The sequence below is a fragment of the Erythrolamprus reginae genome, chromosome 2, assembly GCF_031021105.1.
Source record: "Erythrolamprus reginae isolate rEryReg1 chromosome 2, rEryReg1.hap1, whole genome shotgun sequence".
Classification (NCBI taxonomy): domain Eukaryota; kingdom Metazoa; phylum Chordata; class Lepidosauria; order Squamata; family Dipsadidae; genus Erythrolamprus; species Erythrolamprus reginae.
The window spans coordinates 45,401,881-45,546,059 of record NC_091951.1 but is presented as its reverse complement, the minus strand read 5'-3'; the positions used below and the strand labels follow the sequence as shown (position 1 = coordinate 45,546,059).

The 144,179-nt window shown below is 42.8% G+C and overlaps 1 protein-coding gene across 4 annotated transcripts; it reads right to left on the bottom strand.

Moving 5' to 3' along the window:
• Positions 1 to 63,058: 63,058 nt before the first annotated feature.
• LOC139160316 (sodium- and chloride-dependent creatine transporter 1-like) lies at positions 63,059 to 132,479 on the bottom strand. 4 transcript variants are annotated; one of them, XR_011557925.1, is made up of 15 exons: positions 132,156 to 132,479; positions 125,868 to 126,116; positions 118,676 to 118,807; positions 112,885 to 113,140; positions 110,893 to 111,025; positions 108,662 to 108,796; positions 108,320 to 108,423; positions 106,162 to 106,286; positions 104,016 to 104,128; positions 98,401 to 98,538; positions 96,915 to 97,017; positions 95,705 to 95,805; positions 86,053 to 86,223; positions 84,476 to 85,771; positions 83,314 to 83,354 (listed from the first exon to the last, which is right to left on the bottom strand). XR_011557925.1 is itself a non-coding variant. In XM_070738067.1 (14 exons), exons 1-14 carry the CDS (start codon positions 132,184 to 132,186, stop codon positions 65,338 to 65,340), a joined length of 1,932 nt encoding a protein of 643 aa, XP_070594168.1. In that variant the 5' UTR covers positions 132,187 to 132,479; the 3' UTR covers positions 63,059 to 65,337. The 4 variants fall into 4 exon arrangements, 3 of the variants coding, with proteins under 3 accessions (XP_070594168.1, XP_070594167.1, XP_070594169.1); XM_070738067.1 differs by lacking the exons at positions 83,314 to 83,354; positions 84,476 to 85,771 and adding an exon at positions 63,059 to 65,478; XM_070738066.1 differs by lacking the exon at positions 84,476 to 85,771 and having other exon boundaries at positions 81,190 to 83,354.
• Positions 132,480 to 144,179: the final 11,700 nt, after the last annotated feature.

Genomic DNA, 144,179 nt, shown 5'->3' with positions numbered 1-144,179 from the left:
CGGCAAGAAAGCCACCCAGCTGAGACAGCACTAAGGATCCCACAAGGACAATACCTTAGAACTGGGTTGTTACTCCAGAACATTTGTTGTCCACCACAACCTAATCATTTAGATCAATTAAATATTTATTTATTTATTTGTTATTTATTTGTTATTTATTTATTTATTTATTTATTTATTTATTTATTTATTTATTTATTTATTTATTTATTTATTTATTTATTTATTTATTTATTTATTTATTTATTTATTTATTTATTTATTTATTTGAGTTGAAAGGGACCTTGCAGGTCATCAAGTCCAACCCCCTGATAATCATAGAGCACTTGTTCTATGTGTGTTCATATTTTATAAAATCAATTTAAAAAAAGAAATTAAAAAAAAAGTCCATTCCCCTGCTCAACAGGTAGCCCCATGCTCTCTACATGGGGCTACCTTTGAAAAGTGTTCGGAAACTTCAGATCATGCAGAATGCAGCTGCGAGAGCAATCATGAGCTTTCCTAAATATGCCCATGTTACACCAACACTCCGCAGTCTGCATTGGTTGCCGATCAGTTTCCGGTCACAATTCAAAGTGTTGGTTATGACCTATAAAGCCCTTCATGGCACCGGGCCAGATTATCTCAGGGACCGCCTTCTGCCGCACGAATCCCAGCAACCAGTTAGGTCTCACAGAGTGGGCCTTCTCCGGGTCCCGTCAACTAAACAATGTTGTTTGGCGGGGCCCAGGGGAAGAGCCTTCTCTGTGGCGGCCCCGGCCCTCTGGAACCAACTCCCCCCAGAGATTAGAATAGCCCCCACCCTCCTTACCTTTCGTAAGCTCCTCAAAACCCACCTCTGCCGTCAGGCATGGGGGAACTAAGATAATCTTTCCCCCTAGGCTTCTACAATTTATGCATGATATGTTTGTAAGTATGATTGGTTTTATAACAAGGGTTTTTAGCTGTTTTAGTATTGGATTTTTACATTCTGTTTTTATCACTGTTGTTAGCCGCCCTGAGTCCACGGAGAGGGGCGGCATACAAAATAAAATAAAATAAAATAAAATAAAATAAAATAAAATAAAATAAAATAAAATAAAATAAAATAAAATAAAATAAAATAAAATAAAATAAAATAAAATAAAATAAAATAAAATAAAATAAAATAAAATAAAATAAAATAAAATAAAATAAAATAAAATAAAATAAAATAAAATAAAATAAAATAAAATAAAATAAAATAAAATAAAATAAAATAAAATAAAATAAAATAAAATAAAATAAAATAAAATAAAATAAAATAAAATAAAATAAAATAAAATAAAATAAAATAAAATAAAATAAAATAAAATAAAATAAAATAAAATAAAATAAAATAAAATAAAATAAAATAAAATAAAATAAAATAAAATAAATAAAATAAATAAATAAAAATAAAATAAAATAAAATAAAATAAAATAAAATAAATAAAATAAATAAAATAAATAAAATAAATAAAATAAATAAAATAAATAAAATAAATAAATAAAATAAATAAAATAAATAAAATAAATAAAATAAATAAAATAAATAAAATAAATAAAATAAATAAAATAAATAAAATAAATAAAATAAAATAAAATAAAATAATAAAATAAATAAAATATAATAAAATAATAAAATAAAATAAAATAATGAATAAATAAATACCCTACACCTCCCCAGCCAGATGACAGTCCAACCTCTTCTTGAATATGTCAAATATGTCGCTCTGACCATCAGGAAGTTCTTCCTTATTTCCAGGCTGAATCTCTCCTTGGTCAGCTTCCATCCATTGTTCCTCGTCTGGCCCACGAGTGCCCAGGAAAATAGAGTGACGCCCTCCTCTCCCTGGCAACCCCTCAAGACCCTGTATACTGTTATCACGTCCCCCCTGGCCCTCCTTTTTGCTAGACTATCCATGCCCAGTTCCTGCAGCCTCCCTTCGTACTGTATGTCTTGGTTTCTAGACCCCTTATCATTTTGGTTGCTCTTTTCTGTATCTTTTCCAGAGTTTCTATGTCTCTTTTGAAGCGTGGTGACCAGAACTGAATGCAATACTCCAGGTGAGGTCTGACTAGGGCATTATAGAGTGATATTAATACCTCCCTAGTCTTGGAGTATATCCATGTTCTAAAAAAGCATAGAAACTTCAGCTGGTACTGAATACAGATTATTCAGCCCTTACAGGTAATTCACAACATACAACTAATGATGGGCGAACCCAACGGTTCGGGTTCGGCAAGTTTACGCAAACTTTACACAAAATTTGTTCGAACCCGAACAGGGAATCCCTCCCACGAAGAGCTTTGATGTCATCAGCAGGTTGCTAAGGACGCCAAGGAATCCAGGAAGTGATCACCTTGGCCTCCTTAGCAACCTGCTGGTGATGTCAAAGCTCCGAACACCGAACACGACCCTAAACTTTGCCCGAAGTTTGAAAAAAATTCGGGTTGTATTCGGCATAGCGAACACTGCAAAATTCGGTATGGACCCAAATTGTGCGGGTTCAGTTTTCCCATCACTACATACAACCATTCGTTTAATGACCGAACAAAGTTACAATGATACTCAAAAAAGTGACTTACAGTCGATCCTCACACTTACAACTGCTGTAACATCCCTAAAGTTAGGAAATAAAAGTTCTGTGTCTTGACAACTGATATGTATTGATGATGGTTGCAGCATTTCGGGTTAATGTGATTGTCACTTGCAAACTTACCAACCAGCTTCCCACAAGCAAAGTCAATACAAGATTTGCTTAATGACCACAACTTAACAACTGCAACGATTCACTTAACAACCAGGGTAAAAAACACCTTGTAAAATTGAGCACAACTCAATTTAACAATCATGTTGCTTAGCAATGGAAATTCTCAGTTATGATTATAAGTCGAAGACTGCTTGCATTTCAAAATTATGTCTGTTTCTGACCACTGCACTGGTTGTCTGGACCAATTTCAACGTGCTGGTATAAAGTCCACGTGATCTGGCATTGGGTATTATCACGTTGACTCTGACCTTCTTGTCTGGCCGTCTACAGAAGGTTAAGAGGGAATATGTCACCATATTTATTTGGTGATATTTATTTGGTGATATTTATTTTCACTGTTCCTCTATGGTTCCTTTAATTATGGAACTGCAGAAAAAAGCAATTGCTGCCAATCTGCCTTCCATTGAGGACCTGTATACTGCACGGGTCAAAAAGAGGACTGTGAAAATATTTACTGACCCCCTTGCATCCTGGGCATAAACTGTTTCAATTCCTACTCTCAAAACGTCGCTATAGAGCACCACACACACCAAGACAACTAGACCTAAAAGGACAGTTTTTCCCCCCAAATGCCATCACTCTGCTAAACAAATAATTCCCTCAACACTGTCAAACTATTTACTAAGTCTGCACTACTATTACTACTATTTTTTCTCATCATACCTATCACCCATCTCCTCCCACTTATGACTGTAACTTGTTGCTTGTATCCTTAAGATTTTTATTAATATTGATTGTTTCCTGATTGCTTATTTGACCCTATGACAATCATTAAGTGTTGTACCTCATGATTCTTGACAAATGTATATTTTCTTTTATGTATATTAAGAGCACATGCACCAAAGACAAATTCCTTGTGTGTCCAATCATCCTTGGCCAATAAAGAATTCTATTCTATTCTATTCTATTCTATTTATTTATTGGATTTGTATGCTGCCCCTCTCAGTGGACTCGGGGCGGCTAACAACAGTGATAAAAACAATATGTAGCAATCCAATAATAAAAAAACTAAAAACCCTTATTATAAAAACCAGACATACATACTGACATACCATGCATAAACTGTAGAGGCCCAGGGGGAAAGAATATCTCAGTTCCCCCATGCCTGACAGCAGAGGTGGGTTTTAAGGAGCTTACGAAAGGTGAGGAGGGTGGGGGCAATTCTGATCTCTGGAGAGAGTTGGTTCCAGAGGGCTGGGACCGCCACAGAGAAGGCTCTTCCCCTGGGTCCCGCCAAACGACATTGTTTAGTTGATGGGACCCGGAGAATGCCCACTATGTGGGACCTAATCGGTCGCTGGGATTCGTGCGGTCCCGGAGATAATCTGGTCCGGTGCCATGAAGGGCTTTATAGGTCATAACCAACACTTTGAATTGTGACCGGAAACTGATCGGCAACCAATGCAGACTGTGGAGTGTTGTTGTGACATGGGCATTTTTGGGAAAGCCCATGATTGCTCTCGCAGCTGCATTCTGCACAATCTGGAGTTTCCAAACACTTTTCAAAGGTAGCCCCATGTAGAGAGCGTTACAGTAGTCAAGCCTCGAGGTGATGAGGGCATGAGTGACTATGAGCAGTGACTCCCGGTCCAGATAGGGCTGCAACTGGTGCACCAGGCGAACCTGGGCAAATGCCCCCCTCGCCACAGCTGAAAGATGTTTCTCTAATGTAAGCTGTGGATCGAGGAGGACACCCAAGTTGCGGACCCTCTCTGAAGGGGTTAGTAAGCCCCCCCCCCCCCCAGGGTTATAGACGGACAGATGGAATTGTCCTTGGGAGGCAAAACCCACAGGGTTGAGTTTGAGTCTGTTGACACCCATCCAGACCCCTATTCTATTCTATTCTATTCTATTCTATTCTATTCTATTCTAATGTAACTTGCCCCCTTAACTTTCTTTTGATTTTCTGAAAGGCATCAAAACTATAGTTTTCAAGTAGATGTTTGGCTCCTAGAAGTAAACAATCAGAAATCCTTTAGTTACATTTTATTGTATATTTTAATGTGGTTTGAGGAGTTATTTCTGTTGCTAGTTTTTGACTGATGGCTTTATTGCATGCTACCCAAAATTACCATAGTTGATTTGGGCAGCAGAGAAAGGTTATAAATGAATTAATGAATAAATAAATAAATAAATAAATAAATAATTCATAATTATTTATAAATTCCAATACTGAGTTAAGTAATTGGTAAATAAGGGCAGGTCTTTCATGCATAATGTCATTTTGGATCTTACGCTAGTTTGCAGCTTAACTAATGAATTTTATATCTATTTCAACCTCCACCATTTTCAAGGGCAGCTCCAAACAGAAGGCAATGTAAACCAAGCACAGCTCTCTGTCTCCAAATGGGGCTACTTCCAAATGGAACAATCCAGAGATGTTATAGGTTCTCTATATCTGCCGTTTTCAGGAAAATGCATCTCCATCCCAAGTGGTTTCAACCTCCCCCTTGTCTTGATTTAATGCTAGATTCTCCTCCCCCACCCAGTTCATTATTAAAGGTAAGCAGCATTTAAAGATATTTATGGCTTCCTTGGATCTAGGTGGTATGGAACAACTGAGCTGGATGCTATCTTTGTGATTGCAGTCCATTCCAAAACTCCAGATGGTCTCACAGTCGTTTCATAAAGATGTTGAACCAAAGAAGGGAGGAGCTAGAACCAGTGATGGGCTCCTACAGGTAGGCAGAACCATAGAAAAGTTTTGATTTTTTTTCTTTTTTTCCCTTCTGGGCTCTGGGTATGTTTTTCCTATAGCAGTAAATGAGATTGAATGTGTCTACTTTTAGAAGAGCTCTGCGTGCGTGCGTGCGTGTGTGTGTGTGTGTACATACACATGTAGTTTATATAGTAGATGATGCATAATTTTTGTGTGCAATATGTATGTACACATATGGCATATATTATTATTATTATTATTATTATTATTATTATTATTATTATTATTATTATTATTATATTATTTATTGGATTTGTATGCCGCCCCTCTCCGCAAACTCGGGCCGGCTAACAACAATGATAAAAACAATATGTAACAATCCAATTTAATAAAACAACTAAAAACCCTTATTATAAAAACCAAAAATACACAAAAACATACCATACATAACTTGTAATGGCCTAGGGGAAGGAATATCCTAACTACCCCATGCCTGGCGACAAACGTCGGTCTTGAGTAATTTGCGAAAGACAAGGAGGGTGGGGGCCGTTTTAATCTCTGGGAGGAGTTGATTCCAGAGGGCCGGGGCTGCCACAGAGAAGGCTCTTCCCCTGGGGCCAGCCAAACGACATTGTTTGGTTGATGGGACCCGGAGAATGCCAACTCTGTGGGACCTTATCGGCCGCTGGGATTCGTGCGGTAGAAGGCGGTTCCGGATGTATTCTGGCCCAATGCCATGTAGGGCTTTAAAGGTCATTACCAACACTTTGAATTGTGACCGGAAACCGATCGGCAGCCAGTACGTAGTGTTAGAATATCTAGGTAATATAATAAACCTTCAACAAACTTTAAGCAGAGTAAATGTAGTAATGTGGATTAGTCAGTCAATGAATCAGGCTTCGTACAAAATAGAACAATGTTATTATATACAAATAGGCAAAGATACAATAGTAATTACACAGTCCAAATATCATACACATATAATCCTATTAATGGTTTATAAATCAGGTTATCGCACACAGCCGCCCCGAGTCTACGGAGAGGGGCGGCATACAAATCTAATTAATTAATTAATCAATTAATTAATTAACAAACAAAGAAACAAATGCACACAACAAATATAAATCTCTCTAGTATAAACTCCCCCAAGAGGAACATCACTGACTCCCCCTTATGGCCAACCAGCAAATGACTCTTAAAGGTACAGTCATAAACTTACATTGTTAGCTTCTGTATTGCAACACCCAACATAGTTACATGCAGTATACAAACACAGAGAATTAAATAGTATATTTTGGATGTTCAGTAATAGTAAATAGATGGGGAAAGTGCATCTCTTTGATGTGAGGAGAGGCCAGGCACCCTATCCCTAATCCAAACCCTTGACTTGAATGATGTCAGGTTGGCAACCTTTAAGCCAATCACAGGACCTTTAAGCCATTCCTGGTCAAATAATCATCAAGCCACTCCCACCTGGTCACATGGCTGGCCCACAAAACAAGCCATAATGCCCACAGTGTGATAGTAAAAAGTTTTGCAGCCCTTCACTGGCTAGAACTCCATGGGACACATAGAACAATGAACCATAGGTTGAGAAATTGTCTCCTAGCATCGCAGTCTAGACTTAATCCAGACTGATCAGATGGTTCTAAAGATTACCAACCTTGACAGATGATATCAAAGGGCTCCCTACTCAACTAGGTCGGTGCAGTAGACACCACTGTCCTGTTACCAGCATTAAATATTTTCTGCAGTCCATTTCTTCTACCATACGTCCTTCTGAGGAAATATAATGTCTTGGGCCCGAGATAGAATTATTCCAGCTTCTTAATGAAAAATCACAGCTGGAAGATTCTACTGGGTGTTAGCATGAACATTTATTTCATGGGTAGAAGAAAAGGATAAAATGTGGTTCATGGTATCCAGAGACAAATCGAGAGGATGCTGGCTGTGAAGTACTGATACTCAGACCAAGCGTAAAGGGTCTATTAGTTTTATCCCCCTCCTCCCCGCATTCTGCTCTTATATTAGTAATGATTATCACAGGCTGCTATACATAAAACTATTTGGGAGAGAGAGAGGGATGAAGGGAGGGAGGGAGAGAGAGGGTGGGAGAAGGGGAAAGGGAGAGAGGGAGAGAGGGAGGGAGGGAGGGAGAGAAACATGGCTTGCTTGTGCGGTATTGATGGAGAAAATGTCTCGCTACAATCTTGTTTCCATTAAGGGAAGGCAAAACATTGCATTCACTCAATTAAAATGACAACAATAATTTTTCATTCTTGTAACTAAAGCAATTGAGAGTTCTGCTACTCCAAAGCCACAGATAAGTAAAAATAAAACTAATGCTAATCAAAACATAATCTAATGACACATAACTATCCATTTGATTTCTGTGGATGTCAACAACTCCCAGACCTGAGAAGTAAACAAGCCAGCAATCAAATCTTAAAAATGCTCACATCACTTCATATGACCTGCAATTGAGATGACAACTCCTGAATCACCGAAAGAAATAAATCAAAGCTAGTATTAAATTTAGACTGCTGCAAAAAAAAAAAAAAATTGTTGCATTGGCAACTAATTCTGCAACAGTGATATGTAGGAATCTAAAACAAGCTCACACCTATTAATAACACAATAATGGTAAATTAAAGGCAGAATAAAAGAATATTTTCAAACCTGTGGCTACATCTCTAGATAGAATGAGTTCATGAGGATAGAATGAGTTCATGAGGATAGAACGAGTTCACGAGTCTACGGAGAGGGGCGGCATACAAATCTAATAAATAATAATAATAATAATAATAATAATAATAATAATAATAATAATAATTTTTTTTAAAAAAGTGGGAGGAAATATTTTATTGTGATTTTAATAGAATCTCGATGGTATTAACTGAAGTCATAAACTTGAAAAAGTGAAGTGTCCAAACTTCTGAAAAAGATTTTGGATCTCATGACTGATTTACCCAGGCTGAACTTAGTGCTGCCCTACTTCTCTCCCTTCCAATCCTATCAATATCTTAAAATAGCTGGATTTAAGAGATTGCACAATAATGTTTTTGATGTGCATCTTGGGTTAAAGAAGAAGATGATAATGTCAACATCATCACACCACATTGCCTTTAGCTGATGGCAAGATATATCTTGAACATCAGATCTGACCCATCTGGACTGTATTCCTAGCATCACCATGACAGATTCCAGAGCAATCTATCTCCTTAAGATTTTGGCAATGACCTACCTGTCTTCTTCTGCAAATAAAGTGACTTTGACATTAACCCAGAGGGGAATCTAATTTCTTAGCCATGTAACAGCAGGAAGTGATGGAGGCAATCAAGCAAGGTAGGCTGCTGCAGAGCCATCTCCCTGGGATACTAATTGCACGAGGACATTGGGAGCCCATTGCCAAGTGACCTGGACTAAAAATTAGGACTAAAGGGATTTCCATATAATATATATATTTTATTTTGTCTAGTATGTATAGAAACATAGAAGATTGATGGCAGAAAAAGACATCATGGTCCCATCTAGTCTGCCCTTGTACTATTTCCTGTATTTTACCTTAGGATAGATGTTTATCCCAGGCATGTTTAAATTCAGTTACTGTGGATTTAGCAACCACATCTGCCGGAAGTTTGTTCCAAGCATCTACTACTCTTTCAGTAAAATAATATTTTCTCACATTGCTGTTGATCTTTCCCCCAATTTAACCTTAGATTGTGCCCGCTTGTTCTTGTGTTCACTTTCCCTCCTGAATCTTATTTAACCCTTTAACATATTTAAATGTTTCGATCATGTCCCCCCTTTCCCTTCTGTTCTATACAGATTGAGTTCATGAAGTCTTTCCTGATACGTTTTATGCTTAAGACCTTCCACCATTTTTGTAGCCCATCTTTGGACCCGTTCAATTTTGTCAATATCTTTTTGTAGGTGAGAACTCCAGAACTGAACACAGTATTCCAAATGTGGTCTCACCAGCGCTCTATACAGTGGGATCACAGTTTCCCTCTTCCTGCTTGTTATACCTCTAGCTATGCAGCCAAGCATCCTACTTGCTTTCCCTACTTCCCGATTGTACTGTTCACCCTTTTTGAGACTGTCAGAAATCACTACCCCTAAATCCTTCTCTTCTGAAGTTTTTGCTAACACAGAACTGCCAATAGATTGAGGATTCCTTTTCCCCAAGTGCATTATTTTACATTTGGAAACATTGGTATTGGTAGTATATATAGATATAATGCTGTTTATATACATGAGATGGGTACTAATAAGAGGGAAACATTAGGACTGGGATGGTAGGCACGCTGGTGCACTTATGCATGCTCCCTATGGCATATTGCTTTGGGGAAAGGGGCATCATTCATAATTTTTTGGGATACTGTGATTAGGTCCCCAAAACTGTCCACTCTGTTAGTATGTCTCGGTAGGAAACCTTCAACACACATTAAGCAGAGTTGTTTTGGTGTAGGAAATGTGGATTAGCTAGACAATGACTCAGACTTAGTATCAATGTATATACAACAATATTATTATTTACAAATATACAGAATCAACAATATAATACTCTAATAGTTTACAAACCATGCACACAGCAAGAATATAGCTCACTGCAAAATATATCTCTAACTAAGTAATTCCCCCCAAAGGGAACAGTGTTGGTGCCCTCTTATGACCAATCAGTAAAAGTTCCTTAAAGGTACAGTCTTTACATTTATACAAACTAACATTGTTAGTTACTGTATGGCAACACCCAAGTAGGTTACGTTCTATATACTAGCACTAACATAACATTATTCAGAAACTAGATTTGTCAAGAACCGATTTTTAGGGTTTGTCTGGGGATTTCCTTTAATTGGCATTGAGAGGTGTTTTTAAAAACCTGGTAAAACTGAATCTACCTCAATAAGTTGAAGTTCTAAATTGATCTTTCCAATCTCAAGAGTCTTCTAAATGTGTGATACTTCAAGTCTCACAATTCTCACCCATCACCATGGAAAACTATCAAATCGTGCTCCAAGACCAACACTGATTGAAATAAATATTTACAAATACAGGAAAGCAATCATAAAAACAATGTAACAAACAGGGCAAAATGAAGTGAGGTAGATTAGAATGGTTGAATAGAAATGACATTACGAAAAAAAATAACAAAAAATATGTGTTTTCATAACATCTCATTTCAGTATAGGTGTGCCAGGTGAACCCCAAAAAATTGAATTAGGGGTCATTCTTTGTCAAGTGGACCAGGTGAAATTGAAGCCTTATTTGAAAAGAAACCATCAAAAAAATGACATATGATAGAAAAAACCACGTTCTTTCTAATGAAATTAAAATAAAGATTATTGAAGGTGAGAAAACAGGGAGTGATAGAAAAAACTTGCTCTTTCTAATGAAGATGATTGAAGGTGATGGAACAGAGCTCTCTGTTTTCTTACCTCCAATCATCTTCACTTTTATTTTGTTAGAAAGAACATGTTTTTCCTATCATATATGTTGTTTTTGTGATGGTTTCTTTTCAAACAAGACTGCAAAAATCAGTCAAGTGGACACCTGGGCCACTTGACAAAGAATGACCCTTAGTTGAATAAACTGTGATGCAGCTGATCATGTAATCAAGAGTAAAATGTCAAGCAAAGGCAACCAGTGAATTAAAAATTGAAATATTCCAGCAGATTTCCACAAACCGAAGAGAAAAGAGCATGCAAATATTTATCACCACTTAGAAATATGTCTTCAGTGGCATCAGGCGATTTGCTATCCTGGTGATTGCTTGAAAATACCCACCCTCCAAAAAAAGAATGAAAATAAAAGATGGATAATCTTGACACTAATAAGACAAACTAAGCATCAAGCCAAACTCTAGTGTCTCCTAGCTAATCCATGGAATTGGGCAGAGGTGTAGGACAATTGAACTGCCGGTTCAAGAAGAGAACTTTAGGGAAGCTTTTAAAATAAGGATAAGGTTGAATGGATAATTGGGTGGCTTACAGCAAGAGAAAGATAAAAAGATTTCTTAATATCTGAAACGGGTTTTTGATGTCGAGTATTTAAGAAAAAGAAACCTGGAGAGAGCAGTCATATACGCACAAGGATGCAAAATAAACTGTCAGGTGGCTTACTTCCAATACTGTACTGTTCTGTCGGGCTCTCTGGCAGACTCCTCCCAAAAATTCACAGGTACAAATTTCAGACACACACACGTTTGAAAATTCAAAACAATGTTCTTTATACTGAAAATTCACTTAAACCAAGCCCTCTTTTGGTATAGCAAAGAGCACTCGTTTCCAAACAAACTGGTAATTTGTACAAGTCCCTTATCAGTTCGGTGATACTTAGCTTGCAGCTGTGAGGCAATTCACAGTCCTTCTTCTTTCACAAAGTGAAACACACTTTGCTCTGGTTTAGTTTCAAAGCGGGGGAAAATCAGCACCCAAAGGTCAAAGTCAGTAAAGCAGTCACGAAACAGAACGATCAGATAATCCTCTACAATGGCCAAACCCACAGGCTGCTATTTATAGCAGCCTCACTAATGACCACAGCCCCACCCAACCACAGGTGGCCTCATTTTCTTTGATAATAATCTCTCAGTTGTTGCTGCCTATGCATCGCTCTCTGCATGCGTAGCTGTATAATTAACTCTTGTTCTGAATCCAAGGAGGAGCTAGATAATTGATCTCCTTCTGAGCTGTCTGCCACACTCTCCTCCTCCCTGTCACTCATGTCTTCTTGGTCAGAGGAGCCTTCATCATCAGATTCCACCGGGGACAAAACAGGCCAGCAGCATGTGGATGTCTCCCCCACATCCACAGTCCTTGTGGCAGGAGCAGGGCCAGAGCTAACCACAACACTGTACTATGCAAACAGAGAAGATGTTTAGCCAAAACTGTCAGGAAAAAGGGGTCACTGTTGGAAATCAGCTACTCAACTCCATCAAAGGATGCACAAGGATTTGGCTTACAAACAGCTGCAAAAGAATATTCTTAGTTCTATTGAATTCTATAGAGATTCCAAGAAAAAATGTAAATAAACGCTTGGAGCTATGAATGGGCTTTTTAATTGCATCATTTGCAAAAACTATTATCGAATGTATTCCACACCTTTCTGTTTATGCCAATATTCAGAAGCAGCTTACAACTACTTTACATACTTTTTCCTAGGTGTAGGAGGAGGATAAAGTGGGTAATGTCTGTTTTCTCTTCACCTTTTTCAAATTGTGTCCCGAAGTTTCCTGCCCCAATGTTATTGCCACACCAATGAAATTAGAATATTAAATTTGGAACGTGTTTTATGAATGGTTAGAAGGAAGGGAAAAGAAAATTAAATAAAAAACAATAAATTTGAAGTATATATAAGAATGTTAATAATAGATTTATCAATAGAATAGGCGTTGAATTGCTTACCTGAACGCCTCTTCTCGTACGGTGAGCGGGTACAGCAGTCACATGGGTTGCTCATGTCCAATCCGGTGGAACTGAGCCTAGTATTAAAAAAGCTTGCCGGATCCGCCCCTTCCCCAGAATTCGCGAATCCATAGACTAGGCTCAGTTGTGAAGCTCTGTAGTGTTCAACTCTCATTGTTAGAGGAAGAAAGATATAGAAAAGGTAAAGAAGACACATACAAGGGCGGGAAGTGACTGCTGTACCCGCTCACCGTACGAGAAGAGGCGTTCAGGTAAGCAATTCAACGCCTATTCTCCGTACTGAAGGAGCGGGTCCAGCAGTCACATGGGACATACCCAATAGATGGTCCCTAGGGTGGGATTAGCTTGCTATCGTGTGAGATAACGGATTGGAGTACCCTTCTGCCGAAGGCAGCGTCCGCTGAAGCATAAGAATCAATTTTGTAGTGCCTGATGAAGGAATTTGGCGAGGCCCAAGTGGCTGCTTTGCAGACCTCCTCCAACGGGGCTTGAGTCGCCCAAGCGGCTGAGGTGGCTGCGCTCCTGGTGGAATGCGCAGTGATGTTCCTTGGAACTGAGAGGGAGGCCGACTCATAGGCCTTAGATATAGTCCCTCTGATCCAACGGCCTATTACTGTTGAAGACACTTTGGCCCCCATGACTCTGGGATGATAGGCTACAAAAAGTGCTTCTGACCTCCGAAAGGGTCCTGTGCGTTGGATATATATTCTCAGCGCTCTGGTGAGATCCAGGGTGTGCCATCTAATTGCCAATGGATGGTCTCGTTGGAGGCAGAAGGAAGGTAGGACAATATCCTGAGATCTGTGGAACATGGAACTGACCTTGGGTAAGAAGGTGGGGTCCAGTCGCAAGACTACCTTGTCCTGATGAAATTGACAAAGGTCCTGCCTGATCGAGAGGGCAGCCAGCTCCGAAATGCGCCGGGCAGAAGTAATAGCCACCAGAAAGGCTACCTTAAAGGATAGGTACCTGAGGGACGCCGATTTTAGGGGTTCGTATGGTGCCTGCGTGAGGGAGTGGAGAACCCGTGGCAAATCCCAGGATGGATACCTGTGGACCTTGGAAGGTCTGAGGTTGGCTATGCCCTTGAGGAATTCCTGAACTTCAGGGAAGGATCGGAGAGGCTGTCTGCGGGGACCCCCTAGGACAGATGAAATGGCTGCCAGATGACGCCGGAGGGTGCTGGTGGAAAGTCCTTTATGGAAGCCTTGCATAAGGAAGGAAATAATTCTGTGAATGGGGATGCACAGAGGTGAGATACCTTCCTGTAGACACCACTGGTGAAACTTGGACCACGTGTGGTCGTAGATTCGATTGGTCGAGCCCCTCCTGGCCTTTAAAATGACCTCCACTGAATCGGGGTCATGACCACGCAGTTCTAAATCTCTCCTGATAACAGCCAGGCGGTGAGGTGGAACCACTCCGGGTCTGGATGGAAAGAGGCCCCCTGCCGCAGCATATCCCCCGAAACGGGGAGTCGCCAAGGGTCCTGGACGGACAGCTGTTGGAGATCCGCGAACCATGGCCGGCGGGGCCAATGAGGGGCGATTAAGATTACTCGGGCCCTCTCGGTGAGGACCTTGTGAATCACGTCCGGGAGGATTGGAATCGGAGGAAATGCGTAGAGTAGGCCTGGAGGCCATGGACTCCGGAGGGCATTGATTGCTTCCGCTCCCGGGGATGGAAATCTGGAATAGAAGCGAGGGAGCTGGGCGTTCGCATTGGTCGCGAAGAGATCCAGGACTGGTAAGCCGAATCTGAGGGTGATTTGATGGAACAGGTCTTGATGGAGGTTCCACTCTCCTGGGTCTATCGTTGCTCGGGATAGCCAATCCGCCTGGACGTTGAGACTCCCCGAGATGTGATCGGCTAGGAGCGACTGGAGATGTTTTTCCGCCCAAAGGCCCAACTTGAGGGCCTCCCTCATGAGAGCCTTGGATCTCGTGCCCCCCTGTCTGCAGATATGGCTTTTTGTGGCAATGTTGTCGGTGAGAATGAGAACGTGCCGGTTGGGAATGCGAGGAGAGAAATACTTCAGAGCCAGGGAGACGGCTCTTAACTCTAGCCAATTGATTGGCCTGGAAGCCTCCTCCGGGGACCACGTGCCCTGGGCTATCATCCCCTGGGCGTGGGCGCCCCATCCCGATAGACTGGCATCTGTGGTGATGACAAATTGATCCGGGCACCTGAACGGGGATCCTCTGTCCATGGCCGGAGACTTCCACCACTTGAAGGATCTGCGAACACTCAGTGGGATGACAATGCGTCGATTTGAGTTGCTGTGCCCCGATCTCTGAAAAGGCAACAGTAGCCACTGGAGTTCCCTAGCATGAAGGCGAGCCCAGGGAATGATGCCTATGCATGACACCATCTTCCCCAAAAGGGAAGATAGAGTAACTATGGACACTGAAGGATTAGATAAAATGTTAGAAATTAACTCCACTATACTGAGTTTTCTCTCGGGAGAGAGAAAAACCTGGGAAGATTTTGAATCAATAATGGATCCCAGGTGAGAAATGGAAGTGGAAGGTTGGAGGTGACTTTTATCAAAGTTGATGGAAAATCCATGGTCCTGAAGGACTGACATGGTGACAGCAAGGTCTGTTTTCACTCTCTCTAGGGAGTTCCCATGAATTAAAATATCATCAAGATAACATAAAATGTGGATGGGAGACGCCCGGATATAGGCCGCCAGGGACCCCAAGAGCTTTGTAAAGACCCGAGGGGCCGAGGAAAGGCCAAAAGGCATCGCTCTATACTGGAAATGCCTGCCTTGAAAGGAAAAACGTAAAAATTTTCTGTGGCATTTGGCTATAGGAATGTGAAGGTAGGCCTCAGTGAGGTCTAAGGAGACCATGAAATCTCCTGAGTGAATGGCGGCCAAAATGGAAGACAAGGAGTGCATTTTAAACTTTCTATATTTGATGAATAGATTTAGTTTCTTTAAATCCAAAATGGCTCTCCAACCTCCGGAGGACTTTGGAACCATAAATAGGATGGAATAAAAACCTAGGCCCTTCTGACCGGCAGGGACTGGTTGAATGGCTCTGATGGACAAAAGATGAGAAATGGCCTCCTCCATACGGTTACAATCTGAGGATGACCTGGGAGAAGGGCAGGAAATGAAACGTTTAGGGGGAGGAGAAATAAATTCTAAGAAAAGGCCTGTTTGAACAGTGTCAATGACCCAAGGGTCCTTGGAGGTGAGACGCCAATTTGAGGCGAAATGAGCTAGGCGACCCCCTATGGGAATGGAGGCAAGATTACCATCTAGGTTTCTTTGAAGCCCTGTTAGAGGAAGCTCCCCTTTGGAAACGAAACCCTCTACCCCTGGAGTTCCTACCTTGGGAACGAAAACGGGGGGAATACTGACCTGGAGATCTCTGATAGGAAGCCGCTTGATCTTGCTGGCGCCCTGGGCGACGAAAGGACTGCGTTTTGGTAACCTTTTTCGTGGTTGGACCCAAAACCTTCTTCTTGTCCGTGGTCTCCGTGAGGAGTGGATCCAGAAGATCACCGAAGAGAAGGTCGCGCTTTAAAGGGCCCTGGGATAACTGCCACTTTTGGCGAACTCCCGCTTGCCAAGGGCGAATCCATAGGAGTCTTCTTGCTGTTGTAGAGGCTGCAATAGACTTAGCAGAAAATCTAGTAGATTGCAAGGTGGCATCAGCCACGTACTGGGCAGCTGCAAAGACCTTGTTGAAGTCTTGTTGACCTCTCAAGTCATCGGGAGGAATGTGCTGTTGAAGTTGGCGAAGCCACAGCAGCATGGCTCTGGAGAAGAAGGAGGCCGCTGCAGAACTTTTAATGGACCAGGAATCAGCGGTGAATCCTCTTTTGAGCATTAGCTCGATGCGCTTGTCCTCTGGGCGGAGGACTTCCTCCGCCTCGCCTGGCACAGCCGCTGCCGAGTGAAGAATCTTGACAGGTTCATCTGGTTTGGGAAAGGATAGAAGCTCTTCATAGGAAGAGGAAAGTTTATACAACTTTCTGTCCTTGGTAGAGGGATTAAGGCCAGAGGCTGGAAAATCCCACTGTTTGAGTAAGGCATCTTTAAACAATTTAGGCATAGGAATTACCTCGTTATCCTCCTGTTCCTCTGTGAAGTAAGGTAAATTCTCCTCCGGGGGATCAGTGGAAGTGGAGGCTTGTTTCTCCTGGGCCGCTAATCCCGTAGAAATTCTAGCTTTGAGGAGGAGAGATTTGAATAGTTGAGAAGGAAAAATAGTAATTGGAGGAGGAACTTTTATTTGGGATTCCTCATCCTCAGATAAGCCCTGGAAAGGGTCTTCATCCTCCTCTACATCCTCATATTCATCCTGGGAGGATTCTGAATCATCCTGAGTAGGAGCTCTGACCGCTGGGGAAGAACCCAAGGGGCGGGAGGAACGAGAAGGAGGAAGAGGTAAAGGAAGCTCATTGATGGAGGAGAGTTTGGCATCAATGGCTTTGGACAACACAGCAAAAATAGATTGGAACTCAGGAGGTAAACTGGAAATATCAGCAGAAATGGCAGAAGAATCCCTAAAGGCCTGGGAGGATCCTGGCTGGGGGGAATCTTCAATAATATCTGGTTCCTCTGGACCTATGCCCCATAGGTTAGGTTGGGGTCTGTCTAGGTTTGGCTCATCCAGAGATAACACAGGGACCCCAGAAGGAGGCAGACTAGAGGCCTCTGGTGGGTCTTGGCTACTGATTACTTGGGCCTGCACTTTTAAACGTTTTGCTGATTTGTCATGGATCTTTTGTAGGGCTAGGTCCCTTCTCTTCTCGGCCCTGGTGACCTTGGTCGAGGGGCGGGCCCCTGGAGAAGAGGAGGAAGAGGCCTGGGGGATACTAGTAATCTCATCGCCTGTAGGCCTGGCCTCTCTGGGACCTTTAGTTGTGCCTCTCTTGGGAAAGGTAGCCATAGTCTGACAATTAACAGAAGACAAGGCTGAGCCAATCACTGAATTATAAGGAGAAGATTTCAAGGGCTTCCCAAGAGGAATGGATCCTGCTTCGAGGCCTCGAAGCTGCTGAAACGTGAGGACAATCTGGGCAAACCCAGAGTTCGTGCCCCCAAATCCAGCGGGGCCAGCCTCCCTAAACTTTGTAATTAAGTAAACCAAGGCACTCTGGTTGGAGGCTTAGCCGGTGGAGAATTTAGCCTGGGACCCCCAAGGCCCGCTCCCGGATCCACGCGGTGGACTGAGGCCTACGCGGCTGGCAGAAGGCCAACACGAGAGGCCTAGATTTTTTAAAAAAGGGCGCGAAGGCCTTCGCGCCGAAAAGATCGCTGCTGAGAATTTCTAAAGGGAAAAGCGATCGACTAAGTCCAGGAGACTAGAAGGCGTCTCACTCCGCAGGAGGTATTTTATAAGCCCTTAAATATAATATATACAATAAATAAGCAATATTTCAATGGTATAAATACTTGCACTAGGACCTCCAGGCCAAAGGATTAGAAGAATCCACAGGCGGCCGCAGGAATCGTAACCGGCAAAACCGCCGGGGGAAAACGAAACCGCAACTTCTCCCAAGTAAAGAAAGCCAAGCCGCGTTTTTTTCTTTTTTTCTTTTAAACGGCTGGCGCGATTAGTGCAAGTAATCAAATAAAGACAATAAATCTTACTACTTTTTGAAGGAAAGATCGAAGGGAAGGTGTTAGAATGTTGAACGAGCTATCACAATACAACCGCAGGATATGCGAACTGAGCGAATTCTGGGGAAGGGGCGGATCCGGCAAGCTTTTTTAATACTAGGCTCAGTTCCACCGGATTGGACATGAGCAACCCATGTGACTGCTGGACCCGCTCCTTCAGTACGGAGAACTGGTATATGTATATATAAATAGGGAGATAAATACACAGCTCAAAAAAATAAAGGGAACCCTTAAGCAACACAATATATCTCCCAGTAAATCAAACTTCAGTGAAATTAAACCACTCCGAGTCTTTCGAGAGGGGCGGCATACAAATCTAATTAATAACAATAATAATAACAACAACAACAACAACAATAATAATAATGATCCACTGGAACCTGTGCCGCAACTACCATTTACCAGTGGCAAAGAACTGGTGGGATCATAAGCCTGAAAAAGTGGTCGAAAATGAGCAAGCAAAACTACTGTGGGACTTCCGACTTCAGACTGACCGAATTCTGAAGCGTAACACACCAGACACTGTGATCGTGGAGAAAAAGAAAATATGGATCATCGACATCGCAATCCCAGGAGACAGCAGAATTGAGGAGAAGCAGCTAGAGAAATTAGTGAAATGCGAAGATCTAAAAATCGAGCTGCAATGACTCTGGCATAAGCCAGTGAAAGTGGTCCCAGTGGTACTTGGCACGCTGGGCGCAGTACCAAAGGATCTCAGCGGACATTTGAAAACCATCGGAATTGACAAAATCTCCATCTGTCAATTGCAAAAGGCTGCTTTACTGGGATCGGCAAACATAATTCGCCGCTACATCACGCAGTCCTAGATGCTTGGGAAGCGCCCGACTGGTGATGAAATACAAAATCCAGCATAGTGATCTCGTTTGCTTTGTTGTACTGACATAATAATAATAATAATAATAATAATAATAATAATAATAATAATAATAATAATAAACTGTCTACTTAGGAAGCAACACTGATTGACAATCAATTTCACATGCTATTGTGCACATTCAACTTTGTACAGAACAAAGTATTCAATGAGAATATTTCATTCATTCAGCTCTAGGATGTGTTATCTGAGTGTTCCCTTTATTTTTTTGAGCAGTATATTTGTAGTAACTGTGTAATAAAATGAAGGTATTACCCAAGGTGGAGAAAAAGATAAATAGAAAAATGCAAAATATATAACCATAATAGTTAACTTGCGATATGTAGTGCCATAGGAGAGCCCTGAGGGGTATAATATAATAACATTAGTACGATATTTAAGGTCCTGTTATGGACCCTTATGTCTGTTTTGTTAATGGTTTTTTGGGTGTATGTGTATTTTTTATGTCTATTTCTTTTTTGTACATTCTTTAATGTGTATAACTTAATAAAAATATTTTTTTAAAAAAATATATAATTTGTCTTTAATAGTTACATTTGCTCAGGTCAATATTCCTAAATTCCTAAAGTCTGTGGTTGAATATGTTCTTATGAAGGGAAATCTACCTGTTCTATTGGTAATTGTTTCTGGGTCATACAGCTCTTATTGTTCAACAGTTTTTACTAGATTTTGTTGGAATCAGCCTTTCTATAACTTAATGCTTTATTGCATGTTCTTAATTCTGAAATGAGTGGGGACAGATTTTAACCTTCTTTTATTGGACAAGCTTGGAGGTCTTTAATGGCATCATCGCTCTCTCAAAGCTAAACCTTCCATCTCTCTTCACAAGACTTAGAAGATAGAAATGTCTGTGGAGATTCTCAGCCATCTGGGTCATAGTTATCCCAAAGGTGCTTTTTCAAGAGTCAACTAGACTTCTTTTGTCTTTCTCATCCAAACGTCCAAACGTCTTGGATGAGAAATGATGCGCCTTCAAGGAAAAACAAAAACTTCCAATAGACTCTTGAAAAAAGACCTTTAAAAGTTAGAAAGGAAGGAAAACTGTTTTGACCTGTCCAACCAAGCATGATTATTTAGAAGAAAGCCCCACAAAACTGCTGGGTTGTTATTAACCTAAAAATTGTTCTAGGGGCAAAATCAAAAGAAAATATTTTCCCAGATTAACGGCCAACAAATTCATTTCATTTATTCATTTATTTTGTCAAGTATGCATTTGACAATGTACGTAAATAGAACATTATTTGAATACATAAAATGAGTACAAATAGAAGGGAACATTTGGGCAGGGGCGGTAGGCACGCTGGTGCACTTACATTTGGAGCCATTGAGAATCTTGCAGAATCCAGGAGAACATTAGCCTTAATTGCTAGATCTTATTTAAGGGATAAAGTGTCTAATTAATGCTAATGGGGTCTTTCATCTTAGGGAAGTGATTCATACTTTGCACATTTTCATTTTCAATATTATTTTATAAATGTTGTTGTTTTTCCGTAACTTCTAATCACAAAACCATATGTAGTTATTACTGCTGCTCACTTGATGTAAAACCACACTTACCATGTTCTAAAATTATTTCCCCACTATTGAATTGTCATGGGAACTTATTGATTGATGATTGATTGATTGATTGATCGATCGATCGGATTTGTATGCCGCCCCTCTCCGAAGACTCGGGGCGGCTCACAACATATCAAAGAAAACATAACAATACTTCTAGATCCAATTAATATAATTTAAAAAGCTAAAAGTTCTAATATTATTAAAAACATTCATAATGGTGGACAGTTTATTTCTGCAGGTAATATTACAATGCAAGCAAATGGTTTGTAACCATGGGAAAGGCTGATGTAAGCCATACTCAGTGTGCTAATTGTGCTGCAACCTGATTGGCTGAAACCTATATAAGGAGTAACACCCTTGCATGGGTGTGGTTTGTTACAGTGGTTTGTGCTTTGTGGTTAATGCTTAGTGGCTGCAGTGGTGGATGTAATAAGAGTTATATAATAGTACAGTATTGTGGATAGTTCGTTACAGTGGTCAAATGTAAGCATTTTGATAAGAAGAAAAGTAAAATACATATATTTTACAAGAAAGCCTGGACAGTGTTTTTCATTGAAGGCTTCACTTAGGTATAGTTGTGTACTGTGGCTAGCTGGTGGGTTACCTTCCACATGTGCAGAACTCTCCCAGCAGCCTCAACAAAATATTTATTAAGGGCAGGGAGGTTATTTGAGCGAGTAGAGTTCAAGACATGTAGATTTGTGGTTCTAGTCTTTGAGAGAGAAAACTGATATGTCCCTATGACTCCAGAGATGATATAATTCCTCCTTAAGCTACTTGCTCTTCCTTCTAACATAGAAGATCAGTTTCCGGCCACAATGCAAAGTGTTGGTTATGACCTTTAAAGTCCTACATGGCATTGGAACAGAGTACCTCCAGAACTGCCTGCTACTGCACAAATCCCAGCGGCCGATAAGCTCCCCTGAGTTGGCCTTCTCCGGGTCCCGTTGACTAAACAATGTCATTTGGCGAGCCCCAGGGGAAGAGCCTTCTCTGTGGCGGCCCCGGCCCTCTGGAATCAACTCCCTCCGGAGATTAGAATGGCCCCCACCCTCCTCGTCTTTCGCAAGTTACTCAAGACCCACCTATATCGCCAGGCATGGGGGAATTAAGACATCTCCCCCAGGCTTTCTTACATTTTATGTTTGGTATGTATGTGCTGTATGGTTTTAAAATTGTTGGGAGTTTTTAATATAATTTTATTATTAGATTTGTTCCATTGTTATACTGTTTTTATTATTGTTGTGAGCCGCCCCGAGTCTTCAGAGAGGGGTGGCATACAAATCTAATAAATTGAATTGAATTGAATTGCTTCCGGGGGGATGGGGGAGGCCGTTTTTGCCCTTCCCAGGCTCCAGGGAAGCCTCTGTAACCTGGGGAGGTGAAAAACGGGTCTACCAGAAGTTGGGAAATGGGCTGTTTTTGACCTCTAGAGCAGCGTTTCCCAACCGGTGTGCCGCGGCACACTAGTGTGTCGCGAGACAAGGTCAGGTGTGCCACCAAGTTCCGCTTCCCAAACCGGAAGTTGAGTGTCCCGGCTTCCTTCTTCACACCTTCATTTTCACGCCTTTCTTCTTCGTGCCTTCCTTCTTTGCAGCAGGTGAGCTTGGGACTCGGCGGGATGGCAATAGCAGCGGCTGAGGCTTTCACTTGTGGCATCAGGAGTGCTAATAGCGGCGGCGGCAGGCAATAGCGGGGGGGGCGCGGCTCCTGCAAGTGGGAGCTTCAGCCCTGGAGCCCCCTCGCGCCCATGGCTTCTCGTCGATGCCTCTGCCTGCCCGATCCGCGGGAGTGCTAATAGCGGCGGCGGCAGGAATAGCGGGGGGGAGGGGGCTCCTGCAAGTGGGAGCTTCAGCCCTGGAGCCCCCTCGCGCCCATGGCTTGTCGTCGATGCCTCTGCCTGCCCGATCCGCGGGAGTGCTAATAGCGGTGGCGGCGGGAATAGCGGGGGGGAGGGAGCTCCTGTCCGCCGCCGCCGCCATTAGCACTCCCGCGGATCGGGCAGGCAGAGGCATCGACGAGAAGCCATGGGCGCGAGGAGGCTACAGGGCTGAGGCTTCCACTTGTGGCTGTCCCCGCCCGCCCGATCCTTCCTTCTCTCCGGCTTTTTTGGGGTGCGGCTTCTTCCACAGTGGTGGCTGCAGCGGCGCTGGCGATCCGGCCGCTAGCCGCTCCAAGCGCTGTGGGAACGCCCACCCCTCTCACAGTCCCGTCCCGGGCTGTCAGTAAAGGGGCTGCTTCCCATCCCCCTGCCAGCTTGCTCGGAACATTCAAACTAAGGGAAACCTTCGCTGGCCTCCACAGAGAAGAAAGGAAGAGAGAGAACGAGAGAAAGCAACAGAGAGAGAGAGAGAGTGAGAAAGAACAAGAGAGAGAAAGCATGAGAGAGAGAGAAAGAACAAGAGAGAGAAAGAAAATAAGAGAGAACAAGAGAGAGAGAGACTAAGAGAGAGAGAGAGAAAATAAGAGAATGAGAGGGAGCAACAGAGAGAGAGAAAGAACAAGAAAAAGCACGAGAGAAGAAAAGCAAGAGAGAAAAAGAGAGATAGCAAGAGATACTGAAAGAAAGAAAGACAGAGAGAGAGAAAAAGAAAGCAAGAGAGACAGATAGGAAGAGGAAAGGAGAGAGAGAGAGAAATGAGAACAAAAAGGGGAGAAAAAGGGAGAAATGAGAAAATGATTGAGGCAGAGAATGAGAGGAGAGAGAAACAAGAGAGAGAGAGAGGTGATTCTTGAAGCATATGGTAAAAAGCACCCAAATAATAAGAAAAAAAACCCAGCCCTCACCTGTTTTCGAAAAGAATAAAAGAGAATAAAACCCCAGCCCTCACCTGGTTTTGGAAATGGTTTGAGTACACACACACATATAAGAGGGGGGGGGGGAGAGACAGAAATGAGACAGTAGTATAAATTTGAGGAGGGATGATTGATGATTGACTGTATTTATAAGGGGATGTTACATGGGAGTGGGTAAAATGAGGACCCAGATTGTGGGGGCAATAGGCTGGCTCTGTTAAAAAGTGCTATTGCTAACATGTTGTAAGCCGCCCTGAGTCTAAGGAGAAGGGGGCATAAAAATTGAATAAATAAATAAATAATATTTACTGTCTTTTTGTGTCATTTTGGTTGGTGGTGTGCCCCAGGATTTTGTAAATGTAAAAAGTGTGCCGCGGCTCAAAAAAGGTTGAAAATCACTGCTCTAGAGGACCACTGGGGGGGGGCAGGGGAGGCAATTTTCACCCTCTTCAGGCATTGAATTATGGGTATGGGCACTCACACAGGCACGATAGTGTGTGTGTGTATGTACTTCTGGCACCCGAGGGAAAAAAGGTTCGCCCTCACTGGCTTAGTCTGTCCTTTTGGGCACCTGGGACCAGATCCGTGCACAGAGTTGTTTTCCACGTACTGGAGGGGGCTTCGTTTCATGTGCTGCCGTATCCCGCAGATTGGACTTTGTTTGTTTGAGCGCACTGGTTTCTGGCATTCCCATAGACCCATGCCAGTCCATGAACCAGGGGTTGGGATCCTCTGTTTTATGTTGTTTGGGACAACCCGCTGATATATAGCAGAAGATGGAAACTGATTACCAAATGAATATGACTAACTCATACGCAGAAACATACTCGAATGTCACTGGCTCAAGGCTGACTCGGCCTTCCACTCTTCTGAGGTGGGTAAAATGAGGACCCACATTGTTGGGGGGCAATATGCTGACTCTGTAAGCCACTTAGAGAGGGCTGTAAAAGTATTATGAAGTGGTATATACTGTAAGTCTAAATGCTATTGCTATTTATATTTGCAGAAACTTTGTAAGATACAATGGGCTAAAACAGTGACTGGTCCAAAGGGAGGTAGCAAATTCAATGATTGAATTGAGGACTTGAATTTGGATCTCACCTGCTCAGTTGTATCACTTTAAATTATTAAACTCATAAATAAAGAACTGAAAAAAGAGTTACAAAATAAAAATATTTATAAGTATTAGATAGATGTAAAAAAAATTTATATGAACTGATCTTCAACTCTAACAAATGACAACATGTGTATTGTGTTACGTTTTAATGTAAAAAAAAAAACTTCATGGATCTGTAGCTTTGTTCAGCTAATATGTTGTTTATTCAAGTTGGCAACTTGAATACTTGGAGTTATATCATGTTGTTTAAGTGTTCCCTTTATTTTTTTTAAGCAGTGTAGAAAGGGATAATTGCACAACTATTGGCGAGAGGTATTTTCTCAAACACCACAAGAATTTATGGAGAAAGCCAATTCTGGAGGGAATGAAAAGAACTTATACAGTGTACATGGAAGTGTAGAGAAAAAATATTTTCTCTATCGCACAATACTAAGACAAGGGGGCACTCCCTAAAGCTCATAGGTAAGAAAGTGAGGACAAATAAATGGAAATATTTCTTCACCCAGAGGGTTGTTGGTTTATGGAATTCACTTTCAGAAGAGGTCGTGACAGCTGTCAGCCTGGATAGCTTGAAGGCAGGATTAGACAGATTCATGGATGCCAAGTGTATCACTGGTTATTGAAATGGTGGTTGAGGCAGGCAGGGTTCCCTTGGGTACCATTTGTTGGGGTTCAAGGGAATGGGAGGGGTTTGCCTTCTCTTTCTGCTCAAGATACCCATGGACAATTGGTGGGCCACTGTGTGACAGAATGCTGGACTTGATGTGCTTTGGCCTGATTCAGCATGGCTCTTTTTATGTTCTTATGGTCCCAGAAGAGGGTTCTAAGTTGCTGCCTTCCAACTACAGTGTTCCCTCAATTTTCACGGGTCCAAACTTCGCGAATAGCCTATATCACGGTTTTTCAAAAAATATTAATTAAAAATACTTCACGGGTTTTTTTCTATACCACGGTTTTCCCCGCCCGATGACGTCATACAACATTGCCAAACTAATAATTTTTGCAAATAAATAACAAAAAAAAAATTGTTAATAAATAATTATGTTTATAAATATCAGGATCACTAAGTGTCTTATTCAATGGTGAGTACCGGTAATAATGGTGAGTAAATGGTTGTTAAAGGAATGGGAAATTCTAATTTAGGGGTTTAAAGTGTAAAGGGAAGGCTTATGATACTGTTCATAGCCAAAAATTGTGTATTTACTTCCGCATCTCTACTTCGCGGAAATTCAACTTTCGCGGGCGGTCACGGAACGCATCCCCTGCGAAAATCAAGGGAACACTGTATTGGACTATCACTCCCATATTTCCTGGAAAATTCAAATATTGATATTTTGGGATTAATGGCAGTTGAAATCCAATATGTATGGAAATCAGACCGAGAAAAGTTGACTTACAGGGGAAAATACTATTTTCAAGTCCTACCCTGAAACTTATTTTCAATACTTGAAATTCACAGCTGTACCCAAAGAATCCAAAAATTGTAGTTAGAGGAAAGAATGCAGGCATTAATTATTGTTATTCATGGGTCCCTTCACAGAAATGCAGAACCCACGTCAAGGAAAAATGTCTATTAAATATATGTGTCTGTAGAACAATCTTCTCTTGCAAAATTTAGAGAGCAGCTCTGTCTGCTTCCGGAATAGGAAAAAAACCATGTCTCATAATCAAATAAGATGTGCTACTTGCATCTTGCAACAAAAGAGGCAAAATCCAGATAAGACAATTGTCTGATTTAATGCTTCATTCCCAACACAATTCCAGTTTGTGTGAACTCCTTCCCCCATAATATCCAGAGCAATAAACCTCCTATTCTTGCCATTTAATAGGAAATGCTGTAGAGAGGGAAATGTTGATGGAGACATGGGTAGGCAGTGAGGAATAATTCCTTCTCTCTCTGTACCTTGGTTGCAGACACTGGCTATTTATTTTAGAATTTGAAAAATAAAAGCTTGGCTTCTGTGTTCCCTAGCTTTTGTTTTTCCAAAGATTTCCAGTGACTTTCAGGCATTGGCCAGGGAGTCACTGCCCACAGTCACTCATGCCCTTATCACCTCGAGGTTCGATTACTGTAATGCTCTCTACATGGGGCTACCTTTGAAAAGTGTTCGGAAACTTCAGATCTTGCAGAATGCGGCTGCGAGAGCCATCGTGGGGCTTCCTAGATTCGCCCACGTTTCTGCAACACTCCGCGGCCTGCACTGGTTGCCGATCGGTTTCCGGTCACAATTCAAAGTGTTGGTAATGACCTTTAAAGCCCTACTTGGCATTGGGCCAGAATACATCCGGAACTGCCTTCTACTGCACGAATTCCAGCGGCCGATAAGGTCCCACAGAGTTGGCCTTCTCCGGGTCCCATCGACCAAACAATGTTGTTTGGCGGGCCCCAGGGGAAGAGCCTTCTCTGTGGCGGCCCCAGCCCTCTGGAATCAACTCCCCCCAGAGATTAGAACGACCCCCACCCTCATTGTCTTTCACAAATTACTCAAGACCCACCTTTGTCGCCAGGCATAGGGGAGTTAGGATATTCCTTCCCCTAGGCCATTACAAGTTATGTATGGTATGTTTGTGTGTATGTTTGGTTTTTTATAATAAGGGTTTTTAGTTGTTTTATTAAATTGGATTGTTACTTTTTTTTTATCATTGTTGTTAGCCGCCCCGAGTCTGCGGAGAGGGGCGGCATACAATTCCAATAAATAAATAATAATAATAATAATAATAATAATAATAATAATAATAATCTTACTACCAAACTCTTTGCCATGCAAAACCTAAGCAGATTGCAATGATAGGACATTTGATGACCTCCACAGTCCCAATAGCCACATATTTGCTCCATCTTTTTATTTGCTAAAGGACACTGGAACACAGCTGTTCTCAGATCAATAACGGAAAGGAGAAAGGAAAGAGGACTCAGGACCCCATAAGAGGATAAAAGCAGCTTTCTAGTTCTTCCATCCCAGCTCTGAGAGCAGAGTTTATTTATTTATTTATTTATTTATTATTTAGATTTGTATGCCGCCCCTCTCCGAAGACTCGGGGCGGCTCACAACAAGATAGAACAAATCATAAATAATCAGAAAACTTTAAAATTTATACAAGATTTAAAAGAACCCCATATACTAACAGACGCACACACAAACATACCATGCATAAATTAAACATGCCCGGGGGAGGTGTTTCAATTCCCCCATGCCTGACGGCAGAGGTGGGTTTTAAGGAGTTTACGGAAGGCAGGGAGAGTAGGGGCAGTTCTAATCTCTGGGGGGAGTTGGTTCCAGAGAGTCGGTGCCGCCACAGAGAAGGCTCTTCCCCTGGGGCCCGCCAACCGACATTGTTTAGTTGACGGGACCCGGAGGAGGCCCACTCTGTGGGACCTAATCGGTCGCTGGGATTCGTGCGGCAGGAGGCGGTCTCGGAGATATTCTGGTCCAGTGCCATGAAGGGCTTTAAAGATCATAACCAACACTTTGAATTGTGACCGGAAATTGATCGGCAGCCAATGCAGACTGCGGAGTGATGGTGAAACATGGGCAAACTTAAACTTAAACTTAAACATACCTAGGTAAGCCCATGACTGCTCTTGCAGCTGCATTCTGCACGATCTGAAGTTTCCGAACACTTTTCAAAGGTAGCCCCATGTAGAGAGCATTACAGTAGTCGAACCTCGAGGTGATGAGGGCATGAGTGACTGTGAGCAATGAGTCCCGGTCCAGATAGGGCCGCAACTGGTGCACCAGGCAAACCTGGGCAAACACCCCCCTCGCCACAGCTGAAAGATGGTTCTCTAATGTGAGCTGTGGATCGAGGAGGACGCCCAAGTTGCGGACCCTCTCCGACGGGGTCAATACCCCCCCAGGGTAATGGACGGACAGATGGAATTGTCCTTGGGAGGCAAAACCCACAGCCACTCCGTCTTATCCGGGTTGAGTTTGAGTCTGTTGACACCCATCCAGGCCCCAACAGCCTCCAGGCACCGGCACATCACTTCCACTGCTTCGTTGACTGGGCATGGGGTGGAGATGTAAAGCTGGGTATCATCAGCGTACTGATGATACCTCACCCCATGTCCTTGGATGATCTCACCCAGCGGTTTCATGTAGATATTAAATAGCAGGGGGGAGAGGACCGACCCCTGAGGCACCCCACAAGGGAGAGACCTCGGAGCCGACCTCTGACCCCCCACTAACACCGACTGCGACCGGCCAGACAGGTAGGAGGAGAACCACTGAAGAACAGTGCCTCCCACCCCCACCCCTCCAGCCGGTGCAGAAGGATACCATGGTCGATGGTATCAAAAGCCGCTGAGAGGTCAAGGAGCACCAGGACAGAGGATAAACCCCTGTCCCGGGCCCGCCAGAGATCATCCATCAACGCGACCAAAGCAGTTTCCGTGCTGTAACCGGGCCTGAAACCCGACTGCTGGGGACCTAGATAATCGGCTTCTTCCAAGGACCGTTGGAGCTGGAGTGCCACCACCTTCTCAACAACCCTCCCCATAAAGGGAAGGTTGGAGACTGGACGATAGTTATTAAGTACGGCTGGGTCCAGGGAAGGCTTCTTGAGGAGGGGGCGGACGAGCGCTTCTTTATAGAGTGTTGGAAAAACTCCCCTCCCGAAGGAAGCGTTGGTAATCTCCTGGACCCAGCTCCGTGTCACCTCCCTGCTGGCCGAAACCAACCAGGAGGGACACGGATCCAGTAAGCAGGTGGCGGAAATCACAGCTCCAATGGCCTTGTCCACTTCATCAGGTGTCACCAGATCAAACTCTTCCCAGACAGGTGGACAAGTACGTGCCCCAGTCACCTCGACTGACTCATTGTCAGTTGACTCTGTTTTCCAATTGGAGTCGAGATCAGCCCGGATCTGAGCGACTTTATCAGCGAAAAACATGTTAAAATCCTCGGCACTGCTCTGTAAGGGCTCCCCAACTCCCCCCTGGTTAAGAAGGGAGTGGGTCACCCTAAACAGAGTGGCCGGGCAGGATTCCGCTGATGCAATCAAGGTGGCATGGTACACGCATCTTGCCGCCTTGAGCACCACTTTGTAAGTCTTAATAAAAGCTCTTACAAGTGTTCGATCAGATTCAGACCTACTCTTCCTCCATCGCTTCTCTAGACGTCTCTTTTGGCGTTTCAATTCCCGGAGCTCCTCGTTGAACCATGGAGCTCTACGGGGTCTAGTGCCACAGAGAGGTCGCAAAGGCGCAATCCGGTCAAGAGCCTCCGCTGCAGCCTTGTTCCAGGCCTCCGCAAGAGACTCCACCGAACTGTGGACGAGTGCCTCTGGAATAACCCCAAGCACCATCTGAAAGCCCTCTGGGTCCATCAGGCGTCTGGGGCGGAACATCTTAATTGGTTCCGCCTCCCTGCGGGGAAGGATTGGAGCCAGGAAGTCAAGCCGTAGTAGGAAATGGTCTGACCATGACGAAGGCAATGCTTCTAAGCCCCTTAGTCTCAGACCATTACTCAATTGCTCGGAAAGGAATACCATGTCAGGTGCGTGCCCTCCCTCATGAGTCGGACCCTGTATTACTTGAGTCAGGTCCATGGCTGTCATGGTGGCCATGAACTCCTGTGCCAACCCAGAGGTTTCGCCGAGTGACGGCAGGTTGAAGTCCCCCAGGACAATAAGTCCGGGGAACTCCACCGCCAACCCGGCTACCTCCTCGAGTAGCACAGGCAGGGCTTTTGACATGCAGCTGGGAGGCAGGTACGTGAGAAATAAGCCCACCTGAACCCCTAAGTCCAACTTCATCAAGAGAGACTCGCAACCTGCAATTTCCGGAGCAATGAGTCTACGTAGGCAAAGGCTCTCCCTGGCTATAATAGCCACTCCTCCCCCCCTTCCCTGGGGTCTAGGTTGATGCCATATCTGAAACCCGGCTGGGCAGATTTCAGAGAGAGGAACACCTCCCTCTGGGCCCAGCCAAGTTTCAGTAATACATGCCAGGTCGGCCTCCTCATCCAGGATCAGATCCCGGATGAGGAGAGCTTTATTTACCACTGACCTGGCATTGAGCAGCAGCAACCTGAGCCCAGGGCCAGAGTTACACTCATCACCAGTACCCAAGATTGGGCTCACAGAGCCAGAACAGGGGATCGTTATTAAGCAACGGTCCCTCGTTCCCCTGGAACGGCTAACTCTGTGGCCCCCGCCATATCTGCCTCTCCCCAGCAACACTGGAATATTCCGACCCTCTGCCACCCCAGAGATCGGTGCCCCTTCCTCTCCTGTCTCCCGAGCGTCAGGTGGGCCAAATCTGTCATTCATGCTATTTTCATTCATTCAGAATTCCACCAATAGTTGTAGATAAGGCAAACACACCGTTTCTTCCGTGACCCAATTAAATAGAGATGGAAATGGACTGAAATACTTGCTCAGCCATTAATTCATAGCTTGAATTGACATGAATAAACCATTTTCTCTCCCTGAGTTTGCATTTCCTGTCTGGAATGGCTATTTTCATATAATGTATTAACTCACAGTTTACTGAACAGTTTACTAAATGAAACCAGTTGCCTGGATCTTACATGGGTCAGTTACATTGGCTACCTTTGCAATAACAACTTGGACTAAAATGTGGAAGCTTATTTTTGTGGTTCACATTGCAATATTGATGCAGTCCACAATGTTTGGTCAGAAGATCCCACCTGGTTTTTTAAAAGTTAGTAGCGATTAATTACATCATTCTGTTGTTGTCAACTCTTAGTAACCACACAGATTTTTCTCCATAACAATCTGCCCCTCCTAAATATGGTTTTTTGAGTGATATAGAGTGAAGTTAAATGGAGAATGAGAGTACAGTGGTACCTAATCTTACGAACGCCTCTTCTAACGAACTTTTCAAGATACGAACCCAGTGTTTAAGATTTTTTTGCCTCTTCTTCCGAACTATTTTCACCTTACGAACCCAAGCAGCTGCTGCTGGGATGAAGGGGTTTCTTCCCCCCCCCTTTTTTTGAAGAAAGAAAAGGGACGGGCGGCTTGGAGGGGGAAAGACTTTGCATTAACAAAAGTAGGAGAACAGCGTGCTTGCAGAGGCACTGAAAGGGTGTCTTTTGAAGAAAGAAAAGGGAGGGGCGCTCTTCTTGCCTTTCTTCCTTCCCACTCACCCTTTAGCCTAGCCTTGCTTCTTCCACCCGCCCCCTTTAGCTGCTCCTCCCTGCCCTCTGTTCGCCTCCCTTCTAAAGTTTGGGATTTTCCTGAAGGATTTGCAGGCATCCTTTGCTTTTACATTGATTCCTATGGGAAACATAGTTTCGTCTTATGAACTTTTCACCTTACGAACCTCCTCCTGGAACCAATTAAGTTCGTATCATGAGGTACCACTGTATCTTTAAAAGCTTTTGAATCCTGTTCAATTCTGTTTAAATTAGTCCTAAACTAGATAGTTAATACGTGGACAGCGGCCTTTACATAAGCACAGGTATATTTAAATAAAGGGATCACATGGTTTTATTTCACAGACCTGTTGTTGAGCTAAAAGTTCAACAACATTCAAAAGTTTTGCATTTGCAGAGAACCATAGGTGAAGCATTTCACAGCAGAGGTTTCATTCACACTGTGCATTGTTAGCAGCGACTGGGTGAAAAATCAGTGCCCCTTAATGAGGGATTATAAAGCATTTTATTATATAAATATATATATCTTTAAAGGGTGTTAAAGAAAAACACCCAAAGTCCCAGATAATGGATGAGGAGATAAAACTAAGCTGCTAAAAATGAAACCTATAACCCTTGTCCCTATTTAATCATGCATAAATCAGTAACACTCAGCAACTTACTTCCTAGTCAGGCAGCATCAATTCCCAATCCTAGAAATTTAAGTGCCAAAGCCCACTGCAACAACATAGCCAAGAAGGCTTCAAGAGTTGTAAACCTAATCCTACGTAGCTTCTGCTCTGGCAATCTCACACTACTTACCAGAGCTTACAAAACTTTTGCCAGACCCATCCTCGAATACAGCTCATCTGTTTGGAACCCATATCGCATCTCAGGCATTAACACCCTTGAAAATGTCCAAAGGTACTTCACCAGAAGAGTTCACTCCTCCACTGCTCCACTCAAAACAGAATACCCTACGAGACTAGACTTTCAATCCTGGGCCTAGAAAGTTTAGAACTAAGACACCTTAAGATCTAAGTATTGCCCACAAGATCATATGCTGCAATGTCCTGCCTGTCGGCGACTACTTCAGCTTCAACCACAACAACACAAGAGCACACAACAGATTTAAACTTAATATTAACCACTCCAAACTTGACTGTAAAAAATATAACTTCAGTAACCGAGTTGTTGAAGCGTGGAACTCGTTACCGGACTCCATAGTGTCATCCCCAAACCCCCAACACTTTACCCTTAGATTATCTATGGTTGACCTATCCAGATTTCTAAGAGGTCAGTAAGGGGCGAGTACAAGTGCACTAAAGTGCCTTCCATCTCCTGTCCTATTGCTGTCCTATATCTCCAATACCTTTCTTCTATTCCTATGTCTCTTCTTCTATTCTTTCATTGATATGTTCTATTACTATATCTTCTTTTCTATTATTTCTTAGATATATTTTACTATGAGTATCTCCTCTATAACCTTCATCATGTATTTTACTATGTGTATATAGATATATACCCACTAAAACCCTCATTGTGTATTGGACAAAATAAATAAATAAAAATAAATAAATAAATTGGGCTACCAGATTTGCCATGCAAAAATTCAAGTGACCACTAGTTGGCAGCAAAAAGGTGCAAAAAACTTTTAATTCTTTATTGCCCTGTAGTGGTTTGCAAACTACAACCGGTAGCTTTATTACAAACTATAACTCATTCCAGGTGAAATTGGCTTTTGTCAAGAGCAATTGGAATAGCAATCTCCAGTGGCTTGTTATTCTTGGTTCTTTTACATCCCTAATTCTTATATTTCATATTTTTATTCTTAGTTTGTTTTTTACTACAGATAAAAATATTAAAGACATTGTAAAAAAAATGGGAAAAAAAATGATGCCATTTTTGGAATTTATAGTACATTCTCTCTCTCTTTTTCCCCCCAGGATCTCATCCACTCCATCTAACGACATTTTTCTTCTCTTTCTCTATCTTCCCCTTCCTTTCTGCCCGTTCACTCAACCATTGTATATTTGTTTTGTGATTGTTCTCATTTGTTACTCTTTATTTCAATAAATTTCTGTCATACCAAACGCTCACTTCTCTGTTCTATCCATGTACATTCACTACCTAGTCATTCTTAATCTTCTTTCCTGCTTTACATCTTCCTAAGTAACCAACTCTCCCTGAATTCAATTTAAATTTCATTTTAGCTTGTTTGAACAAGCACACATTCCTTGCAATAGTCTGTGTACTACTCACAACTCTGCTATCATCCTCAATGAATCTAAAATTTCTCCGTCCACATTCTCAACTTTATTAAACACCATAGTTCCCTCTAAGCTGAGCAGTGAGCAATCGCTCACTTAAACATCATCATCAACTCAGAGTTTTCCAAACCTGCCCAGAAGCCGAGAGGGAAAGAGTGAGAGGGAAGGAGAGAGAGAGGAAGAGAGGAAGAGAGAGAAACAGATAGAAAAAAGAGAGGAAGGAAAAGAGAAAGAAAAAGAATGGGAGTAAGGAAGAGAGAAAGAAAATCAAAATCTAGTTTGAAACTAGCTCACCTATTTAAGTGGCATTTTGATATTGATAGAGTTGCGCTATTATGAGCTCACTGTTATAGACACACAGTACAGTATTTTATTTTGAACAGGGTGGGTTTTTTATTTATTTATTTATTTGTTTGTTTGTTTGTTTGTTTGTTTATTTATTATTTCTGTGCCGCCCAGTCCCGAAGGGACTGCCGCTCAGACACTATACTTTTCCACCCACCCCCCCAAAAAATTAGAGGGAACACTGTTAAACACTCTACCAAAGTATGCACCATTTAGTTTTTATGCCATTTACATATAGTCTGAAGGACAGAAGGAAAAGGGGGGACACGATTGAAACATTTAAATATGTTAAAGGGTTAAATAAAGTCCAGGAGGGAAGTGTTTTTAATAGGCAAATGAACACAAGAACAAGGGGACACAATCTGAAGTTAGTTGGGGGAAAGATCAAAAGCAACATGAGAAAATATTATTTTACTGAAAGAGTAGTAGATCCTTGGAACAAAATTCCAGCAGACGTGGTAGATAAATCCACAGTAACTGAATTTAAACATGCCTGGGATAAACATATATCCATCCTAAGATAAAATACAGAAAATAGTATAAGGGCAGACTAGATGGACCATGAGGTCTTTTTCTGCTGTCAGACTTCTATGTTTCTATGTTTCTAACTACCATTACTTGTTAGAATAAAATAGAATATGCAAGCAAGGTATTAAACTAGGATATTAAACAAAGATGATTGGGGACCGGAGGCTAAAACATATGAAGAACAGTTGCTGGAATTGGGTATGTCTAGTTGAAAAGACGAATTGGTGACATGAGAGCAGTGTTCCAACATCTCAGGGGCTGCTACAAAGAAGAGGGAGTCAAACTATTCTCCAAAGCATCTGAGGGTAGAATAAGAAGCAATGGGTGGAAACTACTTAGAATAAAGAAGGAATTTCCTGACAGAACAAATAATTACCAGAACAGCTTGCTTCCAGAAGTTGTGAATGCTCCAACACTGGACGTTTTTAAGAAGAGACTGGATAACCATTAGTCTGAAATGCTTTAGAGCAGTGGTTTTCAACCTTTCTAATGCCGTGACCCCTTAATACAGTTCCTTATGTTATGGTGACCCCCAACCACAAGTCTAGCACCAATTCTCCCAACAGAGCTTTAAGCTGATTGGTAGGAAGGTCAGAGGGACACCCCCACTGTAAATTCCTGATTGGTTGGATTGTAAAAATATACTCCAAGGTGCCAGAATAGAAGCTTTAGTTCCTAACACCATGGGAAATATGTCTTTTTCCATGGTCTAAGGCGACCCCTGTGGAACGGTCGTTCGACCCCCAAAGGGGTCCCGACCCCCAGGTTGAGAACCACTGCTATAGAGTTTACTGCCTAAGCAAGGGGTTAGACTAGAAGACCTCCAAGGTCCCTTCAACTCTGTTATTCCTTTCTATTCTAGAGGGAACCTTACAAATCAACATATTGTTGCCCCCTCTACTCCAAGTAGGAGACCTATAGACAAGACTGTTCTGCCGGGCTCTCTGGTAGGAGCCTCCCGAAAATTCAAGGGTACAAATTTCAGACACACACACGTTTGAAAATTCAAAACAATGTTCTTTATCACAAAATTCAAAATAAACTAAGGACTCTTTTTGTATTGCAAAGAGCACTCGTCCCAAAACAACAGGGTAGTCTGTACAATTAACCTTAAGCAGTCATTAAGTACTTAGCTAGCAGCTATAAAGAAACTTCACACCCCTTCTTCTTCCAACGAAGTGACACACACACACACACACACACATTGCTCTGCTTTGTTTTCAAAGGCGTGAAAAATCAACAAAGTCCAGAAACCAGCAACATAGGATTCCTGACGAACTGCGATCCGATACTCTTCCACAACGGCCAAACCCACACGCTGCTATTTATAGCAGCAGCCCTAATTACTGGAGCCCCACCCAAACACAGGTGGCCGCTCTTATCTTACCTTACTTGGTCTCTTCTACGCATAATTCTGCGCTTGCGTGAGTCCAAAACGTCTTCATCCGAATCAATGCAAGATAATGGAGATTGACTGCCTGGGCTGTGTGCCAAGCCCCCCTCTTCCAAGTCACTCCCACCTTCTTCTTCGTCCGAGGAAACTAAACTCTGAACTGACTCTGTCGGCAATAACACAGGCCTTTGACATGTTGAAGTTTCCCCTGCATCCACCTCCCCATTCCCTGGGGCAGGAGCTGGGCCAGAGCCAACCACAACAAAGACAAACAAAGACGAACACAAATTTTTTAAAATATTAAAAGTTCTTCTCCCATGGCCATTTGAAGATTAGTAACTGGAGAATTTCACAGTCCCCCCTCCCCCCCAACCAGCATCATAAACCTCCTCTACTTAAAGGTCAAAGAAATCACATCCCAGCTGCTTAGCCATCCTCACACCCACTTTGGTAACTTTCTCGTGCACCCCACACCCTCCCATTTGTGTTTGCATGTAAATTAAAACAGGCTTTTAAGAGCCCGACATCCCAGCAACCTGCTATCGAAGCTAATGAAGCAATGTCAACTGTCTGCTCCGAGGCTAATGAGCTCGGTGGGTGCTCTTGAAGCAAGGCACAGGCCATTAATACACAGATGCTTCAGAGGCTGGGCAAATAAAACAGGACAGTGGGCTGGAAGAAAGCGGGCGGCCCGGAATTACTGTTTATTCTTGACATCCTTCGTCTTCTTGGAAAGAACCAAAAGAAGGGAAACTGCTGCCTGAATTATCTTGGTCAGTCTCGGCTTCTCAGCCGATGATGAAAATTAAGGAAGACTGCAGAGATTGTATAGTTATTGATGGTGGCTACGGACAGATTCTGCTAACTTAACATAAGGCAGAATGAGAAGATGACCTCAGGCAGCAGAAAGCAGTATTTTCGGCTTCCCTGCTGTTTAGCCCAGAATCCCTGCTTAGAGGTTAATAATAATAATACTAATACTAATAATAATACTAATAATACTAATACTAATACTACTACTAATACTAATACTACTACTAATACTACTACTACTACTACTACTACTAATAATAATAATAATAATAATAATAATAATAATAATGAACTGGTGGGATCATAAGCCCGAAAAAGTGGTCGAAAATGAGCAAGCAAAACTACTGTGGGACTTCCGACTTCCGACTGACCGAATTCTGAAGCATAACACACCAGACATCCTGATTGTGGAGAAAAAGAAAGTATGGATCATCGACATCGCAATCCCAGGGGACAGCAGAATTGAGGAGAAGCAGCTAGAAAAATTAATGAAATAAGAAGATCTAAAAATCGAGCTGCAACGTCTCTGGCATAAGCCAGTGAAAGTGGTCCCAGTGGTACTTGGCACGCTGGGCGCAGTATCAAAGGATCTCAGCGGACATTTGAAAACCATGGGAATTGACAAAGTCTCCATCTGTCAATTGCAAAAGGCCGCTTTACTGGGATCGGCAAACATAATTCGCCGCTACATCACGCAGTCCTAGATGCTTGGGAAGTGCCCAACTGGTGATGAAATACAAAATCCAGCGTAGTGATCTCGTTTGCTGTGTCGTACTGACATAATAATAATAATAATAATAATAATAATAATAATAATAATAATAAATTATATTTGTATGCCGCCCCTCTCCGAAGACTCGGGGCGGCTCACAACATGGCAATAGTACAATACATTGCAAATCTAATATTAAAATTTAAAAAGTCAATTAAAAAGCATTAAAATAACATAATCAATATCATAAAATCATAACTACGCACTCGTACACACTCAACCCACTTAATTATACTACAAAGGTCAGAAAAACAACGAAGGGGAGAGATAATCATCCCCACACCTGGCAAAAGAGGTGAGTCTTCAGCATTTTACGGAAGGCGAGGAGGGTGGGGGCTGTTCGAATCTCTGGAGGGATTTGATTCCAGAGGGCCGGGGCCGCCACAGAGAAGGCTCTTCCCCTGGGCCCCACCAACCAACATTGTTTAGTCGACGGGACCCAGAGAAGGCCAACTCTGTGAGAGAGAGTGGGCCAAAATAGTTCACAAAATCATTTACCATAATGTCCTACCATCTGTCAATGATTTCTTCAGCCTCAACCGCAACAATACACCAGCACACAATCGATTCAAACTTAATGTAAACCACTCCAAACTCGACTGCAGAAAATATGACTTCACCAACAGAGTGATCAATGCCTGGAATGCACTACCAGACTCTGTGGTTTCTTCCTCAAATCCTAAAAACTTTAACCTTAAACTGTCTACAGTTGACCTCTCCTCATTTCTAAGAGGTCTGTAAGGGGTGTGCAAAACTGCACCACTGTGCCTACCGTCCCCTGTCCTACTGTATCATTGCCTAATTTTCCTGTACCTACTTTGCTAATGTTTATGCTTATACCAATATCTACTACCTTATATAAGCTTGACAGATAAGTAAGTAAGTAAGTAAGTAAGTAAGTAAATAAGTAAGTAAGTAAGTAAGTAAGTAAGTAAGTAAGTAAGTAAGTTGAGACTCTAGAAAGAGTGCAGAGAAGAGCAACAAAGATGATTAAGGGACTGGAGGTTAAAACATATGAAGAACGGCAGCAGGGACTGGGCATGGATAGTTTAATGAAAAGAAAGACCAGGGGAGACATTATAGCAGTGTTCCAATATCTCAGGGGTTGCCACAAAGAAGAGGGAGTCAGGCTATTCTCCAAAGCACCTGAGTATAGGACAAGAAACAATGGGTGGAAACTAATCAAGGAGAGAAGCAACTTGGAACTAAGGAGAAATTTCCTGACAGAACAATTAATCTGTGGAACAGCTTGCCTCCAGAAGTTGTGAATGTTCCACTGCTGGAGAGTTTTAAGAAGAGGCTGAACAGCCATTTCTATGAAATGGTATAGGCCAGGGTCTCCTGTATGAGCAAGGGATTGCATAGAAAACCTCCAAGGTCCCTTTCAACTCTGTTATTCTATCTCAACTGTCCGGACAAGATAAGGTATAGAAGAAAGAAAGGCTAAACTACAGTAATTACCCCACTTGAATAACATGGTTTTGCCTAAGCCAGAATTCCAAGGCTATTTGATTTAGGAGCTACCCTTTTCTTGCTTTTAAGAGTGGGGCCAGACCCATACTCCCAAAACAAAGAGCATGTTTTCATTGAAGGATCCCATTATGGGACCCACAGATTCTGCCCCCTATTTAGATCCCAGGACTGTAGTGCAGATGAAGGAGGGGCCAAATAAGCTGAAGGAAAGTTTGAGTTAAGAGAAGTTGCAGTCTGATAGGACTCAAAGCACGTCTTGCAAAAACAAATAAATCTAACTTGTAAAATAAAGTGGATGTGACTCAAGTCATTCCTCATTGAAACATTCTGTCCTAATGTTTCTTAAGGGTCTAATTCTCTGTTCTATAAATTTTTCATAAATCCATCTATTTCGGCCATCTCTGACTTGGCATCCTCCACATCTATTAGAATTACAGTTTTTAGCGTTACCTGGCAGCTTGGCCAATTCTAAAAAATGGGATCCTTTTTAAATGGTCCCTTTTTTTTTTTTTAGGTCCCAGAAGATGTCAATTTTTTTAGGTCCCAGAAGATGTCAATTCAGAGAAGGGTTGTTTCATGCCCAGTCCTGTTACTACCACCCCATTTTGATTTGCAGAAATATCCTTTTTTTATCTTTGTCTATCTTTGTGTCACACTCTGAACCCAAACCAACCAACCAACCTCATTGTAGTCTAGTAGGTTACATTCCTTCAACCAGTGTGATTGGTTGGTTTATGGCTCGATGTATCATAAAAATCCAAAACGGTGAAAATCATGGACAGAGTTATCACACTGCAATGGGCCATATTGTGAGCCGCTCCGAGTCTTCAGAGAGAGGCGGAATACATATCTAATAAATAAATCAATAAATCAAAGCCCACTCTCCATTTGGTGAAGGACTCCATGGAGCAACTTTTATTTATTTGTACAATTTATCAGCTGCCCAACTTGCGTCATGATAACTCTGGGCGGCTCACAATATGAAATGATAAATCTTTATAATTTATAATAACATAAATACAGTGCTATAAAACCAGCCTAGCTAAAAAGATGGGAGGGGAGGGAGTATGACGACAAGGGGAGGGGGTGGGATCTCTTGTTAATTTGGCCTAGGGCAGGGGTAGGCAAAGTCGGCTCTTCTATGACATGTGGACTTCAAGTCCCAGAATTCCTGAGCTAGCATGACTGGCTCAGGAATTCTGGGAGTTGAAGTCCATAAGCCATAGAAGAGCCAACTTTGCCTACCCCTGGCCTAGGGGAAGAGCCTTCTTTGTAGGGGCCCCGGCCCTCTGGAATCAGCTGCCCCCAGAGATCTGTAGTGCACCCAGGCCCATTGCCTTGCATAAGAGCCTGAAGACTCTTCTATGCTGCCAGGCTCGGGGCTGTTTAATTGGATTTAGGACAATGTGTAGGACAATGCTCTGTCCTACACATTGGGAAGAAGAATCTGAACTCCAAATACGAACTGAATAATCAAATTATCACAGATAATCCCCACTCGGTTAAAGACCTTGGTATACTAATAACAAAAGATTTAAGTGCCAAAGCCCACTGCAACAACATAGCCAAGAAGGCTTCAAGAGTTGTAAACCTAATCCTACGTAGCTTCTGCTCTGGCAATCTCACACTACTTACCAGAGCTTACAAAACTTTTGCCAGACCCATCCTCGAATACAGCTCATCCGTTTGGAACCCATATCGCATCTCAGACAATAACACCCTTGAAAATGTCCAAAGATACTTCACCAGAAGAGCCCTTCACTCCTCCACTCGAAATAGAATACCCTATGAGACTAGACTTTCAATCCTGGACCTAGAAAGTTTAGAACTAAGACGCCTTAAACAAGATCTAAGTATTGCCCACAAGATCATATGCTGCAACGTCCTGCCTGTCGGCGACTACTTCAGCTTCAACAACAACACAAGAGCACAAAACAGATTTAAACTTAATATTAACTGCTCCAAACTTGATTGTAAAAAATATAACTTCAGTAACTGAGTTGTCGAAGCGTGGAACTCATTACCGGACTCCATAGTGTCATCCCCAAACCCCCAACACTTTACCCTTAGATTATCTATGGTTGACCTATCCAGATTCCTAAGAGGTCAGTAAGGGGCGAGTACAAGTGCACTAGAGTGCCTCCCATCCAGTGTTCCCTCTAATTTTTTTGGGGGGTGGGCGGAAAAGTATAGTGTCTGAGCGGCAGTCCCTTCGGGACTGGGCAGCACAGAAATAATAAATAAATAAATAAACAAACAAACAAACAAATAAAAAACCCACCCTGTTTTGCCTCAGAGAATTTCAAAATAAAATACTGTACTGTGTGTCTATAACAGTGAGCTCATAATAGGGCAACTCTATCAATATCAAAATGCCACTTAAATAGTTGAGCTAGTTTCAAACTAGATTTTGATTTTCTTTCTCTCTTCCTTACTCCCATTCTTTTTATTTCTCTTTTACTTCCTCTCTTTTTTCTATCTGTTTCTCTCTCTTCCTCTCTTCCTCTCTCTCTCCTTCCCTCTCACTCTTTCCCTCTCGGCTTCTGGGCAGGTTTGGAAAACTCTGAGTTGATGATGATTTTGAAGTGAGCGATTGCTCACTGCTCAGCTTAGAGGGAACTATGCTGCCATCCCCTGTCCTATTGCTCTGCTATATCTCCTATACCTTCCTTCTATTCCTATATCTCTTCTTCTATTCTTTCATTGATATGTTCTATTACTATATCTTCTTTTCTATTATTTCTTAGATATATTTTACTATGAGTATCTCCTCTATAACCTTCAATCATGCATTTTACTATATGTATATAGATATATATCCACTAAAATCCTCATTGTGTATTGGACAAAATAAATAAATAAAATAAATAAATAAACAGCATATGCCACACAACACAACGGGGAAGGCGAGAGCAGGAAATGGCATTTTAATTCAACAAAAGTAATTATGCATAAAAAGATTTCATCAGTCATGATTTTTTAAAAAAAATACTTCAAACTAGGTGGAATACTTTTGTCCTATTTCTTTGTGAGATAAGAACGTTCTTCTCTGCAGTGCCAAGGTCACTTTGTTCAATACACCATCTCTTCAAGAAAAAGAGTCAGTAGGTGATCAAAATGTGCTGCAAGGCTTGCTGTGAAGAGTAGAACGGGGAATCCATCATAGCTGCTAAGCTGAGGTGTGAATACATCAAATCTCCCAGGTAAACCGGGCAGGAAAACACAACTCGGTGAATTAATTCTACTCTTTAAAAGACTGGATTAACAGAACCTTGTAAGTTTGAAAGTATAAACTTCCTGCCATCACTTTTAAAAGCTTATCTGTTTGTATGAGTTCTTCCTAAGTTTCCCTCTCTGATTAGGAAACCGCTAGGGAGCTTCTGCCTCTCTCCTGATTGCTTCCTTGGTGGCATCTCTTGCCCTCCTTCCCCAAGGCCAGGGGTAGGCAAAGTTGGCTCTTCTATGACTTGTGGACTTCAACTCCCAGAATTCCAGAGCCAATCATGCTATCTCAGGAATTCTGGGTGTTGGAGTCCACATGTCATAGAAGAGCCAACTTTGCCTACCCCTGCCCATGGCCATCTACACATTCTGTTATAGAATGGTTGGGTCAGAGGTGGACTCTTCCCAGTTCACCCAAACCAGTAGCAACCCACTGCTGATGTCATTACAATGGTGTCTCCGAATTGCCAGTCTATGGAGGCCGCCATCTTTTTTTTCTGAATGTTTTACGATTTTTTCCTTCTTCTTTTAAGTATGCAGTTTCCAGCACTGTGCATGCATTACCATCTTTTTTATTTATTTATTTGTTTGTTTGTTTATTTTGTCCAATACACAATGAGGGTTTTAGTGGGTATATATCTATATACACATAGTAAAATACATGATGAAGGTTATAGAGGAGATACTCATAGTAAAATATATCTAAGAAATAATAGATAAGAAGATATAGTAATAGAATATATCAATGAAAGAATAGAAGAAGAGATATAGGAATAGAGGAAAGGTATAGGAGATATAGGAGAGCAATAGGACAGGGGACGGAAGGCACTCTAGTGCACTTGTACTTGCCCCTTACTGACCTCTTAGGAATCTGGATAGGTCAACCGTAGATAATCTAAGGGTAAAGTGTTGGGGGCTTGGGGATGACACCATGGAGTCCGGTAATGAGTTCCACGCTTCGACAACTCGGTTACTGAAGTCATATTTTTTACAGTCAAGTTTGGAGCGGTTAATATTAAGTTTAAATCTGTTGTGTGCTCTTGTGTTGTTGTGGTTGAAACTGAAGTAGTCGCCGACAGGCAGGATGTTGCAGCATATGATCTTGTGGGCAAATACTTAGATCTTGTTTAAGGCATCTTAGTTCTAGACTTTCTAGGCCCAGGATTGAAAGTCTAGTTTTCAGCTTTTTAAAATTATTATTTTTTTAACTTGGGGGCAGTGTGCATGTGTGTGTACATGGCATTGGAGGAAGCAAACTGACAGCAGGGTAAGTTAGAATGCCCCACTGAGTTGGGTGTATGCAGATGCATAAACTCTTATCTCAAGACCCCAAATGGTCACCTAACATCAAAAACATCATCAAAAAAGCACAGCAAAGAATGTTCTTTCTGCGCCAACTCAGGAAGCTCAAACTGCCCAAGGAGCTGCTGACACAGTTCTACAGAGGAATCATTGAGTCTGTCATCTGCACCTCTATCACTGTCTGGTTTGGTTCTGCAACCCAACACAACAGACCCAGACTTCAGAGGACAATCAGAACTGCAGAAAAAACAATTGCTGCCAACCTGCCTTCCATGGAGGACCTGGATACTGCACGAGTCAAAAAGAAGGCCATAAAAATATTTACTGATCCCTCGCATCCTGGACACAAACTCTTTCAACTCTGACCCTCAAAACGTCGCTACAGAGCACTGCACACCAAGAGAACTAGGCACAAGAACAGTTTTTTCCCGAACGCCATCACTCTACTAAACAAATAATTCCCTCAACACTGTCAGACTTTCTACTAAATCTGCACTTCTATTTCTACTAGTTTTTTCTCATCATTCCTATCATCCTTTTCCTCCCACGTATGATTGTAACTTGTTGCTTGTATCCTAAATTTTTTACTAATATTGATTGTTTCTTCATTGCTTATTTGACCCCTATGACAATCATTAAGTGTTGTACCATATGATTCTTGATAAATGTATCTTTTTCTTTTATGTACACGGAGAGCATATGCACCAAGACAAATTCCTTGTGTGTCCAATCACACTTGGCCAATAAAGAATTCTATCTACCGGTATCTATGTATCTATCTATGTATCTATCTATGTATCTATCTATGTATCTATCTATGTATCTCTCTATGTATCTATCTATCTATGTATGTATCTCTCTCTCTCTCTCTCTCTCTCTCTCTCTCTCTCTCTCTCTCTATCTATCTATCTATCTATCTATCTATCTATCTATCTTCTTATTGTCCAGATGTTGGGTAACTTCTTACAGAAAGCTGCACAGTGTGAATACACCATAATTGTTCTTTTTCCCAACCTTATTTTGTAAAATAAAAATAAAAATGGAACATCCAGTGTCCAAGATACTACCATATTACATCTTCACACAATAACTGACCTATCAAAACTCTTAAGATTCACATTAAAGCATTTCCCCCAAAATTCATGATTTCCAAATGTATTGGATTTCATTAACTACAACAGCAGCTTCATGATTCTCATGAGGGTTTCTGTGAATCACAGTGTAAACCATGGAAGTAGGTTGGGATCAACCATTAAGAAATCACTAAGCTATATAATGCAAATCTCCCAAAAATGTATTGTGTGTTTTTTTTAAAAAACTGAACTTTAGTTTGAAGAAAAGAGTGCTGGATAATATGCCGAAAGACCCTTGGGCATAGAAACACTTGTTAAAAAATAACAACCCACCAGGCACTACTTTCCACAATTCATTTCAGCCATAAACTGAATCATTCATTCATTCATTCATTCATTCATTCATTCATTCATTCATTCATTCATTCATTGGATTTATATGCCGCCCCTCTCCGCAGACTCGGGGTGGCTAACAACTAATAAAACAGCATATAATAATAATCCAATACTAAAAACAGTTAAAAACCCATTACAATATTATAAAAACCAAACATACATACACATATACCATGCATAAAATTGTAGAGGCCTAGGGGAAAGAGTATCTCAATTCCCCCATGCCTGGCGGCAGAGGTGGGTTTTAAGGAGCTTACGAAAGGCAAGGAGGGTGGGGGCAATTCTAATCTCTGGGGGGAGTTGGTTCCAGAGGGCCGGGGCCGCCACAGAGAAGGCTCTTCCCCTGGGTCCCATCAAGCGACATTGTTTAGTTGACGGGACCTGGAGAAGACCCACTCTGTGCGACCTAACTGTTCGCTGGGATTCGTGCAGCAGAAGGCGGTCCCTGAGATAATCTGGTCCGGTGCCATGAAGGGCTTTATAGGTCATAACCAACACTTTGAATTGTGACCGGAAACTGATCGGTAACCAATGCATATTCAATCATACTCAAAGATTGAAGTTTTCAGAAAATTTCTGCCTACCTTCTGCCCCCTTTTTCCCCAAAGAGCCCCTCACCCCATGGTGGATGGGAGGCAGAAGACCACTACATTTTCTGCTGACCTGGGAACCCCCAAGTATCCCCCTTCCTTGGGTTCAGTCTTATTTTATTTTATTATTTTTATTTATGTATTTATCTGTAACGATAAAAGAGGACAATAGAACAGTAGGACAGAGATGGTTGGCACAGTGGTGCGCTTATGCATGCCTCTTACAGATCTCTTAGAAATGGGGAGAGGTCGACCCTAGACAGTCTGCGATTTTTGTGGTTTGAGGAAGAAACCACAGAGTCAGGTAGTGCATTCCAGGCATTGATCACCCTATTGCTGAAGTCGTATTTCCTGCAATTGAGTTTGGAGCAGTTTACATTTAGTTTGAATCTATTATGTGCTCGTGTATTGCTGCGGTTGAAGGTGGAATTCATTCTCATTTCCAACCTCATTTCACTCTTCAACACTGTGACCAAATTAATAGACCAGCAAAATGCAGTAGACTTAGTATACTGGGATTTCAGCAAAGCATTTGACAAAGTGGACCACAACCTACTCCTCCGCAAGCTTAAAAAAAAGTGGGACAGACAGCTACACAACCAGATGGATTAACAGCTGGCTGACCAACAGTACCCATCAAGTAGTCCTCAATGGATCCAAGTCCACATGGAGAGAAGTAAGCAGCAGGGTACCACAAAGTTCCGTCCTAGTGTTCTGTCGGGCTCTCTGGTAGACTCCTCCCGAAAATTCACAGGTACAAATTTCAGACACACACACGTTTGAAAATTCAAAACAATGTTCTTTATAATGAAAATTCACTTAAACCAAGCCCTCTTTTGGTATAGCAAAGAGCACTGGTCTCCAAACAAACTGGTAATTTGTACAAGTCCCTTATCAATTCTGTGATACTTAGCTTGCAGCTGTGAGGCAATTCACAGTCCTTCTTTTTTCACAAAGTGAAACACACTTTGCTCTGGTTTAGTTTCAAAGCGGGGGAAAATCAGCACACAAAAGGTCAAAGCCAGTAAAGCAGTCACGAAACACAACAATCAGATAATCCTCCACAAAGGCCAAACCCACAGGCTGCTCTTTATAGCAGCCTCACTAATTACCACAGCCCCACCCAACCACAGGTGGCCTCATTTTCTTTGATAATAATCTCTCAGTTGTTGTTGCCTATGCATCGCTCTCCGCATGCGTGGCTGTATCATTAACTCTTGTTCTGAATCCAAGGAGGAGCTAGAGAATTGATCTCCTTCTGAGCTGTCTGCCACACTCTCCTCCTCCCTGTCACTCATGTCTTCTTGGTCAGAGGAGCCTTTATCAACAGATTCCACCGGGGGCAAAACAGGCCTGCAGCATGTGGATGTCTCCCCCACATCCACAGTCCTTGGGGCGGGAGCTGGGCCAGAGCTAACCACAACACATAGGCCCAGTACTCTTTAATGTCTTCATTAATGACCTAGATGAGGGAATAGAAGGGGAACTAACCAAATTTGCAGATGACACCAAGCTGTCGGGAGTAGCCAATACTCCAGAGAACAGGCTCAGGATCCAGATGGATCTTTGACAGACCTGTATACAAGTAAACAAGTAAAATTAAATTCAATGCAGAGAAAAGCAAAACCCTACACCTAGGTAAGAAAAACCAAAGACATACATATAAACTGGGTGAAACCACACTCAATAGCAGCGACTGCGAGAGGGATCTTGGAGTCTTGGTGGACAACCAACTAAATATGAGCCAAGAATGTGCAGTGGCAGCCAAAAAGGCCAATACAATCCTAAACTGCATTAACAGAGGGATAAAATCTAGGACTTGGGAGTTACCAATACCACTCTATAAAGCCTTAGTTAGAACACATCTAAAGTACTGCATTCAGTTTTGATCACCACCACTACAAAAATACATTGAATCTCTAGAAAAAGTGTAGAAGAGAGCAAACAGGATGATAAGGGGGCTAGAAACTAAAACATACGAAGAACATGGAACTGAGCATGGCTAGTCTAGCAAAGAAAAGGACCAGGGGAGACTTGATAGCAGTACTTGAGGGGCTGCCACAGAGAGGAGTAAGTCAGGCTGTTTTCCAAAACACCAGAAGGCCAGACAAAGAATAACAGATGGAAGCCAAAGAGAGATTTAACCTGGAAATAAGAAGGAACTTTCTGATGATGAGAGAGATCAACCAGTGGAACAGCTTGCCTGCAGAGGTTATGAGCGCTCCAACATTTGGGACTTTCAAGGGGAGATTGGACTGCCATTTGTCCGAAATGGTATAGGGTCTCCTATTTGGGTAGGAGGTTGAACTAGATGACTTATAAGGTCCTGGGTGGATGGTTGGTTGGTTGGTTGGTTGGTTGGTTGGTTGGTTGGTTGGTTGGTTGGTTGGTTGGTGGGATGGATGGTGGGATGGATGGATGGATGGATGGATGGATGGATGGATGGATGGATGGATGGATGGATGGATGGATGGATAGTGTTCTGCCTGACTGGGCTTAGGCAATTCATAACAGTCCAAGGAAAAGAAATCAAACACACCCGTGCTCTTCTAATCAGCAAACTTGTATTAAACAAACAAAAAAGGGTTAACCAAAACAGTCCTTCATGTCAGGCAATAATGATAGTGTAAGGCATAATTCAGCCAAATACAAAACACAGGAAAAAGCAAACAAAGACAACCTGCATGGAGCAGAAACATTTCAGGAATCCTTTGAATCTTTAGAGCAAACAGCAAGTCCCAGAGGTTTCATCTCCCACGTGCCTGAAAAGGCTGGGTTGAAATCCAAAGGCATGGAACAGAAACTTCAGAGCAGCAACCACAAAGTAACACAGATAAACAGCCACAGTTTGCCTTGTGCCTCTGTTCCCTTTTATACCTTTAGCCCTCATTAAGGGAACCAAACCCAGCCCTCAGTATAAGAACCACACCCAGCCCAGGTGCTACTCTGATCACCTGTAATAATCCTTCAAGTGAGCCCTCCTTTGCATGGCTCTTCGGCTACGCATGTCTATGAATTGGTCTGCAGAGGAATCCAAGGAAGAGAGACTGTCTGAGGGACTGCATGCCAAATCCCCTGGGCTGTCTGCTGGGTCCTGCGTGCTGTCTGCCAACTCCTCTGAACCAGTGGCCTCATCCTCATGACTGTCTGCCACGTCTTCCTGGCTGTCAGCCAGGCTTTCGCACTCACTTTGTGTCGCATCTCTCCCATCTATGGGAGCAACGGCTGGCTCAAGCCCAAACACAACAGATGATAGATAGATAGATAGATAGATAGATAGATAGATAGATAGATAGATAGATAGATAGATAGATAGATAGATAGATAGATATAGGTAGTCACTAACAGGAAGAACATTTTGGTATATGATTTTATGAACTACATTTAGATCAGATCAGAGACGACGTAGTTGTAAATTGTCTAATCTCAGTATTTCAAGTCTGGTGGAATAAGGTATTTTGTTGCGAGAGGAGGAGTGAAGAACTCTTCTTGTGAAATATTTCTGGACTCTCTCAATTGTATCAATGTCTCATATATGGCTTGATTTAAATGAACTCTATTTAAAGAGTTTATTTAAATTTTTAAAGAGCAATTGTCGTCTCTGTCCCACAGTGGCTCTCCCTCTGACAACCGTTGACTCACTGACAGTCTTATTCACTTTAATGAGACGGCTGGTGACACGACACGGCTAGTGACACAACAAGGTGAGGGATGTGTCAGGCAGCAGGTGAGTGGATGCTGCTAACAGCCGCTGCCATGATGGATCTGAAATGACAGGTGGTCCTTAATATTATATTTATAAGCTGCTTAGATTTTACTTTCATTTCTATTGCTTGTCCTTCTACCCCACACTTAGAGCCTGGTGGTGTTCTGTCTGGGTTCCCCCAGACCTCAACACCAACTGGAAAAAACAGCCAGACACTCTGGTAAAAGCCAAAAGTAGTTTATAACTGGAAAAAATAAGCACAGAGGAAAACCTGTTCTTCCCAACAGACAGGATATAATACGGTACAGCAGGGTCCTGATGTCCAGACAATACAGCAAGCTTCTTGCTGGCACACCCACCCAAGGTTTCAATAGTCAAAGGCACAAACCAGGATTCCAAGACGCCAAAGTTCACAGTCAGGTCCCACGACTCTCAAAGATAAAACTCCACAAGCCAGGAAGGGTGGGTCTGCCTTTTAGCCTTTCCCAAGAGCACCACACCCAAACCCAGCTGTTGCCACTTTAATGCTGAAAGTATTTAGCCAATTGATTCCGTCTCTGAGTAGCTCTTCGTTGTCGCAGATCAATTATGGCTTGTGCACTTTCCTCTAAGGAATCCAGGCTGCTTGCTGGGGAGAGCTCCCCCTGGTGGGACTCTGGCTGTCCTCCCTCTTCTTCAGCCTGGAATTCCTCCTCCTCGTCTGTCTGCACCTCCTGTTCCTCAGCCTCTCCCTCTGAGCTGGAAACCGACAGAAGGTCAGCCGTTCCCGGAGGGGCCTCAGACGGAACCACAACAGGTGGTAGAGATGCATTTCTCTTCCAACAATCATACAGTTTGTAGTGTACATAGATTTGCCAAACAATAGGATAAAGGAATATTCCTGAACTTTGTTTTATGATTTATCTCATGGTTACTGTGAAATTGTGTGAACGCATCAATGCAGTGCATATTATCGCAGCTTGCAGAGCTTGGATTCATTGAATGAGTTTACCAAAAATGTAAATATTGCAGAATGTACATCCTCATGCTACATTATTAATCTCCATTTCATGCTGAATAAACCAAATTATTAATGTATCTTAAAATAGAAAACTATATTTAGAAAGATTTTTACTCCAAAAGCATTTTATTAAAATAAATTTGATAAAAAAATTAAAAAAATCTGATTAAAATTTTAAAAAATCAGATTTAAATTTTAAAATTCAATTTTTTAATTTTTTTTAAAAAAAATATATAATCGATTTTTATCCACCCTGCAAGTCCAAACCCAAAATTGTTGAATGTCCTGGAGTAAAGAAGAATGTCATGAGTAAAGAAGAGCCAAAAACTTCCATCCACTTTTTAATGCAAAATGTTTGGAGGCATCAGATATAGAATAGTTATTTATTTATTTGTTTGTTTGTTTGTTGTTTATTATTTATTTATTTATTTATTTATTTATTTATTTATTTATTTATTGGATTTGTATGCCGCCCCTCTCCGCAAACTCGGTGACTAACAACAGCAATAAAACAGTATATAACAAAATCCAATACTAAAAACAGTTAAAAACCCATTATATAAAAACCAATCATACATACAGACATACCATGCATAAAATTGTAAAGGCCTAGGGGGAAGTGTATATCAGTTCCCCCATGCCTGGCGGCAGAGGTGGGTTTTAAGCAGCTTTAAAAAGGCAAGGAGGGTGGGGGCCATAGTTCCCTCTAAGCTGAGCAGTGAGCAATCGCTCACTTAAAAATCATCATCAACTCAGAGTTTTCCAAACCTGCCCAGAAGCCGAGAGGGAAAGAGTGAGAGGGAAGGAGAGAAAGAGGAAGAGAGGAAGAGAGAGAAACAGATAGAAAAAAGAGAGGAAGGAAAAGAGAAAGAAAAAGAATGGGAGTAAGGAAGAGAGAAAGAAAATCAAAATCTAGTTTGAAACTAGCTCAACTATTTAAGTGGCAGTTTGATATTGATAGAGTTGCCCTATTATGAGCTCACTGTTATAGACACACAGTACAGTATTTTATTTTGAAATTCTCTGAGGCAAAACAGGGTGGGTTTTTTATTTGTTTGTTTGTTTGTTTGTTTGTTTATTTATTTATTATTTCTGTGCCGCCCAGTCCCAAAGGGACTGCCGCTCAGACACTATACTTTTCCGCCCACCCCAAAAAAAAATTAGAGGGAACACTGGTGGGGGCAATTCTAATCTCTGGGGGGAGTTGGTTCCATTGTTACCAACACTTCCCTCTTTCCCCCAAAGAAACTTTGTTCTCACATGCAAAAATATACATAGTTCCTGGATCCTTTATGTTGCCTTTTAAAAACCCTTTCCATCAATATAGATTTCCAAGGGAAGATGTATGGATTGCACTACTTGTTCCAATTGTTCAGTAGATAACTGAGTATGTGATGAGAATTATAGACTATGTTTCAAGAATGATGGTAGTCCACCAGTCAGATATTCCAAACAATTCCTTGGTCCCAACAGAGGAATATTTGTAGCTCAACGTTGAACTGTAGAGTCCTTGGTGCTCTCTTGAGCTTGATTGCTTTCTTGCATTGGGTAATGAAAAATCTGCAAAAAAAAACCCCAACAACTGAGCACCAAGGACCCATAATTGCTTGGTCATTTATCCCTACACTTGTTTTAATTTATAATACCTCCACCTCAACTGGAAGAGTATGTATGTATGTATGTATGTATGTATGTATGTATGTATGTATGTATGCATGCATGCATGCATGCATGCATGCATTCATTCATTCAATTTTTATGCCGCCCTTCTCCTTAGACTCAGGGCGGCTTACAACATGTTAGCAATAGCACTTTTATTTTATTTTTTTCCAGAAATTTTATTGATTTTCATAAAATGAACAAACAGACAAACATACATTTAACACAAAAAATGGGGTTGTATTTTCTCCGCTTATTTCAAAAGTATAAATTTGAATACAGAAAAAAGAATACATATTTGAAATTCAATTCATTGTTATAAATGTAAAGAAATAATTTGTTTAACTTTTCATAATAATATATAAATAATATATAATATATAAACTAATTCTAATATAGTTTTAAAATTCTTCTCAGCAATAGCACTTTTAAACAGAGCTAGGCTATTGCCCCCGCAATCCGGGTCCTCATTTTACCCACCTCGGAAGGATGGAAGGCTGAGTCAACCTTGAGCCGGTGATGAGATTTGAACCGCTGACCTTCAGATCTATAGTCAGCTTCAGTGGCCTGCACTTTGAGGACAGAAAAGGGAATCATAAAACCCAGCCTTTTCTCCAAAGTTAAAAACTCCACAAATTAATATTCCTTTTGTCATTTCCATTCAGGACAGAAGATTTGAAGGTGAAGGGGTAAAAATTTAGCCAGCTAACCTAATTCTTCACATCCCCAACATCAATGCTAACATTGCTTCTGGGCACCTCACCGACCATCATTTATTCTCCCCAAGCTCTTCAGCTTGGCAAAGAGACATCCCTGCCTTCATTTTATAAGTGAAGCAGGGAAGAGACTGACTTAGCTACAGTCAAGGAATGAGTCTGTTTAGAGTTGCAAGCAATAATAAATCAAAGGCAGGCAATCTAAGGAAAAACACAGACATCCTCATGGGACCACACTTCATCCACAGTAGACTAGGATAACTAATTTCCTCCATTTAAAACCCTCCTGCCAATTCATTATTTCATGCCATTATTCAATCCATTGACAGCATTGGATTGAAGGTTCCAATCTAAAAGCAAGATGAAAGTACAAATATAGGTCAGCCAAAAAAACCCAATCTCTGTCGAACATAAGTACATAAGAAGAGCCATGCTGAATCGGGCCAAAGCCCACCGAGTCCAGAATTCTGTGTCACATAGTGACCCACCAACTGGGGATCTTGAGCAGAAAGAGAAGGCAAAACCCTCCCTTTTCCCTTGACCCCCAACAAATGGTACCCAAGGGAATCCTGCCTGCTTCAACCAATATAAAGGCGGCACTTGGACATCCGTTTCAACAACCAAATTCTTCTCTGCCCTTTCTGGCATAAAGCGCACTAAACAGATTTTGGATGTTCTATGCTTATGTCCAAGTATTTAATTTCCACACAGAAAGTAAAGGGAAGACTTCTTCTGACATTACCCAGGATAAGAAAAGCACATAGGAAACCCCCCCCCCCAAATATCGATCACTAACAATTCAATTGTGCACTTTGGTTGTCGGGACTCCTAGATAACTTAGATCAAAGGTCTTGAAAAGTGGCAACTTTGATTTGTGGACTTCAACTCCCATTGAAGTCCACACATCTTAAAGTTGCCAAGTTTGGGGACCACTGACTTAAATAGAGTCATGCATAATTGAGCGGCAAAGGGTTCACCAAATCTCCTTGATAGGTGTGTGACCCATATGACACTGTGTATGCCAAGGATATGGTATCAGACCAGAATATCTCCGGGACTGCCTTCTGCTGCACGAATCCCAGCGACCGGTTAGGTCCCACAGAGTTGGCCTTCTCCGGGTCCCGTCGACTAAATAATGTCATTTGGCGGGACCCAGGGGAAGAGCCTTCTCTGTGGCGGCCCCGACCCTCTGGAACCAGCTCCCCCCAGATATCAGAGTTGCCCCCACCCTCCTTGCCTTTCACAAGCTCCTTAAAATCCACCTCTGTCGTCAGGCATGGGGGAATTGAAAATTTTTTCCCTTCCCCTAGGCTTATAGAATTTATACATGGTATGCTTGTTTGTATGATTGGTCTCTTAAATTGGGTTTTTTTAGATTACTTTTTAATATTAGATTTGTTACATTGTTTTCTTTATTGTTGTTAGCCGCCCCGAGTCTTCGGAGAGGGGCGGCATACAAATCTAATAAATAAATAAATATAAATAAATATTCACAGCCTTCCATCATTAAAATGTACTCTTAAAATTACCAAATGGACCGTACATGTAAACGTACATTTGCAAGCTGTCTTCCAGCCAAAACTGTCCCCACCCCCAGCACAGTAAAGTTATAATTTCCCAAGATTTAACACTAAAAACATATTAAACATCCAGTTACGGGTCCAGAAATAGCAACCACAAAAACAACAGCAAACTGTGCCATAAAATCGATGATACAAGCCCAACAAATGATGTCCCAGACAGCTTCTCTGTCCATATAGGCTATCCCAGCATTTCTCAACCTTGATACCTTGAAGATGTATGGATTTCAACTCCCAGAATTACACACTCCCAATACATCTTCAAGCTGCCAAGGTTTGCAAACGCTGGGCTAGTCTGAGGACCACAGTCAAAATATTCCTCCCCCCAAGTCTCAATATTTTTTTCACTTACAGTCAAACGAAGGGGAGAACGTGCAAGAGGATTTCAGATAAAGAATATATCAACCTGCGATGTAAGCCACTCTCTGCTTCTCATGGAAGAAAGTGTTGGGATTCTAATTGTCTTTTATATTCGTGTCACTTCTTTTTTCTTTCCTATAGTTCTTTGCAACACCCTGGGCAAAGGGTGAAATTTTTGCCACAGTATGGGGGAGGACGAAGACAGTGAAACAGATTGTTGTGGGTGTCGAGAGGAGGGCAGGCGACACTGTACACCCAGAAAAATGGAGTGAGGTCTTTCTCTCCTCCTCCCCCCCCCGAAAAAAAATAATAAGATGGTTGGGCAGGAATTCTTAAGATTTCTGGCATTGTTCAAGCTTTTTGCGGTCAATTAAGTGTTTGCTTTGTTCAGAGACCAAGCAACACCGATCGCCTCCCTAAACAAATGCTGGGCCCCTCTGCTCCCACCCCACCAGGAATCCTGATTCTATACCCCCCTCTTTTTTTCTCAACCTGGGAGTTTGGGGGTGTTTTGTACTGACAACCCTCCCCTTTGCTACCGGGTATGCTAACTGGAGCTGATGGGTGAAAGGGCCAGATTGCCTATTTCATAGAATAGAATAGAATAGAATAGAAATAGAAGTAGCAGTAGCAGTAGGAATAGAATAGAATAAAATAGAAAGAGAATAGAAATAGAATTAGGAATTGGAATAAGAACAGAACAGAAAAAAAATAGAAATACAGTAGAATAGAATATTATAGAACAGAATAGGAATAGAATTAGGAATAAGAATAAGACTAGAACAGAATAGAATAGAATTAGGAATAGGAATAGAACAGAACAAAAATAGAAATACAGTAGAATAGAATAGAATATTATAGAACAGAATAGGAATAGAATTAGGAATAAGAATAAGACTAGAACAGAATAGAATAGAATTAGGAATAGGAATAAGAATAGAACATAACAGAAAAGAACAGAACAAAAAGAGAATTAGAATAGACTAGGAATAGGAATAGAAATAGAATAGAATAGGAATTCTTTATTGGCCAAGGAATTTGTCTTTGGTGCATATGCTCTCAGTATATATAAAAGAAAAGATACAACTATCAAGAATCATGAGGTACAACGCTTAATGATTGTCACAGGGTTCAACTAAGCAATCAGGAAACAGTCAATATTAATATATTCCGCCCCAGATGCCCCAATTCAAAAAAACCCCAAGCTTTCCAACAAGGGACCACACACAGCCACCGTACAACCCCGACCATCCCCTACTACACAACCCCCGTTGGGACGTCGAGCTCGCCAACCCAGCCGTCTCCCCCCCCCCCCCACTCCCCGTTTCTTGGCCCGAGGGGGCAGCTCAGCTCGTCGGCTTCCCCGGCTCTTCTCGGCCCCTGCGGGCGGGCAGCCCCAAGGTCAGCCAGAAAGCCGAGGGCTGCCTGCAAACTCCCGGTCCGAGCAGTCTACATGACCTCGCACCCTCCCATCCCCCCCCCCCCCCGACTTATTCAGCACAGGCCAGGTCGGGCAGAGAAGACCGAAATCCCCAAACAACCTCGCCTCCAGCCACCGGACTGACTGGGAGGCGCGGGTCGGTTTCACACATTTTTCCTCACACGGCTTGGACTACAAGTCCCATCTCCTTCCGGCGGCCGCCTTGGGGGGGAAAAGGCGCCGAGTTGGGAAGAGGCCGGCAAGTCACGAGGCGAGAGTTGCAGAGGGTCTCCCCCACACACTCCGGCTCGTCTCCGGGAAAGACACCCCCACACACACACTTCACGGTCGGAGAAAACGACCCTCAGAGGCTCCCCCGCTGCGGCTCCTCGAGTCTGCCGCTACTCATGCGGGGTGTTCTGTGTGTGTGTGTTGTGTGTGTGGAGGGGGCGTTGGAAGGGTTCCCTCCTCGCCTCGCCGTCTAAAACTCGTGGGAGCCGCAGCCTTTGGCTCGGTTCGGCTCGGAGGTTTCCCTGCCGCCCTGCCGCCGTCTCCGGAACGAGGCGTTGTGGAAAAGGGTGCGTAGGGGCGACTCACCTGGGGCCGGTGCTTGGCGTTTTTAGCGGTAGCGGCGGTGGCGGCGCGAGCCCGGCTGCCGCATTTCCTTTGGAGCAAAAAGCCCGGGGACTCCCGTTGGCCGCCGTCCACCACCTCCTCCTCAGCAGCAGCAGCAATAACATCGCCGTCTTGCCGCCGTCTCCTCCTCCTCCTCCTCCTCCTCCTCCTCCTCCCCCTCCCGGCGCCACCTTCCCAGTCCGTCGGGCTTCGTTCCCCGCTCGGTCCGGACCTTTGCAGGCAAGCGACGGGCTCGTAGCCGCCGCGCCGCGCGTGCCGCTGCCTGCCTCCACATCTGGAACCTGGACGCGCGCGCCCGCGCGCACGGTTTCCACCCAAAAAGAAAAAAGGTGGTGGTGGGGAGAACAGCGAAAGACAAGAGCGGGCGGGAGAGAACCCGTCCGCCGCCTGGCAGGTTGGACGGGACCTCGGGCGCCCCGTCGCGAGTTGACCTCGCGCGCCTCGCTTTTGAGCTTTTGAAAAAAGAAGGTGGAGAAGCCCTGATTGGTTAAGGACTCCCGCCACGCACGTGGCTGCCCTGCAACCCTCACCTCTGCACCCCGATGTTAGGAAGGATCTCGGGGGCTTCGGGATTCTGTGTAGAGGTAAGAATGGAATGGAATGGGAATACAGTACTATAGTACAGAATAGAATTGGAATTGGAATAGGAATAAAATAGGAATAGTATAGTACAGAATAGTATAATATAATATAGTATAGAACAGAATTAGAACAGGAATAGATTAGAATTGGAATAGGAATAAAATAGGAATAGTACAGAATAGAATACAATAGAATAATATTCTCTGTCATGGCATTGGACCAGAATATCTCCGGGTCCCGTCGACCAAACAATGTTGTCTGGCAGGTCCCAGGGGAAGAGCCTTCTCTGTGGCGGCCCCAACCCTCTGGAACCAGCTCCCCCCTGAGATTAGAATTGCCCCCACCCTCCTTGCCTTTCGTAAACTCCTTAAAACCCACCTCTGCCATCAGGCATGGGGAAACTGAAATAACTTCCCCAGGCCTATATTGTTTATGTATAGTGTGTTGTGTGCATCTTTTTAAATTATAGGTTTTTAGTTTAAATTATTAGATTTGTATTACATATTGTTTTGCTACTATTGTTGTGAGCCGCCCCGAGTCTACGGAGAAGGGCGGCATACAAATTTAATTAATAATAGTAGTAGTAGTAATAATAATAATAATAATAATAATAATAATAATAATAATAATAATAGAATAATTGAACTATATATCCGCCCCGAGTCTGCGGAGAGGGGCAGCATACAAATCTGATAAATTATTATTATTTATTATTATTATTTATTATTATTATTATCTGAGGGCACACAAGTTATATCAGCTTCAGCACACATTCACGTGCTGGCCAGCTGACTTTCAGCCTAACTTTTGGCCATTTTTGGTCTTCCCGGGCTCCTCCTGAACCCTGGGGATGGCGAAAAACGGGCCAACTGGAAGTCCAGAGGCTTCAGTAAGGCCTGTGGGGAGGAGGGCATTGCATTATGGGTGTGGTCATGTGTGTGCACGCTATCATGTGCGTGCGCACCCTTTCAGCACCTAAGCCAAAAATAGGTTCGCCATCACAACTTTAGAACAATATTCATCAACCTCAGCAACTCCGAAATGTGTGTGGCCTTCAACTTCTCCATGGTGGCTGGGGAATTTTGGGAGTTGAATAGAATAGAATTTTATTGGCCACGTGTGATTGGACACACAAGGAATTTGTCTTGGTGCATATGCTCTCAGTGTACATAAAAGAAAAAGGTACATTTGTCAAATCCACACATCGCAAGTTTGAAAAACACTGAACTGTGTGAAGCCTCAGAGGAATGTACTGTTACTAAAAGGAAGGTGGCTCGCAGAAATTACTTCCAGGGTTGTGAACAGGTTGCACTTAGTGGAAGTTTGAACTACACACATCTTAAGCTTGCCAAAGTAGAGAAACAGTGTCAGGGCGAAGCCATCGTTTTGAATTAGGCACTTTGGCCTGCCACAAGTAGAATAGTACTCTGGGAATTGGGAGGAGAGTTTGCACGAGAGGGAAAGATACTAGCCACAACAAATTCCTTTCAGAAGATTCAAGGTCATCCTTGGTTCAGCACCAGCCGGAAGTACAGGGGGGGATCGTGAACATTGAGAGAACCGGTGTAGTCCATGTGATGAACTTGTGGGTGTGAAGACGAAGGATGAACTTAACCTGGGTGGAGAACTGTAGGGAAAGTTGGTATTGGTTTGACCACAGTTCGTATCCCACATGGCTCTGTTAATAAATTGGAACTTGGAAGAAGGCCAAGGTTTGGACTCTGATTTATTTCTTGGATGTTTATTGGGATGCTGACACACTGTTCTAGAACTGTGGGATAACCTTGCTGGTTTTTAGTCCTGGATTCCAGAAAAAGTTTGTCATTGTGCAAACGTCTTTACAGAATTTCACAGGAGTCCCAATAATTATTCCTCCCTTGCCCACTGCTTCTTTCCTTTCCTCTCCCCTTGTGATGGCATAATTGTTAGGGTTGAGAAGTCAAAACAATTGTCTCTCGAGCACCACGGGACACCTCCCAGGACAGCTTTTGAGGGTGCCACAACGGAAAAACCATTTCTATCCCCTTTGAACCTTGGCAACTTTACGACTTGTGGACTTTGACTCCCAGAATTCCTCAGCCAGTATGCACATCCGCTGGCTGAGGAATTCTGGGAGTTGAAGTCCACAAGTCATAAAGATGCCAAGGTTTCAGGACCCCTGCCTTTGACCCATTTGTTCCTTGCTGCATCTCCAGAAAGGATGGTAGAATATCTCAGAAAGGACTATAGAGATTCACAATCCTCCAGGTCATGGTGGAAGTGATGTGCTGGTGCCTGGAGGCTGTTGGGGCCTGGATGGGTGCCAACAAACTCAAACTCAACCCACACAAGACAGAATGGCTGTGGGTCTTGCCTCCCAAGGACAATTCCATCTGTCCGGTCATTACCCTGGGGGGGGTAACTACTGACCCCCTCAGAGAGGGTTCGCAACTTGGGCGTCCTCCTCAATCCACAGCTGACATTGGAACATCATCTTTCAGCTGTGGCGAGGGGGGCGTTTCCCAGGTTTGCCTGGTGCACCAGTTGCGGCCCTATTTGGACAGGGACTCACTGCTCACAGTCACTCATGCCCTCATCACCTCGAGGTTCAATTACTGCAACGCTCTCTACATGGGGCTAACTTTGAAAAGTGTTCGGAAACTTCAGATTGTGCAGAACGCAGCCAGGAGAGCCGTCGTGGGGCTTCCAAGATTCGCCCATGTTTCTTCAACACTCCGTGGCTTGCATTGGCTGCCGATCAGTTTCCGGTCACAATTCAAAGTGTTGGTCATGACCTTTAAAGCCCTACATGGCATTGGACCAGATTACCTCCGGAACCACCTGCTACTGCACAAATCCCAGCAATCGATAAGGTCCCACAGAGTTGGCCTTCTCCGGGTCCCGTCGACTAAACAATGTCGTTTGGCGGGCCCCAGGGGAAGAGACTTCTCTGTGGCGGCCCCGGCCCTCTGAAACCAACTGCCCCCGGAGGTTAGAATTGCCCCCATCCTCCCTGTCTTTTGTAAACTACTCAAGACTCACTTATGCCTCCAGGCATGGGGGAGTTAAGACATTCCTTCCCCCTAGGCCATTACAAGTTATGCATGGTATGTTTGTGTGTATGTTTGGTTTTATAATAAGGGTTTTTAGTTGTTTTATTAATTGGATTGTTATATGTTGTTTTTTATCATTGTTGTTAGCTGCCCCGAGTCTACGGAGAGGGGCGGCATACAAATCCAATAAATAAATAAATAAATAAATAAATGGTTGTCTCAGGTGCTTTTTTCCAGGAAGCAACTGGACTTTCTTGGTTTTTTTTCTTTTGAAGACGTTTTGCTTCTCATTCCAAGAAGCTTCTTCAGCTCTGACAAGACAGTGGGGAATGGAAGGATTTATATTCTTTGCAGGACAGCTGGCCATTGCTGCTGGTTCCTGTAGTCTGCAATTTTATTTTATTTCCCCCCCCTCTGGAAATCCATTCCTACTCCATCATTCCAAGGGTATTCATCCCAAACATTTATAGCTAAATGTCTGTAGCGATTCTCAGTCATCCAGGTTGTTCTGTCGAGCTCTCTGGTAGAATCCTCCCAAAAATTCACAGATACAATTTCAGACACACACACGTTTGAAAATTCAAAACAATGTTCTTTATAATGAAAATTCACTTAAACCAAGCCCTCTTTTGGTGTAGCCAAGAGCACTCGTCTCCAAACAAATTGGTAATTTGTACAAGTCCTTTATCAGTTCTGTGATACTTAGCTTGCAGCTGTGAGGCAATTCACAGTCCTTCTTCTTTCACAAAGTGAAACATACTTTGCTCTGGTTTAGTTTCAAAGGGGGGAAAATCAACACACAAAAAGTCAAAGTCAGTAAAGCAGTCACGAAATACAAGGATCAGATAATCCTCCACAATGGCCAAACCCACAGGCTGCTCTTTATAGCAGCCTCACTAATTACCACAGCCCCACCCAACCACAGGTGGCCTCATTTTCTTTGATAATACTCTCTCAGTTGTTGTTGCCTATGCATCGCTCTCCGCATGCATGGCTGTATCATTAACTCTTGTTCTGAATCCAAGGAGGAGCTAGATAATTGACCTCTTTCTGAGCTGTCTGCCACACTCTCCTCCTCCCTGTCACTCATGTCTTCTTGGTCAGAGGAGCTTTCATCAGCTGATTCCACCGGGGGGGGGGGCAAAACAGGCCTGCAGCATGTGGATGTCTCCCCTACATCCACAGTCCTTGGGGCAGGAGCTGGGCCAGAGCTAACCACAACACAGATAGGTCATGGTTGCCTCAAAAGTGCTTTTTCAAGGAGGCAACTGGACTTTCTTGTTTTTCCTTGAGTCTTCTTTTTTCTTGATTCCCCACTGTCCTGTCAGAGCAGAAGAAGCATCTTGGATGAGAAGCAAAATGTCTTCAAAAGAAAAAAAAAGTTATTTATTATTTATTTATTTATTTATTTTGTCAAAACAATTATAGAGTGGTAATTTGTACAAATAAAACGTTAGATAAGTAATGATTAAAAGTAACAAAAGAAGACAATAGGACAGGGATGGTAGGCACAGTGGTGCGCTTATGCACGACCCTTACAGACCTCTTAGAAAGGGGGAGAGGTCAATTGAAGATAGTCTAATGCTAAAGGTTTTGGGATTAGGAGTAGAAACCACAGAATCAGGTAGAGCATTCCAGGCGTTGATTACTCTGTTGCTGAAGTTGCATTTTTTGCAGTCAAGTTTGGAGCGGTTGACATTTAGTTTAAATCGATTTCGTGCTCGTGTGTTGTCGCGGTTGAAGGTGAAGTAGTCGTTAACAGGTAGGACATTTTGGTATGATTTTATGAACTATAATTAAGTCGGAACGGAGACGACGGAGTTGTAAGTTGTCTAAACCAAGAATTTCAAGTCTGGCGGAGTAAGGTATTTTGTTGTGAGGAGTGAAGGACTCTTCTTGTGAAATATCTCTGGACTCTCTCAATTGTGTTGATGTCAGATATGCAATGTGGGTTCCATACAGGCGAGCTGTATTCTAGGATTGGTCTGACAAATGTTTTGTAAGCTCTTGTTAGCAGTTCAAAATTACCAGAGAAGAAGCTGCCAAGGATTAGGTTAACAACTCTTAAAGCCTTTTGGCAATGTTGTTGCAGTGGGCTCTAGGACTTAGGTCACTGGATATGAGTTGCTTCCTGAAAAAGCACCTTTGGGTCTTAGAAAGGAGATAACAGCTGGAAAGACTTAGATTCTATTTATAATATAAATTAAACAAATAAATAAAATTTTTGTAATTTCTTTATTAGTTTTTCCTGTTTTAAACATTGTAACATTTCTGTGCAGATCTACACCTACATGTATATACAGTGTTCCCCCGCCACTTCGCAGTTCACCTTTGTGCATCGCGAGTTTTTATAAAATATTAATAAATAAAAGTTTTAGGTAAAGACTGAATACATTCAAGCCCTACCATGCCACCCAAACGTCCTGCAAGTTCTACGGCTTCTGGCATCGAGCCTAAGCGAAAGATGCTTACAATAAAAGAGAAAGTCATGCTGCTGGACATGTTGAAGGAAGGGAGATCGTATGCCAAAGTTGGCCGCCATTACGGGATACAATAGCTCTACTTCCCAATTGTCCCTACTTCGTGGATTTTTGTTTATTGCGGGTGGTCCTGGAATGTAACACCCACGATAAACGAGGGAACACTGTATTAAGTTTACATCATTCATACATTACTTATTCATACTTACAGAATCTTATATCCATGTCTCACATTGTCTCTTAAATCTTCCTATTTTTTGGTCCATTTTGTACCATTTTGACCATATGTCATAATATTCCGAGTCCTTTTGTTCCTTTCAATTCATTTATTTTATTTATTTTATTTATTTTGTCCAATACACGATGAGAGTTTTAGTGGGTATATTTGTTTGTTTGTTTGTTTGTTTGTTTGTTTATTGGATTTGTATGCCGCCCCTCTTCATAGACTCGGGGCGGCTAATATATACACATAGTAAAATACATGATGAAGGTTATAGAGGAGATACTCATAGTAAAATATATCTAAGAAATAATAGAAAAGAAGGTATAGTAATAGAACATATCAATGAAAGAATAGAAGAAGAGATATAGAAGAAAGGAATAGGAGATATAGGAGAGCAATAGGACGGGATGGAAGGCACTCTAGGGCACTTGTACTCGCCCCTTACTGACCTCTTAGGAATCTGGATAGTTCAACTCAGCACAGTCATATATCTTTTTCGTTATTGCATTTTCTGAAGGTACTTGAGTATCCTTCCAGTGTTATGCGTACACAATCCTTGCCGGTCACAGTATGCGATTTTAAATATTTAATATTCTTTGAGTTTTGACTTCTGATTATTCCTAGCAAGAGAAATTCTGGGGTATATTCTATTATTATTCCCATTATATCTTGGAGCCGGTCATGTATTTTTCTCCAATTACCTTTTAGCTTCAGGACACATCCACCACATGTGAAAGAAGGTACATAAGGAAAGACCTAGGTTCTAATCCCCCTACTCAGCACGGCCTTCCTTAAGTGACCTTGGATTAACAGTGCCCAAAGTGAATTCTTAACAACAAGCATGCGTTGAAAAATATGTGTGCACCCTGGAAAGATATGAATTCATTAACGCAGTGTTTTTCAACCAGTGTGCCATGGCACACTAGTGTGCCGAGAGACATGGTCAGATGTGCCGCGAAGCTCAGAGAGAGAAAGAAAAAGCAAGAGAGAGAAAGAAAACAAGAGAGAAAGCAAGCAAGAGAAAGAAAGCAAGAGAGAAAGAGAACGAGAGAAAGAAAGCGAGAGCAAGCAAGAGAAAGAAAGCAAGAGAGAAAGAAAGCATGAGAGAAAGAGAATGAGAGAAAGAAAGCAAGAGAGAGAGAGAAAGAAAGCAAGAGAGAAAGAGAACAAGAGAAAGAAAGCAAGAGAGAAAAAGAAAGCAAGAGAGAGAGAGAAAAAAGCAAGAGAGAAAGAGAACGAGAGAAAGAAAGCAAGAGAGAGAGCAAGCGAGAGAAAGAAAGCAAGAGAGAGAGAGAAAAACAGAGGGAGGGAAGGTGGGAGAGAAAGACATAGAGGGAACTAGGGAGGGAGAGAGAAAGAGAGCAAAAAAGAGGAAAGAAGGAAGAGACAAAAAGAGGGATGGAGAGAGAGAGAAAAAAAGAGGGAGAGAGAAATAGAGCGAAAGGGAGGGAGAGAATTTTTTGGTCCAAACTTTTTTTAGCCGCCCCCTCCACCACTCAATGTGCCCCATGGTTTGTAAATGTAAAAAATGTGCCGCGGCTCAAAAAAGGTTGAAAATCACTGCATTAACGAATGCAATTTGCAGGAAATGCTGCGTATTTCTGCTTGGTGGATATAATGGGCAGAAATAACATTGCCACGGTCCTAATAAAAACCAATCCCCTTAAATGTAATACATGAATTCTGGCTGTACTTCTCCAAGTAATGTCCTAGAAAGAATGGAGAATTTTTCTTTCTTAGGAAAATTGGCTTCGTAATGGCTTCGTGGAATGTCTGGTTTATGTCTGTATTTCTTTATTGGGAGGTAATGATTTGGAAAGATGTGCAGCCATGTTGGACCGAAAAGCTTGGGAGGGGAAACCCATCCATCTTTAGAAGGTGATGTATTTTCTTCATTCCCAGCCCTTGCAATAAGCCTGGCGCAGAACTGGGCATCTGCAAAAAAAATCAAAAGCAATTGTGGAAACAAATTAAAAAGAAAAAAGGGGATGAGAGACAGGGAGAGGGCTACACGGAAGCGCTGAAGATACATCCGTGGAACTTTGCTGGGTAACAGTCTAGTAAGAATGAATTTTCCTTTATTTGTATTTCATATTTCTTAACTGCCCATCTCCTTCAGAATATCTCCGAGAGAGATATAAGTTAAAAGAATGAGCACATTTTCCAGCTGAAACCTTCTGAATAGATTTTTCTTTCTTTCTCTCTCTCTATTTTCTTCCTTCTTTCTCTCTCTTTCCTTCTTTTTTCTGTCTCTCTTTCTCATTCTCTCTTTTCTTCCTTCCTTTGTTCTTTCTTTTTCTTTCTCTCTCTCTCTATATATTTTCTTCCTTCTTTTTTCTCTCTTTCCTTCTTTTTTCTTTCTCTCTTTCTCATTCTCTCTTTTCTTCCTTCCTTTGTTTGTTCTTTCTTTTTCTTTCTCTCTCTCTCTCTATATATATATATATTTTCTTCCTTCTTTTTTTCTCTTTCCTTCTTTTTTCTTTTTCTCTTTCTCATTCTCTTTTCTTCCTTCCTTTGTTTGTTCTTTCTTTTTCTTTCTCTCTCTCTCTCTCTCTCTCTATTTTCTTCCTCCCTTCTTTCTCTCTCTTTCCTTCTTTTTTCTTTCTCTCTTTCTCATTCTCTTTTCTTCCTTCCTTCCTTTGTTTGTTCTTTCTTTTTCTTTCTCTCTCTCTCTTCCTTCTTTCTCTCTCTCTTTCCTTCTTTTTTGTTTCTCATTCTCTCTTTTCTTCCTTCCTTCATTTGTTCTTTCTTTTTCTTTCTTTCTTTCTCTCTCTCCTTCCTTCCTTCTTTCTTTCCTCCTTTCTTTCTTTCAACAAGATTTGTATGCCATCCAACTCCAGTGGACTGTGACCAGCTAACAACATATAAAAACAGTATAAAAGTTACTGTATCAAAATAAAATATAAAAACAATCAATAACCCTTCTAGTAACATTCATACACTCACTCAATCATTCATAGTCCCAGACCCGGAAAAGCCAAGTCTAAATGGATTTCCAGAAGGCCAGTAGGGCAGGGATAGTGTGAATCTCCGGGGGCAGTGTGATTGGACACACAAGAAATTTGTGTTTGGTGCCTATGGTCTCAGTATACATAAAATAAAAGTTCATCAAGAATCATGAGATACAACACTTAATGACTGTCATAAGTTTCCTGCCTAATCAGGGGGTAGGACTAGAAGACCTCCAGGGTCCTTTCCAACTCTGTTATTCTATTCTTTTCTATTCTATTCTACTCTACTCTACTCTAATTGAAGACCTGCAGTGATTCACTTAACAAATGTGGCAACAAAAGTCGTAAAATCGGACAAAATTCACTTAACAAATTTCTTACTTAGCATAAATTTTGCGCTCAAGTGTGGTCGTAAGTTGAGGACTACCTGCATTGTAATTCATATGCCAGAAACCAATCTCTTTTTCAAAAAGAAACCCAACCCATTGCCTTGCTGTTGCAGCATGGGTCAAGAGCTGGGCAAGTCAGATATCACCCCCCATGAAGCGGAAACCATGAGCAAAATGCAGCATCTTTAGGCAATATCATCAGAAATTCTTCCCTTTTATTATTATCGGAGTTGGAAGGAACCTTGTAGGTCAACTAGTCCAACCTCCTGCTCAAGTGGTAGCCTTTACAGTGCTTCTCATCCTTTCTAATGCAGTGACCCCTTAATACAATTCCTCATGTTGCGGTGACCCCCAACCATAAGTCTAGCGCCAATTCTCCCAACAGAGCTTAAGCTGATTGGCAGGAAGGTCAGAGGGACACCCCCACTATGAACGCCTGATTGGTCGGATTATAAAAATATGTTCCAAGGCACCAGAATAGAAGCATTAGTTCCTAACACCATGGGAAATTTGTCTTTTCCCATGGTCTTAGGCGACCCCTGTGAAACGGTCGTTCGACCCCCAAAGGCAGAGGTCTTTAAACTTGGCAAGTTTAAGACTTGTGGACTTCAACTCCCAGAATTCTCCAGCCAGCATAGACCTCTGCCCAAAGGGGTTCTGACCCCCAGTTTGAGACCCACTGGGGACACAATTATACCATTTCAGACAAATGGCAGTCCAACCTCCTTTTGGAAGTCTCAAGTGATGGAGTTCTCACAACCTCAGCAGACAAGCTGTTCCACTGGTTGATCACTCTCACTGTCAAAAAGTTCCTCCTTATTTCCAGGTTGAATCTCTCCTTGTTCAGTTTCCATCCATTATTCCTTGTCTGGTCTTCTGGTGCCATAGAAAACAGGCTGACCCCCTCCTCTCTGTGGCAGCCCCTCAAGTATTGGAAGACTGCTATCATGTCTCCCCTGGTCCTTCTCTTTGCTAGACTGACTATGCCGAGTTCCTGCAACTGCTCTTCGTATGTTTTAGTTTCCAGTCCCCTAATCATCCTGGTTGCTCTCTTCTGCCCTTTCTCCAGAGTTTCCATGTCTTTTTTGTAGTGTGGTGACCAACACTGGATGCAGTACTCTAGGTGTGGTTTAACTAGGGCTTCATAGAGTGTATTTATAGAATGTATCCAATAACAACAACAACAACAGCAACAGAGTTGGAAGGGACCTTGGAGGTCTTCTAATCCAACCCCCTGCTTAGGCAGGAAACCCTACACTACTTCAGACAGATGGTTATCCAACATCTACTTAAAAACTTCCAGTGTTGGGGCATTCAAATCTTCTAGAGGAAAGCTGTTCCATTGATTAATTGTTCTGTCAGGATATCTGGGGGGAGTTGGTTCCAGAGGGTCGGGGCCGCCACAGAGAAGGCTCTTCCCCTGGGTCCCGCCAAACGACATTGTTTAGTCGACGGGACCCAGAGAAGGCCAACTCTGTGGGACCTAACTGGCCATTGGGATTCATGCGGCAGAAGACAGTCCCGGAGATATTCTGGTCCGATGCCTCCCCTGGTCCTTCTTTTCACTAAACTAGCCATGCCCAGTTCCTGCAACCGTTCTTCATATGTTTTAGCCTCCAGTCCCCCAATCATTGCAGAAATACATCTTGGTTACCAATTGCTTTTGAACTGGGAAGCCCTAACTCATGCCCCTTGTTACTCCCCTGGTAATAGTATCTAGACTACTGCAATGTGCTATCCATGGGGCTGCCGTTGAAAACCTACATGGATCCGCGTAGTTATAGATGCAAGTTGATGGCAGCCATGTAACGCCACTGCTTTGTGATTACACTGGGGTTCCTTTCTGGGTGCAATTCAAGGTGCTGATGGTCACCTATAATCTCTTCATAGCACAGAGCTAGTGGCTTTGGCTCCACCAGTGAGATCTGGCATGCTTCAGGTCTGTTCCACAAAACAGTGCCACCTGGTAAGTCCCAGCAGCTATCCTTTCTCTGTGGCAGTGCTTGTTCTCTGGAACATCATCCCTGGCTCCTTCATAAAATCATATACCAAAATGTCCTACCTGTTAACAACTACTTCACCTTCAACCGCAACAACACACGAGCACGAAATCGATTTAAACTAAATGTCAACCGCTCCAAACTTCATTGCAAAAAATACAACTTCAGCAACAGAGTAATCAACGCCTGGAATGCTCTACCTGATTCTGTGGTTTCTACTCCTAACCCCAAAACCTTTAACCTTAGACTATCTACAATTGATCTCTCCTCCCTTCTAAGAGGTCTGTAAGGGGCGTGCATAAGTGCACCACTGTGCCTACCGTCCCTGTCCTATTGTCTACTTTTTATCATTACTTATCTAATGTTTAATGTGTACAAATTATCACCCTATTTGATAAATAAATAAAATAAAATAAATACATCTCCCCTTCACCACCGCGAGATTCAGATATCCCCCAACTTTTCTGTCCTTCCACAAGAGCCTTGAAACCTGATGTTTCCCCCAGATCTTAGATGAGCCCATCTAGAATCCAAGACCCTCGAATCGGGTGAAATCCAGCAGGTTCCCACAGGCTTTGGAGAACTGGTAGTGGAAATATTGAGTAATTTGGAGAATCGGCAAATATCTCCTCTGACTGGCCCCAGAGTGAGGTGGGAATGGAATTTTACAATATCCTATTCCCTGCCACATCCATCAAGCAATGCATACCATGCCCACCAAGCCACACCCACAGAACAAAATAATAATAATAATAATTATTATTATTATTATTATTATTATTATTATTATTATTATGTCAATACAACACAGCAAACGAGATTACTATGCTGGATTTCGTATTTCATCACCAGTCAAGCGCTTCCCAACCACCTAAGACTGCGTGATGTAGCGGCGAATTATGTTTGCCGATCCCAGTAAAGCTGCTTTTTGCAATTGACAGATGGAGATTTTGTCAATTCCAATGGTTTTCAAATGTCTGCTGAGATCCAGTGCACTGCGCCCAGCATGCCAAGTACCACTGGGACCACATTCACTGGCTTATGCCAGAGTCGTTGCAGCTCGATTTTTAGATCTTGGTATTTCAGTAATTTCTCTAGCTGCTTCTCCTCAATTCTGCTGTCTCCTGGGATTGCGATGTCGATGATCCATACTTTTTTTTCCTCCACAATCAGGATGTCTGGTGTGTTATGCTTCAGAATTCTCTCAGTCTGAAGTCGGAAGTCCCACAGTAGTTTTGCTTGCTCATTTTTGACCACTTTTTCGGGCTTATGATCCCACCCGTTCTTTGCCACAGGGAAATGGTAGTTCTGGCAATTATTATTGTTGTTGTTGTTGTTGTTGTTGTTGTTATTATTATTATTATTATTATTATTAATTAGACTTGTATGCCGCCCCTCTCCGAAGACCCGGGGTGGCACACAAAATACAGTACAGAAAACAATACGTATACAAATCTAATAGTTAAAACTATATTCTGCACGATTTGAAGTTTCTGAACACTCTTCCAAGTTAGCCCCATGTAGAGAGCGTTGCAGTAGTCGAACCTCGGGGTGATTAGGTGGTGATAAATTGGGTTCCACCACTGCTTTGAATCAGTTACGTGTTGGTTGGCTTCAGTTCCTTCTGTTGTTTCTTTTGTTACTCTAATCATTGTCTATTAGATTTTTAGATTTTCGCATTGTATTTTTAATCCCCCATTTTTAAATGATAAGTCACCCAAAGTCGTGGCTGCAGCTTGAGGAAGTAAGATTTTTTTTTAAATCATGCAAGTCTTCCTCTCCAAAACTTATGACTGCAGCAATTCAGCAATAGAGCATTAGATTATTATTATTATTTATTAGATTTGTATGCCGCCCCTCTCCGTAGAAATGCCCCACATTTTTTTTCTAGCCTACAGTAATGGTACAAATGCAAAACTTTACATATATATTATTTGAATTGTCAGGAGTGCCTGTGTAAATTTTGCCTTTCTTCAGACAGATAGCGTAGCTGCAGCAGTGTTTCAAAATGGCGCCTGTAAGTGATGTACGTTACAAGCAGTGTGTCCTCATTGAATTTCTCACTGCAGAGAAAGAAACTATTGGGAACATTCACAAATATTTGTGCGCAGTTTATGGAGCATCTGCAGTCGACAGAAGTACGGTTAGTCGCTGGGCACAGAGGGTGAGGCCATTAGAAGACACACAGTGATTCGCACAGTGCAGAAAGGGCTTCGTGACCAGAACAAAGAGTGGTACCGACAGGGCATACACGCCCTTGTGTCTCGCTGGAGGAAGGCCATAGAACGGGATGGAGATTACGTGGAAAAATAGGGAGCGTAGAAAAAACATCATTCTTTCTCGTGTGTAAGAGCAGTAGATGCTTGGAACAAACTTCCAGCAGACGTGGTTGGTAAATCCACAGTAACTGAATTTAAACATACCTGGAATAAACATATATCCATTGTAAGATAAAATACAGAAAATAGTATAAGGGCAGACTAGATGGACCATGAGGTCTTTTTCTGCCGTCAGTCTTCTACGGTATGTTTCTACGGTATGTAAGTTTCATTGTGTTCAATAAATAATGGTTGAAGAAAAAAAATGTGGTGCATTACTTCCTGGGCACTGATGGAAGAGACGTAAGAGTGTTAAGTGGTTGCTGAGAAGGTTCATTTTGTTCTTTGAGAGATTGGAATCCATGTCTGGTAAGGGTGTGTGTGTGTGTGTGTGTGTGTGTGTAGGGCAGTGGTGAAATCATTTTTTTTTTATTACCAGTTCTGTGGGCATGATTTGGTGGGAATGGTGGGGGAAGGATACCGCAAAATCTCCATTCCCACCCCACTTTGGGGCCCGCCAGAGGTGGTATTTGCCGGTTCTCCGAGCTACTCAAAATTTCCGCTATTGGTTCTCCAGAATCAGCTGGATTTTACCCCTGGTGTGTGTGGAGTGGGGGGGGGGGGTAGCTTTGAGACAGTTTTTTCATTCCTGGCAACAGCCTGGACAAGTCCTTGCGATCTTCTTTATAAGGTTTTTCAGAAGCCCTTGCTTTCTTCTTAGGGCTAAGAGAGAGCGACTGGCTCAAGACCACTCAGCTGGCTTCATATCTATGGAATCTCTGACATTAACACAAACACACTCGGTGCCCTTAAAAATTCAAGGAGGAGGAAGATACCTATCTGTTAGGGCAGTGATTTTCAACCTTTTTTGAGCCGCGGCATTTTTTACATTTACGAAACCCTGGGGCACATTGAGCGGGGGGAGGGTGGGGGCTAAAAAAAGTTTGGACAAAAAAAATTCTCTCTCTCTTCCTCCCTTTCGCTCTATTTCTCTCTTCATTCCTCTTTCTCTCCCTTCCTTCTTTCTCTCTCCATCCCTTTCTTTCTCTTCCTTCCTCACTTTTTTGCTCTCTTTCTTTCTCCCTCCCTCCCTTATGTCTTTCTCTCCCTCTCCTTCCCACCCTCTTTCTATTGCTTTCTTTCTCTCTCTTTCTCTTTCTTGCTTTCTTTCTCTTGTTCTCTTTCCCTCTCTCTTGCTTTCTCTCTCTTTCTTGTTCTCTTTCCCTCTCTTTCTTTCTTTCTCTCTTTCTTTCTTTCTCTCTCTGAGCTTCGCGGCACACTTGACCATGTCTCACGGCACACTGGTTGAAAAACACTGTGTTAGGGCTATCATAAAGATTAGAAAATAAGCAATTGAAGTGCTTTCAATACTTATGCAAATGTTAACCATTATTAACATACAATATAATGGCTGAGTGCATATTTGAATATAATTATACATTTGAGCCATTATCTTGCTAAGACATTTAAAATGGTAACGCTGTAAATTGTTTTTCAAGGATTTACTGTTTAGGGAAGTGATGGCAAACTTTTTTTTCCCCTCAGGTGCCGAAAGAGCTGTTGCACGTGCCCGAGTGCCCACACCCATAATTCAATTTCTGGGGAGGGTGAAAACAGCTTCCTCCACCCCCCCGGAGGCCCTCTGGAGGCCGGAAATGGCCTATTTCCCAATGTCTGGTGGTCCCAGTAGGCTCGAGTTTTGCCCTCTCCAGGGTCCAAAGGCTTCCCTAGAGCTAGGGGAGGGTAAAAAACGCCCTTCCCCATCCCCCTGCATGCCCTCCCAGAGTCTCCGAGTGAGCCAAAAATCAGTTAACCAGCACACATATGGACGTTGGAGCTGAGTTAGGGCAATAGTAAGGGGCGTGCATAAGTGCACTAGAGTGCCTTCCGTCCCCTGTCCTATTGTCTCTCCTATATCCCATATATCTTCTCTTCTATCCCTTTATCTTTCTTCTATTCTCTCATTGATTTATTTATATTTATTTATTTATTTATTTACTTACTTACTTACTTACTTACTTACTTACTTACTTACTTACTTACTTACTTATTTATTGGATTTGTATGCTGCCCCTCTCCAGAGACTCGGGGCGGCTACCAGCAACACGAAACAGCATATAATAATAATCCAATATTAAAAACAGTTAAAAACCCATTATTATTAAAAAGCCAAACATACATACAGACATACCATGCATAAAATTGTAAAGGCCTAGGGGGAAAGAGTATCTCAATTCCCCCATGCCTGGCGGCAGAGGTGAGTTTTAAGGAGCTTACGAAAGGCAAGGAGGGTGGGGGCAATTCTGATCTCTGGGGGGAGTTGGTTCCAGTGGGCCGGGGCCGCCACAGAGAAGGCTCTTCCCCTGGGTCCCGCCAAGCGACATTGTTTAATTGACGGGACCCGGAGAAGACCCACTCTGTGGGACCTAAGTGGTCGCTGGGATTCGTGCGGCAGAAGGCGGTCCCGGAGATAATCTGATCCGGTGCCATGAAGGGCTTTATAGGTCATAACCAACACTTTGAATTGTGACCGGAAACTGATCGGCAACCAATGCAGACTGCGGAGTGTTGGTGTAACATGGGCATATTTGGGAAAGCCCATGATTGCTCTCGCAGCTGCATTCTGCACGATCCTATACTCTCTCTTCTATTCCTTCTCTAATTTTATTTCCTCTACTGCCTTCATTGTGTATTATTGTGTATTGGACAAAATTAAATAAATTAAATAGCTCGCGTGCCAGCAGATATGGCTCCGGGTGCCACCTGTGCCATGGGTTCTCCATCACTGGTTTAGGGACTGGGTTTATTTAAACCTGAATTTGCATGGCTGTAAGTGGAAGAAACGTAACACTATTAGGGGCTGCAAAGGGGCGTGCCAAGCCCCTGCGTTCATCAACATTTTTCCTTCAACAGGTTTTAATCTCTTGCTCCTCTTTTTTTTTTTTACTTTTAACATCCAGCCTGATGAGCTCAATATTCCTTCCTTTGCGTAGGATTACAAGATGTGGCATCCCCACCATCACAAAACATGCGCCTTGTGCATTTGACATCTGGGCTGCTGGGAGCTGCGGTCCAGTGAATCCAGAGGGAGAATAGATGCAGGAAGGCTGGGTTAAATAAAGGGAGCTGCAATTTTTGCCCCCACTCAGCCTCGCCTTTTGCCATGACAAGTCAATGCAGGATTATTTAGATTCACCCCCCCCACCCCCGTCGTTAGCGTACCACCTTCCTGCTGTCCCTCCTCAGCCAAAGTGAAGACAAGCAAGTAAAGGCGGCAATAAACCTGACCGATGTGCTTTGCGTGCTTATTTGTTCTGCTTGGCAAGCGGAGCTGTTGCATTATGTAAGGCGGCTATAAAGACATTGTGGTTAGTGGGGTAGAAGCCTTGCGGAGAGCTCGGCTGTAAAATTGGGGGGGGGGGAATGCAAGAGAAGGCAGAGAATCCCCCTTATGGATGGCATTTCAGCTCCGTGTGGAAGCCAGCAAGGAAATCGCTGAAGATACAGTTGTATTCAGCCACTAGGGAGTCGCCAGCCCCATAATTTATTGTGGTACACTCAAAACTTGGGGATTGCCCACCCCTGCAACAGAGGAAAGATATAGCAATTGTGAGCCACCCCGAGTCTTTGGAGAGGGGCGGAATACAAATCTAAATAATAATAATAATAATAATAATAATAATAATAATAATAATAATAATAATAATTAAAAAAAAAAGACTTAATGAACTCAATCTGTATAGTCTGGAGGACAGAAGGGAAACTGGGGAAATGATCGGAACATTTAAATACGTTATCTCAGGCACTGCCTTCTGCTGCACGAATCCCAGCGACCAGTTAGGTCCCACAGAGTGGGCCTTCTCCAGGTCCCGTCAACTAAACAAAGTCGCTTGGCGGGATCCAGGGGAAGAGCCTTCTCTGTGGTGGCCCCGGCCCTCTGGAACCAACTCCCCCCAGAGATTAGAATTGCCCCCACCCTCCTTGCCTTTCATAAGCTTCTTAAAACCCACCTCTGCCGCCAGACATGGGGGAACTGAGATACTGTTTCCCCCTAGGCCTTTACAATTTTATGCATGGTATGTCTGTATGTATGTTTGGTTTTTATATTAATGGGTTTTTAACTGTTTTAATATTGGATTGTTATATGCTGTTTTTATTACTGTTATTAGCCGCCCCGAGTCTACGGAGAGGGGCGGCATACAAATAAACAAACAAACAAACAAATGGTTCAATAAGGTTCAGGAAAGAAGTGTTTTTAGTAGGAAGGTGAACCCAAGAACAAGGGGGCACAATCTGAGGTTAGTTGGGGGAAAGATCAGAAGCAATGTGAGAAAATATTATTTTACAGAAAGAGTAGTAGATGCCTGGAACAAACTTCCAGCAAACTTCCAGCAGACGTCGCTGAATTTAAACATGGCTGGGATAAACATATATCCATCCTAAGATAAAATACAGGAAACAGTATAAGGGCAGACTAGGTGGACCATGAGGTCTTTTTCTGCCATCAATCTTCTGTTTCTATGTTTAAAATACCTAGAGCAGTGATGGCGAACCTATGGCACAGGTGCCAGCCTCCAGAGGGCCTCAAGGGGCTGAGGGAAGCTGTTTTTGCCCTCCCTAGGCATTGAATTATGGCTGTGGGCACTCGCGCATGCACAATAGCACGTGCCTATGCTCTTTCGGCACCTGAGGGGAAAAAGGTTCGCCATCACTGATTTAGGGTGCCTTATGCTTGGTCAATGATGATGAACCTTTTTCAGTTCTTGTGTCCAAAAGGCTGTGTGTGGATGTGCTAGCATGCGTACATGTACCCACACTCTTTCCCTTCCCCTGCATGCAAACCCCTGCGTGCTGCCCCTGCGCATAATCGCCCCATCCCTGTCCATGCACACAGGCCTCACTGAAGCCTGTGTGAAAGTGAAAAAACAGCCAAATAGATGAACCGGAAGTTTGGAAAAATGGACTTCCGGTTTACCCATTGTGCTGTTTTTTGGACTCGGGAGGGTTCAGAGAAGCTTCCTAAAGCTCCAGGGTGCAAAAAAACAGTACAACGAGCAAACCGGAAGTGTGTTTTCTGAACTTCCGGTTTGTCTGTTGGGTGGTTTTTTTGTACTCTGGGCCTTCAGGGAAGCTTCCCTGAAGCATCCAGCGGGCAAAACGGCCTTTCCCAAGGCTGAAAATCAGCTGGCCAGAGCGCTGGAACTAACAGTGCAACGCCTTGTGTTCCCTCCAATATGGCTCCGCATGCCACCTGTGGCACCCCTGCCATAGGTTCACCATCACGCTGCTAGCTGCTCTCTGGGCATCCAAGCCCCGCTATCCTCACATTTTCAGTGCAATCCTCACTACCTCTCCAAGGGTCTCTGCCAAACAAGGCTATTATTAAATACACCGTGAATAGCCATGTTGATGTAAATTACAATTATTTTTCTTCCTGGTATCACCTGGTTCAGTTTTGGTTTGCTACTAGGAGTGGGCAATTATGGTGTCGAGCCAGTGCAGAAGTTGGTGATAGATTAACAGCTTGCCACACTATTTAAAGGAGGCCTGATGCTTATGGGAACTTGGGGGGGGGTGATTTTCATGAGGGAACGGATGAAGCCACAAGGCATTCTTTCGAGTGGTTCAAGGCTATCCTATACCCATCCACCTGGGTGGAAGCAGAAGGAGCACTGGCCACACTGGCACAATCTGAACGGGCAATGTGATAAGTTTGTGGGTGGGGGACAAGGGATGTGAACTTTCAACTGAGTGAGAAACTCATTGTAGGTGCCAGGATGGCTCTGGCAATAAATTGGAATTTTAAAGACTTTGACATGGACTCTGATTTAGTTCGGATGCTACCTGGAACCTTGACCTATGGCTTCTTTGTGACCTCTGGACTTCAGTTCCCATGCTGGCTCAGGAATTCTGGGAGTTGAAGTCCACAGGTCATAAAGGGGCCATAATTGTCCACCCCTGCTCTAAAGTGCTGTCCTGAATTACCATTGAGTTGTTGTTGTTAAGAAGACAACAAACTTTGATTTTCTTAAAATCACAAGACCACCGATAGATAACAACTGTTGCCTGCCTTTAAGGCTGTTTCCATTAGCATGAGGTAACAGATAACAGATTAACAGAATTGCAAGGGACCTTGCAGGTCATCTAGTCCAGCCCCGAGATCCTATATCTGCCTCTACTTAGGATCGAACTCACAACCTTCTGATTGTAAGGCAAGAGCTCCACCTCTAAGCCACAGCAGCTGGGCTGTGAGATAGAAATACTGCTAGGAGACACTCGGTGATGAGCTACCAAAATTTTTACTACCACACTGTGGGCGTGGCTTATGCATTTTGTTTCAACATCTTTCAGTGCAAATTGGGTGCTCTGGGGTGGAGCTCCAAATTTTGCTACCGGAACTGCATTCCTGACCGTTCCCGTAGGAGCCCATCACTGGAGACACTGCTCACTTTGATGGGAGTGGAACTCCAGAGAGGATAAGACTGTAATTCCTTAAATTCTCAGCCTTCGGGCCTGTTGGAAATGGCAGGAATAATAGTACCCATCCATTTGGAGAGCACCAAAGCAGGAAAGTTTCTGTAGGAGTAAAAGCTTACGAGCTGAAAAACCAGGGCTTCTGCTGCCATCTTGTGCTCGTGGTCTGCGAGAGCCATGCGGTTAGAATGGGTTTTTACACTTCCTTCGTTGAATTGCCCTGTGAAATCAGATATTGGGGATCCCTTCCTAAAGAGATCACTGATGGATCATTTGCTTTTAGCCACCCACTTAGTTCTGACGTTCGTATACTTTTTCGGTTTTTATCTCAATAATGGCACAAACCAACACACGTCTTTCTGACCCTGGTGTAATTGCTAATCCAGGCAACCAGTTAAAAAAAATTATGTACCATTTTCCTAATAAAATATTTATTTCCTGTCATCTCGGTATATTTTTCCTTCTGCTGTAAGTAAATGCTTCCATGGGAGCAGGAACTCTGCAACATGCGCCCAAGTCTACGGAGAGGGGCGGCATACAAATCTAATAAATAATAATAATAATAATAATAATCTGATTTCTAATTGATCAAAGCCACTGTGTGTAGGTGGGGGTGGGGTGGGGAGCTCTCTATTTGCAGGCAAATGCTTTGTACTCGGCGATGGGATTCAAAAAAATTTTTTACTACCAGTTGTGTGGCCGTGGCTTGGAGGACGTGGCATGGCTTGGTAGGCGGGGCAGAGCAAGGATACTGCAAAATTCCCATTCCCACCCTACTCCAGGAAAGATACCACAAAATTCCCATTCCCTCCCCACTTCAGGAAAGATACTGCAAAATTCCCATTTCCTCCCCACTTCAGGAAAGATACCACAAAATTCCCATTTCCTCCCCACTCCAGGAAAGATACCACAAAATTCCCATTCCCTCCCCACTCCAGGGGAAAAATAGTGCAAAATTCCCATTTCCTCCCCACTTCAGGAAAGATACCACAAAATTCCCATTTCCTCCCCACTCCAGGGGAAAAATAGTGCAAAATTCCCATTCCCTCTTGATCAGCCGGGGCTCAGGAGGCAGAGAATAGATGGAGGCAGGACCAGTCAGAGGTGATATTTACCCGTTCTCTGAGCTACTCAAAATTTTCGCTATTTAGTAGTAGGTTATGGTCTACTTTGTCAAAAGCCTTACTGAAGTCCAAGTAAACCACATCGACAGCATTCCTCTGGTCCATTAATTTTGTTACTTTGTCAAAGAATGCTATTAGATTAGTCTGGCATGATCTGTTTTTGACAAACCCATGTTGGCTTTTGGTTATTACTTTGTTTGCTTCTAGGCATTCATTGACTCGTTGCTTGATTATCTTTTCCAAAGTCTTCCCTGGTATTGAAGTCAGACTGATAGGTCTGTAGTTTCCTGGATCTGTTTTTTCTTTTCTTGAAGATAGGAACTACATCAGCTCTTGTCCAGTCCTCTGGCAATTCCCCGGTGCTTTAGGATCTTTGAAAGATATAGTCCAAGCCACACCACACCCAAGCCATGCCCACAGAACTGGTAGAAAATCAAATTGGATTCCACCACTGGCCCTGACCTCCTTAGCTTTAAGGCAGGATTAGATTCATGGATGCCACATTTATCGGTGGTTATTGAAATGGATATCCAAGTGCCGCCTCTGTTGGTTGAGGCAGGCAGGATTCCCTTGGGTACCATTTGTTGGGGGTCAAGGGAAAGGGAGGGTTTTTCCTTCTCTTTCTGCTCAAGATCCCCATGGACAGTTGGTGGGCCACTGTGCGACACAGAATGCTGGACTCGATGGACTTTGGCCTGATTCAGCATGGCTCTTCTTATGTTTTATAATGAACTTTTCTTTGTTGCCTTCAGTAATTGGGGCGATTTGGGGGGCTGTCCTTTTTTTCTTTCTGTCAAAATCGAATGATGAAAAGTGGGATGCAGGATGGACCACATTAAAAACTTTTTTTTAAAAAAAAGTCTACCTTTAATTTGGGTCGTAAAGAAAAGGAGGACACTGGGAGAACTATGAAGATGAGGAATGATGCAGATCAAAACTGTTTGGTTCACCTGGTGGAATAAAAGTAGAAGCTGATTTCTAAGTAGGTCACTTACTTTCACCTGCTGACAACAAAATTTGATCCTTGACAGCCTGTCTAGGTGCTGGCAGGGTGAGTCAGCCATTACTTCAGGATCAGTGAAGTCTCAGATACTGTCTTGCTTGTTCTGCGGTGCTAGACTTTGGGAGCGATGTGGGAGTGAGGAACAGAAAGCATTTCTCCTAACTCCTTGATAAAGAGTCTTCTGCTGCACATTCTTATATGTAACAATAGCACTTAGACTTATATACCGCTTCACAATGCTTTACAGCTCTAAGTGGTTTAGAGAGTCAGCATATTGACCTCAACAATTTGGGTCCTCATTTTACGAAAGGATGGAAGGCTGAGTCAACTTTCGAGTCTGTTAAGATTCGAATTGCCATATTGCAGGCAGCAACAATCTGCAGAAGCAGCCTGCAGTACTGCACACCGTTAGCGTCTCTAACCCCTGCACCAGGCTGACCTCTTATCTCCAAAGCAATGATAGATCTTGGTTTGTGTGCTTCATGGGCAGACCCAGCTTTAAAAAAAACAATGGAAAAGGTGCAAAAAATAGGCAACAAGAATGATCAAGGAAATGGAGCCCCTCCCTTATGGAACCAGGTTGCAACGCCTTGGTCTCTTCAGCTTGAAAGACAGCGTTGAAGGGGTGACTTGATCGAAATGTATAAAATCATGCATTGGATAGAAAAGGTGGATAGAGAAAAATTATTTTCTCTGTCACACAATACTAGGACTAGGGGGCACTCCCTAAAGCTCATAGGTAAGAAAGTGAGGACAAATCAAGGGAAATATTTCTTCACCCAGAGGGTCCTTGGTTTATGGAATTCACTTCCAGAAGAGATCATGACAGCTGTCAGCCCAGATAGCTTTAAGGCAGGATTAGATTCATGGATGCCAAGTTTATCGGTGGTTATTGAAATGGATATCCATGTGCCGCCTCTATGGTGGTTGAGGCAGGCAGGATTCCCTTGGGTACCATTTGTTGGGGGTCAAGGGAAAGGGAGGGTTTTGCCTTCTCTTTCTACTCAAGATCCCCATGGACAGTTGGTGGGCCACTGTGTGACCCAGAATGCTGGACTCTTCTTATGGCTTCTTATGTTTTATAATGAACTTTTCTTTGTTGCCTTTAGTAATTGGGCTGATTTTGGGGCTCCCCTTTTTTCCTTTTTCTGTCAAAATGGAATGATAAAAAATGGGATGCAGGATGGACCACATTAAAAACTTTTTTTTAAAAAAAGTCTACCTTTAATTTGGGTCGTAAAGAAAAGGAGGACACTGGGAGAAATATGAAGATGAGGAATGATGCAGATCAAAACTGTTTGGTTCACCTGGTGGAATAAAAGAAAGTACAGGCGAGAAAGGATAGGTGAGTGGATGCCAGTTTAACAAAGATGCCATGACCACAATAGAGAATATCTCTTGTATTTATCGTTGGAAGTCAGATCAGTATCACTTTGCATATGTAATTGCCAAAAAACCAAAACAAAAATGAAAACAGAAACAGGGAGCTGAGAATGAGGCTCAGGGAGATTGCAAAGGGTGGGTTACAGCTTGGCAGGTGGCAGGAAATGAGAGCTCAGCCCAATTTGGCACAAACATTCATATAATACAAATACATACATTGGAGTAATGCAGAGCATGGCTTTTATCATGTGCAAGGGAAGGATGCTTGCTGCTTGCTGTATTTTTCTTTTAAGTCTTCAATGTCTCTGTTAGAGGCAGAAATTCAAAAAGGATAATTTTTCGTAATAATGAGCAATTTAAGATTCTAGTTAGTTGCCATCAGAAGGATTTTTCCTGGCCGTAACGCATTCATATCAAGATCCCAGTTTGTTATTTTGGTGTCGTTCTTGTATCTCAGGCATTTCTCCTAAATCAGCCTTCATGTAGGATTTGCCTTCTTGAATTTCTGCCTGCTAAGTGGATGATGAAAATGTAGGAATACAAACAGAAAACAGATATCCCTCCTTTATCAAGTAGTTTGCATGCCAACTCTCTCTCCTTTTAAGATTCCTCTATGCTTACAAACGGAGAGATTTAACCAGCTATTTAAGATATATTTTTTTCCAGATCCCCGTCTCCTTAGGCCCATATATTATCCCTGCAGGTAGGTTTCTTTCTCCTTTTTGGACAGAGGAGGATTTCAGACATTACAAGTGGCGTTAGGAAGCCTGAGGCCCGCTTGCAGTGCCCCTGATTCGAGACCACCCTCCCAAATGACAGAGGGGGAAATGTGAGACAGACAGGGAGATCAAAGTGACGGAAGTGCTCCCTTCTCCCAACCCACAAAGCAGGATAAACATGGGGTAAGTGAAAACTGGGCCGGAGATATAGGAGTGAGTGAGAGACAAGGGGAGATAAATGCACCGAGGGAAAAAGAGGCTAGAGACTAATGGAAAGCATTTGGTCTTTTCCCCATTTCTTTCGGAGAGAGAGGGAAGGAGGGAAAGAATTGCCACCCAACGAGCAGGATCAGCCTGTTAATCAGCTCCAGGTTACCTACATCGGCTCTATAGCTGGCTGAAGGTGGTTTCCTGCCTTCCACCGTGCAAAGACTGAGTCCAGGAAACTAGGGCAGCATTGGGTTGAATTGGGAAATTGAGCCACTGCTGAAGCTTTTGTGACAGGGGGGAAGCACTAAGCGACTGCAGAGTTATGGAGGCTCTGTTGATGGGAGGTTTGCAAGCAAAGACTGGGCAGCCATTTAGCAATAGCATTTAGACCTATGTACCGCTTCACTGTGCTTTACAGAGAATAAGCATATTGCCCCCAACAATGTGGGTCCTCATTTTACCGACCTCGGAAGGATGGAAGGATGAGTCAACCTTGAGCCTACTGAGATGCGATCTGCCAAACTGCTGGCAGCTGGTGATCAGCAGACGTAGCCTGCAGTACCGCACTCTATCCACTGCACCACCGAGGCGCTATAAAAATTTGGGAGAGCGTAAAGTTTCCTGCCCGTGAAGATCTCCATGGTCCCACCCGTACGGTTCCATGATAAGGAACGAACACCCTCGCCTGAGGTTCGAAAGCTAATACTGGAAGAATAGGAATGAAAGGAGACCACAAAAATTTTTTGGGGGGGGACCGTAAGTGGGGTTGTTTTGATCACCTGTCTCCACACCTCTACACCGCCGTCAAGATTGGCCAAATCCAATTCATAGCTTTTCGTTAATCGCAATTACTGCGTTAATCCAGTTAGTCTCACTGGAGATGGGGAGTGGTGGAGCCGAGGAGTTGTAGGGAGCGCAATGCAGCGGAACAGGGCAAAGGTCTTCTAATTTGCAAGGGACTTCCCCCCCCCTCCCTCTCTCCCTCCCCTCACCCCATTAGGCCCATTCTCCCCTTGGCCTCTTCCCTCTTGACCTTGGTGGAGGGTGGGGGGGAGGGTCTTGCGTTATTCCTACTGGGAGAGGGCAAGAGACATCAAATCACAGTCTCAAAAAGCGTGGCCTTCTCTGGCGGGGGAGCAGCAAGACTGTCTGGTGGTGGCAGCAACTTTGCCTCCGCTTCGGGTGTCATGTACTCCAGGTGGTGGCGGCCCCAGACGGGGGTGGTCAGCAATTGCCAGCGCTGGGGGGAGAAATGAATGAGGCAGCGGCGTCAATGATCAACTCAAGGCAGCACCTCCATTTGTTCACTTTTATTTATTATTGGTTTATCTATCTAATTTAGAGGCCGCCCAACTCCTTCTGGACCCTGGGCGGCATAGAACCTCTTTAAAAAAAGTATTTAAAACAGTTTAAAAACCCATAGAAAAAATAAAAATCATTCATATTTTGGGGGGTGTAGCTAGGTGGTATCATATTGCTCAACAGCTCCAGGCCTGCCAGCAGTCAGGTTTTAATGGTTTTCCGGAAGGCCAGTAGTTGGGGCAGTATGGACTTCTGGGGGCAGCTGACTGCAGAGAGACGGAGCCACTGCAGAGAAGGTCCTCCCACACAGTCCCGCCAACTGACATTGTCTAGTTGATGGGACCTGGAGAAGGCCAACCCTGTGAGCCCTTATCTGTCGCTGGGAGCTATGGGACAGAAAGTGGTCTCGTAAATAGTTTGTCCCTAAGCCATGTAGGTCTTTATAGGTGAGAACCAACACCTTAAATTGCAACTGGAGACCAATTGGGAGCCAGTGCAGCTCGCGGAGTGTTAGTGTAAAGGGGGTGTACCTGGATGCACCCACAATAGTTTGCTGGATTTGCCTGAAATAGTCATTATCTGGCTTGAATTAGCCCCATTGGGAGTGGAAAGAGAGTTTTTATACCATAAAAATAGGGTGTTTATCCCCTCTCTCTTGGAATGAAGGCCTTTAATTAAAATCACACCGCGACATATTTAAACCATCCAACATCAGTCAACCAACGTTGCTCAAAAATTCTTTTTCTTTTATGCTGTTGCCTCAAAAGGTCTTTTTGAAGAATAGCCTAACATTCCTTAAAGGCACAAATCAATCAACTAATTATTGTCCCTGAACTCAAAGGCCTCTTTTATCAACCGTTCAAAAGCCACAACTAATTGCAAAAGGAGAACTAAAACGAAAAGTTTAATGGGCAGGATAAAACCAGATTACTCTGAAATTTCTGGATAGAATGAACATTTAGACTTATATACCACTTCAAAGTGCTTTACAGCCCTCTCTAAGCGATTTACAGAGTCAGCCTATTGCCCCCCAACAATCTGGGTCCTCATTTTACCCACCTTGGAAGGATGGAAGGCTGAGTCAACATTGAGCCTGGTGAGATTCGATCTGCCGAACTGCTGGAAGCCGGTGATCAGCCAGAAGTAAGTGGCAGTACTGCACTCTAACCACTGCACCACTGTGGCTATTCCTGATATATTATTTTCTTTTCTCGCCCCTTGCCTGTTACTTTTGGCTTTGCACAGCTGCAATTTCATTCTATGAGCTCAAAGAGTCTTCTCTCTTTTATCTGGCTATCTACCCTAAGAATTTGTTTGTAGCTATACTTTATAAACATAGGCATACAAATCTAATAAATAAATAAACTCCTTAATGGCTAAATTAGATGGCAGGTCTTGTTCATAGGCACATTGTCAACATTTTAGACAAGCCTTTCCAAGGACTAGCACAGTTCCATCTCTGGAATAATATCTCCAATGTCGCTGACCCCATCATGCCATGAGAAGGAAATATAGCACTAGCATTTAGACCAGTGGTTCTCAACCTGGAGGTCAGAACCCCTTTGGGGGTCGAATGACCGTTTCAGAGGGGTCGCTGAAGACCACAGGAAAAGACAAATTTCCCATGGTGTTAGGAAATAAAGCTTCTATTCTGGTGCCTTGAAATACATTTTTACAATCCGACCAACCAGGCATTCACAATGGGGGTGTCCCTCTGACCTTCCTGCCAATCAGCTTAAAGCTCTGTTGGGAGAATTGGCGCTAGAGTTATGGCTGGGGGTCACCACAACACGAGGAACTGTATTAAGGGGTCGCGGCATTAGATAGGTTGAGAACCATTGACTTAGACTTAAGATACCGCTTCACAGTGCTTTACAGCCTTCTCTAAGCAGTTTTAGAGTCAGCAAACAGCCCCTCCCAACAATCTGAGTCCCCAAATACAGGGGGTGGACAAAGAAATGGAAACACCTTGCAGCTGTTCCATGGAATCTATATTTGTGAAGCTCCCTTCGAACAATTTTTGTGGAAACTGGGTTCTGTATGTGTCTATTGAGCTCTGCAGTGATTTTAGGAGCTGCGGTCTTGCGATCCGCTGTAACAATTCGCTTTAGGGTCCGACGGTCTCTCTCAGACAACTTCAACTTTCAACCACACTTCTGCTTGGCTGAGGACGTTTTCCCTTCTCTTTCAAAAGCAGCCATTACTTTTGAGACCTTACCTCTTGAAATGCCAAACATTCGGGCACTTTCTGTTACATTATTAGCACCTGCCAATTCGAGCACCAACAATTTGGCCTCTTTGAAAGTCTGAGAGGTCTGCCATTTCTAGGAGGTTATAACCAATTTCCTTAAATTTCTGTAAAAAAAAAAAGGTAGTTTAAAAAAACATATAAAATAACAGAATTTTTTAAAAAAAAAACATTAAAATATGTCAAGTTTTGATTGATTTGAATAGATTCAAACATTATAATGCCCAAAGGTGTTTCCATTTTTTTGTCCACTCCTTGTATAAACTATAGTTGAACAAGGAGGAGCCACGTTAGCCTAACCTCCCAATAGTATGTGCTCACACCATGCAGAATTCCAGGTGTCCCTAAGCAGACAAGATTGTTCACTGGGTTTCAGGCAGACACTCACCTGTTGGAAGGTGCCCTTGCTTCGCAGGAGTTTGTAAGCCACAGTGCAGGGGATGCAAAGCATGGAGGCAAGGGCCAGCATCCAGCCAATAGCCTCCCCCCACCAGGGGTAGACATAGGTCTTGTTGTAAGTCAGTGGCTGATAGTTTACCACGTGGAACAGGAAGATGCCCTGATTAGGATCAGAGGGAAAGAGTGGGAGGGAAAGAGGGAGGGAAAGTGGAGAGACCAAAGTGAAGATCAAAGTCATTTCAAGCTGTCTTCTTTCCGGGGTTTTGCGGCTTTAATGACCCGAGTTATCTCTCTGCAAACTGTACCCTCCTTCAACTTTCAACATTTTGTCCCACTTTTACACATAGAAACATAGAAGACTGACGGCAGAAAAAGACCTCATGGTCCATCTAGTCTGCCCTTATACTATTTTCTGTATTTTATCTTAGGATGGATATATGCTTATCCCAGGCATATTTAAATTCAGTTACTGTGGATTTATCTACCACGTCTGCTGGAAGTTTATTCCAAGGATCTACTACTCTTTCAGTAAAATAATATTTTCTCATGTTGCTTTTGATCTTTCCCCCAACTAACTTAACTTACACTTCCATCATCCCATTCTGCGCTTTTAGGCAAATTGCTTTTTATAATGCTTCCCCCCCCCCCAAATTGCTCTTTTAATCAATGTGTTTTTAAAGCAGACATCTTGTCAAAAGTTGAAAAATGATTCCAGTCAGGGAAGGAAAGAATTTCTGACATGTGAGGTGCCAGCCAAGTAGCTCTGACCTCAATAAATATTAGATGCAAAGTAGGGTTTTTTCCTTCTCTGCTCCTAGGAATTGCATCTGAAAATGCTACGTTCTTTGAAGTCACTTTTTTTTTTTGCTTAAAATATTTCTTACTCTTTATTCATATGCTGTTGGGTTGTTTTTAATGTGTTGCCTTTATGCTGGTCTATGAACATAATAAGGATTTGAATACATTGCCTCTGTGTTACATATTCTGTGCCTATCTCGATCCTTTATAATGCATATTTTCTTGTCCATGCATTAGATGGTAATACTGTTTGAAGTACTTGGCAATTCATTTTGATTTATCTCTTTTGAGGTTGAGTTCAGAGACATAAATCTCTCCCCCCCCCCCTTCTTCCAGGAAAGCAAGGCAATTCCTGTGTTCATTGAAACAGGAACATTTTCAAATAGGTTCACCAAAAGAGGAATATTATGCATTTGCATCAACAAAGTATTGTCGGTCGTGACAGATCTTTTGAAGTGGGTGCAAGTAGCAGTGTTGAATACAGTGATCCCCCGGTTATTGCGTCCCCGACCATTGCGAACAGGGTAATTTGCGATTTTTCAACCCGGAAGTCAAAACACCATCTGCGCATGTGTGCCCTTTTTTTTCTATGGGCACGCATGCGTAGATGGCGCCCGGCAGATCAGCTGCTGGGCGGCTTTCCTGGGTCTTCCCCCTCTTGCTGGCGGGAGGGCGAGCAGCGGGCATCAGCAAGGAGTTTCCCCACCGCCCACGCAAACTCCTCGCTGCCGCCCGCCCTTCGCCCGCCCACGCCGTTCATTCTCGCCGCTTTCGAGCTGAGTCCTGAAGCGAATTCGCTCCGGGACTCAGCTCGAAAGTGGCGACAGCCAGCGCGGAGAAGCCGTTCGCTGGCGCTGGCTGTCGGCGCTTTTGAGCTGAGTCCTGGAGCGAATTTGCTCTGGGACTCAGCTCGAAAGCGGCGACAGCCAGCACGGAGAAGCCGTTCGCTGGCGCTGGCTGTCGGCGCTTTGGAGCTGAGTCCCGGAGCGAATTCGCTCCGGGACTCAGCTCGAAAGCGGCGACAGCCAGCGCGAATTCGCTCCGGGACTCAGCTCGAAAGCGGCGACAGCCAGCGCGGAGAAGCCGTTCGCCGGCGCTGGCTGTCGGCGCTTTGGAGCTGAGTCCCGGAGCGAATTCGCTCCGGGACTCAGCTCGAAAGCGGCGACAGCCAGCGCGGAGAAGCCGTTCGCCGGCGCTGGCTGTCGGCGCTTTGGAGCTGAGTCCCGGAGCGAATTCGCTCCGGGACTCAGCTCGAAAGCGGCGACAGCCAGCGCGGAGAAGCCGTTCGCTGGCGCTGGCTGTCGGCGCTTTGGAGCTGAGTCCCGGAGCGAATTCGCTCCGGGACTCAGCTCGAAAGCGGCGACAGCCAGCGCGGCGCGGCTGTTTTAAAATGTCGCCGCCGGCATGGGGGGCTTGCCAGCACCCCCCGGACCCCCAACCCGGGTTTGGGGGGCTGCTAGGAAGCCCCCCATGCCGGCGGCGACATTTTAAAACAGCCGCGCCGCCCCCAATCTTCGGCTCCTCGCTAGCGCTGCGGGAGTAAAAACACCATCTGCACATGCGCAGATGGTGTTTTTACTTCCGCAGCGCTACTTCGCGAAAACCCGCTCGTTGCGGGGGGTCCTGGAACGGAACCCTCGCAACGAGCGGGGGATCACTGTACATGGACAGAGGAAGAGGAGATAGGTTTGCTAAGCCTGCCAATCACCACTTATTTTTTAGATTTTACTGGTACAGTGGTACTTCATGATACGAATCCCTCGTGATACGAACCCGAGGCTCGGAAATTTTTTGCCTCTTCTTACGAACTTTTTTCGGCTTACGAACCCACCGCAGATCGCAAAATGGCGCTCCACTGGGCGCCGCCCCCCAGCTGTCACCTTTTAAAACAGCCGGGGGGCTTCTCGGCATTCTCCTGAACCCGAACTTTTCAGGTTCGGGAGGCCACCAAGAAGTGCCGCCGCCCAGCTGTCACCTTCTGAAACAGACAGGGGACTTCTCGGCGTTCTCCCGAACGCCGAACCCGGAGGTTTTGCGGTCAGACGTCTACGTGACGTCAAAGCTCCGCCTATGGAATTCCCTATTGGGATTCCCCACCTTCTTTCTTAACCTCCAGATCGGCCGAAAACGCCATCGCCGATTGCAAAAACGGCGCTCCGCCAAGCGCCGTCATCCGGCCATAACCTTCTGAAACAGCCGGGCACTTCTCGGCGGACTACGGAACCTGAACCCGAACGTCCGGGTTCGTCATTCGAGAGAACGCCGAAAAGCCCTCTGGCTGTTTCAGAAGGTGACAGCCAGGCGGCGGCGCCCAGCAGAGCACCATTTTGCGATTTTTTTTTTCTTTTTGCACGGATTAATCGCTTTTACATTGTTTCCTATGGGAAACAATGTTTCATCTTACGAACGTTTCGCCTTACGAACTTACTTCCAGAACCAATTAAGTTTGTAAGACGAGGTATTACTGTACTTTCTTTTTTCGTTTTGGCCGATTCTAATTTCAAAATGTCTGGAAATCGTGTCACCAATTGTTAGCAACAGAAAAGGCTCTGGGGCTCAAAAAAATTGGGGGTTTTTTTGGGTGTGTGTGTGTGAATGATCCCTAGGTTGTCCATACCCAGAGTAGATTCACTCTTAGTTAAAAAGGAATGTTAGAGAAGAGTAGAAATAGTATCTGTGTGACTGTAATTTGTTGCTTGCATCCTTAAGAGCTTTATTAACATTGATTGTTTCCTGATTGCTTATTTGACCCCTATGACAATCATTAAGTTTTGTACCTTATGATTCTTGACAGATGTATCTTTTCTTTTATGTACACTGAGAGCACATGCACCAAAGACAAATTCCTTGTATGTCCAATCACAGTTGGCCAATAAAGAATTCTATTCTATTATTTGTGACTGTATTTTAATACTATTGTATTTATCCCACTTGTTAGTCGCTCTGAGTCTGCTTTGGAATGAGTGGCATATAAATACAATAAATAAATAAATAAATAAATATTGCAGGTCTGCCTGGTGCACCAGTTGCGGCCCTATTTGGACAGGGACTCTTTGCTCACAGTCACTCATGCCCTTATCACCACGAGGTTTGACTACTGCAATGCTCTCTACATGGAGCTACCTTTGAAGAGTGTTCGGAAAATTCAGATTGTCTAAAATATAGCCGCATGAGCGGTATTGCGCCTTCCAAGACATGCCCATATCTTGTCATCACTCTGCAGACTGCATTGGCTACCAATCTGTTTCCGGACCCAATTCAAAGTGTTGGTTATGACCTATAAAGCCCTACATGGTATAGGACCAGACTATCTCCGAGACTTCCTTCTGCCGCACGAATCCCAGCGACTGGTGAGGTCTCCTCAGAGTCCCATCAACCAAAAATGTCAGCTGGTGGGACCCAGGGGAAGAGCCTTCTCTGTGGGGGCCCCGGCCCTCTGGAATCAGCTCCCTCTGGAGATTCGTTCTGCCTCCACCCTCCTCGCCTTCCAAAAGAGCTCGAAAACCCATCTTTGCCGCCAGGCATGGGGCAGCTAGATCTTCCCCCTGACCAACGAATGTTTTTTAGTATGATTGTCGAATGAATGGTTAATGGAAGTTTTTTAAAGTAGAATTTTTAGGATTGTTTTTTAATGTATTATTAATTGGATTGTTTCTTATTGTTTCTTGTATATGCTGTGAGCTGCCCCGAGTCCTCGGAGAAGGGCAGCATATAAATCCAAAATAAATAAATTCTAAAAATGTATGCAATGGGAAAACTGACCAATTAATATGTAGAAATAACCTCATGCCATTTTAGCAGTCAGTCAGTCATTGAGTGAGTGAGTGAGTCAGCCAGCCAGTCAAAAATTCTTATGTCTTTCCCACTTCTGCACATGTAAAAATACATTCAAATATTTCTATGGGGAATTGTATTCAAGGGCTTGTTTTTAAATGTAGCATTCTCCAAAAGTATACTGTGTATCTCTGAGCATAATGGGCTTATAAATATATTTTATCCCTAGATGTACGTTTCTCAAAGTCTTTTAGTCCATCCTGTAAGCAAGAACTATGAGTACAGCAAAATCCAGGGCATCACACCATCCAAAGGCAACATATGTTTCAATGAACACAATTGCTTCTGGGAATTCCAAAGCAGGTCAATTCCCACCAGAATTCACAAAAATGTAATTGCTACTGGATATGACACAGATATCTGGGTTATTTTAAAACAAGCAGGGGAAGGTTATAACTCAAAATAGGATGGAATCATTGGGGGGGGGGGTTTTCTCCCTTTGTTGGTCTGCTGTAATGGAGAACAAGCTTTTACAGCAACTTTTTTCAACTCAAGAACTTACTCTGGCTAGCCAGTATAGTGGATAACCAGGCACATCTGAAAGGCACCAGACTGAGGACCGCTGACAAAGAAAACTAATAACAGGGTTCTATTATTTTTTAAAGAACTGAACATGGAAATATAGAATACTGGCGGCAGAAAAAGACCTCATGATCCATCTAGTCTGCCCTTATACTATTTCCTGTATTTTATCTTAGGATGGATATATGTTTATCCCAGGCATGTTTAAATTCAGTTACTGTGGATTTACCAACCACGTCTGCTGGAAGTCTGTTCCAAGGATCTTTCAGTAAAATAATATTTTCTCATGTTGCTTTTGATCTTTCCCCCAACTAACTTCCGATTGTGTCCCCTTGTTCTTGTGTTCACTTTCCTATTAAAAACACTTCCCTCCTGGACCTTTTTTAACCCTTTAATATATTTAAATGTTTCGATCATGTCCCCCCTTTTCCTTCTGTCCTCCAGACTATACAGATTGAGTTCATGAAGTCTTTCCTGATACGTTTTATGCTTAAGACCTTCCACCATTCTTGTAGCCCGTCTTTGGACCCGTTCAATTTTGTCAATATCTTTTTGTAGGTGAGGTGTCCCTGTAGTTGCCTTAATGCAAAAGCAGAAGTAGGAGGTCATTTTAACAATAACAATAACTATAACAACAACAGAGTTGGAAGTGACCTTTTCTCCTTGTTTAGTTTCCACCCATTGCTTCTACCCTCAGGTGCTTTGGAGAATAGCCTGACTTCCTCTTCTTAGTGGCAACGCCTGAGATATTGGAACACTGCACTTTTTCTAAAATCTCAACATCCTTTTTACATCGTGGCGACCAAAACCGGATGCAGTATTCCAAGTGTGGCCTTACCAAGGCCTTATAAAGTGGTATCAACACTTCTCGTGATCTTGATTCTATCCCTCTGTTAATGCAGTCTAGAACTGTGTTGGCTTTTTTGGCAGCTGCTGTACACTGCTGGCTCATATTTAAATAGTTGTCCAATTTTGAATTAATTTTCTTTGTAAATTTGCCCATGTTCTTTAGTTTCAGATTCTCTGGCCACCAAAGACGGCAGGGTATCATTATATCACCTAAGAGTGGATCATCTCCAAAGTGTGGGGCTGTCCATTTTTTTTCTACCCCAGTTTTCAGGGGGCAGGAAAACCCTGAGCTCATTGAATATATATATATATCGTGCTGCTGTAAATATACTATATTTACAGCAGCACAAAGCTTATAACTTCAGCCTGATGATGGTGAATGTGATTTCACCGAAACGTCGCATAGACACTCAAAATATTACATGGGGCAAAACCCGAACTCAGAACAATCTACATACATATACCCGTGAAAATCTACGAAAACAGAAAAAACATATACACTTCCCTGGTACAAAGCTGAAGGGATTAGATACTGTAGCCTAGAGGTTAATTCTCTGCCTTATAAAGCAAAGGCTGCAAGTTCAAATCCCAGTGAGGGCATGGCTAGCTGATGAGGCCAAAATAAGGCCGAAATAGATCTATCTTAATTTCCCTTAATTTTCAAATTCAGCAAAAACATGTGACATATATACACTGCTTAAAAAAAATAAAGGGAACACTTAAACAACACAATATAACTCCAAGTAAATCAAACTTCTGTGACATCAAACTGTCCACTTAGGAAGCAACACTGATTGACAATCAATTTCACATGCTGTGGTGCACATTCAACTTTGTACAGAACAAAGTATTCAATGAGAATATTTCATTCATTCAGATCTAGGATGTGTTCTTTGAGTGTTCCCTTTATTTTTTGAGCAATGTATGTGTACACACACACACACACACACAAATAAAAGGCATGTGGATTTTCTCAAAGATTCTCATAGATCAAATGAACGAGTAAATAAATATATCCACCTTTGCTATCCAAAGGTTGCTTGCTATTATGTTATATAAAAAAGACCTCCAGACTCTGAAATTAGTCGTTTTTTAAAAAGCAATTTAAAGGGATCTTTTTAACAATTTAACAAGGATGCGTTTGAGGAAATTGCCCCTTAATACTCTTTTCTTTCTTTTTTTAACAAACTCAAGGACATCCAGTATTCTTATTTTGCATGATTGCACAAGTAACCTTTCAATGGGAGGCAAAGGAAAGGGCAAGCATTTTCCCTCTGAATGCAATGTGCTCAGTTAAAATGTCAAGTTGCCACTGGCTAGGATCGAGGTATCGCATAACCTTCATCCTTAATCAAGCTTATTTTTAAAAACCAGCTTTTTGGGGGGCGGTGGGGAAAAAAGTTGTTGAGGAAAAAAACCCCCAGCCTAAATAGGCCCAGAAGAAGCAATTTTTCCCATAGGAATCAATGTAAAAGCAAATCATGCAATTGGGGAAACCACAGGGAGGGTGGAGACCCTGTTTCCTCCCAGGAGATTCCTAGAGAGGCCCCACAGAGGCTTCTCCCTGCCTTTTCCGGCCCTGTTTCTTCTCAGGAGATTCCTAGAGAGGCTCCACCTTCTCCCCACCTTTTTCAGCCGTTTCCTCTCAGGAGATTTTTAGAGAGGCCCCACGGAGACTTCTCCCTGCCTTTTCCGGCCCTGTTTCCTCCCAGGAGATTTCTAGAGAGGCCCCATCTTCTCCCCACCTGTTCCAGCCGTTTCCTCCCAGGAGATTCCTAGAGAGGCCCTACGGAGACTTCTCCCTGCCTTTTCCGGCCCTGTTTTCTCCCAGGAGATTTCTAGAGAGGCCCCATCTTCTCCCCACCTTTTCCAGCCGTTTCCTCCCAGGAGATTCCTAGAGAGGCCCCACGGAGGCTTCTCCCTGCCTTTTCCGGCCCTGTTTCCTCCCAGGAGATTCCTAGAGAGGCCCCACCTTCTCCCCACCTTTTTCAGCCGTTCCAGGAGATTCCTAGAGAGGCCCCACAGAGGCTTCTCCCTGCCTTTTCCGGTTACAGTTTCGGAGGTTCAGGTTTGTAAGTGGAAAATGGTTCTTGAGAAGAGGCAAAAAAATCTTTAACACCTGGTCCTTATTTAGAAAAGTTCGTAAGTAGAGGCGTTTGTAGGTAGAGGTACCACTGTATACATTTTTCAAGAATCATGAAGTATAACACTTAATGATTGTCATAGAGGTCAAAAATAATGATGATGGCTGATTTGTCAGATTGCCAGACTTCTAGAAATTCCCTGGTGTGTTGGACTTGGAGGGTCACATTTTCATAATGGAAACTGTGGTTAAATACGGGACCGCCTTCTGACGCATGAATCCCAGTGACTGGTCAGGTCCCACGGAGCCGGCCTTCTCCAGGTCCTATCAACTAGACAATGTCAGTGGGTGGGTCCTAGGGGAAGAGCCTTCTCTGTGGGGGACCAGGCCCTCTGGAATCACCCCCCCCCCCCGGAGATTCGTACTGCCCCTACCCTCCTTGCTTTCTGCAAGAGTCTTAAGACTCATTTATGCCGCCAGGCTTGGGGTCATTAGATCCTTGCCCCCTGGCTGATGAATATATGAGAGCAAGTTGATCAAATGGGAATGATTGGGGTTTTTTTAATGGTTTTTGGTTTTTTTAGACTTCTTAGATTTCATATTTAATTAATTGGATTTAGGATATTATGCATTGTTTTATTATATGTTGTAAGCTGCCCCGAGTCCCTGTAGAGGAGCGGCATAGAAATCCAATAAATAAATAAAATAAAATAAAATAAAATAAATCTATCTAGATGTTACCTAATTTGGGTAATGAAACATCTTTAAGAAAACAAGCAAGCTCAGAGGTCACCAAGGACTCCTCAAGTCAACCCTGATCTAGCAATAGCAATATCACTTAAGACTTATATACAAACTCCAATCGCTCTTTCAATAATAACAAATGCAAAGTAGAGCGAAGGAAAATATATATATATATATATATATATATATTTGTTTTCGTAAATTTTCACGGGTATATGTATGTAGATTGTTCTGAGTTCGGGTTTTGCCCTGTGTAATGTTTTGCATGTCTATGCGACGTTTCGGCGAAATCACATTCACCATCTTCAGGCTGAAGTTCCAATCTTTGTGTTGTTGTAAATGGAATGTTAGCTAACATTCCATTTACAACAACACAAAGATTGGAACTTCAGCCTGAAGATGGTGAATGTGATTTCGCCGAAACGTCGCATAGACATGCAAAACATTACACAGGGCAAAACCCGAACTCAGAACAATCTACATATATATATATATAAATAAAAACATGCACTGTGCACTGTTTTATGTTTGTTTTATGTAACCTTATGTGCAAAACCAATAAAAATATATTTAAAAAAAACAAAAACTTAAGACTTATATACCGCTTCAACAGTGCTTTGACAGCCCTCTCTAAGCCGTTTACAGAGTCAGCGCTTTGCCCCCAACAATTTGGTTCTTCCTTCTTACCAACCTCGGAAGGATGGCAGCCTGAGTCAACTATTCTCCTTTATTACCCTTTATACCTTTTTTTTCCCCTGACCCTGCACCCATCCCTACCTCTCCCTCACTCCTAAACCCCCGCAAGACTTACCACACACACCAGGGGAGTAATGAATAACCAGCACCACTTCATGTAGGGCAGGGGCCGGTACCCAATCATCCGGGCGATGTCATCCATGAAGCGGTCAGCTCCTGCAAAGAAAAAGTTTGAAGACAAGCTGTTTTACTCCCTCCTGGTCCAGGTTCTCTGCCTAGATCTCTCATAGCACGGAGGGTTTGAGAAGAAGATGGGGAATGGCAAGTAACATAAAAACATAGAACATTGACGGCAGAAGAAGACCTCCTGGTCCATCCAGTCTGCCCTTACACTATTTCCTGTATTTTATCTTAGGATGGATATACAGTGGTACTTCTGCTTAAGAACTTAATTCGTTCCGTGACCAGGTTCTTAAGTAGAAAAGTTTGTAAGTAGAAGCAATTTTCCCCATAGGAATCAATGTAAAAACAAATAGTGCGTGTAATTGGGGAAGCCACAGGGAGGATGGAGGCCCTGTTTCTAGTGAAGGGCTAGCAAAATTTCTACTACCCCACCGTGGGCAATATCTTTCAGTGCCGCTCTCAAATTTCCTGGGAAATTTTTCCGTGCTCGGGTTCTTAAGTAGAAAATGGTTCTTAAGAAGAGTCAAAAAAATCTTGAATACCCGGTTCTTATCTAGAAAAGTTCTTAAGTAGAGGTACCACTGTATGTTTATCCCAGGCATGTTTAAATTCAGTTACTATGGATTTACCAACCACGTCTGCTGGAGGTTTTCTCACGTTGCTTCTGATTTTTCCCTAACTAACCTCAGATTGTGCCCCTTGTTCTTGTGTTCACTTTCCTATTAAAAACACTTCCCTCCTGAACCTTATTTAACCCTTTGACATATTTAAATGTTTCGATCATGTCCCCCCTTTTCCTTCTGTCCTCCAGACTATACAGATTGAGTTCATTAAGTCTTTCCTGATAAGTTTTATGCGTAAGACCTTCCACCATTCTTGTAGCCCGTCTTTGGACCCGTTCAATTTTGTCAATATCTTTTTGTAGGTGAGGTCTCCAGAACTAAGCACAGTACTCCAAATGTGGTGTCACCAGCGCTCTATATAGCGGGATCACAATCTCCCTCTTCCTGCTTGTTATACCTCTAGCTATGCAGCCAAGCATCCTACTCGCTTTCCCTACCGCCTGACCGCACTCTTCACACATTTCACCCAAGTAAGTGCTGACTTTTCCTTTCACTCTCTTCTTTCCTCTTCCCACTTACCGTAAACCCAGGCAACCACCACACACTCCCAAAAGGCTTGCCAAAGCAGTGTGATTCCGCTTGCCGAATAGTTGTCGAAGAGCTGAAAGACGTACATCCCGCCCTGCAGACACAGGACACAGGAGAGGAGTCGATTAAGGAAGTCATTCAGAGCAATATTGCTTATTGGTATGTGATGCTAGCGGTGGAAATGAGAAAATGTAGGAGCCCTGTGGGAACAGCCCATCCCCAGAGCCCCATCGAGCATCTCTGCCTGGCTCTTTTCAGATTAGGGTAACCTTTGTTGTCATTTCCTACATCAGTGATGGTGAAAATGTTTTATCTCGGGTGCCAGAAAAGGCAGGGAGAAGCCTCTATGGGGTCTCTCTAGGAATCTCCTGGGAGGAAACAGTGCCGGAAAAGGTGGGGAAAAGCCTCCATGGGGCCTCTCTAGGAATCTCCTGGGAGGAAACAGTGCCGGAAAAGGTGGGGAAAAGCCTCCATGGGGCCTCTCTAGGAATCTCCTGGGAGGAAACAGGGCCGGAAAAGGCAGGGAGAAGCCTCTATGGGGCCTCTCTAGGAATCTCCTGGGAGGAAAGAGTGCCGGAAAAGGTGGGGAAAAGCCTCCATGGGGCCTCTCTAGGAATCAGGTGGGGAGAAGCCTCCGTGGGGCCTCTCTAGGAATCTCCTGGGAGGAAACAGGGCCAGAAAAGGTGGGGAGAAGCCTCCATGGGGCCTCTCTAGGAATCTCCTGGGAGGAAACAGAGCCAGAAAAGGCAGGGAGAAGCCTCTATGGGGCCTCTCTAGGAATCTCCTGGGAGGAAACAGGGCCGGAAAAGGTGGGGAGAAGCCTCTATGGGGCCTCTCTAGGAATCTCCTGGGAGGAAACAGTGCCAGAAAAGGTGGGGAGAAGCCTCCATGGGGCCTCTCTAGGAATCTCCTGGGAGGAAACAGGGCCGGAAAAGGAGAGAAGCCTTTGTGGGGCCTCTCTAGGAATCTCCTGGGAGGAAACAAGGCCAAAAAAGGTGGGGAGAAGCCTCCGTGGGGCCTCTCTAGGAATCTCCTGGGAGGAAACAGGGCCTCCACCCTCCCTGTGGTTTCCCCAATCTCACGCATTGTTTGCTTTTACAATGATTCCTATGGGAAAAATTGCTTCTTCTTACAAACTTTTCTACTTAAGAATCTGGTCATGGAACGAATTAAGTTCGTATGTAGAGGTACCACTGTACTTACTTTGAATTCTCTGAATCACTCTTTAAAAATGACCTGGAGTGATTGTCAGATATGTAACAGGCCTTGCAGAAGAAGACAAGTAAGGCTGCTTTGGCCTGGATGACTAGAATAGTTATTTCTGTGAGTGTGTTTAGCGTTGGAAACCAGATGGTCACGACCATAATAGATTCGTAAGGCTGCCGAATAAAGAGAGAGTCAAGCAGGTTTTTTACAATTCACCCCCACCCCCCAGGTGGAATCCATTTTACGTTTTTTCTTCCGGCCTTAGACTCACCTGAGTCACCATGGAGAGATCGATGATACAGCAGGCCAGGCAGCAGATGGCGGCTGTGATCTCCCTGCGGGGTGAGGCGGCTGCTGGCTGTGGAAATAGGTCTAGGATGCCGGTGATGAAGCCTTCTACGCCCACAAACTGGCAAGGAAGGAAGCAAGCGTGGGGTGACGTATCATCAATATGCCGATGATACCCAGTTATACATCTCCACCCCATGTCCAGTCAACGAAGCAGTGGAAGTGATGTGCCAGTGCCTGGAGGCTGTTGGGGCCTAGATGGGTGTCGACAGACTCAAACTCAACCCTGATAATACGGAGTGGCTGTGGGTCTTGCCTCCCAAGGACAATTCCATCTGTCCGTCCATTACCCTGGGGGGAGAATCATTGACCCCCTCAGAGAGGGTCCGCAACTTGGGCGTCCTCCTCGATCCACAGCTCACATTAAGAAACATCTTTCAGTGTGGCGAGGGGGGCGTTCTCCCAGGTTCACCTGGTGCACCAGTTGCGGTCCTATTTGGACCGGGAGTCACTGCTCACAGTCACTCCTGCCCTCATTACCTCGAGGCTCGACTACTGTAATGCTCTCTACATGGGGCTACCTTTGAAAAGTGTTCGGAAACTTCAGATCGTGCAGAATGCAACTGCGAGAGCAGTCATGGGCTTCCCTAAATATGCCCATGTTACACCAACACTCCACAGTCTGCATTTGTTGCCGATCAGTTTCCGGTCACAATTCAAAGTGTTGGTTATGACCTATAAAGCCCTTCATGGCACCGGACCAGAATATCTCAGGGACCGCCTTCTGCTGCACGAATCCCAGCAACCAGTTAGGTCCCACAGAGTGGGCCTTCTCCAGGTGCCATCAACTAAACAATGTCGCTTGGCGGGACCCAGGGGAAGAGCCTTCTCTGTGGCGGCCCCGGCCCCTCTGGAACCAACTCCCCCCAGAGATTAGAATTGCCCCCACCCTCCTTGCCTTTCGTAAGCTACTTAAAACCCACCTGTGCCTTCAGGCATGGGGGAATTGAGATCCTCTTTCCCCCTAGGCCTTTAAAATTCTATGCATGGTATGTATGTATGTATGTTTGGTTTTTATATTAATGGGTTTTTAATCGTTTTTAGTATTGGATTACTATTGTACGCTGTCTTGTTATTGTTGTTAGCCGCCCCAAGTCTCCGGATGGTGGTTCTTAGTTGGCTGGCTGGAGCAATCTGAGCATGAGTTAAATATTGAGTAGAGTAGTAATAGTGATACGAAGAAACCTTCGTAGTTTAGTATCTACTAGAAACCTGAATTGGTTTTGTATCTACTTGTAACCTGGATGGGTTGAATATCTACTTGTAAGTAAGCTGAATAGAGCTGATGTAAAGTTCCTGTAAATAGAAGACTGAAGATATTTTTCACTGGAGAGTAAACTACTGTTTTATACAAACGTGTCTTCATTCATTTATCTGGTTCATTAAGTTGCCGCAATATATTCTGATATCTTATCTAGTTCTCCTGTCTTACTCTGCATATATATATCTGGACAGGGGTCTCCCAGCCGAGACGTTCACCAGTGGGGAGATTAAAAACTAATCAAGTTGGGGACCAGGACTAGGCAACTATCCATGATTGATCTCTCCAGGTTCCTTAGAGGTCAGTAAGGGGCGTGCATAAGTGCACCAGAGTGCCTTCCGTCCCCTGTCCAATTGTCTCTCCTTATCTCATTTATCTTTTCTTCCTTTCAAATATGTTCACCTATACTTTTATATCTTTTCTTCTATTTGTTTCTTTAGTTATATTACTACATATCTATTCTCTTCAATGTGTATTATGTATTGGACTCAATAAATAAATAAATAAAATAAACTGTAGCCCAACGTCTGTCTCTGTACTCCCCATGCGTAGCACCTTAAAAAAAAAGACTGGAGTCTTGATCAGGATTATCTCGATTTTTCTCCCGGACACCCTGATCCCCTTGGCAATGTCCCAAGAGCCGGTCAGGTGCTCTGTTCTGGTGGGAAATTCTGGGAGGCATGCGCAGCTGCGCCCCCCGATGCGCCCCCCCTGCACCCTGTACCCCTGCATGAAATTTGGCTTCCATGGCATCAGACCATAATACCTATGGGACCGCCTTCTACCGCACAAATCCCAGCAGCCGATTAGGTCCCACAGAGTCGGCCTTCCCCGGGTCCCGTCGACTAAACAATGTCAACTAGCGAGGCCCAAGGGAAGAGCCTTCTCTGTGGCGGCCCCAGCCCTCTGGAATCAACTCCCCCTGGAGATTCAAACTGCCCCCACCCTCCTCGCCTTCTGCCAGATGTTGAGGACCCATTTATGTCGCCAGGCATGGGGGGACTAATCCCCCTCCCTTCTGACTTGAAGCATTTGTGTGTGCTGTGATTGTGTAACATTGTTTTTAGTAATAATGGGTTTTAACTTGTTCTTTTTAATATTAGATTTGTATTATATTGTATTGTTATTGTTGTTGTGAGCTGCCCCAAGTTTTCGGAGAGGGACGGCATACAAATCTAATAAATAATAATAATAATAATTATTATTATTATTATTATTATTATTATTATTGTTATTCTGTGCATGCACAGCAAACAAAATCTTGTGTGAGGACGTTCACGTGAACAGGATTTTGGTGATTTTCACCTATTTTTTGTTACTGCGCATGTGCAAAAGCAAAAATATCGGTGAAAATTGCCAAAATCTCGCTCTTGCACACATCCTCATAGAATATTTTTCTTGCTACGCATATGCAGAAGCCAAATCTTGTGCCAACGGGCACGCATGCACCTGCTGGACATGCCCGCGTGCCCATGATGGCCTCAGGGGGCACACCAGTAGCGCCGTAGACGAGCGGCCCTTCACTGGCCCTGACCTGTTCTGGGTAGCCTCCCACCGCCCTGCGTTTATAATATCTGATCCAGCCTGTCATCTCTAGTTGTGTCAGACCCGAGTCCCATCATTCCTTTGCTGGAAGGCTTTTGGACCATGATGGAGGTCAATTATGGCATTTCAAATCCAATAGATGATACGTTAAATCTGTGACTGTTGTACATTCTTACCATGTCTCCCTGAACTGCTAGATTAAAACAGCCACAAAATGCAAATCTAAATTCACTTACATCTAATGCAATCTACTTTGGTTCTTAGGCGACAGGATGGCAGCTGGCCAGAAATATTATGGGTAGTGTGAACGATCTCTCCTTACATAGCCCTTTGATCACGCCCAGCAGTATCCTAATTAGCCCAGCCAAATGTATGACAACAATGTAGACGCAGGAGGAGCCTAACAGGGGAGATGTTTGACCTCAAGAGGAAATTGGAATGTTGTGGCATGAAGGAGTGCAGTTATCTTGAAGGAGAAGGTCTTAAAGAGAAATTCAAAGTTGTTAAATGTTTTCTCCCTGGCTCCTGGTCACTTAGGTCAAGATTTTAACTACCATATATTTCGGAGTATGAGACGCACCTTTCTCCCCCTAAAAGAGGGTGAAAATCTGGGTGCATCTTATACAACGAATCCTCGCCCAACCTCTCAAATGGAGCTTTTGGGGGCTGAAACAGCCTCTCAAATGGAGATTAAAAGGCTGAAAACAACCTCTGAAATGGAGCTTTGCAAGGAGAACTCAACTAAGGAGAAAATTCCTGACAGTTAGAACAATTGATCAGTGGAACAACTTGCCTCCAGAAGTTGTGAATGCTCCAACACTGGAAGTTTTTAAGAAGCTATTGGATAACCATTTGTCGGAAGTAGCGTAGGGTCTCCTGCCCAAGCAGAGGGTTGGGCTAGAAGACCTCCAAGGTCCCTTCTAAGTCTATTATTAGTATTATTATTAGAAGGCTGAAAACAATCTCTCAAATGGCACTTTGCAAAGCTAATATCAGCCTCTCAAGTGGAGCTTTGCAAGCTGAAAAAAACAGCCTCCCCAATGGAGCTTTACAAGGCTGAAAGCAACTTCTCAAACGGAGATTTGCAAGACTAATATACCTATTCCAAACTGTTTGCTAAGGACGTTAGCCAGATGGTTGCTGGTAGGAAGATTTTTTCCCCCTTATTTTCCTACACAAAAACTAAGGGGCATCTTACACTCCGGTGCGTCTTATAGTCCAAAAAAATACTGTATCTTGCTGTCCCTATCCTTTTATAATTGTGGATAGCAGCAAGAATATTCCTGATCCTCTCACAATGAGAAACACATTATCAAATTAGTTCTGCAAATACTGCTGCTACAACAGGCAGGTCCAACCCACAACTCACAGACTGCGTGTGGCCCTGGGTTGCTGGAAATGCAACCTCAGAAGATCAGCAACTTTTGCCATCGTTATGTGATTCATGCCCATTAATTGTATTGCAATATTTTATAGGCAATTCCCCTTCACTCAGTGGGGCCCAGGCAAGCCAAAACGTTAGACATCCATGTGCTTCAAGGACAAGAGGAAGCTGGGTGGGTGGGGGATTATTAAAAAAGTGGGCAGCTGTATATCTCTATTCTTCATCTTTTCTACTCCCCCCTCCCCCCATGAATGAGATCATCCAAGGGCATGGGGTGAGGTATCATCAATATGCGGAGGATACCCAGTTATACATCTCCACCCCATGTCCAGTCAACGAAGCAGTGGAAGTGATGTGCCAGTGCCTGGAGGCTGTTGGGGTCTGGATGGGTGTCAACAAATTTCAAACTCAACCCAGACAAGACGGAGAGGCTGTGGGTCTTGCCTCCCAAGGACAATTCCATCTGTCTGTCCATCACCCTGGGGGGGGGGGGGAATTACTGACCCCCTCAGAGAGGGTGGGTCCTCCTCGATCCACAGTTGACATTGCAACATCATCTTTCGACTGTGGCAAGAAGGGCGTTTGCCCAGGTTTGCCTGGTGCACCAGTTGCGGCTCTATTTGGACAGGGACTCACTGCTCACAGTCGCTCATGCCCTCATCACCTCGAGGTTCGAGTACTGCAACGCTCTCTACATGGGGCTACCTTTGAAGAGTGTTCGGAAACTTCAGATCATTCAGAACGCGGCCGTGAGAGCCATCGTGGGGCTTCCCAGATTCGCCCACGTTCCTACAACACTCCATGGCCTGCATTGGCTGCCGATCAGTTTCCGGTCACAATTCAAAGTGTTGGTTATGACCTTTAAAGCCCTACATGGCATTGGACCAGAGTACCTCCGGAACCGCCTGCTACCGCATGAATCCCAGCGACCGATAAGGTCTCACAGAATTGGCCTTCTCCGGGTCCCTTCGACTAAACAATATCGTTTGGCGGGACCCAGGGGAAGAGCCTTCTCTGTGATGGCCCCGGCCCTCTGGAATCAACTCCCCCTGGAGATTAGAACTGCCCCCACCCTCCTTGTCTTTCGTAAACTACTCAAGACCCACCTATACCGCCAGGCATGGGGGATTTGAGATATCTTTCTCCCAGGCTCTTTATATTTTATGTTTGGTATGTATGTGTTGTCTGGTTTTAATATGATAGGGTTTTATATATTTCTTTTTAATATTAGATTTGTTTCACTATAATACTGTTTTTATCATTGTTGTGAGCCGCCCCGAGTCTTCGGAGAGGGGCGGCATACAAAACTAATAAATTATTAATTATTATGATTATTATGAATGGTTACCTGGCTGTCCAGACCCAAGACAAGAAGCATGAAGAAAAACAGGGTAGCCCAGAGTGGAGACAGCGGCATGAGTGTTACAGCTTTGGGATAGGCAATGAAGGCCAAGCCAGGACCTGTAAGGCAAGAAAAATGCTCGAGAATGGAGACTGCAGAAAAGTCTTACAAGTTATAAGAAAGTTAACTTCATAGAGAAGGAAGGATGCTTTCTTTGGAAGAGGCTTTCAAGGCCTCAGCCAGGAGTTTGCAATTTTTCTGGAACTGAGGTCCATGCTCAACTTTCAAATGGTAGATGACCTTAAGGCCTTTCTTTTCAATTGGTCAAAATTTAACTGCTTCTATCAAATACAGTGGTACCTCGGTTTTCGAACGCTTCTCAGTTCGAACAAATTGGTATTTGACCAGGAAATTCAAGAAAAGTTTGCTCTGAAATCCGAACAAATATTTGGAACTTGAACACTCGAGAGACCTGAAGACAGAAGCCGGCAAGCTACAGAGAGAGAGAGAGAGCCACGGACAGAAGTGGGTGAGTGAGAGAGCTGAAGATAGAAGCCGACAACCTACAAAGAGAGAGAGACACACACACACACACACGGGGACAGAAGCAGGCAAGCTAGAGGGAGAGACAACTGAGGAAGGGAATTTATTTTAAATTGTTTCGGTTCTCAACCAAATCGGTTCTCGACCACACTTCCAGAACGAATTGTGGTCGAGAACCGAGGTACCACTGTATAGCACTAGCACTGAGCAATAGCAATAGCATTTAGACTTATATACTGCTTCATAGTGCTTCACAACCCTCTCTAAGCGGTTTACAGAATCAGCACATTACCCCCAACAATCTGGGTCCTCATTTTACCCACCTCGGAAGGATGGAAGGCCGAGTCAACCTTGAGCCGGTAGTGAGATTTGAACTGCTGAACTACAGCTAGCAGTTAGCTGAAGCAGCCTACAGTGCTTCACTCTAACCACTGCGCCACCCCGGCTCTGTAAAAGCACTTAGGCTTATATACTGCTTCATAGAGCTTTTACAGCCCTCTCTAAGCGGTTTAAAGAAGCAGCATACTGCCCCCACAACAAATTTGCTCATTTTACCGACCTGGGAAGATGGAAGGATAAGTCAACCTTGAGCCGTTGAGAATCGAACTGCCAAATTGCAGGTAACCGGCAGGCAGCAGAAGTAGCCTGCGAAACTGCCCTCTCACCAATGCGCCACCACCAATAATCTATAGTTCATAAAACTACTGTCCCGCAATGCGTTTAACTCAGTTCCTTTCGACTGCACCAAAAATTACAATACACTGCTTAAATTTTAGAGGAATCCTGGGACTGCACTGGTAGGTGACTATACACCTCTGGTCCTGCAAATGTTTTTTTCCTCCCTTAACCTTCTGCTTAAAGTCCTTCTTTTAAAGGAGATCCCAATGAATCCAGGTGCAAAATAGGCATTTTAATACCGACATACAGTGGTACCTCTACTTACGAACTTAATTCGTTCCGTGACCAGGTTCTTAAGTAGAAAAGTTTGTAAGAAGAAGCAATTTTTCCCATAGGAATCAATGTAGAAGCAAATCACGTGTGCGATTGGGGAAACCACAGGGAGGGTGGAGGCCGTTTCCTCCCAGGAGATTCCTAGAGAGGCCACATGAAGGCTTCTCCCCACTGTTTCTGGTCCTGTTTCCTCCCAGGAGATTCCTAGAGAGGCCACATGAAGGCTTCTCCCCACTGTTTCTGGTCCTGTTTCCTCCCAGGAGATTCCTAGAGAGGCCACATGAAGGCTTCTCCCCACTGTTTCTGGTCCTGTTTCCTCCCAGGAGATTCCTAGAGAGGCCACATGAAGGCTTCTCCCCACTGTTTCTGGTCCTGTTTCCTCCCAGGAGATTCCTAGAGAGGCCCAACGGAGGCTTCTCCCTGCCTTTTCCAGTTACAGTTTCGGAGGCTCGGGTTTGTAAGTGGAAAATGATTCTTGAGAAGAAGAGGCAAAAAACCTTCAACACCCGGTTCTTATCTAGAAAAGTCCGTAAGTAGAGGTGTTCTTAGGTAGAGGTACCACTGTACTTACACTCGCAGAAATCCCTGGAAAGGATCTGCTTCGCCAAAGAAAGGGGGGAACCCTGGCAGGAAGGAAATTCCAATTGTTGCCTCTTACCTGACTCTGCCACTTGGGAGATGTCTACGCCCTGTTCTGATGCCATGAAGCCCAATACTGAGAATACTACAAAGCCAGCGAAGAAGCTGGTAGAACTGTTGATCACAGCCAAGAGATAGGCATCCCTGTAGAGAGGAATGGATAAATTCGACACAATCAGGACACTTAACAGCTTCAAGCCTTCTCCTGTACCCAGAAGGCAAGAGAAGAACTGCTATGCTTTTGCATCACTTTATGGTCCAACTAGTCTAGAAGTTGAACTATTCTTTTGACCAGGAAACCCTTTCCGCCAATCATACATGCGGCAGGGATTGTTTGTGTAGAAAAGGGCACACACAATGCATGGCCACAATTGAACACACATTATGGATAATACTCCACCCTTGCTTCTTTTTATTAAAACGACAGAATTTATATGTTCGTGTGCAGAAAGCGAAATAAAGTGATCGTTGAGACTATGTTAGCCAAGAGACAGCTATAGTCTGAGGCAAAAAATAAAAATAAATCCAAACTCGGTTCTACCCTGAAAGAACTCATAATCTGCTGCACGAATCCCAGCGACCAGTTAGGTCCCACAGAGTGGGCCTTCTCCGGGTCCCGTCAACTAAACAATGTCGCTTGGCGGGACCCAGGGGAAGAGCCTTCTCTGTGGCGGCCCCGGCCCTCTGGAACCAACTCCCTCCAGAGATTAGAATTGCCCCCACCCTCCTTGCCTTTCGTAAGCTGCTTAAAACCCACCTCTGCCGCCAGGCATGGGGGAATTGAGATACTCTTTCCCCCTAGGCCTTTACAATTTTATGCATGGTATGTCTGTATGTATGTTTGGTTTTTATAATAATGAGTTTTTAACTGTTTTTAGTATTGGATTATCATTATATGCTGTTTTATTACTGTTGTTAGCCGCCTCGAGTCTGCGGAGAGGGGTGGCATACAAATCCAATCGATCGATCGATCAATCAATCCATAAATAAATCTGCAGGAAGAAAAGCTGAACTTATTATTTCAAACTGGGCAACTTTTAAGATGTGTGGACTTTAAACCCCCAGAATTCTCCAGCCAGCATAAGCTGAAGACTGCATATCTTAAAATAGCCAGGTTTGAAGAAGCACCGATTTAAATTATGCAAATCAAGTCTATAACTGCACTCATTTCCTTGTCTTCTGCATAATTTGTTTATTAGCCTTTGCTAACCTTGTGACTAGATGCTGAAACTCCTTAATAATCGAGTGAATATACCATTTACATTCTTATGGCTTCCTTTCGCTTCCAATATTGTAGTCATACTTTTTCAAGCTTGTATTTGTAGCTTGAAGGGCTAAAACGTCAGGATAGTGGAGAAATGAGATTTCTCTGGGCGTCAATTGGATACACATTGTGTCAAATTATATATTTATGGAGATAAACAGAAAGCACACAAAGCTAAAAATCGGTGTGTTGATAGAGGTCGTGCTGGTTTAGGGCCACGGAGAGGGAGAAAATGGGATTTAAGTTGACTTAAATATTCTTTTTTTTTTTTTGAGGGACAGGATTTTTTTTTTTAGGATTCAGACAATTCCAAAAGGTTTCACCACCATGGTTGGCTCTCAGAATTATCTGTATCTATGATTGGGTTAATAAAAAAAAAATATTTCAAAGCCTAAATATCTATAACACAGTCAAATCTCTCACAATCTGAAAGTATAGAGGGGAGGGGGGAATGTAAGCAATCTTGTTACTCCTTTCATTTACTAGATATACAAAACAAACAATTTTATTTTGTATATCTAGTAAATGAAAGGAGTAACAGTTCATTTTGGACAATTCATGATTTAGGTAATATGATTGAAATGAATAAAGACTAGGATTTAGGTAACAATACATAACATAGCAATGTAAACGCTGATAAAATAAAATAAAATAAAATAAAAAAAGCTGTAGCAATAATGTCAACGTGTAGATTGGCAAATGTGTAAATTGTGGAGTGTTTAAGACTTGATATATAATTGTAACTATGAAAGACAATATCTATACGTTTGTATATGTCGTGTTTTGTTTTTAGTTTTTTCCCCCCTGTTTGTTTTGTAGTATTTATATATTTTTCTTAATGTAAATAATTAATAAAGATTATTTTTTAAGAAAATTAACTGTAGGTGGTGTGTGTGTGTGTGTAGTGTCTCACCTGTAACAGTTGTTGTGGAAGCGATTGTAGCTGCCAAGTGCGGTCAGGGCTCCCAGCCCAATAGCATATGAGAAGAAGATCTGGGTACCAGCATCAATCCATACCTGGGATGAGGGGGAACAGCTGTGGTATAAACCCCACTAGCGGGGTGGCAGAACTCTGTTTGCATGGCCTGAACCAGGTTGACTACAGGGCAGCAATGGTGGCATGCAATAGCCTTGTTTCCTGCAGAGACATTGGCGACAGTCTCATCGTTTCCCAATCCCTTCCCCCAATGAGGACCTTCTCCACTCCTCTCTCTCTTTCTCTCTCTCTCGAGTCGAGGTCACCCCAGATCCTCACCTGAGCCACAGCAAGCTTGGACCAGTCGGGTTTCAGGTAGTAAATGATCCCATCCAGCGCACCAGGCAATGTCACTCCATGCAAGAGCAGGAGGATAAGCACCACATAAGGGAACAACGCAGTGAAATAGACCACCTGTCGGCCAATCAGAGGATTAGAAATTACAAGCGTGTATATTTATTTATTTATTGGATTTGTATGCCGCCCCTCTCCGTGGACTCGGGGCAGCTAACAACAGTGATAAAAACAGCATCTAGCAATCCAATACTAAAACAACTAAACACCCTTATTATAAAACCAAACATACATACAAACAAACATACCATGCATAAATTGTAGAAGCCTAGGGGGAGAGAATATCTCAGTTCCCCCATGCCTGACAGCAGAGGTGGGTTTTAAGGAGCTTACGAAAGGCAAGGAGGGTGGGGGCTATTCTAATCTCTGGGGGGAATGGGTTCCAGAGGGTCGAGGCTGCCACAGAGAAGGCTCTTCCCCTGGGTCCCGCCAAACGACATTGTTTAGTTGACGGGACTCGGAGAAGGCCCACTCTGTGGGACTTAACTGGTCGCTGGGATTTGTGCGGCAGAAGGCATTCCCGGAGATAATCTGGCCCGGTGCCATGTAGGAGGACCACCCTAATTAGATGTCAGATTACATTTGACACGATGGGTCATAAGTCATGGACACTCAGATAACTTATATTGACTGGCTCCTAATATGATTGCTTATTTGTAACCGGAATATCATTAAGTGTTGTACCTTATGATTCTTGATGAACGTATCTTTTCTTTATGTACACTGAGAGCATATGTACCAAGACAAATTTATCACAGTTGGCCAATAAAATTGTATTGTATTGTATTCTACTCTACCCTACCCTACCCTATTCTATTCTATAGTGTTGTACTTTATGATTTTTGACAAATGTATCTTTTCTTTTAGGTACACTAAGAACATGTGCACCAAGACAAATTCCTTGTGTGTCCAATCACACTTGACCAATAAAAAATTCTATTCTATTCTATTTTAATAGGATAAGAGCAGCGTCATTTTCAACCTCAACAACTTTAAGATGTGTGGACTTCAATTCCCAGAATCCCCAATCCCACAGCCGGCCATTCTCTTCATAACAACAACAAGAAAACTAAGTCAACGATAGAGCAGCACTTTGGAGCAGGGGTGGACAATTATTGCTCCTTTACGACCTGTGGACTTCAACTCCCAGAATTCCCCCAGCCAGCATGGCTGGCTTTGGGATTGGGAAATCTGGGAGTTTATTTATTTATTAATTAAACTAATTTATATGCCGCCCAACTCCTCAAGGACTCTGGGCGGCTTACAACAAATAAAAATGTTGAAGTCCACACATGTTAAAATAGGTGAGGTTGAGAAACACTAGGATAGAGTATGAGGATTGTGTTAAAACGTATGTAAAAACACAATATCAAATGAAAATTTTAAAAAACCCCAATCTATGGCTGCTAGAAGCTTTGTCAGGCTCATTTCCTTTTCTGCAATTCACAAACACAACCTATGTCATTGGTTGTCAGGTAGGCGTGCCTTTGAACCCTTTCCCCCACCTTTTTCTTTCAATAGCTGTAGTTATATTCAGAGGATGATGGATGCTTTGTACAGCTGGACAGTTTTACAATCCAGTGTAAAGCTTTACAATACAAGCTATATTTGCTTGCTAGTACTGCAGGGTGAAAGAACTGGTTAAGGCAACCTTTGTTGTGTTTCTTATATAATGACTGTTGCTAAACTGAGGTCAGAGGAGGGTAGGAAGAAGTTTATTTTCTTAATAAATAGTTCCTTGAAATAGTTTGTTTTTTTTTAAAAACCCAACAACAACAGTTGCTGAAGTCCATTAGATCTGAAGAGGAAACCCGGCAAGATATTAAATTTCATCCCAAAGCCAGGAAATCTAGAGCAGTGTTTCCCAACCTTGGCAACTTGAAGCTATTTGGACTTCAACTCCCAGAATTCCCCAGCCAGCATCCGCTGGCTGGGGAATTCTGGGAGTTGAAGTCCAAATAGCTTCAAGTTGCCAAGGTTGGGAAGCACTGATCTAGAGAGTTAGCTGGCTCTGTTTCAGAATGAAAAGCAGGGCATTTCAACATTCAGAAATAATGGGATCCTTATTAGAGAATTTATCCTGCACTCAAGTGTCATTGTGGCCACTCGCCTCACAAAACCACACACACACACACACACACACACACGCCACTTACCTTCCCGGTTGACTTGACTCCCTTCCAGATGCAGAAATAAACAATGACCCAAGTTACAAGCAAGCAAAGGGTCAGCTGCCAGCTGATCTCTCCTGGATCGCCCAGATCCCCTGAAATATGCAGCACTTTGTTCCTGAGGAAATGAAGGAGGAGATTAGAAGAAGGCCCAACCATAAAAAAGAGAAAGGGGGGGGGGGAATATAAATATAAATAAAAATCCACAGTCACTGAATTTAAACATGCCTGGGATAAACATATATCCATCCTAAGATAAAATACAGAAAATAGTATAAGGGCAGACTAGATGGACCATGAGGTCTTTTTCTGCCGTCAGTCTTCTTTGTTTCTATGTTTAAAACCCCCTTCTTCTGTGGGAAATTATTTGCTTCTCTTCAAGTACGATTTTGGCTCAGAGGATTGGTCAGATTTGCAAATTCCAGACTTTGTGAAACCATTTAAAATGTAAGCAAGTAGTCAATTAGTTAATTGAGTAGGATCATTTTGAGTATCCTGGGATTCCTTAATGGATTTTCTGCCTCAGCTGCCAAAATCCTTTGGGTTTCCTCTTATCCAAATCATTTCAGGTCCCTCCATTTTGTAGTTTCCCTTCTGTCTTTCTCACAAGGCCTTTATCTGTTCTGGGCTTTCAAGTAGCCTCCTCCATTTGTTCTTTTCTGGACCAGGCGGCCACAAAGCGTTGGCCTTCAGAAGCTGCTGAACTGCAATTCTGCCAAGCTGGCCAAGGAAACATAGAAACATTGAAGATTGACAAAAGAAAAATACCTCATGGTCCAACTACCATCTGCCCTTATACTATTTCCTGTACAGTGGTACCTCTACCTAAGAATGCCTGTACTTATGAACTTTTCTATATAAAAACCGGGTATTCAAGATTTTTTTGCATCTTCCCAAGAACCATTTTCCACTTACAAACCCGAGCCTCTGAAACTGTAACCAGAAAAGGCAGGGAGAAGCCTCTGTGGGGCATCTCTAGGAATCTCCTGGGAGGAAACAGGGCCAGAAAAGGCAGGGAGAAACATCCGTGTGGCCTCTCTAGGAATCTCCTGGGAGGAAACAGGGCCAGAAAAGGTGGGGAGAAGCCTCAGTGTGGCCTCTCTAGGAATCTCCTGGGAGGAAATAGGGCTGGAAAAGGCAGGGAGAAGCCTCTGTGGGGCTTCTCTAGGAATCTCCTGGGACGAAACAGGGCCAGAAAAGGTGGGGAGAAGCCTTGGTGGGGCCTCTCTAGGAATCTCCTGGGAGGAAACAGGGCCAGAAAAGGTGGGGAGAAGCCCCTGTGAGGCCTTTCTAGGAATCTCTTGGGTGGAAACAGACAGGGGTGGGCTACGGCCCAGAAGGGGGGGGGGACGCAGTGGGGTAACCAAAATGGAGCTCCACCCCAGAGCGCCCAATTTGCATTGATATTGAAAGAAAATGCAGGGCATCCTGCATAAGCCACGCCCACATTGGGGTAGTAAAAATTTTGGTAACCCTTCACTGGAAACAGGGCCTCCACCCTCCCTGTGGTTTCCCCAGTCACACGCATTATTTGCTTTTACATTGATTCCTATGGGAAAAATTGCTTCTTCTTACAAATTTTTCTACTTAAGATCCTGGTCACAGAACCAATTAAGTTCGTAAGTAGAGGTACCACTGTATTTTATCTTAAGATGGATATATATGTTTATCCCAGGCATGTTTAAATTCAGTTACTGTGGATTTACCAACCATGCCTGCTGGAAGTTTGCTCCAAGCATCTACTACTCTGTCAATAAAATAATATTTTCTCACGTGGTTTCTGATCTTTCCCCCAACTAACCTCAGATTGTGCCCCCTTGTTCTTGAGTTCACTTTCCTATTAAAACACTTCCATCCTGAACTTCTAGGTAAAGAAAAATCTAGGTAGTGCTGGGAAAGGCCACAGGTTCTCCCCTCCCACCTTTCTCCAAAGAGACCCACACCAGATGTGCCTCCTAGACATTGTCACCCACTCACTCCCAGAACTCAATGACGGGAGAGCGCTGGTCGGCCAGGCTGCTGCAGTTTCTGGCGGTGCCGTTGTGGGTGTTGTTGCCGCAGTCGCTCACACCAAAAAGCTCGGTGCACTGGGGAGAGTTCCATGAGTGGCCGCAGGTGGCCCACGGCAGTGTCTCCGTCCATGAATGGGCCAAGTAGAAGACACCCCAGACAAGGATCATAATATAGTAAGAGTTACAGAAGAAGACAATGACCATGGAGGCCAGGCCCAAACCTAGAGAGAAACAGATGATTAGAGACTTATGTCAGCATCTCGAGTCTTCGGAGAGGGGCGGCATACAAATCTAATTAATAATAATAATAATAATAATCATCATCATCATCATCATCATCTCAATTAACATCTGAGGAATAAATCAGAGTCCAAACTTTGGACTACTTCCAAGTTCCAATTTATTAACAAAACCATGTTGGATACGAACTGTAGTCAACCCGATACTAATTTTTCCTGCAATTCTCCACACAGGTTAAGATTTATCCCTCGTCCCCATACCCACAAGTTCATCACATGGAGCATTCTGGTTCTCTCAATGTCCACGATCCTCCCCTGTACTTCCAGCTGGTGCTGAACAAAAGATGACCTTGAATCTCTGGAAAGAATTTGTTGTGGCTAGTATTTTTCCGTCTCATGCAACCACCTCTCCCCAATTCCCACAGTACTATTCTACTTGTGGCAAGACAAAATCTCCAACTCAAAACGATGGCTTCAGCCTGACCACTTAGACATTTTTTTTGGGGGGGGGGGGGATGTCACATCCTTGTACTAAGCCCCTGTCTCTAATGCTTGAAATGGTAGAATGGAATGAGTGTGGAGATCAGGTCAAACTCGCTTTTACTGATGGCCGCATCAGGGTTGAATTTGACCTTGGGGGGCTGGGGTGGGCATGGCCAGAGTGAGAGTGGTCAACTCAACATCACTTGTGTTGGGGGAGGCTCTGATAGCCTGAGCGCTCTGCCAGAGAAAATGGCCTCCCAAGTTCCATTTTCAACTGTGATGGTCTCCTGTGATCCTCTGCAGTGAAAATGGAGTTTGCGAGGGCTGTCTGCGGCCCTCCCGAGCTCCATTTTGGCCGGCAGAGGCACCCTGGGTCGGTCCTTCACTGTTTCCATGGTGCCCCCCCAACTGAATCTGGGCCCCTGGTCTTGAGTTTGACACCCCTGATGTAGATAGAATAATATTTTGAATGCTCTCTTACATTAAATCAGTGGTTCTCAACCTTTCTAATGCCGCGACCCCTTAGTACAGCTCCTCGTGTTGTGGTGACCCCCAATTATAAGTCTAGCACCAATTCTCCCAACAGACCTTGAAGCTGATTGGCAGGAAGGTCAGAGGGACGCCCCCACTGTCAACACCTGATTGGTCGGATTGTAAAAATATGTTCCAAGGTGCCAGAATAGAAGCTTTAGTTCCTAACACCAGGGGAAATTTGTTTTTCCCTATGATCTTAGGCGACCCCTGTGAAACGGTCATTCGACCCCCAAAGGGGTCCCGACCCCCAGGTTGAGAACCACTGCATTAAATGAAAGAGACCTAATGGGCATAATTTTAGCTTTAGCTTTTCTTTAAGCAAAATCTTTAGCTTTTCTCCCAAGTTAGATTTTATTAATGGGAGGAACTCAAGAATAAGTTGGCAAAACTCTGTTTTCTGGAGTTTTAAAGTGCTGCATGTAGAAATCATGTCCTGTATCTACCCCCAACCTTCTTTTCCCATGCAAATTTCAAGAAAAATCTATATAGCAGACAGTCCAGGTTGTGTTTATATCATAATGTCAACAAAAACTCTGTCCCAGGAAAAGCAAATTCATCACCGTCATTATACATATATATATGTTGTTGTTTATTTCCCATTTTTACCCTGTTTTCACTAGGCCTGGGAAACACTGAAGAAGCACAATATTAAAAAAATCCATACTGTATTCCATCTATTGCACAGCCCTATATTTGTAAATTCTAGAAACTGATCCTGAAGATCATTCAATTCCGGATCAAATATAATATTCAGTGTTTTTGTGGATGACTCAGAGCCATTCTGATAATTGGAGGGTGGCTCTAAGTGCCAGGAAGAGAAATACATACATATTGCAACTTTGGGGAAAATACAGATGGCCGCCAAGTAGGAATATGCAAAAATCAATAATAGAAAAATAGCTTTGTCTACCCTCATCTGGAACCTGAGTTTAAATTAACTTGTGTGATGTACTGGCTGCCTTCCTAACGTCCACCAAACATCCTCAGGCTTCCCGGTCATCATTTTGATGGAGTTTTACATTGGTACCAAAGCAAGGATCCATCCAACATACCTATGTCCTCTCTTTTGAACAAGCTATTAGTTAAGAAGCATCAGATAGCATCCAGCTACTATTCCTTCCTTTCTGGCTAATTAACAATGATTGGAAACTAAACTTCCATTTCCACAAGAATATCTATGGCATAATTCCATAATTATGGAACTGCGGAAACAGATATGCTGAGAAGGAAATTGAATGACAGAAAAGATTCGGAATATTATAAAATTTGGAATATAATTTATGAATGCTTAGAAATGAGGAAAATACAATATTAGAATATAAAAATCAAATAAATATGAAAGTATAGAAATTTATTTTGCTTAAAGAATAAAGTTGTTTTAAAAATGGTATTTGATAGAATATAGAATTTGTATTAAATGGAACAATTGGGAAATGATAAGAGAAAGGCGGTGAAGGTTGAACAATATTAGATACAATATACAGTAGATAACCTATATAATTAATTTGTCGATAGAAACAGCCGTAAGAACACCCTATGGGTAAAATGTATTGCTACACCAAATAAGGGGTGTATAATTTTTAAATTTTACATGTTTTTGTTTGTTGATGTTATATATTTGTTTTGTCTACTTTTGTTTCTCTTTTTTGTATTGTTTGTTTTTAAAATTTATAATTCAATAAAAATATATTTTTTTAAAGAGTATCTGTGGCAAAGTTTCAAAACTCTATGCTCCAGAAACTAGCTTTCACATCAATATGCTGATGATACCCAGACTGAGGGTGTGGTAAAATCTTTGTACACTGGGCCTCAAATAGATTTATTTATTTATTTATTTATTGGATTTGTATGCCGCCCCTCTCCGCAGACTCGGGGCGGCTAACAACAGTAATAAAAACAGCATGTAACAATCCAATACTAAAACAACTAAAAAATCCTTATTATAAAACCAAATATACATACAAACATACCATGCATAAAATTGTAAAGGCCTAGGGGGAAAGAATATCTTAGTTCCCCCATGCCTGGCGGCAGAGGAGGGTTTTAAGAAGCTTACGAAAGGCAAGGAGGGTGGGGGCAATTCTAATCTCTGGGGGGAGTTGGTTCCAGAGGGCCGGGGCCGCCACAGAGAAGGCTCTTCTCCTGGGTCCCGCCAAATGACATTGTTTAGTTGACGGGACCCGGAGAAGGCCAACTCTGTGGGACCTAATTGGTCGCTGTGTTTCATGCAGCAGAAGGTGGTCCCTGAGATAATCTGTTCCGGTGCCATGAAGGGCTTTATAGGTCATAACCAAGATGGAGGAGTAAGAGATGGTACCAAAGCCACTAACTCTTTGGCCCCATCTTGTGGTCTTTCTAAAACTTGGGGTTCAGATTTGTGTTGGTGCCAGATAATACAATGAAGGCATCAAGTGTGGGGAACCAAATGCCCCCAATTGGGGAAGACACACTACATTGTTAAGATGCAGAGCAAGACTGGCTTTTTGGGAAGAATAGGAATAGCCCATCAATCTCAAAGCACACTTATGCTGTTGCGAACATTGTCTTAAGAAGAGCCCTGCTGAATCAGGCCAAAGCCCATCGAGTCCAGCATTCTGTGTCACACAGTGGCCCAACAATTGTCCATGGGGATCTTAGGAAGAAAGAGAAGGCAAGACCCTCCCTTTCCCTCGACCCCCAACAAATGGTACCCAAGGGAATCCTGCCTGCCTCAACATGTCGCTTCTCAACTTGCCAAAGAACCAGAGGGCAGGGAAGGGTGAGATGGAATGCAGGCTCCAGACCTCAAGAAGACAAGCCATGGGAGCCAAGGACACTCCAGCAGGTGCTTGCCAAGGCCAGAGACTTTTTCTCATAACAATACAATGACACTCCATTGGACCATGTGACCTGCACTAATAGGGTGGGAGGGATAAATCTATGCTATCATTATGTGGGTTTGAGTGGGAATTAGGTAGAGCTGGTTTTGCTTCCAGCAGTGCCGAAGTGATGTCCTCAATAAAGTTTTGCATTCAGAGATTGGAAGGTCTCAAGCATGGTTTGGTTGGGTTCGTCAACCACTAAGTTCCATGCCATTGATGGGCTGCTCCCGGTGCGGGCCACTCTATAGAGTGGTAGTAAATTCCAGGATGCTTGCGCAGCTACATGCCCCTCGCAACATTTGACTTCTGCGCATGCACCTGGAGCCAAATCTTGAGTGAGGACACCATATATTTCAACCATATTTTTGCTTCCACACATGCACAAAATCGTGAGCGAGATTTTGGCAATTTTCACCGATTTTGTGCATGTGTAGATGCAAAAATATAGTTGAAAATTGGCAAAATCTCCACCGCGCTTGCGTCATCATATGGGATTCAGCTTCTGCCCACCGCCAGGACTGCACCAGTAGTGCCGGCGGTGGGTAGCCCTTCAGTGTTCCACACCAACGATTTCCCTAATTTTTTCCCTCTCTGCCTAATCATAACATCTGCTGCATGAATCCCAGCGACCAGTTAGGTCCCACAGAGTGGGCCTTCCCCGGGTCCTGTCGACTAAACAATGTCGTTTGGCGGGACCCAGGAGAAGAGCCTTCTCTGTGGCGGCCCCGGCCCTCTGGAGCCAACTCCCCCTAGAGATTAGAATTGCCCCCACCCTCCTCGCCTTTCGTAAGCTTCTTAAAACCCACCCCTAGGCCTTTACAATTTATGCATGGTATGTTTGTATGTATGTTTGGTTTTATAATAAGGGTTTTTAATTGTTTTACTATTGGATTGTCACATGTTGTTTTATCACTGTTGTTAGCTGCCCCGAGTCCACAGAGAGGGGCGGCATACAAATCCAATAAATAAGTAAGTAAGTAAGTAAGTAAGTAAGTAAGTAAGTAAGTAAGTAAGTAAGTAAGTAAATAAGTAAGTAAATAAGTAAATAAGTAAATAACGTAAGAGAGGTGGCATACATAGTTATTTTACTAAATTGGATTGTTACATGTTGTTTTTTATCATTGTTGTTAGCCGCCCCAAGTCTGCGGAGAGGGGCAGCATACAAATCCAATAATTAATAAATAAATAAATAAATAAATAAATAAATAAACAAACAAACAGCTAGCTAGCTAGCACAAGAAGAGCCATACTGAATCAGGCCAAAGCCCATCAAGTCCAGCATTCTGTGTCATACAGTGGCCCACCAATTGTCCATGGGGATATTGAGCAGAAAGAGAAGGCAAGACATAACAGAGAAGGCATGACCTAACGTAACAGATGAGGGAGTGGCCACAATAGTTTAACAGAAACAGGCAGATGCCCTTTGGCTCTCTATAAATGGAACAGAGCTGCTTTGTCGCTTTTTATGATGTAGCAATACAGCCCAGCCCTAGAACATTTCCAACCTTTTATCAGATTGCCTTCCGCAAGGCAAATAAAACTCCGCAGTGTTTTAACACTGTGGTTGTTTCACAGCTTCAGCTCCTGCTCCTTCTGAAGGAGGCTGAAAGATACAAACAAGTGTCACCGAAGGCATTACCTTTAAAGAGGGGAGCGATGTTCCAGGCTGCAATTCCACCTTGTTTCATAAACTGTCCCAGGGCCACCTCCAGGAAGAAGACAGGGATCCCTCCAACAAAAACGATCAGCAGATAAGGAATCAGAAAGACACCTGCACGGAAAAAGGGGGAGTCAGTGTTTTTTGCTTTTTTTCCTCCCCACCAAGAAGCTAGGAGACTTTACAGGGTATTTTTAGTGGCGCTGCTGAAATTATGGAATGTAGAATTCCACTCTTCGGTTGCTCTCTTGCTTTAAGCTTTTAGTAGTTTTTTCCATTTGGATGAGCTCCAGGCTAGATATATCCTCGCTGTCAAAGACACCCAGGCATTGTCCTCCAACCTGGAAAAAGATTTAAGTTGTTTCCTGCTGCAGTACCTTTTTGTACATTTCATGAGTTCGAAGCTATAGATTTATTTTGCCTTACTGGATGCAAAAAGTATTAAGACAAACAGAGAAGTCTGCGCCCTTGGGTGCAAAGATGGCAGTTTTAAAATGTTAAAGGGTATTTACATTCATAAATGTAAATTTATGAATGTACCTCCGGAACCGCCTGCTACCGCACGAATCCCAGCGACCGATAAGGTCCCACAGAGTTGGCCTTCTCCGGGTCCTGTCGACTAAACAATGTCGTTTGGCGGGCCCCAGGGGAAGAGCCTTCTCTGTGGCGGCCCCAGCCCTCTGGAACCAACTCCCCCCAGAGATTAGAACTGCCCCCACCCTCCCTGTCTTTCGTAAACTACTCAAGACTCATTTATACCGCCAGGCATGGGGGAGTTGAGATAGCTCTTCCCCCTAGGCCATTACAAGTCATGCATAGTCTGTTTGTGTGTATGTTTGGTTTTATAATAGGGGTTTTTAGTTGTTTTTTTTATTATTGGATTGTACATGTTGTGTTTATTATTGTTGTTAGCTGCCCCGAGTCTACGGAGAGGGGCGGCATACAAATCCAATAAATAATAATAATAATAATAATTATTATTATTATTATTATTATTATTATTATTATTATTATTATTATTATTAAATCTTGACACCTTGACACTCTTTCCAGCAGGAGATTGAAAGATAGCAAGTTTTCCAAATCCATCTAGTACTGCAAATTTAGGATGCGTGATTCAAATAAAGATTAGATTTATTGGATTTATATGCCGCCCCTCTCCGCAAACTCGGGGCGGCTCAAATAAGATTTGAACATATGCTGCTCGTGCCCACCCCCCGCCCAATTCTAGCATAATTGCTAGAACAATTTTCCCATTTTCCATGGCTGGTTGGGGAATTCTGGGAGTTGAAGTCCATACATCCTTAAGCTGCCAAGGTTGAGAAGCACTGTGTGTTGCATAGATCAACATGCAGCTGAAATCTTTCGGACGGCCCTCTTTGTCTTTTGTTCCCTCTCCCTCAAATCTAAACTGTGCCCAGGTTCGCCTGATGCACCAGTTGCGGCCTATTTGGACAGGGACTCATTGCTCACAGTCACTCATGCCCTCATCACCTCGAGGCTCGACTACTGCAACGCTCTCTACATGGGGCTACCCCTGAAAAGTGTTCGGAAACTTCAGATCGTGGGGCTTCCAAGATTCGCCCACGTTTCTCCAACACTCCGCGGCTTGCATTGGCTGCCGATCAGTTTCCAGTCACAATTCAAAGTGTTGGTCATGACCTTTAAAGCCCTACATGGCATTGGACCAGAGTACCTCCGGAACCGCCTGCTACCGCACGAATCCCAGCGACCAATAAGGTCCCACAGAGTTGGCCTTCTCCGGGTCCCGTCGACTAAACAATGTCGTTTGGCGGGCCCCAGGGGAAGAGCCTTCTCTGTGGTGGCCCCGGCCCTCTGGAACCAACTCCCCCCAGAGATTAGAACTGCCCCCATCCTCCCTGTCTTTCATAAACTACTCAAGACTCACTTATACCGCCAGGCATGGGGGAGTTGAGACACCTTTCCCCCAGGCTTTTTTTTATACTCTGTTTTATGTTTGGTATGAATGTGCTGTTTGGTTTTTAAAATAATGATAGGGTTTTATATGCTTTTTAATATTAGATTTGTTCCACTGCTATATTGTTTTTATTATTGTTGTGAGCCGCCCCGAGTCTTCGGAGAGGGGCGGCATACAAATCTAATAAATAATAATAATAATAATAGTAATAATAATAGTAATAATAATAATAATAATAATAATAATAAATAAAAAATAAAAAGAAGGTGCCCAGACTTATGTCTATTCTATCGCAGCTGTGGAAAAGAAAGGTAATCCTGAACACTGAATCAGTTTAATGCTCCAGAGTTCACCGTTCAGAACTTACCGAATTTACAAGTATTTTCAAGATGCTCTGGAATCTGGATGAAGCCCAAGCATCTTTTTTATTATTATTATTTTGTTCCAGTTCTTTGGTTGTCAGCCTTTCCCAATTCCATGAGGCACATTGCAATCAATTAGAAATAGTTTCCTTGCTTGTTTCCCATATACAGCCAGATCAGTACTCCCTTAGGACATATGCCATCTTAAATGAGATTTTTAAAAACATTTGCTGATATATTCTACAAGGAGGTTCCTGTGTATATTTTGAGGCCATGAGTAAATATGCCTGATTGGATTTACAAGTACTTTTCCCTGGTTGCCTTCTCTAGGCTCAAGAGCTTCAATGAAAATCATTAATGCAGTGGTTCTCAACCTTTCTAATTCCGCGACCCCTTAATACTGATCCTCAGGTTGTGGTGACCCCCCAACCATAAGTCTAGCGTCAATTCTCCTAACAGAGCTTTAAGCTGATTGGCAGGAGGGTCAGAGGGACACCCCCACTGTAAATTTCTGATTGGTCAGATTGTAAAAATATGTTCCAAAGTACCAGAATAGAAGCTTTAGTTCCCAACACCATGGGAAATTTGTCTTTTCCCAGAGTCTTAGGTGGCCCTTGTGAAATGGTCGTTCGACCCCCAAAGGGGTCCCGACCCCCGGATTGAGAACCATTGCATTAGTGTAATCAAGGTAGGGATGGCGACTGGTTTTGGGACTAAATATACTGCTCAAAAAAATAAAGGGAACACTCAAATAACACAGCCTAGATCTGAATGAATGAAATATTCTCATTTGCACAACTATTCCATTTGAACAACAGCATGTGAAATTCACTGTCAATCAGTGTTGCTTCCTAAGTGGACAGTTTGATTTCACCGAAGTTTCATTTACGTGAAGTTATATTCTGTTTTTTAAGTGTTCCCTTTATTTATTTATTTTTGAGCAATGTATATAGACACCACTTTTCATTTCCTGTTGGGTAAACCCAAATGTTTCCCATCTACCTGGAATAAGGTCCAAGACTGTCCAGAACCCAGAGGTGTAAAGTCACAAGTGGACAATGCTTCTTGTTAAAGAGGTCCAGATAATTTATTATTTGTGTCAAAGCATTGTCCCACTGCTATTTATTTTAACTTTTGCAAAACCTCTTCTTCTGCCAGAGTTAAGAGTAGGACATTCTTTCTCTCTTAAACACTGTCTTTTTTTGTATACCTTTTTATCAAATAACACAGATTCTTACAAGAGGGATGGTTGTAAGATGTTCAGCTGTGGGGCAAACCTTGTGATATAATGAGACAAAGAGATGACTCTGAGTAACCTATTATTAGGCAAGCAATTTATCGATGGACAGAACATTTTTTGTGTAAGAGGCAATTGTACCACAGTGCCCTTTGCATAAACTTGTATATCTTTCATGGCCAAACTGTATGAATGGTCTGTATGCATGCGATTATGATTGTTTTTTTAAATAACAAATGGGTTTTTATTATGGGGTTTTAGTTTTAGATATTTCATTCGACTTCTTATTGCTCTGTGTCTTTTTGTATTTTTTTTTTTTTTTAAGCCGCCCTGAGTCTTTTGGGATTGGGTAGCACAGAAGTCGAACAAACAAACAAACAAACAAACTTTGGTCACGTTTTAGTGGGTGCAATAAACTTTTTTTCCCCACTTAAAAAGTTAAATAGTGCCCTGCATTTTTTTTTTGAAAATAAATTTATTAAATATATACAATAAAAACCAAATACAGAAAGACAAAAGAGATATGCATATTGTACATTTTTTACACTCTACTTATGTAGTAATTGGGGAGTGGGAGAAGGGGGTTGTGAAGCGAGGGAAGTAGATATAGAAGGAAGGGGGATAGGGAAAAGAAGGAGGGGGGGATAGAGAGGCGAAAACCAGCGTTAGAGCTGGGTCTTTCATGATTTGCGGCCTGTAGTTTGATCTCGTAGTTGGTGTGTTTTACGCTAAGGCTTTATCGATATGTTTTGAATGTAGTTTTTAGTGCCAATATATATAATTCGTTTAGGGGTTTATTTTCTTTGTAAAATTGGAGTTCGTGTCGATCGATGTTTACAGTTTGTTGTTTCAGTTTGATGTTATGATTTGTGATGTAAATTGCTATTTTTTCAAGTTGTTTTTGTTGGATATTTTTCTTGATGAGTAATTTTTAGATAATTCCTTTTTTTTAACCAGAAGTACCATTTATCCCAAGCTTTGTAGAAATCTGTCTCATCCTTGTCTTGCAGTTCCATTGTTAGTTTGGACATTTCTGCGCATTCCATTATTTTAATCAAGAGTGATAGAGTAGTTGGGGTTTTTTCTTGCTTCCAAAATTGTGCATATAAAATCTGTGCGGCTGTAATAATATGGATTATAATATATCTGTTTTCTTTACTAAAATTTTGTCTTGTGATTCCTAGTAGAAATAGTTCGGGTTTCGCATGGATAGTCTGAGAAGTAATTTTTTCTAGTATAGTTTTAATTTTTTCCCAATATTTTTGGGTGGTTTCACATGTCCACCAGATGTGGTAATATGTACCTGGTTTTTCTCTGCATTTCCAACATAATGGTGATAGATTTGGATACATTTTTGCAAGTCTAGCAGGTGGCAAGTGCCATCTGTAGAACATTTTATAATGGTTTTCCTTATATGAGGTTGCCATCGTTAGTTTATAGTTAGCAGTCCAAATTTTTTCCCATTCGTTTGAATAAATTGTGTACCCAAAGTTTTGTGACCACGCTATCATAGATCCTTTAACTATTTCTTCAACAGTATCGTGTTGAAGGAGGATATTGTATATATTTGATATTTGCTTTTTTTGTGGACCAAAAATTATTTTATCGAGGGGGTTATTTTTTTGGAAGTCTGATTTGTTCTTATCTTCATTATATTTTGATTTTATTTGTAGGTAGTGTAGCCAATCTACTTTAATACCTTTTTCCATGAGTTTTTGCTTAGGGATTAGCTCATTATTTTCGTTTAGTAGTTGGTCGTATGTTATAATTTTATCAGGGGTTAATGCATTCGGGTATATAATGGCTTCTGTTGGTGAAATCCATTTTGGGATGCAGAGGTAGTGGGTTTTTTTAATGAAGTGCCAGGTGTTAATTAAGGTTTTTCGGATGTAGTGTGATCTGAAATATGTTGGTATTTTATCTATGTCTGTCATCAGAAACTTGTGCCACCCGGATTGAAGGTCATAGCCTTCAACTGTTAATATTCTAGAATTTTTAAGTATTATCCATTCTTTCAGTAGGTTTACAATTGAGGCATGGTAGTATAGTTCCATGTTTGGTAACCCAAATCCACCCCTTGACCTATGGTCTTGTAGGTCCTTAAGTTTTATCCTGGCCTTTTTTTTTTGTCCATATGAATTTGCGAATTTTTTTGTGTAAGTTTTTGAAAAAGGTCCTATTTAGTTTAATGGGTGCAGTTTGGAAAAGGTATAGAAATCTAGGAAGTATATTGCTTTTAATTACAGCAATTTTCCCCATTATAGAGAGTGGGAGTTTCAACCATCTGCAAAAATCTTTGTCCATTTCATTGATTAGTTTATCGTAATTGTCTTTCTTGATAGTGCTGCAATTTGCGGTAATCCATAATCCTAAGTATTTAACTTTTTTGGCGGTTTTTATTTTAGTGGATTCTTCTAATTTCAATATCTGCTGTTTTGTCATATTTTTTGTTATCATTTTTGTTTTTTCTCTATTAATTTTTAATCCAGCAATCTCTCCAAATTTATTTATTTCATTAATTAGGATAGGTGCAGATTTTAAGGGGTCTTGTACAATGAACACCATGTCATCAGCAAAAGCTTGAAGTTTATAATGTTCATTTTTAATTTTTAATCCTTGGATTTCCTTATTGTGTCTTATTTTATTTAGTAGAACTTCTAGTGCAAAGATAAAAATCAGGGGGGCTAAGGGACAGCCCTGCCTCACTCCTTTTTTTATACTTATTGTTTCTGTCATATCATTGTTTATAGGTATTTTGGCTGTTTGTATTGAGTATATAGTTTTAATGAGTTCTGTAAATTTATTACCAAATTGCATTGACGCTATTTGTGTTGTAAAGAATTGCCAGTATAAACTATCAAAAGCTTTCTGTAGATCTACGAATAGGAATGCTACTGGTTTATCTATGTTTTTATCGTAGTATTCTAAAGAGTCCAAAATAATCCTTGTGTTTGTTGTTATGTTTCTTGCCGGAAGGAAGCCATTTTGGTCTGTATGTATTCTAACAGTTAATATTCGTTTAAATCTTTCGGCTATGATGGATGCAAAGATTTTATAATCTGAGTTAAGCAGGGATATTGGACGATAATTTTGAATGTGAGCTCTATTTTGTGTATCTTTAGGTATTAAAGTTATGTAGGCCTCGTTCCAGGAGGAAGGAAGTTTTGAACCCTCGAGAATTTCATTAACAAGGGGTAACATTATAGGCTCCAGAATTTCTTGAAATTGTTTATAGAATTCGGCAGGTATACCGTCTGTGCCCGGGGTTTTATTATTTTTTTGTTTTGTAATTGCACTAGTTAGTTCCATTTATGTTATTTTGTCATTTAGCATATCCTGATCTTCCTTATTTATTTTTTCTGTATTTTCTAAGTTCTGCATTTTTATGTAGTTTACTGTCGTACGTTTTGCCACTTCCCAAAAAAATTTGTCTGAGTTTGATTGATCTAAGCTGATGGAAAGGCAGCAGGATTCACCTACCGTGTATCAGGGAGGGAATAAGAAAATGGATCTGGAGGCCAAAGATAGAGATGCCCTTGAATCCAGGGGCTACCTGGACATCCAGAGTGTCCAGGTAGCCTCTGGACTCACCTGTGCCATTGCTACACATTCCAGTTCCCATGGCAGCCCTCTTACCTCCTCCATTTTTGTAGCAGAGGTATGGAAAGCGCCAGACGTTGCCCAACCCTACAGCAAAGCCAACACACGACATGATGAAATCCATCTGGCGCGTCCAGGTCTCTCGCTCAGGGAAGGATAGCTTCGCTGGCCCGATGGGTACCACCAGGGGGACAGTGATGGCGCTCTCGTCCAGCGTGGACTCCCCTGGGCCACTGATTGGCTCAGCACTTTCTGGCTCAGCTACCTCTGAGCACTCACTGCCCTCTGTGGAGAAAAGGAGAAGCTCTTCAACATCTTCATCAATGACTTGGACGAGGGGATAGATGGGGAACTCATAAAATTTGCAGATGACACCAAACTGACAGGAATAGCCAACACTCCAGAAAACAGGCAGAGAATACAAGACCAAATTGGGATCTGTTTGAAAGAGCCACATTTTAAGGGCTTTCTTAAACACCATTGCAGCCTTGGGAAGAACATTATCCCAAAGGACAGATGTGGATAACAGAAAAGGCAAAGAATTTCCACCCTCTCTGCCCCCTGTGTGATGTGCCGCATAACTTACTATGAATAAACTATTCTTTTACGTGGACAAAAGAACTGGCTCATGACATTTTGCTGCCTCAAATAAGTGGCTTACCCTTTGATTTAAAACCTCCCCCCCCAAAAAAAATCATGCAAGAATGGGATTTGTCCTGAACAACGTCTATAATTGGTGGGGGCTATTGAGGCATATCAGGGCTGCGTTCCAGAAATGGGATTGAGTCATGGCAAAAAAAAATATCTAAAGTTGACTTCCTTTAACCCAAGTTATTACATAAAGTGAACAGAATTACTCTTTGTATTATATTATATTAAAAGTAATGATTTAATCACCATTTTTGAAGGGCTCAGGAGTCACAGTGTAGGGCTTTTGGAAGATCACCTGTTGTGTAACACTTCTTAATAATGTTGCCAAAGATTCAATGCCGCTTTTCTTCATCATATATGGGCTTTTTTTCGGTGGGAATGTACAGATAAGCTGCAGAAAAACTATTCTTAGGATAACCTTGCCAAGGATTCTGGATGGACAAAACCAGTCCAGACCCCCCCTCACTGGTTTCAACCAATGTTCTTCAGATTGTTTGAATTATGCCAATGACAACAATGAACCAGAAAGCATATTTCTTTTTAAATTAGTGTTCCAATAGCATTTTGATCTCTAGATAAAAATCAACAGAACACCGCCTGTTCTTAAACTAGATTTTGCAGGGCTGTGAAAGCCACATACATTGGCCGCAGGGCAAAAGTTGAACGATTGGGCCTGCAGATTCAATTCTATCACCCATTTTTCCTTTCGGTACAGTTACAGGTGGTGTAATTAAGTTTTGTTAGGGGTGTTGGGGGAGAGTTTTGTGCACGCAGAAGGGTAACCCCCACCAACTAGCCACAATTCACCACTATACCTAATTGAAGTCTTCACTGAAAAACACTACAGCAGGCTTTCTTGTAAAAACATACAGTGATACCTTGTCTTACAAACTTAATTGGTTCCGGGACATGGTTCTTAAGGTGAAAAGTTTGTAAGACGAAACAATATTTCCCATAGGAATCAATGAAAAAGCGATTAATGCGTGCAAGCCCAAAATTCACCCCTTTTGCCAGCCGAAGCACCCATTTTTGCACTGCTGGGATTCCCCTGAGGCTCCCCTCCATGGGAAACTCCACCTCTGGACCTCTGTGTTTTTGAGATGCTGTGATTTTACTGAGGCTCCCCTTGCTGGGAAACCCCACCTCCGGACTTCCGTTGCCAGCGAAGCGCCCATTTTTGCGCTGCTGGATTCCCCTGCTGGGATTCCACTGCAGCATCATAAAAACACAGAAGTCCTGAGGTGGGGTTTCCCATGGAGGGGAGCCTCAGGGAAATCCCAGCAGTGCAAAAACGGGTGCTTCACTGGCAACGGAAGTCCGGAGGCGGGGCATCCCAGCGGCGGCGGTGGGTTTGTAAGGTGAAAATAGTTTGTAAGAAGAGGCAAAAAAAATCTTAAACCCTGGGTTTGTATCTCGAAAAGTTTGTATGACAAGGCATTTGTAAGACGAGGTATCACTGTATTTTGCTTTTCTTCTTAGAAAAACGTTTCTCTAAATAAACTATCACAATACTATCTTACACTACTATTACATCTACCACTGCAACCACTCACAAAGCACTATGCACTAAACCACCAACCACTATAACAAGCCACCCAGCACAAACCATTAAGCACAAACCATACCCATGCAAGGGGTATGCACTCCTTATATATAGGTTACAGCCAATCAGGTTGCAGCACAATTAGCAAATATGATTACATACTGATTGTGGCTTACATCAGCCTTTCCTATGGTTACAAACCATTTTCTTGCATTGTAATATTATCTCCAGAAATAAACTTATTTCTGACAAGGGGTCCATATGAAACTGCCATTTTTATTATTATTTTTCGCTCTTCTGTATTAGGGAAATCCTTCACAGGTAAAAAAGGATTGCATAAACCTGTGAGGGCGGGAATGTGCATGCTCGAAACACATGTTTTGCGCCTATCAATATTATGAGCTCCCCATTGTCCAAGCCTAGATAAAAATAAACAACTTATTTCCTTCTCTGTAATTTCCTTGGAGACACAGCCTTCGAGGCCCGTTCCCTGCTTCCTCATTCCGTTGTGTAGGCCATACCTGGCCGACAACGTTGGACAATGTAATAATGTTGCAGGTGCCTTTTATGTAATGCGCAACCTTTGGAACGCAGGCACCACATTTCATTCTTTCCGCTCGGAGGGTTGCAATTTTGATGTCACAATGCAGGATGGTGAGTCACCCAGTAGGCAGTGATGCTGAATACACACACACACACAAACATATATACATATACACAGAGACACAGAGAACACTAATCAAATGAATTCACACAGCAGTTTCTACGCTCATAATGTACTTTACACACACACCCATATGCTCAAGATTGTGCTTTGGGTTATTTCATACAATTCCCTGGGATTATCTCCTCTCCCCCCACCCCGGGGCCTGAAGGGAAGCTTGGAGATGTGGCTGTGGTTCCTCAAGATTTTTGTTTCGTAACACAAAGACAAACTGAATGGCCCCTCCCCTTCCTCATCCAGGAAATACTGGGCCAGCCAGACACAAAAGCCACTGATAACAAACGCTGTCACCCTTTCTTGTAGGTTGGTAGCCTGATCAGCCCAACAAGTTGCTTCCTGGTGCCAATTTCCCTCCAGGCTCTTCCATTCATTGCCTTGCTCCCCCACGCTCCTGGGATTTCTGTCTAGGAATTCCCTTTTGTACCTACGAGCATCTCTGAAACAGGAATCCCGCTTTGGGCCAAACAAAGGCGCCAAGTGTTTGTGGGCAGAGCAAGACTACGCTTCAGAGACAAAGCCCTTTTTTCCTTGTCTGGGTTCTTCCCCCCTCCCCAAGCTCACATGCTGCCTGGGTAGGCCCAAGCGTGTGACTGGGCTAATCCCCATTCTTTGGGCCTGAAATCGGTCTGGATGCTCTTTGGCTGGCTCTGCAGATGGCCCTTCTCTTGAAAAGCACGTGCTGCTTTCTTCAGAAAAGAATTGGGGAAGAGACGGAGGAAGCAGAAGAAGGTGGCCAGTGAGAGACGGTGTAGCTGTAGCATGTTCCATACAAGCAACCCCCCCCCCCCCCATTCTTCACCTCCTACTGAGTTGTTGCCTTATATGGAGCTAAATGTCCAGAACCTCCAAAGCCTTCCTTTCCTTAGCTTTGCACAACTTGGAAGGACCAGGCACTAGAGCACTCTATGCCCCGGAGGTATCAAACCTCAACTGTACTACATAGACCACATACACTGAGTTCCACCCCACTGGCTCTAGATGAACGAGCCTAGAATAATTATCATGAGCCGCTCTGAGCCCACGGAGAGGGGCGGCATACAAATCTAATTATTATTATTATTATTATTATTATTATTATTATTATTAATTAGATTTGTATGCTGCCCCTCTCTGTGGACTCGGAGCGGCTCATGATAATAATAATAATTATTATTATTATTTATTTATTTATTTATTTATTTAGATTTGTATTGTTGTTGTTGTTGTTGTTGTTGTTGTTGTTATCATGAGCAATAGCATCTAGCTCCGGCCCAGAATCATGAATGTTTTTATTGTTGGGCTTTTAAATTGTTTTTATAGTGGTTTTTTTTTAATCTGCTGTACGCTGCCCAGAGTTTGCAAGGAGTTGGGCGACTCACAAATCTAATAAATTAAATTGCTTCCTGGTGCCTGGTCCCGTCAACCAGACAATGTCGTTTGGCGGGGCTTAGGGGAAGAGCCTTCTCTGTGGCAGCCCCGGCCCTCTGGAATCAGCTCCTTCCAGAGATCTGTACTGCCCCCACCCTCCTTGCCTTCCGCAAAAGCCTTAAGACCCATCTATGTCACCAGGCATGGGGCAACTAGTATATGCCCCCCCCACTTTTTTCTGACCATTAATGTTTATGTGTGGGTATAATTGAGTAAATTGACTGTTTTTTAAATTAATGGTATTTTTAGTTTATAGTTGTAACTATTAGATTTGTATTGTTTTGCATTGTATGTTGTGAGCTGCCCTGGGTCCCTGGAGAGGGGCAGCATACAAGTCTAATAAAATAATAATAATAATAATATTTTATTATTGTTGTTGTTTTGTTGTTGTTATTATTATTGTTGTTGTTATTATTATTATTAAAATTCTCCATTCCGAAGCCAATCATCCTCCTGTAAAATTAGCCCAGCCATCATCATCAGCATCCTTCTTCTCAGCTTAGGAAGATCCATGGAGAAAGTGTAGTGTGGAGGGGTACATTTGAGAGTATTACCGTAGAAATACTCAGATCCATAACTCTCCCTACGGCCCCCAGCAAATGAGGGAGCAGGATGTAAAAATAGAGAGGAAGGATGGTGCTGACAGTGTGGAGCAAAGGAATATTAGCAAGGTTTGCACTTCTGATAGAAGTGGAGAAAAAGAAAGTAGAACAGACAACAAGAGTTGGGAGGGACCTTGGAGGTCTTTTAGTCCAACCCGACACTCAAGCAGAATACGGTATACCATTCCAGATGAGTGGTTAGTCCAGTCTCTTCTTAAAAGCCTCCAATGATGGAGGCACCCTCAACTTCTGAAGGCAAGTGTTTTTACTATCTGGAAATCCCTCTTTAATTCCAGGTTGCTACACTCTTTGATTAGTTTCCATTCATTGTTTTATTTTATCTGTCTGTCTGTCTGTCTGTCTGTCTGTGAGGTCTCCAGAACTGAACACAGTACTGTATTCCAAATGTGGTCTCATCTATCTATCTATCTATCTATCTATCTATCTATCTATCTATCTATCTATCTGTCTGTCAAACGTGTATAGGATAGTAGTAATTTGTAAAAACATAATGTAAGTAAGAAGTAACAATAAAAGAGGAGAGGAGGACCGGGACGGTAGGCACAACGGTGTGCTTATGCACGCCCCTTACAAACCTCTTAGGTATGGGGTGAGGACGACTGTAGACAGTAAGATTAAAGTTTTTGGGGCTTGGGGAAGAAATCAGTGTCAAATAGTGCATTCCAGGCCTTGATCACTCTGTTGCTGAAGTCATATTTTCTGCAGTTTGAATCTACTATGTGCTCGTGTATTGCTGCGGTTGAAGGTGTTTTATTGAATTGTCCCTTGCCTTGCCTTCTGGTGCTTTGGAAAACAGTGCGACACCACCACCACCACCCTTCTTCTTTTGTGGCAGCCCCTCAAATATTGGAACACTGCTATCATATGCCCCCCCCCCACTCACTAGTGCTTCTTTTCATTAGCTCAACAGGGGACAGCTGAGCTGCCTAACCACAAATACAAAGAACCCCAAAGAGAGGAGGCCACGGAGTAGCAACTTTCAGAAGGGGGTGATAGCGATTGCACTATTGTCCTAACTTCTCCCCCTCCGCAAAGTTAACATATATAACATATATAATATGTTAACTTTGTATTCGGCTCCGAGTCTCTGGAGAGGGGCGGCATACAAATCTAATAAATCATCATCATCATCATCATCATCATCATCATCATTATTATTATTATTATTAGCATTGCATTCCTTACCTGAATTCACTTGGGCAGATCCCCTACAGGTTCTCTGCCTTTATTCCAGGCAGCAAAGTCTTCTCACACAACAGACCAGCAATCGTGGCCTCCCCAGGATTAACAGGTGAGCAGGAGGGAATTTGCCCTCCGAGGAGTTCAGCGCAGCACTTTCCTTCTCCCCTCGTGCGTGCATGCAAAAAGGTCCTTACCTGAAGATGTTTCGGTGGACACTGGAGCCATGACGCAAGGCTGGTGGCAGAGCTCTGCGATGGAAGACTGAGATGGGTGCTGGGTCGGGAAGCTGGCTCTGGGTCTGGGTGGGAATCAGGAGGCAATCTCAGAAGCAATCCACAAAGCACTTGAAGGTGAGGCGAAAGAACCTCATTGATGGGGATTTACACCAGGGAAACGAGCAGTGGGTGAGAGGCTGGGCAGGGCCTTGAGCTCAGAAGCAGGCAGCACGGACCAGGCAGAGCATGTGCTCCATCCCTCAGCGCTGGCTCGGAGTTCTGCCGCTCCGAAGAGAATGGAGAGGGAAAGGCAACAGCATCGGCTACTATTTCCCCTCCCAGATCGCTCCTCATTGGTCGCTGCTTCTCGCAGCAAAAGGGTGTCTGGGTGCATTCTGGGAAATGGAGTCCACTTTGCTACTGGGTACCATGGAGATGCTTCAGGATGGAGCTAGACAGGTGGATGCGGGCTTGGTAGAGGCAGGCCTCTGCACACTAAATATAGGCATTGAATGCTACAGGCAGGGAATTCTTTATTTCAAAGAAGCTAAGCAGAAGGAGAAAACAGAGAAAGGGGAAAGGAAAGAAAACAAATAGCTTCGGAGTGGGATAACTAAATCAATCACCTCCCAATATTTTTCAATTGCTTAATTAGAGGGATTTCAATAGAAGCCCCTCCTAAATGTTATTATTTTAAGTTTGCATCTGCTGAGAAATTTTAAATGTTTGTTTGTTTTATTTGTTAAACATGTACAGGATAGTAGTTTGTGTAAACATAACATAACATAAGTAAAAAATAATGATAAAAGAGGACAATAGGACAGTAGGGCAGGGATGGTAGGCACAATGGTGCGCTTATGCCCGCCCTTACAGACTTCTTAGAAATGGGGTCAACTTTTGTCAACCCTGGACGGATGACAAAAGGTAGGAAATCGAAAGGAAGCTACTAATTTTATTTATTTATTCATTCATTCATTCATTCATTCATTCATTCATTTATTTTGTCCAATACACAATGAAAGTTTTAGTGGGTATATATCTATATACACATAGTAAACTACATGATGAAGGTTGTAGAGGAGATACTCATAGTAAAATATATCTAAGAAATAATAGAAAAGAAGATATAGTAATAGAACATATCAATGAAAGAATAGAAGAAGAGATATAGGAATAGGAGAAAGGTATAGGAGCTATAGGAGAGCAATAGGACAGGGGACGGAAGGCACTCTAGTGCACTTGTACTCGCCCCTTACTGACCTCTTAGGAATCTGGATAGGTCAACCGTAGATAATCTAAGGGTAAAGTGTTGGGGGTTTGGGGATGACACTATGGAGTCCGGTAATGAGTTCCATACTTCGACAACTCGGTTACTGAAATCATATTTTTTACAGTCAAGTTTGGAGCGGTTAATATTAAGTTTAAATCTGTTGTGTGCTCTTATGTTGTTGTGGTTGAAGCTGAAGTAGTCGCCGACAGGCAGGACGTTGCAGCATATACTTAGATCTTGTTTAACGCATCTTAGCTCTAAACTTTCTAGGCCCAGGATTGAAAGTCTAGTCTCATAGGGTATTCTATTTCAAGTGGAGGAGTGAAGGGCTCTTGCAAAGGTTCCTAACTGAATTGCTTAACAGCGATTTTTTAAAAAGAGTAACCGGAACTTAACTGGAACAAAGTACATTTGAGGGAGACAGAAATAAACTTTTTCCGTGAGTTTAACTCTGTTCTCCAAATCACAATCCTTGCTCTCGGCTGCTGCTTCGAGACCTCTCTCATGCAGGAAGCTAAACTGTTATTTGGGTTGTTCTACTGTGACCTAGCCTCTATGTGAACACAGCAATTGAATATGGTTTGTGACCTAAAACTAAGCTAAGCTAAACCTGATGAAAAAGGATTGAGGGAATGAATTCACACAGTAGTCCTAAAGGTGCTTTTTCAAGAGGCAACTGGATTTTCTGGTAAATCTTCTTTAAGAAGCTTCTTGGATGAAAAGCAAAATATTTTCAAAGATTTACTAGACAGCCCAGCTGTCTCTTGCAAAAACACCTTTGATGACTGAGAAACTCCATAGACGTTCATACACTAGGTCAGTGTTTCCCAACCTTGGCAACTTGAAGATATTCGCTGGCTGGGGAATTCTGGGAGTTGAAGTCCAAATACCTTCAAGTTGCCAAGGTTGGGAAACACTGCACTAGGTTATGCCAAAATTAGTAACTGGATATCAAAATTCTAATCTATATACAGTGGTACCTCTACTTACGAACTTAATTCGTTCCGTGACCAGGTTCTTAAGTAGAAAAGTTTGTAACAAGAAGCATTTTTCCCCATAGGAATCAATGTAAAAGCAAATAATGCGTGCGATTGGGGAAACCACAGGGAGGGTTGAGGCCCCGTTTCCTCCCAGGAGATTCCTAGAGAGGCCCCACGGACTCTTCTCCCCACCTTTTCTGGCTACGGTTGCGTCTTATACTCTGATTGTAGCCTTTTTTTCAGCCCTAACTAGCTGCTAACGATGTTCACAGCTCTTAGCAGCTTGCAAGCTCTTTCATTGTTACTCTCTGCCAAGAATGTATTCCAAACCCTGTCTTTGATTTTTTTTCCCCATTCCCTATTTGCTCCAAATGTTTCTTTCCAGCCCATACCATGTTCCCAGCTCTTACCAACTTGGGAGCTCTTTCATTGTTACTCTCTCAGAATAAGGATTTTTTTTAAGCTCTTAACCAGGGGATAAAATAATGTGCTGAAGCTGACCAGACTAAGGACACTAGCCAGATGAATACCTGGTAATCAGATTCTTTTCCCTATTTTCCTCCCCCAAAACTAAGGTGCATCTTATATTCTGGTATGACTTATACTCTGAAAAATACGGTACTCATTAATTTTCAAGCTGTAAATGTTGTCAAGCCAGATCACATAGTTGTATAGCAGAGCACAGTTATTTATATAGTAAGATATACAGTATGCATGCAAGTTGGAGGCTATCAACTCCATAACTGCTCTAAGAGAAGAAAGCTTTTTAAAATAACGCTGCCTGAAAATTAGAAAATTTCTGCTCTGGCAGTTTTAAAGTGCATCTGTTGGGAATGAATTTTCAAAGCTCTTAAGTGTGTCTTTAAATAGACCTTTTTGTAGCTCGAGCTTACTCCTTTGGATGAAAGATTATATACAAGGGGTCCTTGACTTACAACCACAATTGGGACCAGAATTTTTGTTGTTGAGCAACATGGTTATTAAATGAGTCACACCAAATTTAACAACCTTTTTATGCCACAGTTAAGTGAATTAAAAGGTTGCAGTTGTTAATGAAGACACAGTGGTTAAGGGAATGTCTTCCTCCAGTAATTTTGCTTATGAGAAGATGGCTGGGAAGGTTTGCTACAACTATTATAAATACATGCTGGTTAACCTTAGGATGCCACAATGGTCATAAGTGCAAGGGCCAGTCAAAGTAATTGTAACATTGAACAGTCACTAAACAAAAGGTTGTAAGTCGAGGACTACCTATAAAACATTTTGAAGTTCCACATTTGGGAAGATTAAAATCTCCACTCAAACAGGATGTTCCCAAATTCATCCTCAATATGCTGGAAAGGTAAGAAGGAAACTGGAACCATTTTTATGGTGGACTTGCTCAAAGGCAAAAAAGTACTGGAGTAAAATCAGATCCTGGCTGATAGAGATAATAAAAGAAGGTATAGAGAAGAAGCCTGAATTATTTTTATTGGGCATAATTGACAAAAAAACATATTAAAAGGAAATAAACTATTTGATTATGCATATCTTTGTTGTGGCTAGAATAACATATGCGCAATTTTGGAAACACCCGAAGATGAGGACCTAATTAGAAAAATATTGGATTGTGTTGAAATGGACCAATAAATGAGGAAAATAAAAGAAAAAGAAGACACCAAATACTACTCAGTATAGAATAAATTATATAAATGGCTGAAAGAAGATGAAATAGAACTGTCAATACTTGGAAGAATAACATCAAATCTTATGGAACATCGTATGGAATAATAATAATAATAATAATAATAATAATAATAATAATAATAATAATTTATTAGATTTGTATGCCACCCCTCTCTGAAGAAGAAGAAGAAAAGAAGAAGAAGAAAGATAGAAATAATAAGTAATTTATCAAAATGAAAATATATTTGTATAGTAAAAGTATATTGGTGGCTGCAAACCGAGAGATGGTTACTGTAAAAATGGGGGAATTGTACCCATGTATTGATTATGTCTTGATTATGTATGTGTTTCGTGTGTATATAATAAAAATTGAAAAATAAAAAAATAAAATCTACGCTCAAACAAACTGTAACCTGACTTTTTTATTTTCAAATTATGTACAGATGAATTCAGTAGATTATTTGAGTTCCAGGGCTCTGTTGAAGTCCTTCACATCGTATGGTATTCACATTTATTTAAACACACATTGGTTCATAATTTTTTGTTTGTGTGTTTTTAAAGCTTGACCCTATTCTGTCCCACATTTCAGGCTACAGGAAAGAAAGAATTCAGGTAATTGGGAACATTAGGACAGATTTTACTGAAAGGAGTGAGATCTTGCAAATAAGAGTAAATTAAGATACCACCTTTGAAACTGACCCAGATCATTGCTATAAAAATTCATTAAATTATTGTTAACTGCTGAGCTGGAATCCTTACATCTTAGTCATGGCTTTAATGGGTGGCCTTTCCTCAATTACATAGTGTCATGTTATCCACCCAACTCTGGGTTGGCAGAGAATTACACACTGAAATAAAATTGTCTGCTATGGTGAAAGTTCAGGAGGGAAGTGTTTTTAATAGGAAAGTGAACACAAGAACAAGGGGGCACAATCTGAGGTTAGTTGGGGGAAAGATCAGAAGCAAAATGAGAAAATATTATTTTACTGACAGAGTAGTAGATCCTTGGAACAAACTTCCAGCAGACGTGGTTGGTAAATCCACAGTAACTGAATTTAAACATGCCTGGGATAAACATACTGTATATCCTAAGATAAAATACAGGAAATAGTATAAGGGCAGACTAGATAGACCATGAGATCTTTTTCTGCCGCCAATGTTCTATGTTTCTATCCCTTACCAAGTCCCCCAGTTTCTTTCCAAAGTAGGGTGATAAACATGTTTGATTAGATGGATCTCAAAGTTGTCTTTGGGCAGTGTGAGAATAAAGGAAATTGCAGAGTTTTAACCCTGGATCATCATTCTTCCTACTAGCACTGATGATGTTACCTAATTTGGGTAGCAAAAACTGCAGAATGGGTGAACAGTGAGGTCAGCCAGTAGGAAAAGCAAGTAGAATGCTTGGCTGAATAGCTAGAGGTATAACAAGCAGGAAGAGGGAGATTGTGATCCCGCTGTATAGAACGCTGGTGAGACTACATTTGGAATACTGGGTTCAGTTCTGGAGACCTCACCTACAAAAAGATATTGACAAAATTGAACGGGTCCAAAGACGGGCTACAGGAATGGTGGAAGGTCTTAAGCATAAAACCTATCAGGAAAGACTTAATGAACTCAATCTGTAGAGTCTGTAGGACAGAAGGAAAAGTGGGGACATGATCCAAACATTTAAATATGTTAAAGGGTTAAATAAGGTTCAGGAGGAGCACAATCTGAGGTTAGTTGGGGGAAAGATCAGAAGCAACATGAGAAAATATTATTTTACTGAAAGAGTAGTAGATGCTTGGAACAAATTTCCAGCAGACATGGTTGGTAAATCAACAGTCACTGAATTTAAACATGCCTGGGATAAACATATATCCATCCTAAGATAAAATACAGGAAATAGTATAAGGGCAGACTGGATGGACCATGAGGTCTTTTTCTGCCGTCAATCTTCTATGTTTCTATGTGATGAGACGTCTTCAAGGAAACAATCAAGCTCAGGTCTGAGAGCCTTCATTTCAACCCAGAACTACTAAATATTTACCTCTAATAAATACAAACCTCTGTCTCTCATGGAATGGGCACACAGGCATTTAAAGAGAGGCAAGGAGAGAGGGGGACGATGAAAGCAAGTGACGTGTTATCACAGTGCAAGCTCCTTGTCTTGTTTACTCCGTACATGATTTGCTGACTCGGACAGTGAAAAAAACCTCTGACTGTCCAGGAAAGAGAACCTTGTCTGCTATTACATATTGGGGCATCCTTCTCCAGAGGTGAAGCTGGCCCCCATTCTCACTTTCCAAAATATCTAAAGGCCTGGCTCTGCAGAGTCATTTGGGGCCCTCCTCAGAGAAGCAAGCAGCCATAAGGCTGGTTAGCGCCTCAAAGGCCTTCTCCCGCCTTTTTAACATCAGCTTTTATTTATTTCCAGTTTCTAGTTTTAACCAATTTCATTGGATACAACATAGAATATCCAATGACAATAAGGGCTTTGACTTTATTGCCTCTTAACCTAATATTCGTGTATATTTTTTTAAAATTTTAAAATAGCTTTTTTTGTCTTATTTCTATACCTACCGCCCAGCTTTTCTCTGAGAGAAATAGGCAATTTCTAAATGGGGCTTGGGGTGGATCTATGAAGAAATAAATATAGAAAAGCATTTCATCCTCTCACCGTTCTTCCCTTGAAGGCAACATCATGGAAGATGGAGGAAATAAAAGATGGCTGTGTTTCTCTTTGACTAGTATCGTGTATATAAATATTATTACATCTTTGTATACCACCAATATACGCTTGACAAAAGATAGGTAGGTAGGTAGGTAGGTAGATAGATAGATAGATAGATAGATAGATAGATAGATAGATAGATAGATAGATAGATAGATAGATGAGACCACATTTGGAATACTGTGTTCAGTTCTGGAGACCTCGCCTACAAAAAGATATTGATAAAATTGAACAGGTCCAAAGACGGGCTACAAAAATGATGGAAGGTCTTATGCATAAAACTTATCAGGAAAGACTTAATGAACCCAATCTGTATATAGTCTGGAGGACAGAAGGGAAAGGGGGACATAAAATATGTTAAAGGGTCAAATAAGGGTCAGGAGAAGTGTTTTTAATAGGAAAGTGAACACAAGAACAAGGGGGCACAATCTGAGATTAGTTGGGGGAAAGATCAGAAGCAATGTGAGAAAATATTTTACTGAAATAGTAGTAGATGCTTGGAACAAACTTCCAGCAGACGTGGTTGGTAAATCCACAGTAACTGAATTTAAACATGCCTGGGATAAACATATATCCATCCTAAGATAAAATACAGGGAATAGTATAAGATCAGACTAGATGGACCATGAGGTCTTTTTCTGCCATCTTCTATGTTTCTATGATAGATAGATATAATAGGTAGGTAGGTAGGTAGATATATAGATAGATAGATAGATAGAGAGAGAGAGAGAGAGAGAGAGAGAGAGAGAGACAGACAGACAGACAGACAGACAGACAGACAGACAGAGACAGATTGATTGATTTATGGCTTCATTGACTGGAAGGGGAATCGAGGCCTTAGCAAAATGTGGATATAGTCAGCAGCCTCTTCCTGCATTACTTCTCCTGACCTACCTCTAGAGCAGGAATCTCCAACCTTAGCAACTTTAAGACTTGTGGACTTCAACTCCCAGGAGCTGGCTGAGGAATTCTTGGAGTTGAAGTCCACAAATCTTAAAGTTGCCAAAGTTGGAGACCCCTGCTAAATAGTCCCTTACACATAGCTCTCCATATCTCAGTTCCCCCAAATCTGCTGCTGCTCCAGAGGATTGGACTCATTTAATAGTGGAGGACAGAAAGATCTATCGTTTCACTCCCTTACAACAAACCCTATTTCTTTTCTTCTTGCCCATTATCACCAGCACCCTCCCCCAAAGGCTCAGGGGGGATTTTGACCAGGAGCACATTCCCCCAGATGCCTTACCCTGTTGCCATGGTGTCCAGTGAGCAAATACATCCACTCCAGGCTCCGTTTCCATGTAACAGGCAGCAGCCGCATCCACAGGGCAAAGACACGGCTCCTTCGCTAGGTTGTGGAGCGCTCATCTAGCCCATGGTTTGAGGGGGGAGGAAGAAGAGGGCTACGGGTTGATCTGGCTGTCCGAAGAAAAGAGGCCAAGGCTATCTTGGTGGCTAACGTCCAAACACACAATGTATCTTTATCACAGGGCGGCCAGATAAACGTGTGAGAACCACAGGCATGGCCAAAGGCCTTGGGTGCTGCCCAAAGATGTGGTGCTGGGCAGTTTTCATATTTGGGGGCATCCACAAATTAATTGACTTACTTTATTTATCTATTTATTTATTTGTTTGTTTGTTTGTTTTGTCCAATACACAATGAGGGTTTTTGTGGGTATATATCTATATACACATAGTAAAATACACGATGAAGGTTATAGAGGAGATACTCATAGTAAAATATATCTAAGAAATAATAGATAAGAAGATATAGTAATAGAATATATCAATGAAAGAATAGAAGAAGAGATATAGGAATAGAGGAAAGGTATAGGAGATATAGGAGAGCAATAGGACAGGGGACGGAAGGCACTCTAGTGCACTTGTACTCGCCCCTTACTGACCTCTTAGGAATCTGGATAGGTCAACCGTAGATAATCTAAGGGTAAAGTGTTGGGGGTTTGGGGATGACACTATGGAGTCCGGTAATGAGTTCCACGCTTCGACAACTCGGTTACTGAAGTCATATTTTTTACAGTCAAGTTTGGAGCGGTTAATATTAAGTTTAAATCTGTTGTGTGCTCTTGTGTTGTTGTGGTTGAAGCTGAAGTAGTCGCCGACAGGCAGGACGTTGCAGCATATGATCTTGTGGGCAATACTTAGATCTTGTTTAAGGCGTCTTAGTTCTAAACTTTCTAGGCCCAGGTGCGTTGAGTGCTCTGGTGAGGAATCGGTGTATGGCAGGGGAATTTTGGGAAGGCTTCCGTGGGAGATATTCCATGCGAAGTTGGCAGCTTGTAACATCAGGGGCTGGGCCCATGCAACACTCTTGACCCAATTGCACAATTAACCCATGTTCTGGTATTCACACGATGCACTTGGACGTAACCAAGTCAAAGGAGCTGGACGTCCCAAAGGTGCTTTTTCAAGAGGTAACTGGACTATATTGTTTTTCTTTAAAGACATTTCGCTTCTCGTCCAAGAAGCTTCTTCAGTTCCAAAGAAAGAAAAAACCATAGTCCAGTTGCCTCCTGAAAAAGCACCTTTGGGACAACCATGACCTGGATGACTGAGAATCTTTGTAGACGTAAGAGTTGGAGTTACACAACACAAGGACTCAGCCCCTGCTTCCCACAGCTAAGGTTGACACCAAACTTTGTTATACAGGTAGTCCTCAACTTACAACAGTTCATTTAGTGACCGCTCGAAGTTACAATGACACTAACAAAAACTGACTTTGTGACCCTTTTTCACATGTAGAACCATTGCAGTATCCCCACGGTCACGTGATTTACATTTGAAGAGTAGTAGATTCTTGGAACAAACTTCCAGCAGATGTAAATGAATTTAAACTTGTCTGGGATAAACATATATCCATCCTAAGACAAAATACAGGAAATAGTATAAGGGCAGACTAGATGTACCAGGAGGTCTTTCTCTGCCGTCAATCTTCTATGTTTTTATGTTTCTATTTGGATGTTTGACAACTGGCTCATATTTATGATGGTTGCTATGTCCCAAGGTCATGTGATCATCTTCTCACCAGCAAAATCCATGGGGCAGCCGGATACACTTAACAACCGGGTCGCTAATTTAAATACCGCAATGACTCACTTAACAAATATGGCAAGAGAACTAGTAAAATGTGGCAAAACTCAATTCTTGCTAAATCTTCCTTCTTTTGAACCCACATACAGTATTAGGATGCCAACCATACTGATCAATTAGGGGCAGTGGAATAGTTACGTCATCACATTTAAAGGGTGTCATCTTAGGAAAGACTGCACTAAACCCTCCCTTTACTTCTTGATCAATGCAGGAAATGTACATGGGGGATGGTTCTAATCAGAGGACTAATCAATAGACACTGTGGAGCAGGAGAGCCAAACATAAAAGCAAAAACAATGGGGTTACAAATAGAAGATCGCAAAACTTATGGGCAGGTCAAAAGACTCTTCAAGTGACTCAGGGCACGATAAAAGCCTTTCGTAGAAGTACTCAGGAAGGCAGATAGACTTTTGAGATGGTAGTCTTAATGCATCAATTACAGCATGGCAAATTTTCAGAGTTGTAGTACTGCTGTTAACATACCCCAGAGATGGGTTCTTCCCGGTTTGGGTGGGTATGCCCAAACTAGTGACATCATGATGACATCATGGAACTGGTTCAGTCAGTGCTGGTCCATGGGCGCCATCTTTGATTTTTTCTTCTTCTTCTGAGCATGTGCAGAAACTGACTTTCTGGCAGTGTATATGTGATCACCATCTTGTTTCTGGCTTTTAAAAAATTATTTATTTTTTCAGAATTTTTGGCACTGCGCGTGTGCTTTGCACACAGCCACAAGATCCAGGCATGAGGCACGGGGTGAAGCAAACTGGCAGTGAGGTAACTTAGAACCCACTCCTGGCGTGCGCATATGTGTTAAAAGAGCCTCTTCTGAATCTTTACTATTTCTTAAACCAGTGTCTCCCAACCTTGGCAACTTGGAAGATATTTGGACTTCAACTCCCAGAATTCCCCAGCCAGCGAATGCTGGCTGGGGAATTCTGGGAGTTGAAGTCCAGATATCTTCAAGTTGCCAAGGTTGGGAAACACTGTCTTAAACAAAGACCCTTTATTCCTTAATTGGATTTTTCCAAACTTCAGCATAGTTTAAAACACTGTACTTTCCCACAAACATGTCCCTTTGTGAAGTTGAATTGTTACTTAGTAAGAAAAATGGTCTTTTCAAACATGTTAGCTAATTTGGCAATTTTGGACTTTGGGACACTTATCACAACGGCTATGGAGAATGGGAACTCCTTTATATTCCAGTGTATTGTGCTTTGTGATAAGATGGCCAAAAACAAAAGAAAAAAACACAAAGTTATGAACTTTGCATTGTTCATCTTCCATAAATCATTGAATAACTGGAATAATACTTGCATATGATTGATTCTACTGCATGGATGAAAGTATGGGCAAAATAGAAAGTAGATGTATTTAGGATTTTAAAAACAGCATCCATTCAAATACCACTCATTCTTTCCATTCCTTTCCCTCAGTCACTTCTCCCATTTTAAAATCTGAATGCTTATAGCAAGAATTACTACAAACCAGAAACAGCTGAGCAAGGAGCAATACAAAATGATTTGAAGTGGGAAGATGGCAGCTTCACTTTCAACCTTCTGCTTGGGCAGGGGGTTGGACTAGATCAGTGTTTTTCAACCAGTGTCCCGTGGCACACTAATGTGCCGCGAGACATGGTCAGGTGTGCCGCGAAGAAGGAAGCTCAGGTTCCGGTCTCGCAACTTTTTGTTGAGAGAGTGAGAGTGAGAAAGAGAGAGAGAAAGAAAGAGAGAAAGAGAGAGAAAGAAAGCAAGAGAAAGAGAGAAAGAGAGTGAGAGAGAGAGAGGAAGAAAAGAGAGAAAGAGAGAGAAAGCAAGAGTGAGAGAGAAAGAAGGCAAGAGAGAGAGAAAGAGAGAGAAAGAAAGCAAGAGAGAGAGAGAAAAGGAGAGGAAGGGAGAGAGAGAGAGAGAGAAATGAGCAAAAAGGGGAGGAAAAAAGAGAAATGAGAAAATGATTGAGACAGAGAATGAGAGGAAAGAGAGAGAAACAAAAGAGAGAGATAAGTGACTCTTGATTTAAAGCACATGATAAAAAGCACCCAAAGAATAAGAGAGAAAAACCCCCCAGCCCTCACCTGTTTTTGGAAATGGTTCAAGAGTGTGTATACACAAACACACACACACACAAGGGTGGGGAGGAGACAGGGATGGAAAAAGAGAGGAGTGTCTTAGGGTGTCATTTTGTGTCATTTTGGTTGGTGGTGTGCCCCAGGATTTTGTAAATGTAAAAAATGTGCCGCGGCTCAAAAGAGGTTGAAAATCACTGGACTA

Excerpts from the sequence above, each read along its gene's own strand:
- LOC139160316 (XM_070738066.1), bottom strand. The coding sequence starts at position 132,186 with ATGGCTCCAGTGTCCACCGAAACATCTTCAG. Across the intron at positions 98,539-104,015 it reads TCTTGGGTCTGGACAGCCAG|TTTGTGGGCGTAGAAGGCTT; the intron begins GTAACCATTCAT and ends CTTCCTTGCCAG. Across the intron at positions 95,806-96,914 it reads GGTGGTTGCCTGGGTTTACG|GAGCTGACCGCTTCATGGAT; the intron begins GTAAGTGGGAAG and ends TTTTCTTTGCAG.